The 143,710-nt window shown below is 45.2% G+C and overlaps 4 protein-coding genes and 1 non-coding gene across 6 annotated transcripts; all 5 read left to right on the top strand.

Annotated features, from left to right (window-relative positions):
• Positions 1-2,944: 2,944 nt before the first annotated feature.
• On the top strand, positions 2,945-4,266 carry CCL4 (C-C motif chemokine ligand 4). The gene is given in 3 exon segments (NM_213779.1): positions 2,945-3,038; positions 3,507-3,621; positions 4,177-4,266. Coding segments are annotated over 3 exon segments (279 nt in total). The 5' UTR covers positions 2,945-2,962; the 3' UTR covers positions 4,265-4,266.
• Positions 4,267-41,365: 37,099 nt separating this feature from the next.
• Positions 41,366-104,227, top strand: LOC110256043 (signal peptide, CUB and EGF-like domain-containing protein 3). Its single transcript, NM_001445155.1, is given in 13 exon segments — positions 41,366-41,480; positions 46,748-46,855; positions 49,473-49,574; positions 71,629-71,730; positions 80,369-80,476; positions 83,314-83,415; positions 87,762-87,869; positions 92,268-92,369; positions 92,781-92,882; positions 99,689-99,790; positions 101,641-101,748; positions 103,660-103,808; positions 103,984-104,227. Coding segments are annotated over 13 exon segments (1,302 nt in total). The 5' UTR covers positions 41,366-41,404; the 3' UTR covers positions 104,017-104,227.
• An 8,787-nt stretch (positions 104,228-113,014) lies between these two features.
• Positions 113,015-115,648, top strand: LOC146398242 (protein Wfdc21-like). The gene is made up of 3 exons (XM_084985123.1): positions 113,015-113,140; positions 115,081-115,229; positions 115,405-115,648. The coding sequence occupies exons 1-3, from the start codon at positions 113,044-113,046 to the stop codon at positions 115,435-115,437; spliced, it is 279 nt and encodes a 92-aa protein (XP_084841249.1). The 5' UTR covers positions 113,015-113,043; the 3' UTR covers positions 115,438-115,648.
• An 8,791-nt stretch (positions 115,649-124,439) lies between these two features.
• Positions 124,440-127,074, top strand: LOC146398241 (protein Wfdc21-like). The gene is made up of 3 exons (XM_084985122.1): positions 124,440-124,565; positions 126,507-126,655; positions 126,831-127,074. Exons 1-3 carry the CDS (start codon positions 124,469-124,471, stop codon positions 126,861-126,863), a joined length of 279 nt encoding a protein of 92 aa, XP_084841248.1. The 5' UTR covers positions 124,440-124,468; the 3' UTR covers positions 126,864-127,074.
• Positions 127,075-130,497: 3,423 nt separating this feature from the next.
• Positions 130,498-140,499, top strand: LOC110256045 (uncharacterized). Of its 2 annotated transcripts, none has more exons than XR_014821376.1 (3): positions 130,498-130,690; positions 139,145-139,245; positions 140,301-140,499. It is a non-coding gene; the product is annotated as an uncharacterized LOC110256045 (transcript). The 2 variants fall into 2 exon arrangements; XR_014821375.1 differs by lacking the exon at positions 130,498-130,690 and adding an exon at positions 135,864-135,989.
• The last annotated feature ends 3,211 nt before the right edge of the window (positions 140,500-143,710 follow it).

The following is a 143,710-nucleotide window of genomic DNA, read 5'->3' as shown; positions in this document are numbered from 1 at the left end:
TCACATCTCTGAGCTGGAAAGACCTGAGTCCTAGAATAGTATCCTTTACCACAAAACCACTGGGTCAGTAGGAGGAGGAGGATTACTATCCCATCAAGGCTGGGGAATCACATTCTGGACAGAAAGTCGGAATGTCCAGTTCATTGGTCCTTCACTTAGCGAAATGGACTTCATATCCGGAGTCCACGTTACCTATCATGCCCCCTCCCATTAAAACTGGTGGTTTGCGCTGCGTCTGGACACTTATGAAACAAGTGTTCATTAAACACCTACTGTGAACACAGAGATAAGTATAACACAGTCTCTACATCAAGGAGTTGCTTTCCGGGGGGAGGAGACAACCAAGTAGACAGATATGTTATAGATGATATGTAGGAGGGTAGCACAGAGGGAAATACGGAATTCGGCTGGAAGAGAAGTCAGGGAAGCTCCTCTAGAGAAGACGAGCACTTTTGTGGTCTTATATCTGAGAAGCATTTTTTTTTTTTATCATTCTCTGTTGACTATTACTTAGAAATAGCTTCAGTGTATAAATCTTGGAGGCCACTGATTTAGCAAAACATTTTGACACAAGCCTTTGTACTTGTAGTGTGGAATTTCACTGGCATGAACACAGCATTGTTGTTGAGACCTTTATGAAGATACCATTTTACCTCCATGAACCAAAGATCCAAGGAAGCTTAGGAGGCAAGAATCAACAGTCAAACTCATCATGTGGCTCAATGGAGACCAATCACCCATGCTTATCGATCGTCACTCTTATGTATCTTCATAATCCCACTGCAGCTTGAAGATCAGCATTCCCCATGCATTTAGACAGAGGTCTCTATGTCAAGGGCTCTTCCTCAGTGCACAGTGGATTTAGCCTTGGCTTGGAGCCATTCATTTATAGCCAAGGGATGACTTTTCTCCAGCCTTTGGGCTCTCTGACGTGTTGTTTCTACCTCTGATGTGACACATATACCTCATTCCATCTCACAAGAAAGTTCTTTCTGTCACTATCAACACCATCACTAGACTAAGAACTCTTTGAGGGCAGGGATGGAGCTTCATTCAGCTCCATATACCCTGACTAGGAGCAGATGATTACTAAATTGGGTTGAATGGAAATGCCATGGATAACTAAGTCTGTGTAGATTCTGGGTATCACACAGTCTCCTTCCCTTAAAGCAAGGTTGCATGAAGATGGAGCTCCGTCCGCCAGAAGAAACCATGAGAGATTCTAGCACACGCGGTATCAAGGATCATAGAGTGTTAGAGCTGGGCGTGGGGGTCTTGGGGAAGATCAGAACACATGAAACAATACTCGTGCAAAGAAAAGGGTGAGGACAGAAAGGATGGAGGAAAGCATAGTTTGTGTTTGTGTAGGTGGTGGGGGTAGGGAGGGTGATGAGATGGAATGACATTGTACTCTATTTAATGACCCTGAAATACTCCAAGATGCTGCTCTGACCCCTTCTATCCCACATCTCTACAGTACCCAGGAGGCCTGGCTCCCTCTTCTCATTCTTCATTTTTCTTTCTCAGAGCAGGTGGCAAGGTGGGTGAGAGCAGTTGAACTGAAGGTGGGTTGAGATCTTGATCCCATCATCCTAACTGCTCTCACTTGCCCTGATTCACACACTACTGTATTCCTGGGATCTGGAAACTTCAGGTTCACAGCAGCTGCCAAACCAGGCAGGGATTTACAGAAACAAAAGGAATTCCCTCTGGATGCCTGGGAAAACCCACATGCTTAGATTACAGACTATCTGTAACATTGATGAACTAATTCCATTTTTATACTGGAGGAACATTCTTTATCTGGGTCTTCCCAGCTTGATTCTTCCTGAATTCTTTTTCCTTTTCTACTATCGGACCCAGGGAGCATACTGAGATCTAGATTTCTTTTGCATTCTCTTCTTCTAGGATAGACTGACCCAAATGCCTTTCCTGCATTCAGCCCTAATAAGATGGAATAAGATGGGTCTTTGTGTGTGGCATGGCCCCTAGAGGTCACCAGTTTCTCTGTGGTCATGTTCCAGATATGTTCTGGAGCCAACAGGGTAGAAAGAAAACGGATTTTAGAGTCTGATGAATCTCAGTCCAAATCTTGGCAGCACCCCTTAACAGCTGTGTGGCCTTGAGGTCATCAGTGAACTCTGCTCTGCTTTCTGATCCTCATTGTCTCAGGAAAACAATCACAGGGTTACAGAAGGGTTAGATATCAAGTGTATGTGTGTATGTGTGTGTGTGTGTGTGTGTGTGTGTGTGTGTGTGTAAGCCAGCTTGCTCAGTGCCTGGCACATAATAAATGTCCACTAAGTAGAAGCTATATGTCTACTGCTGGGCCCTTGTGCACATCTAAGGCTGGACCGTTTCTTTATGCCCCAGGAAACACACAGAGCAGTAAAGTCACTCAGCCCAGCAGAAGGAGGTCCAGGAATGAGAAATGGAATCCTGGCTTCCTCTTTCTTCTTGGGGCCAGGCTTGTGGCCACCCTGGAAAGACTGACACGAAACCTTCAGCTTCTGGGGGGTGCTAACCACGGAGAAGAGCACCATTCTCATCCACAAGCCCCTTCTGGCAGGTGCGAAGTCTCCATCTTTCCTCTCGGGTTTGCGACTCTCCCCCCTGCCCCACCGCCCTGTCTCAGTCACTGTCTTTGGTGTACCACTTCCCTTTAGGGCACAGCCCACTTCTCTCCTCCACCTCCCTCCGCTTTCCTCCGTGATGACATCACTGAGGAAGAGCTGTGAAAGCTCCTCGCTGTCAGCTAGCTTCAGTTTCCTTATTGGCACCATGACATCATCTGTGCTCTGGAAATTCCACTCGCCCTCCTGTACTCTCGCCTCTCTCCAAGGCCTCAGAGCTCCTATAAAGAGGGGTTCCCAACTCAGCATCAGCACAGAACACAGGAGGGTTCTGAAGCTTCTGGGTCCTCTCCTCTGAGCTCCGGGCAAGTCTCTCCTCCGCCAAGACCATGAAGCTCTGCGTGACTGTCCTCTCCCTCCTGGTCCTGGTCGCTGCCTTCTGCTCTCCAGCGCTCTCAGCACCAAGTAAGTTCACTCTCCTGGCTGCTGCTGAGTCATGATGTAGCCACCATTGACTTTCCTAGTTGGGGCTGGTCCAACAGCAGCCTCTGTGTGGTTGGGACCAGAGGGAGCCGGGAAGGTTAGCCTGCTGTTAAATGTCAAACCTGGTAGCCGTTCGGTAGGAGTCAAATTCCTGTTTTCTTAAGAAGTAGCAACCCATAGGCTTCTTCGAGCAAGTCCCTGTCTCCCTCTGTGCCTTCATGTCTCCATCTGTAAGGTGAAGGGGGTTAGACCCAATCCAGCCTCAACTTCTAGAATTCTTTCATGATCCTCTCCTAGGATGCTCTGTTCAGAATAAGACTGCTACTCGGAGTGGGTGGGGTGGAATACAAGGGACCGCATCTGGGGATCTCGGGGTCCCTAAGCACCACGAGAAGCCAAAATGAATGGTTCTGTGGAGAGCTTCTGTCTCACCTTGGCCTTCCTTTCCAGTGGGCTCAGACCCTCCCACCTCCTGCTGCTTCACATACACCGTGCGGAAGCTTCCTCGCAACTTCGTGACTGATTACTATGAGACCAGCAGCCTCTGCTCCCAGCCAGCCGTGGTGTAAGTATCAAGCCTGGGGCCGGTGGGGGCAGGTGTAGGAAGGGGGCCTGTTCGGGGCAGGGGCGATTAAGCAGTACAGAGGCAGGTCTCAGGGCTGAAGGCCTCCCTGAAAGCAGTGAGGAACAGGTCCCAAAGGCACCTGTTGAGTCCTGGAGCAGGTGCTAGGAGGGGATGGGGAGCTAAAGGAAGGGGAGGGGCTTTCTGGGAAGGAAGTTCGCCAGAGGCCAGGAAACCAGGAAAGATCAAAGAGATGACAAGAGACATGGGCTGACTTCTTAAACACATGTGGAAAAATCATTACTCGGGGCAGCAGGAACCACCTGAGGAGACCTGTCCACATTGATTACAAAACTCTCCACTTCCTAATCTGGAAAACCCAGGAGGCCACAGCTAGACCAGGGGAGGAAGTGACAAGGAGTCAGGCCCCAGCAGCAACCTGGGAAGGGTGTCCCCTCCCACTGGGCTGTCCAACATGAGCCACGGTCAAGGACAGAGAGAGACCCACCATAGGCAAAGTCCCCTGGGATTCTAACCTGTCTGCTCCTCATCCCACAGATTCCAGACCAAAAAGGGCAGGCAGGTCTGCGCCAACCCCAGTGATGACTGGGTCCAGGAGTACATGGATGACCTGGAACTGAACTGAGCTGCTCTGAACCCGGGGAAGGTGTCCTCCAGGGAAAGTCACCTGAGCCCGACGCTTCTCAGCAAGACGCACCTTCTCGAGACTCCTGACTCCGCTCAGTAGTCGCTATTCCTTTTCCTAACTTAATCTGTATTACATGCTGTGTTGCTGTATTTGGTGTTCTTTCCCCTTATTTATGCTTTTTTTTTTTAACCCAAGGACATTTGTCCCCCATGGGGATGGTCCACCATCACTATTTCTCTGCTATTGTAGATACACGGATAATGCCCTTGATTCCAAGTGTTTTCATAATAAAACCTTTAAAAAATACAGATCATTTCTTTGTGTCTTAATTTGATTTGGGGATTGTAAGGGGAATTGCCTGGTTGTATGAATAGGGACAAAGTACAGGTTTCCCAACACAATAAGGATGAGCAATTACTGAGTACATAAAATGGGCTACCATGTCTAAAGACACAATTGCACTTAAAACCTTCAACAAGGATTTTAACACCCTTAGAAAACAGGGACTGTTAGCCCCCGTCTTACAGACGAGGCCACAGAGGCCCAGAGGGGATGTGACGTGACGTGCTAAGGCTTGCAGGTCTGCTTGAGGAGCACCACGAAAGGATGATTCCCAAAAGATGGCTCTGCTGCTAAGGGTTATCATTTCAATGTCTTGCAGGAAAGTTATAAATAGGAGCAGCAGCACGATATAGAGGGAAGGCAAAGTAGCTCAGAGTCAGAAAGGTGGGTCTCCATCACTTGCTCTCAGCACATCGTTAGGAAAGTTGTTTTGCCTTACTGGACCCCGATTTTCACACCTGTAAAGTGGAAGCGATATCATCTACTTGGAAGTGTTGGTAGGAGGTGTAAAACACTCACCACGGGACCTGGCATCTAGCAGATTCTGTCTTTCCCTCTCTGAGGCTCCACCTTTTCACTTAAAATGAGCATTAATGTTTCTCCTCTCTGGGACATCAGACAGATTAGGTTAATTATTAGATCAGGTCTCTAGAACCCAAAGCAAATGGGAATTGTTTTCATAAGGACAGAAGAATGAATGTTAGATTTGGTTCTGGAGTGTTGTAGGAGTAGCCTAAGGCCACTTCTCCATAACACCCTTCTATCCGAACCGCCTGTGACGTGGCTCAGAGAGAACATGAAATAGAACTATGTGCACATCCAAGTCTTGATCCACAGGACAGAGAATCACAGTCTATTAAAGCTGGGAGGAACCTCTCAGACCATCTGATCCAGCCCCTGTATTATGGACACTGAGAGCCAGGGGCTGAGAAGTGACTTGCCACCAAGAAAGTGTGCCAAGCCCAGGTTAGTCCGCTTCTTTGTATTCCTTGTGACATACCCCTGTGGTCCCCACAAAGACAACTCATTGTATAAGTAGGGTGAAGAGGGGGCTACCTTGAAAACTGTTTGAGTGTTTTTCTTCTAATTGAACTGTAGTTGATTTACGATATTGTATTTCAGGTATCACAGCAAGGTGATTCAGATATACATACACACACGTATATATATTCTTTTATATGTATGTACATATATTCTTTTTCAGATTCTTTTCCATTATGGATTATAACAAGGTATTGAATAGAATTCCTTGTGCAATACAGTAAATCCTTATTGTTTATTTTATATATAGTGGTGTGTGTCTATTAACCCCATACTTCTAATTTATCCCTGCCCTCTCTCCCTTTCTCCGTTGGTAATTATACATGTGTTTTCTATGTCTGTGAGTCTGTTTCTGTTTTGTAAATAAGTTCATTTGTATCATATTTTAGATTCCACATATAAGATATCATATGGTATTTTTCCTTCTCTAACTTCACTTAGTATAATAATCTCTAGGTCCATCCATGTTGCTGCAAATGGCAGAATTTCATTCTTTTTTATGGCTGAGTAATATTCCACACATACACACACATATATATTCTACATCTTTATCCAGTCATCTGTTGATGTATACTTAGAGTGTTTCTATGCCTTGGCTACTATAAATAATGTTGCAATGAACACTGAGGTGCATGTATTAAAATTAGAATTTGAATCTTTTCTGTATATATGCCCAGGAGTGGGATTGCTAGATTGTACGGTGACTCTAATTTCAGTTATTTAAGGAACATCCACACTTTTTTCCATATTGGCTGCACCAATTTATATTTCTACACACAGAGTAGGGGGATTCCCTTTTCTCCACATCCTCTCCAACATTTATTATTTATAGACTTTTTAGTGATGGCCATTCTGACTAGTGTGAGAATGTGAGGAAACCTCATTGCGGTTTTGATTTGCATGGCTTGTTTGAGTGTTCTTAGTCCAATGAGAAAGGAGAAGTGAGACCTCATACCTCTTTGGGGCCCACAGAAACAATTCCTTTCCTTGCCCTACCCTCAGCCGCTTCCCCATCCCACAGCTCCAGAGAAACGTCCTTCAGATTCTGTAGGGACTGAGAGAAGGAGGGGGCAGAACTAATCCCAAAAGGTGTGAGAAGAGGCTAGCAGCAAAGAACCGAGAGCAGTCTTGGCTTCTGCTTTTCATCTGCCTAGATCCAAGCTGTTCAATACATAGCCACAATCCACAAGCGGCTCTCTGAATTTCAATTTAAATGATTTTTCCTTGGCTGTGTCCATGGCGTGTGGAAGTTCCCAGGCCAGGGACCGAATCCACACCATAGCAATGACCTGGGCTGCTGCAGTGACAATGCCAGATCCTTAACCAGCTGTGCCACAAGGGAACTAAATTTCAATTATTTTTTTTATACATTATGTATAGTGTCCAATTTGATAAATTTCAACAGGTGTATATTCTGTGAAATGATCACCACAATCAAGATAATGAATAAATCCGTCACCTTCAAAATAGATCTGCTTTCTGTCACTGTTTATAAAATTCTAGAATTTTACATTATGGAATCATACAGGATGTACTTTTTTGGTGGGGTCTAATTTCTTTCACTCAACCTAATTATTTTGATTTTCATCCATGCTGTTGTGTGTCAATAGTTCATTAATTTTTATTCCTGAGTAGTGTTCCACTGTGTGCATGTACCTCAGTTTGTAAATCCATGCATCTGTTGGTGGATGTTTGAGTTGTTTACAGTTGCTATCACAAATGAAGTTGCAATGAGCATTCATAACTACATGCTTGCATGAAAATATGGTTTCATTTCTCTTGGGTAAATACCTAAGAGTGGAAAGAAACTGCCAAAGAGTTTCTCACAGTGGTTGTACAATTTAGCATTTCCACCAATTGCATATGAGTGATCCAGTTGCTCCCTGGACAACACTTGGTGGGATTATTAGTCTTTTCAAGTATTTTTTAGCTATTCCTGTGGATGAGTATTAGTATCTCCTTATGCTTTTATTTTGCACTTTGCTAATGACTAATGGTGAGTATTTTTTCATGTGCGTATTTGTCTTCCAAATCTTGGGTGAAGTGTCTTAAAATTTTTGCTTGTTTAAAAAGTTGGGTTGTTGGTGGTCCCACTGAATTTTCAGAGTTCTTCATATAGTCTTGCTACAAGGACTTTGTTGGGTAAATGTGTCGCAAGTAGTTTTCCCAGTGTTTGACTACCTTTTTCATTTTAATAACCATATCTATTGAAAACTAAATGTTTAAGATTTTGATGAAACTCTATTGATTGATTCTTATAGTTGGTGCTTTTTGCATCTTATTTATGAATTCTTTGGCAAACCCAAAGTCACTGAGATTTTGTCTATGTTTTCTTCTAGAAGTTTAGCAAGTTTAGCTCTTACATTTAAGTTTATGAGCCATTGAATTAGTTTTTGGTGTATGGTGCAAGTTATAAATCCACATTTTAAAAATACATGTATCTAATTGCTAAAGGCTTATGTGTTAGAAAGATTATACTTTACCCACTGCCCGGCACCTCTGCGCAAAGTCAAGTGACCGTATTTATGTGGCTCTAATTCTAGGCTATAATTTTCTTTGATCTTTACACCACTACCATACTATCTTGATTCCTGTTGCTTTATAATATATCATAAAACCAGAGAAAGTCTTTCAATTTTGTTCTTTTTCAAAGTTATTTGACTATTCTAGGTCCTTTGTATTTTCATAAAATTTTTAAATCAGTTTGTCAGTTTTTCCCAAAAGCCTGCTAGGATTTTGATTGTGATTCCATTGAATCTGTAGATCAGTTTAGCAGATATTTGACATCCTTACAATATCAAATCTCCTCATCTGTGAACTTAGTGTATCTCTCTATTTGTTTCTTTTGGTTAATTTTCTTAGCAATGCTTTCTACTTTTCAACGTACAGGTCTTACACATCTTTTGGCAAATTTCTCCCTAAGTATTTCATACTTTTCCATGTTATTATAAATGGCAGTGTTTTGCAGTTCTCATCGTGGATCAGTGGTTAACGAATCCAACTAGGAACCATGAGGTTGCGGGTTCCATCCCTGGCCTTGCTCAGTGGGTTAAGGATCTGGCATTGCTGTGGCTGTGGCGTAGGCCCGTGGCTACAGCTCCGATTCAACCCCTAGCCTGGGAACCTCCATATGCCGAGGGAACGGCCCAAGAAAATGGCAAAAAGACAAGTAAATAAATAATAAATGGCAGTGTTTTAAATTTCAATTTCTGACCACTCATTGCTAGCATATAGAATTATATTTTTTTGTATATCAATCTTGAATTCTACAGTCTTCCAACTCACTTATTAATTCTAATAGCTTATTATAGGTTCTATGTAAGTGATCATTTTATCAGCAGATAAAGACAGTTTTGCTTCTTCTTTTCCAATATAGATGCTTTTAATTTATTTTTCTTTCTTGATTGCACTGAATTCCTATTGTGGCTCAGTGGGTTAAGAACCCAACATAGTATCCATGAGGATGCAGGTTGGATCCCTGGCCTTGCTCAGATCCTTGGGTTAAGGATCTGGTATTGCTATAAGCTCCAGTGTAGGTCACAGATGCAGCTTAGATCCAGCATTGCTGTGGCTGCAGTGTAGGTCTGTGGCTGTGGCTCCAATTCAACCCCTAGCCTGGGCACTTCCATATGCCGCAGGTGCGGCCATAAAAAGAAAAAAACAAAACAAAATGCGGAGCCCTTTGCTTTCATGTCTCTTTCCCTTCATGTTTCTGGAGGGGAAGAGAGGGAAAGAGAGGGGGAGAGAAGGGAAGGAGGGAAGGAAGCACAATTACCTTTGGGTAGTAGGAAGCAAAGGAGATGAGGCAGAGAGGCCCTTTCAGCAAGATTCAGTGACCTGGTTGGCAGTAAGAAGTTATCAAGCTGACCAACCATGTCAGGAATAGCTTGAGGACCCAGAATCAAATATTCCATCCCTACCCTCAAGGCACTTGCAGTCTCCATGAGGCATAGACCAAAACAGGGCAAAGAACACACTGCCCAAGGCTAACTCCATGGTCCTCTAACTGGTCCTAAAATGCCATCCCTTTGAGCTTGTCCAGAACTTACCAGGGCAGATAAGAGCCAAGGATGAGGGCAAGGCTGAACACTTCCCTGCTGTGTATGACTCAGAAGGCAAGGAAACCCACTCTTACCATTCCTGTTCAACATGGTATTGGGGTTGAAGTCAGTGCCGTTACATTTAATTTAAATTAAATACAGTTTAAAATTCAGTTCCTCAGTTGTACCCATTACATGGCTACACGTGTCTGCCGTGCTGGACAATGCAGATATAGAGCAGTTCCATCATCATAGAAAGTTCCATTGGATGGATATTCACAGGGCCTAAAGGAAGTGAAAGGAGGGGAGTTTGGGTGGACTAGAGGGTGGGGGTGTGGTCTTTGGTGAAAGATACAGATCCCGGTCTGAGGGACGGGGTTGGGAGAGAGAAGAGATGAGCCCCAGGCCTCAGACATGGTGCAGATCACAGCAGCAAGCTGAGTAGTGGCCCCCAAGGTGTCCACATCCTAGTCATATGACAAAAAGGATTTTGCAGTCAAGTGAGGGATCTTGAGATGAAGAGATTAGTCTGTATTATTTTTCTGGACTCTAAATCTAGCCATAGTGTCCTTATTATATATGGAACAGGTAGAGACCGGGCTAGAGAAGAGATGACAGTGTGATAACAAAAGCAAGATGCCTTTGCCACTGGCTTTCAAGATGGAGGAAGCAGCCCACAAACCAAGGAATGCAAGACTGCAGTTCTAGAAGCTGGAAAAGGCAAGGAAATTGCTTCTCTCCTAGAGCTTCCAGAAGAAGCACAGCCCCCTTGATTTCAGCTCAGATCTTGGACATGTGACTCCCAGAACTTTAAGAGAATGAATGTATGTTGTTTTAGGATACCAAGTCTGTGTAACTTGTTGCAGCAGCAATAGGAAACGAATGCAATCCCCAGCTAAAGAGTCACTGACAGTGACCCCCTGAAGCTCATTGGGGGAAGCGATGGAACATTCTAGAAGGCGAGACAAACTTCCCCACAGGAAAAACCCAGGGTGAAGTGGATATATGCCAAGCTGATGAACTATGACCAGGTGAGGCACCTCAGAGTGAGTCACTTTAGCCGCTGAATATGCAGGCTGAAGCTTCACCAAGGATTCAACACCCACCAACAACATTAAGAAGAAGCCTGAATTAGAGTTCCCGTTGTGGCGCAGTGGAAATGAATCCGACTAGGAACCACGAGGTTGCGGGTTTGATCCCTGGCTTTGCTCAGCGGGTTAAGGATCTGGCATGGCCATGAGCTGTAGTGTAGGTTGCAGACATGGCTTGGATCCATTTTCGCTGTGGCTGTGGTGTAGGCTGGTGGCTGTAGCTCCAATTAGACCTCTAACCTGGGAACCTCCATATACTGCGAGTGCAGCCCTAAAAAGCAGGAAAAAAAAGAAGAAGAAGAAGCCTGATTCTTCCCGAGACTCCAGTGGCCCTCTGGGCATCTTAGATTTTTTTTTTTTTTTTTCTGAAAGCTTTCACTCTCTCATTTGTCTGATGAAACCCAGAGCAGAGCCATAACTTATTTCTGGTTTCATTACTAGTGAGAGGACAGGGTTAAGGCCAGAATCTGGACCTTCTCCCTCGCAATGGAGCCCTCTCCCCACTGAGCAAACTGGGAGGGAGGAACTCAGTTCCACAGAGGCTGGAGGGACGATGGTAACGAAAAAACGAAAAAACGCTTTACCCAGGAATTGCAGTCGACCACGTGCGGCAATATTGGACTTCACCTGTTGTGCAACATCAGACTTTGTTTTCTCCTTTTTCCTTTTTCATGAAACTTCCCTTTCTTACCCAGACGCCAGGGAGCCCATTTCTGCTTATGGGACCATCCCGTTGGGGTTTCTCTGGGTTTCTGGGTGGGAGGCAGGAGCCACCACCAGACACCAAGCCTGTATTTTCTGCTCTCGTGCTGCGCCTACTTCCCCCATTTTCCTCTCCAGCAGGGAAGGAGCCTGTTTCCTCATGCTCTGGTTTATGCAAACTTTCTGTCCTCTCACTACCTCACCCCAGTCCAGAATCTTCTGTCATGTTCCCATGACAGGCATTTTCCTCTGAAGGGTCCAGAAGCTGAGCCAGCAGAAGCAGGAGCAAAGGATGCACGCTGAGCAGCGGATGCTGAAAGAAACCACAGCTCTGGAGTTCCCGTTGTGGCGCAGTGGAAACAAATCTGACCAGTATCCCTGAGGATGAATGTTCGGTCCCCGGCCTCGCTCAGTGGGTTAAGAATTCTGCAATGCTGTGAGCTGTGGTGTCGGTTGTTAATGTGGCTCAGATCCCGCGTTGCTGAGGCTGTGGTGTAGGTAGCTCTGACTTGACCCCCTAGCCTGGAAACCTCCATATGCCTCGGGTGAGGCCCTAAAAAGAAAAAAAGAAAAAAAAAAAAAAAAAAAAGAAGGAAAGAAACCTCAGCTCTTCCCAAGGACCAGGCCCAGCGGCCCCACGGCTGTCCTGAGCTGCTCTGCATACTCACCTTCCACAGACCCAGGGACCTGTCCCCTGTGTGTCTGCTAGTTGTCTCTACCCCTTCTCCTTTCGAACACCTCTCCTCCTGGGTTCCTCTTGAGTCTAAGCAGACAGGAAAATGGAAAAAATGCAGGAATTGAGAGGCACATCTGTGACTGCTTTTCTCTACCTCAAAAATAATTTCATTTTTAGGTGTTCCCTTTGTGGCTCAATGGATTAAGAACCCGAGTAGTATCCATGAGGATGCGGGTTTGATCCCTGGCAGCGCTCAGTGGGTTAAGGATCCAGCGTTTCCGAGAGTTGTGCTGTAGGTCACAGATGGGGCTTAGATCCCATGTTGCTGTGGCTGTGGTGTAAGCTGGCAGCTACAGCTCTGATTCAACCCCTAGCCTGGGTACCTCCATATGCCACAAATGTGGCCCTTAAAATAAAAGAAAAATTAATAATTTTATTTTTAGGTATATGATAACGGTGTAATATATATTTAGAAGAGAAGATAAAATCACAGCCTTTTTGTTTGTCTGTTTGTTTTTTTAAAGGAAAGACAGGGGAGTCCCTGTCGTGGCACAGTGGAAATGAATCTGACTAGGAACCATGAGGTCATGGGTTCGATCCCTGGCCTTGCTCAGTCGGTTAAGGATCAGGTGTTGCCATGAGATGTATATAGGTAGCAGATACGGCTCAGACCCCATGTTGCTGTGGCTGTGGCATAGGCCGGCAGCTGTAGCTCCGATTCGACCCCTCGCCTGGGAACCTCCATATGTTGCAGGTGCGGCCCTAAAAACAATTTAAAAAAATAAAAAATGAAAAATAAAGGAAAGATAGTCTTTGTCCCAACAGGTCTGGGGTCTCCTCACTTCTATCACAACTTCCAGCTGGGAAAACAGCCTAGAGGCAGGGAAGCCATTTTTTCAGGCTGTATTAGCTCCTTCACAATCTCAGGGTTCTGGGCCCTGGGCCTCCCCAGGGGCATCTCAGTTATGTACAGTGACTCCTGATTCATCTTCTCCAGGAGGTTCCTCTTCCTCTGCGAAAAACATTTTTATGCCAGGCACTGTACTGCCTGGGTTTCATGTATAATCCTCTTTAATCCTGGCAAATACTTGGGTAGGTATCATTATTCCCATTTTATTTTATTGGCCGCCCCCATGGCATATGGACGTTCCTTGGCCAGGGGATCGAACCCAAGCCACCAAGGTGACAATGCCGGATCCTTAACCCATGGAGCCACCAGGGAACTTCATTATTCCCATTTTCAAGATGAGAAAACTGAGATTCTGAAAGGTCAAGTTGTGGATGCAGTGTGGGGACACAGGTTTTATCTTGTTCGTCTCAGCCATGATCTCTGCAGGCCAATTTGATTTTCACTAGCCCTTCTTTTCTCTCTTTTTTCCTTTTTTTTTATAACCTTCCTACCTGTCCGCCTTGGAATCATTAAGCTTCTCTCCTTTCTATCCTCCCTCTCTAGCTCCTTGATTGGGGAGGTTACAGAAGCTTATCTTCTCTCCTTGTATTTCTTAAACAATTTTTTTATTATAGTTGATTTGGAGTGGATAAGCAATGAGACCCCCTTTTCTTTCTTTCTTCTTCTTCTTTTTTTTTTTTTTTTTTTTTTTGTCTTTTTTGCCATTTCTTGGGCCACTCCCACGGCATATGGAGGTTCCCAGGCTAGGGGTCTAATCAGACCTATAGCTGCTGGCCTACACCACAGCCACAGCAACGCCAGATCCTTAACCCACTGAGCAAGGCCAGGGATGGAACCCACAACCTCATGGTTCCTAGTCGGATTCGTTAACCACTGAGCCACGACGGGAACTCCCCCCTTTTATTTCTTAAAAGAGCAAATCCCTTCTGGCATTGCCCCAGCTGTGGTGCAGGCTGCAACTGCGGCACAAGTTCCATCCGTGGCCTGAGTGTGGAGGAGGCTATAATATCTGTGACTCAAGATGACGCCTGGGGATTGAAGTCCTAAGCGGCAGTTGGAATTACTGACAGATGAGCACACGCCTAGTAATCTGATATCACACACTCTATGGCCTTAAAATGAATAACTTTTGATTTAGGTAACAGTGGACATTGCATATAACTCAAAATGCTATCTGATCAAAGTAAATCTCCCTCCCGCCTCCATCGCCCAAGCATCCTGTTCCCCAGAAGCCGGGAGTGATTGGTACCGCTCTGTAGTGACTTACCTCACTCACAGACTCAACAACCTTCCAAAAGCATCAGGAAATGGAACCACCAAAGCGGTAATAAGGACAGCTCAGGGCTTTCAGTTTCTAGCCATTATCCCGAAGGAGTTTTAAACCTCTCCTTTGACACATCTGGATTTCCAAAGTTCTTGCCGGGTGTGCTCCGGGACAAGCTTAATCCCAATCCCAAACACTTCCTTGAGCTTTGAAAAGGCTACTTTCTCTGCCCTTTACACCCTAAACCAAAGGCTGCTGGAAGCATCCTGGGGGAATTTCGTAAGACTGCCTAGATCATAGGATGTTTTTAAATGCCAATGTCCCAGACTTTGGGGTGCCAAAATGTAACTTTATTTTTCCCATAAATGAACCCAGCTCTGCAGTCCCTGTCTCTTTCGGTGGTAGAAAATTTCACCTGGCCGCAGGTAAACATAATTTCTTCCTGATGTTTTTTTCTCTAGTTATGAATCTTCCATCTGCCATCATTCTTCCTTGTCTCCCATCCTCCTTGGGTCCCCCTGCTGGTATGAAATTAGGCTGTTAGGGGGCAGAGGAATCCTACTCCTTGTTGTCTCCTGACCTCTACTGGCATTTGCTGAGATGTATCTCAGCCCTCTGGTCGTCACCCAACTAAACTTGGGTTCACCAGCCTGCACATAGTAAAGCCGACCTACGGACCCCAGGTTGCGGTGGCCCTGAAGTGGTTGTAAGGCCCTGAGGGAGGAGCATGCATGGCTTGTGCTCCAAAACCCTGAACTCCCTGCCTGAAGGGTTTTAGCAAAACATTTTTTTTTAATTTTTTTTTTTTTAATTTTCCCACTGTACAGCAAGGGGGTCAGGTTATCCTTACATGTATACATTACAATTACATTTTTCCCCCCACCCTTTCTTCTGTTGCAACATGAGTATCTAGACATAGTTCTCAATGCTATTCAGCAGGATCTCCTTGTAAATCTGTTCTAAGTTGTGTCTGATAAGCCCAAGCTCCCGATCCCTCCCACTCCCTCCCCCTCCCATCAGGCAGCCACAAGTCTCTTCTCCAAGTCCATGCTTTTCTTTTCTGAGGAGATGTTCATCTGTGCTGGATATTAGATTCCCGTTATAAGTGATATCATATGGTATTTGTCTTTGTCTTTCTGGCTCATTTCACTCAGTATGAGATTCTCTAGCTCCATCCATGTTGCTGCAAATGGCATTATGTCATTCTTTTTTATGGCTGAGTAGTATTCCATTGTGTATATATACCACCTCTTCCGAATCCAATCATCTGTCGATGGACATTTGGGTTGTTTCCATGTCCTGGCTATTGTGAATAGTGCTGCAATGAACATGTGGGTGCATGTGTCTCTTTTAAGTAGAGTTTTGTCTGGATAGATGCCCAGGAGTGGGATTGTGGGGTCATATGGAAGTTCTATGTATAGATTTCTAAGGTATCTCCATACTGTTCTCCATAGTGGCTGTACCAGTTTACATTCCCACCAACAGTGCAGGAGGGTTCCCTTTTCTCCACAGCCCCTCCAGCACTTGTTCTTTGTGGATTTATTAATGATGGCCATTCTGACTGGTGTGAGGTGGTATCTCATGGTAGTTTTGATTTGCATTTCTCTTATAATCGGTAATGTTGAGCATTTTTTCATGTGTTTGTTGGCCATCTGTATATCTTCTTTGGAGAAATGTCTATTCAGGTCTTTTGCCCATTTTTCCACTGATTGATTGGTTTTTTTGCTGTTGGGTTGTATAAGTTGTTTATATATTCTAGAGATTAAGCCCTTAGCAAAACATTTTTAAGGGGGAGGGTCAGAGTTCCCGTTGTTGTGGTGCAGTGGTTAACGAATCCGACTAGGAACCATGAGGTTATGAATTCGATCCCTGGCCTTTCCCAGTGGGTTGGGGATCTGGCGTTGCCTTGAGCTGTGGTGTAGGTTGCAGACGTGGCTCGGATCATGCGTTGCTGTGGCTTTGGCGATTAGACCCTTAGCCTGGGAATCTCCATATGCCGAGGGAGCGACCCTAGAAAAGGCAAAAGGACAAAAAAGGGGGGGGGGTCCAGGGGAGGGTCCCAGGGTATATGATGAGCTCATGCACAAGTTCTGTTGGAGTGATGGTGCAGTAACACGTCAGTATCACAGGGGTTAAGGTTAATAATCCTTAGGTGTCAGTAGGTCTGGAGACCTCGTGCTCATGATCATCAAGTGGTGAATGTCTTCCATTTGGCTGTGGTTTTAGCATCTGCAAACAACTCGGGAAAATGTGCATCAAACCCTATTATCATCTAGGTACTTCGGAGAGGAGCTCTAGCAGAGGACATGGGTGCATTACATTTATTTATTTATTTATTTATTTTTCTTTTTTTGGCTTTTTAGGGCCGTACCCGTGGCATATGGAGATTCCTAGGCTAGGGGTCTAATCGGAGCTGTAGCTGTGGGCCTACGCCAGAGCCACAGCAACACCAGATCTGAGCCGCACCTGCGACCGACACCACGGCTCACAGCAACAATGGATCCTTAACCCGCTGAGTGAGGCCGGGGATCGAATCTGCAACCTCATGGTTCCTAGTCAGATTTGTTTCTGCTGCGCCATGACGGGAATTCTGCATTATGTTTATTGATTTTTGCCACACGTGCCTTCTTGGGATAAATCCTACTAAGTCATGATGTATAATCCTTTTAATATGTTGTTGGAATTAGTCTGCTAGTATTTTTTGGAGGATTTTTGCCTCCCTTTTTATAAGGGATATGGGTGTATAATTTTTTTCTTGTGATATCTTTATCTGGCTTTGATATTAGGATAATGTTGGCCTCATAGAATGAGTTAGGAAGCATTCCGTCTTCTATTTTCTGGAAGAGTTTGAGAATTGTTATGGAATTTAAAATTTTTTGCATTATGGTTAGATAACCTAATCTGTACAATGGGAATAGGTTTTGAATTTTTCTGTGGCCTAGTACATGTTTGGTTTTTGTGAATATTCTATACACACTAAAAAAAAAAAAAGAGTATTCTCTGTTGTTGAGCATAAAGTTCTCAGAGTTCCCTGGTGGCTTAGCATGTAAAGGATCCAGTGTTGTCACTGTTGTGGCAAGGGTTTGATCCCTGGCCCTGGAACATCTGAATGCTGCAGGGGTGGCAAAATAAATAAATAAATACTTTAAAAATAAGGTTCTCTATTATCTACTAGATTTGAAATTTTTTTTCTTTTTTCTTTTTCTTTCTTTTTTTTTTTTTTTTGCATTTTAGGGCCTCACCCACGGCACATGGAGTTTCCCAGGCTAGGGGTCAAACCAGAGCTGCAGCTGCCGACCTACACCACAGCCACAGCAGCACCGGATCCTTAACCCACTGAGCAAGGCCAGGGATTGAACCTGCATCCTCATGGATACTAGTCCGGTTCATTATTGCTAAGCCACAACAAGAACTCCCTGAATTTGTTAATCTTTATAATTTAAATTATCTTTATTTCTCATTATTTTTGTCTATATTATCCATCAGCTTATGAGAGGGATATGATAAAATTTTAAATTATTTATTCATGTAGTCCTTATACTTTTATCAGTTGTTGCTTTGTATACATTTCAAGTAATATTTTTAGGACTGTCTATGCCTATGATCCCAATTATCTTCTTAATTACCTTTATATGTTTGACACTAAAGTCTATTTGCTAAATATCAAAGTTGATAATTCAACCTTTGTTTAGTTTAGCCCAGTAAAATTTTCTTCTCTTTGAGACTTACTATTAATTTTTTTTCATGTGTTTCCTAAAGAAATACATTGCTTGATTTATTGTTCTCATTTTTATCCAATCTGAGAGGTTGTGTGGTCAGTAAGTTTTACCCATTTATATTTATGACCCTAACTGTTAAACTAAGATTTGTTTCTGTCAACCAAATTTCTTGTTTCTTATATTTTATTTTATTTTATTTTTACTATTTTATTTTGTTTTTATGGCTGTGCCTGCAGCCTATGGAAGTTCCTGAGCCAGGGACTGAATCCAAGCTGGAGCTGTGACTTATGCCAGAGCTGCAGCAATGCCGGCTCCTTTAACCCACTGTGCCCCCCGGGCCAGGGTCCTGTGATGCCCTATGACACAAGGAGGTAGAAGCCCTCAAAAGGGCCTTTCTCTTGGTGCACACAGCTTGTCTCAGGACTTAATGAAGCTCTGGTTCTTCATGTCTCCGGGCAGAAAGGATGCTTGTGAAGGATACAATCAGGCAGACAAAAGAGCTCTCCCCTGAGAACTAAGTGGGCTACATTTTTATTTTCAAAGGAAAAGTGGGGAGGGGAGAAGACCACCTTCTTCCTCATTCTTTGACTAGAGCTCAAGCTCACCGCCTCAGCTCCTCCTTCACATGGGCAGGAGAGTTTCTGACCCACATGGTCAAACCAGGACTCTCGCCGCGTCTATGGTTCAAGGTCCAGTGGAAGTCACATCTTCCACATCTGGGGCCTGGTCGGTTCTAACCAGTTTATGTTGTACCCTCAATGGCTGTGTCATTCTTTTAATGGTTGTGCTCTGGTTCCCTTCCCTCCTGGCTCAGTATGAGGTGGCTGACCACATGACACCCAACATTGGATGAATGAGATGGGCAGCAGTTTATTTTATTTTATTTTTATTTATTTATTTTTTGCTTTTTAGGGCTGTACCCAAGGCACATGGGAGTTCAAATGGAAGTTCCCAGGCTAGGGGTCCAATCGGAGCTGCAGCTGCCAGCCTACACCACGGCCACAGCAACACAGGCTCCGAGCCATATCTGCGACGTACGCCATAGCTCACGGCAACGCTGTATCCTTGACCCATCCTTGACCCACTGAGCAAGGCCAGGGATTGAACCCGCATCCTCATGGATACTAGGCGGATTCATGTCCGCTGTCCCACAAGGGGAACTCCAGGCTGCAGTTTATTAGTCGCAGGTACTCAAGCCAGGGGGAGGAGGATCCTGTATGCCGTGCAGTGACCCCCGGGGATTGCACTTGGAGGCAGAGGGAACCAGCAGAAGCTGTGGGAGGCAGGCTTTGTCATACCAAGTGGGCGAAATGCCCATTGGTGCCCATGGGGGAGGGTGATGGGCTTGTTTGAGTAACTTCACAGGTTGGCAGGGAAGTGAGACTCGTCAAGTGGAGGACTGGGCTGGGGAGCCAGCCACGTGGGGAGCCTCTCCCCTGAGTGAGGGGCATGTTTGGAGAGAGCTGGAGAACTCACAGTTAGAACATGGGGCCTCAAAGATATCAAGGCAGCTCTTGAAATATTAGACCTTACAATACAAATGGGCCAGATGCTCTTTGCCTGGCTTCTTTCTTTTGAGATCCACAGGCACCTGTTGTCAAGATCTCTTGGTTCACGGAAAAAACTGGAGAAACCAGCAAAGATGCATGCCTGGTAGCTGCCCACAGTGCACTGAAGGCAGACTTGCTTCTTTCTGAACAATAAGCCTTTCAGCCAACAGCAATGTGTAGAGACATCCATAAGTGCAGAGAGAGTTCAGGCGGAAGAACTGGTGGGTTACATAGTGGATGCCGTCACCATAGATGGGCTTGAACAGTATCCAGTTTCATCCCTATAATAACCTTTAGAAAGAGGGCCTGCCTGGAAATGCCAAAAGGAACCTATTTGTGCCCTACGTGTGCCCAGAAGATTAATCCTGTCAGATTTATGTGAAATGCATTAGCAATGGCTGTGGCCATGGGTGCAAAGTCGTTTGTGAGGTCAGTAAAACCAGTCCCAGGGATTTTCACAGAGGAAAATGCGGTCTGGTCTTCCTTAAACTAACTGTGGGAAAAGCAGGATTGTCTTGCTTCCTCCAGGATTTCTGGCTCCCTTATCTGAATGTTTCTGTTGTCCTGGCTTTCCCAAAGAGAACCAAGCCAAGCAGAAGAGACAGCTTGATCCTGGATGCATGGAAAGGGAAGTTGTGTTAAGGCTTTGCCCAGATGTCAATAGTTTCCCAAATTCTGTGGGCCTTTTGAGCTCATTTCAGCCTGACAATAGGGCTGATGGTTTGGGAGAGGGAGAGAGAGAGAGGGACCCCCTTCATGGAGCTGCTGCTCTGGGTCAAGTGCCTGAATATAAAAGACGAATATGGAAATGTCACTCTCTTCAAATGCTTTCAGTCTAGATGGGGAGTTGGAACCGTAAAACAAACGAAGAAGCAATGTGACAAGGGAAACGAGTTCAGAGGAGGCACTTTCATCAGCGGGCAGCTGAGTCTCCAGAAAGCAGGTAAGACTCCAACTTAGGTCTTCACACGGAGCAGGGCTTAAGGGCAGGAAGAGGAGGACGCTCTGAGAGCTGGAGCCACAGAATTCAGAGGGGACAATGGGACATGGCCTTCCAGGCGCCAGACTGAGGGGGCTTTAGAGCACAGGAGGGGAATGAGGGGACTGGCTGTGGAGCACTGCAGGAAGAAAACTATAAGAGGAGGATCCAGACAGATTCTGGAGCACCTGAAAGAGCCCACCAGAGTTTGAAGGGGCACTGTGATAGGCGTTTCAGCAGGGGAAGCATGCTGATCAATTCCGCCTTCTATCTCTGCAGCAGTGACGGAGGCATTAATCTTTTTTTTTTTTTTTTCTTTTGTCTTTTTTGTTGTTGTTGTTATTGTTGTTGTTGCTATTTCTTGGGCCGCTCCCGCGGCATATGGAGGTTCCCAGGCTAGGGGTTGAATCGGAGCTGTAGCCACCGGCCTACGCCAGAGCCACAGCAACGCGGGATCCCAGCCGCGTCTGCAACCTACACCACAGCTCACGGCAACGCCAGATCCTTAACCCACTGAGCAAGTGCAGGGACCGAACCCACAACCTCATGGTTCCTAGTCGGATTCGTTAACCACTGCGCCACGACGGGAACTCCTGGTTTTTTTGTTTTTTTTTTGGGAGGCATTAATCTTGATAAGAGTTGCCTGGCCGCCTCCTCAGACGATTCCTTCTCCATCCCCTGAGCCGCAGGAGAAGCACAACACTCTTCCACCGGCCTTTCCTGGGTCTTCTTCATCCTTGGAATCGCAACCAAGGGAAGAAATGTTGTAGCTACTCAATTTCTAACATTTTCAGGACTCAAGATTTATGCAGAAAGTCTTCATCTTGAAAATATGTATCCAGGGAGTTCTGGTTGTGGCTCAGCTGGTTACAAACTCAACTAGTAACCATGAGGTCTGGGGTTCGATCCCTGGCCTTGCTCAGTGGGTCAAGTATCCGGTGTTGCTATGAGCTGTGGTGTAGGTCACAGATGTGGCTCGGATCCTGCGTTGCTGTGGCTGTGGTGGAGGCCAACAGCTGTAGCTCTGATTTGACCCCTAGCCCGGGAATTTCCACATGCTGTGGGTGTGGCCCTAAAAAGACAAAATAATAATAGTAATAAAAATAAATAAATTCATGAATTTGCCTTTTTTCCTAAATCATAAATACAGCCTACTAAGGTCCAACTCCACTTACATCAGAAAGGAGATTATTGGCATCCTCTTGTGGTGCACCAGGCGAAGGATCTGGTGTTGTCACTGCTCTGGTGCAGGTTCAATCTCATCCCTGGCCTGGGAACTTCCATGTGCTGCAGGTGTGGCCAAAAAAGAAAGAAAAGGAAAAAGAAAGAAAAGGGATTATCAAGAGACCAGGTGTACTCAGATCTTCCTTTTTGTTCCTTAAATCAGAATATAAAACTCCCAAGTGAAAAGCGCCCTCCCTATACCAGGAGAAAAGGACATTCTTCTCCAGGGACCCGGGACCTGAGGCTGGGAAATCGGTACAAACCCCCCTTGTTAAATGAACTCCTATCTTCCTAGTTACTTCTCCACAACTTACCACCCTTAGCCCAAACCCCTTTGTCTTGTCCACTCTTCAAATTTACTGTTTTACTGCCTGAAAGGTCTAAAAGCTTTCTGCTCTGGTCACTTCTTTGGTCTTCATTCTCCTGAGAAGTTTCCCAGGTGATCTTAAAGGTTAGGTTCTTGTCTCGTTGCAGAAGGAACTCAGAAATGAGATGGAAATTGCGAAGGAAAAGTGAGGATTTATTTAAATGAGAAATGTACCCCTTCAAGAGAGGCAGGCAGAGAGGCAAGCAGTTGGCATGCCGGTTATAAGGGTCCATCCAGAAGTTCCCACTGTGGCGCAGTGGAAATGAATCTGACTAGGAATCATGAGGTTGTAGGTTCAATCCCTGGTCTTGCTCAGTGGGTTAAGGATCCGGTGTTGCTATGAGCTGTGGTGTAGGTTGCAGACGTGGCGCAGTTCTTGTGGTGCTGTGGTTGTGGTGTGGGCCAGAGGCTACAGCTCTGATTAGACCCCTAGCCTGGGAACCTCCGTATGCCGTGGGCGAAGCACTAAAATGCACAAGAAAGGGAGGGGGACATCCATTCATGTGGCTTTATTGGTTATTCATTGAGTATTCATTGGGAAGTTTGGGTTTGGGGGTTGTATTCCTTAATTTTCATCCCAGCTCTGCCTTCTCAAAGGGAGGAAGGATTTTTGTCCTTATTTAGCATGATGGGTATTTCTTATCTGCATTGTTAATTTTATTGTAATTTTATTATAATGAGTGCATAATGAACAACAAGTTATATTTGGATGCTGAAGATTTGTGCCCTTTTCCACTTTTCTTTGTCTGCCACCCAGGTACTTATCACCCCCAAATGTGTGCTTTCCTGTCAGTTTGGAAGTTCCTGCTTTTCTTTGCCCATGGACCCTGCTGTTTGCGTGATGTGTCGTTTCCTGCCATCTGGCCCCATATTCCCCTTCTCTGCTCATACCTAACTGCTTGCCTGCTGTAACACAGGAACATGCAAATTTTTTTAAGTTATTTTTTTATTACCCGATGAATTTATCACACCTGTAGTCAGGTACATGTAAATGTCAATAAAACTTGTGTGCTTTTCTCATGTTAATCTGTCTTAAATCAGCTCAATCCTCAGGCCCAAGGAGTAGGGGGGAGTTTTTCTTCCCTCCAAGCCTCATATCCAGCCTCCCATCTCCCCAGCCACAGTCAAGGTTGCAGCTACCAAAGCTTCATCATCATAGATGCAACAAGGTCAACCTCGCAAGACAGAAAAGAATATTCCTCTCAACACCTGTGCCAAGGGCAACGAAAGTTCATAATTAAAGAACCAGCTGAACAAAACTGTAAAGAGCATAAAGTGATTGTGAAATCAGACTTTAAAATTCATTTTATGTGTATTTTATAAAAGCTGGCAAAAGGGAAGGAACACGATCCTATCTAGGGATGGCTGCTTCTCGTCACCATACAGTGTATAGCGAGAGACTGATTCATCGAGAAGAACTGCAGACTGCTGGTCTCGTAGGTGGTGGGGCCAGTAAAGAACTTGAGACAGGTGAGCAGAGTTAAAGAAATTGGGAGGGAGTGGGAGGGGGTGCCCAGCTCCTCCTTGCCCTGCCCCCTGCAATGTGACAGGCACACCTGAGCCTAAAGAGGGATGGGCAGTAGAGGAAAAGGCAGGGCAGGTGGTGTGGAGGGCAGAGCATGTGAGCTGAGGAGCCAGAAAGAATTTCTCTCCCACCCACCCCTACAACTAAGTTGCTCAGTCACGTAAACAAGGCAAGCTGCGTCTGATCTCTCACCGTGAACTGGAGATGCTCAATACGATGACATCTTTGGCTCAGCACAGTGAGGTGATGCCCATAGTGGGTGTGTTCCTCACTGAATCTCAGAGACAGAGTTTGGGGGGAAGGAGAAAAGAATAGCTTTATTGCTTTGCCAGGCAAAGGGGGGCAGAGTGGACTCATGCCTTCAAAACCTGTCCCAACCCAGGAGAATTTGGTGAGTAGTTATATAGCGACGGTTCAAGGGCAGAGTGGCTGATAAGGATCAGGGTATGGGCAGAGCCTGCTTTCCTTTCATCTGGCCTCAGGGGGCGGGTCTCCTGATGAGCTTCTGGTTCTCAAGGCTAGCCAACTGCGACCTTCTCTCTGGAATGGAGACTTCTGCAGAAGAGCTCAAAGGTAGTAATGTGTCCATCCCGCAGGGTCCTGCTTGGTTTCAGGTGTGGACAGGTACTCACTTAATGCTAGTTCTGTCCTCCCAGCTCCACTTTTCCTTCATTGGCTCACGTGGCAGTCCTTAGTCTTTAGCAGTCCTGGAAGGCAGTTGCTGTTAGACAAAGATCTTGTTTGGGAAAGAGGCACTCAGGGGTGTGTGTTATCCTTGGCCTGCTGCCTAATGGGCTCAAGCTTCCAGAACATGCTCTGGCTCAGCTCAGTAGGTGAGAGGGAGGTCGGCCTCCCTCAGCCCTGCTTCGGCTTCACGGAACCAAGGCTTCAAGCGACGACGTGGACTCCTGGTGGGCCTCTTCTCCATGCATGGAACTAGAGACCCCCTAAAGCCGGAGAAATCACAGGTAACAGCTATTTCTTAATCTTAGGAGGATGGACGTGAGAAAGAGAAACCAGAGTCTCAGCATGGTGTTTTTGCCTTGCAGCCTAGTGCCCTCACTGGCTCAGGCAGAATTCATAGGGACCGAGGACAAATCCTGGTTGCAGTCCCCAAGCCAGATGGGTCCCCATCATCTCTGGCCACTACAACCTTGTTACTGTTGCCAAAACTCAGCCTCTGTTCATGGTTGCTGAATAGAAATGCAGAGGCAGAGTTTGGGGCAAAGGAGAAATGAGTAGCTTCTATTCCTTTGCCTGCAAAGGAGGCCACAGAAGGCAGAGGCCCTAAAGGCTATGCCCTTCTTTGGGAGGGAATAGGAGGTAGTCTTATAGTCTCAGGAATGGAAAATAGGGCCACAGATAAGGATGGGATAGATGCAAGCTTGCATTCTTCTTCAAAGCTGGCTTCAGGCTTCTCTGAAGAGGTTCTGGTGGTCCTTGAGGTTATCACACAGTGACTTTCCTTCTGAATATAGCAGTTAACATCTTCCGTTTGCTAGGGTTTTAATTCTGCAAAGGAGCTCAAAGACATTGTTAGGTGTGTCCTGTTAGGTTTGCGAGGCCGTTAGTAAAGCTAAAGAGATTTATGAAGGCATCAGAGGGGGACCGGCTGAGCTTAAGATGGTGTCAGCTCTAAAAAAGAAAAGAAAAGAAAAGAACGGGAGTTCCCGTCGTGGTGCATTGGAGACGAATCCGACTAGGAACCATGAGGTTGCAGGTTCCATCCTGGGCCTTGCGCTGTGGGATAGGTTACAGACACAGCTCGGATCCTGTGTTGCTGTGGTTGTGGCTATGGCCGGTGGATATAACTCTGAAGTGAGTGCGGCCCTAAAAAGATGAAAGACCAAAAAAAAAAAGATGGCGCCAGCTCTGACTGTGAGGAGGTGCTAGGCTTATAAAGGATCTGCGGCTGGCGTTCAAGGCAGAACGACAAAGGAGGAGGGGAAAGTCGAGGGAGGGGTAGGTGGGGAGGGGTAGGTGGTTGAGTCCCGTGGCAGAGGGCAGTTAATCCTTGTAGGTGGTTAATCTGTGCTCCACATTCTGGGAAAGTGTGTAGCTCTTGTGCTGGGCTGTACCTATGTCCACAGCAGGTCTCCAAGGTGAACAGTCACAATTTGGGGGGCGGGGCTCTGTCTCCATCCTCCTGGGAACCTATCATACCCTTGAGGTGAAACCAGGACCCTGCCCTCAGGCTGCGTTATTGTTTCTTGACTGCTCCCTTCTCTTGTTTCTGAATCCCCTGATTAGCACCTGTTTGAACCTGCCCCTTGGAACTCAGGGAGGGTCATGGAGGCTGAAGCCTATTCCCAGTGGGCAAGAAATGGAGGGACACCAAGAGGCTTCCATGCCCAGGAGCCCCACAGGGTCTTGCTCAGTTTCATTATTGGGCTGAATTCTCCTGCTTCTGTCTCTTCTTGCCCTCAAGGTGAGCCTGCCCTCACTCTCTGCTCCTCACTCTTTCAAGGCTAAATGACACCAGGCAGAGCCACCCAACTGCCTGGTCTGACCAAACTCAGCCATGCCCTCCTGTGAGTTAATTTACACAATTGGGTGGGGAGAAGCTCCCAGGAAGCCTGGGGCACAAATGTCAGAGATAGAGGTGGGAGAGATGGAGGAACTGGTTTTCTACCTGTCCTCTCTAACCGATACCTCCCAGGACTTCTCAGCCCCGTGAAGAGAGGGGGCAGTCTCCCCATTGCTATCCAGAACACGAACTGACCATGTGAGTGTGGGACTTCAAGGCCTCTTTAAGGAGATAAAATGCAAAAAGCCTCTGGCCAAGACAAGAATTACCAGACTCTTATCATCCCACCTGTTTCATCGTAATTGTTACAAAGTTCCTGAGCCCTCCCCCCCCACAACCTGGCCTACCCCTTCCTACCCCCTACTAGGAAAGGTATGTGGCCCACTCCCCACTCCACCCCTATAGGGGCATTATATTCCCTCAACCAACCAGCAAGCATATAGGAAGCCCCCATTTCACCCCAACCAATCAGCTGGCCAACAGGTGGGTGGTAAGACCTCTATTCTCTCCCCTTTGTCCTTGGGCTATAAAAGCAGGCTCACCCATGTGCTCAGGAGTCAGCTCTCCCTGATCAGCAAGAAATCAGGAAAATGTTAAACAGCATTTCTTGCCTCAGTCTTTTCTTCACCCTGGTCTGAGTCTGGAAAATTCATTTTCCAATCGGGACTGCAACCACGACAGTGAGGATTAATGTCACCATTGTGGCACTTGGATGCAGCAAGGCTGGATCCTTAACCCATTGACAGAGGCCAGGGTCCTACATCCTCATGGACACTATGTTGGGTTCTTAACCCCCTGTGCCATAACGGGAATTTTTGTATGTATCTTTTTAAGGTATAGTTTTGTCCAGATAGATGCCCTGGAGTGGGTTTGCTGGATCATATGATAACTCTATTTTTAGTTTTATTGAGGAACCTCCATACTGTTTTCCCTAGTGGTTGTTCCAATTTACATTCCCACCAACAGGGTAGGAGGGTTCCCTCTTCTCCACACTCGCTTCAACATTTATTATTTGTAGACTTTTGGATGATGACCATTCTGACTGGTGTGAAGTGATACCTCATTGTGGTTTTAATTTGCGTTTCTCTATGAAGTAGAGCATCTTTTCATGTGCCTGTTGACCATCTGTGTGTCTTCTTTGGAGAAATATCTATTTAGGTCTTCTACCTATTTTTTTATTAGTTTTTTTTAAATTTTGAGCTATATAAGCTATATATTTTGGAAATTAAAATCTCTCGTTGGTCATATTGTTTGCAAATATTTTGTTGCATTCTGTAGGTTGTCATGTTGTTTATGGTTTCCTGTGGTCTGCCAAAGGTTTTAAGTTTAATTAAGTCCTATTTATTTGTTTTTGCTTTTGTTTCTAGGAGACAGATCCAAAAAAATATTGCTGCAGTTTATGTCAAAGAGTGTTCTGCCTATGTTTTTCCTTTAGAAGTTTTGTAGTATCTGGTCTTACATTTAAGTCTTTAATTCATTTTAAGTTTATTTTTTGTGCATATGGTGTTAGAGAATGTTTTGATTTCATTTTTTTTTACATGTAGCTATCCAGTTTTCCCAGCACCACTTATTGAAGACATTGTTTTTTCCCCGTTGTATATTCTTACTTCATCATAGACTAATTGACCATAATTTCTGGGCTACCCATCCTGTTCCATTGATGTATGTGTCAGTTTTTTGTGCACCATACTCTTGATGACTGTAGCTTTGTGGTATAGTCCGCAGTCAGGGGGAACCTGATTCTTCCAGCTCTGTTCTTCTTTCTCAAGATTGTTTTGGCTATTGGGAGTCTTTTGTGTTTCCACACAATTTAAAAAATTGTTTGTTATAGTTTTGTGAAAAATGCCATTGGTAATTTCATAGGGATTGCACTTAAGGTAGGGATTGCACGGAAGGTCACCTTGGGCAGCATGGTCATTTTAACCATACTGATTCTTCCTTGACTGGCCTTTTTGAAATGCCAAACCCCTGAGTACATTCAAGGAAGGATTTCTTTCCATATCACGTGCAGAATATAAGGCTGGGGAAATGGTAGCTTTAGGCCTAATTTGGGTCACTCCCCTTGCTCTGTTTTTCAGTCTTCTGGAAGTCTGTGGTAGGAAAGTATCATCTGGGAAGGAGCATCCTTCAAAGTTTGTTTCCTTAATCCCAAATGAGCCCTTGACTTGGAGAAAAAAAACAAGTCATAGATTCTGAAAGAGTCTTTCTTTCAGTATCAAGAAGTAAAAGCCTTATTTTCTTGTAAGCCATGATCACTCATTGCAAAATGATTGAGAAAACAGCAAACAAAAGAATGATGCCCATAGAACCAATAAACCAATTAAAAAAAAATCCATCGTGATACTTAATAGCTCCCCCCAGTTCACAAAGAAGATTGGCTTATTTTAAGCTTCTTCCCACCCCCTCGTCCCCCAAATTTATTCAAACCTCAGTGTATAAGGCTTACTCATCTTGAGCTGTTTGGATAGGTATGTGGAAGTAATGAGCAGGTCAGAATGGGAGCATTGGATGTGAAGTTGGGATACACACAACACTCCAGTGCAGGATGACTTTCTCAAGGAGAAATATCCTCTGAGGCCCAGATCCTACAGGACGTGCAAGAGAAAGTCAACATTTTCTATTTTAATCTGGGATTACTTAGTAGAGCTCAGTGGGTAAGGACAAATAGGATTTCTATTTAGCCCTTCTACTCAAAAAGTATCCTTTGCATCTGCAAAGGTAGGGCAAGAACCAGGCTGTTATGTAAATATATTATTTATGGCAAAGTGTATAGTGAATGAACCATTCTAGGAACTTGAAACGGAAACTCCAAGAGTTTGTGTGTGTGTATTATTTATGAAATGCTGAAACAGCCTCTTTGGGAGGTCATGCTATTGTATAGCTTAGATCTTCACTTTTGACATGCATGAGAAACTCCTTGAACATAATTCTCAAGGATACCAGGAAATTTTGTGTCAGAGTCTGTAAATAGATGAGGAAATTAGTTGAGGACTTTTTCCAACTATAAATTGATTTGCATCTTTCTCTCTCCAAAAAATCATCTGAACCAGATAGAAAATTCTCCCCCTGCAGTAAAACAGAATAAAGGAACTGCATTGAAACTGACAGCACTAATGGCTTGAACCCAGCCAAAACCCAGTCTGGGACATAAACACACACTTTTAAATAGAATCACTCACCTGGTGTCTGGATTTACCGAGGTTCAGGTTCTTTACACCTCCGTGCAGAAGGAATTCAGCAAGAGACAAAGTGATAAGCAAGAAATAGATTTATTAAGATAGGATACTTGTGAGAAATGCAAGCGGGCAGGCAAGGAGGATTCAGTGAGCTACAGTTTTATCATCCTAGGACAGTGGGGGTGGGAAAAGACCACCCCTTCCTCTTTGAGTAATAGCTCCTCCTTGGTATCTGGTCATGGTACTTATTCAAATCAGCAGAAGGGCGGTCTTCAAACTCCTGCCCTTGGTCTGAATGTCAAGGCAGGCCTCACCCCATCGGCCATCCAATGATCTGAGGCATCTCTCATTCCTCCACTAGTCAGGCAAGCCTACCTTGTTCTGATGGCCCTCTTGAGCAGTTATTAACTTACAGTGATCTCCCAAAGTCCCCTAGGTTTCCCTCTCTATCTGTGGTCCCTTACTGGGACACCTATGACTACCTGTGCCTACTCCATCCCTATCAACATTACCGTGTGTGTATTAGTACCATGTGTGTACTCAGTGCCTCTCCTACCCTGGCCCAGCCCAGCTGCATTCCTGCATGATGGAAAGTTACCAAATGGGCTGTACCTGAATGTTTACCACACTGTCTGCTAACAGAAGGCTGGGTGCCTTCTTCATTCTGGCGGCTCTCTTGGCTTTGGGGATGGTGATGCCTGGGCTTATAGACTTGGTGCAATAGGTTAATCTGTTGAGGGCTTTCCAGTCATCAGACTTTGTGCTGCCCAAACTCTTCATTCACTGAACAGAAATGTGAGACAGGGGAATTCCCACTGTGGCTCAGTGGTAATGAACCCGACTAGTATCCATGAGGATGTGAGTTCGATCCCTGGCCTTGCTCAGTGGGTTAAAGGATCCAGCACTACCATGAGCTGTGGTGTAGGTCACCGACTCAGCTCAGATCTGGTGTGACTGTGGCTGTGGTATAGGCTGGCAGCTGTAGCTCTGATTCGGCCCCTGGCCTGGAAACTTCCATATGCCCCAGGTGTGGCCCTAAAAAGACAAAAACAAACAAACAAACAAACAAAAAAAACGGAAACACAAGACAGAGTTTTAGGCAAAGGAAAAGAGAATAGCTTTATTGCTTTGCCAGGCAAAGGAGGCCACAGCAGTCTAATGCCCTAAAGACTGTGCCCTCCTTTGGAAGAGAATAGGAGGTGGTTTTATAGTTTAGGAGTAGAAAATAGGACCACCGATCAGGATCCAGGTATAAGCAAGCTTGGATTCCTCTTCAAAGTTGGTGTTTAGTGGCCCCAGGGCTGGTTCTGATAGTCCCCTATCTGGTTCTGATAGTCCCCTATCTGGTTCTGATAGTCCCCCCATCTGGTTCTGATAGTCCCCTATCTGGTTCTGATAGTCCCCCTATCTGGTTCTGATAGTCCCCCCATCTGGTTCTGATAGTCCTCCTATCTGGTTTTCATTTGTTGGTGGTTTTAGTTCTGCAGAAGAACTCAAAGATATTGTTCTGTGTATCCCTTGAGGAGGAACCAGGACCTACACCAAGGCTGCATTGTTGTTTCTCTACTGCTCTTCTCTTGTCTCTGCATCCCCTGTCTTCTCTGCTTAGCGACTGTGTGAACCCACCCTTTGGAACTCATGAAGGTCATGGCGGCTGAAGCTTATTCCCTAAAAACCAGAAATGGGAGACACAGAAAGGCTTTTGTGCCCAGGAGGCCCCTGCTCAGTTTCTTTGGGGAAGATTAGAAAAGGGAATTGAACCTTTAACCTAGGACTAGAATCTGGCACTCTCTCTACAGCAGATGTGAAAGATTTTCAGTTCTGAGTTCCAGTTCCTTAGATCCCTATGGACATTCTTTTTCCAAACATCTGCACAGCTCGAGTGGGAGTTTGTTGCAACTGGAGTAGTTGGGGACAGAATGGGGGAGGGCCTCCTCCCACAAGGAAGTATGAGTTTGTTTTGAGTCTTGACTCTAGAACAATTGCAGTATATTATAAAGACACCAAGATTGAGGCCTGCCCAAAAGGGCTTACAGTGCTTGCTTCATAGTCTGCACTGAGGTCAGAAATGTGGTGGCATTGGTGTGGGCTGTGAGTGTAAGGAAACTGTGCCCTGCTTGTGGGGGGAAAACAGCCCCTCTCATCTTCTCAGGTGGAACCAACATCCACCTGCCCCTCTGCCCACAGAAGCCTGTGTAAGTCCTGTGGAAGAGCAGTTGGTGGCAAAGGACCGGAGAACTTGAATTGTCCTACCTAATGTGAACTGGAGTTTGGCACTTGCCACCTGCCTCTACATGGCTTAAATCATGAGCCACTGTAGCTGCCCATCCACAGCACCCCCTGAGCGGAGCTCAGGGTGGAGACTGGGAGTAAGGCACCCTGTGCTCTGGGAAAACCAGAAGAACAGGTCTTTGTGTAATTAGATATTTTTTAGGAGAAGATTTTATGAGCCCAATTCTTGTATCTCCTCCTATCTGGGAAAACACTAAAAAGCTGTCAATAAAGACTGATGTCTGTGACTCGTAGCCGCCTTCACAAGACCAGCAGCAAACTTCTGTAAAATGTGTGCCTGGCTGCATGCCCCCCCCCCCTCCCCTTCACCTTTAGGACTTCTATCTTGATAGTCCCCCTTTCTTCTTGGGGGAAGTGTTTCAGAGCTGCTCCTTCAGAACTCCTTGTTCTCTGCCTCCTGGGCTGTAGCTAGTGGACAAAACAAAGATGTCAAGGTCATCTATGAGAACATCCACTCCCAAGGGTGGGCCAGTGAGCCCAGAGGGAACGCTGGGAAGAAACAAGACTGGCCCACAGTGGAGGTACATATCAAAAGAGTGATTCCAGGAAGCTCAGACCTTTACATCTTCCCATAGAAACTGGTTTTCTGTAAATCTTTTTATTCTGTAAATCCGGTTATCTGTAAATCATTTTTTTCCTACAACCTTCCCTTTATTGCAAAATCTCTTCTATCCTAGCTCCCCCCTCACCTCCTCAGAGCGGTTTCTCAGGGCTCCCTGAGAGGCTGTCTCCCTGCTTTAAGTCCTAATTTTGTTCAAAATAAAACTTAATTATCAATGTTCAGGTTGTGCTTTTTTTTTTTTTTTTTAGTCGACCCTCCCAGATTCCCAAGGTCAAGTTGTCCCAGGGCTGATCAAACACTGATCAAAATTCCTTGAGCTAGGTCCCTTCTGCCTAGTTGGGATAAAAGAAAAAATCTAGAGAGTAAGGAAGCATTTCTTGATTGCTGGTTGACACCAAGGAACTGTGCTTCTTGATGGAGTAAGAACAGCGATGAGGCAAGTTCAGCAAGACAGACCCATGTAGGTCATTATAATATAACCCACCTGATGCTATGGCAGAGATTTGTGCAAAGTTCTGCAGGAGCGTAAGGGGAATTATTTGTTAATTCCCAGGAGGTTGGGGAAATTTTTGGTGATATGAACAATGTGCGCTGGAACCTGAGAGGTGAGATTAAGATCACCAGATGGAGGGGAGCCAGATGAACTATCCAGGCACCAGGACAAGCATACACAAAGCCTTGGGAATAGGGGCTGGGGATAGGAGCATGAGGAAGCAGGGATCATGGGAAAGTGGGCGGGGAGGGAATTCTAGAGGGACTTATGCCAAGCAAGGTGGATAGAAATTCATTGGCAATATCAAGTTGGGGAAGTAGGATGATCAGCTTTGTAGTTTAGAACAGCACCTCTGGTGGCAGTGAGGATAAAATCCCTTCTACCTTATACAACGACTAGTCCCAGAAAAGTCCCCTGAAATCTGTGTGCCCAGGATCCAGGGTCCTTTCCTGGCTGTTCTCTACTCCTTTTTTCTTTTCTTTTCTTTCCTTTCCCTCCCTTCCCTTTCCTTTCTTTTCTTTTCTCCTTTTCTTTCCTTTTTTTCAGTAATGGATCCTTAACCACTAGGCCACCAAGGAACTCCTTTTTCTCTACTCCTAGAACCACAGTACTGGAAGGGAATTTGTTGCAGGAAGAGAGACTTCTTCCAGGGCCCAAGAATGGGCTCCTGTCTAACACTCAGAAATGAATTATCCAAGGAGACGCATGTGCTGACAAAGCAAGAGATTTTATTGGGAAGGGGCCCCTGGGTGCTGTGAAGGAGAGTGGCAGGGTGAGGGAACCCAGGACAGCTGCTCTGCCATGTGACTCACAGTCTCCGGTTTTATGGGAAGGGGGTTAGTTTCTGGGTTGTCCCTGACCAGTCAGCTTGCTTGGCCCATGCTTGGTCTGTCCCAAGGTCCTTCTTGGTGGCGTGTGCACCTCTTAGCCAAGGTGGATTCCAGCACCAAGGATCCTGGGAGGTTGGTCATCTTCTCCCTCCTATTGGCCTCTCCGCAGTCCTCCCGGTTAGTCTTCAGGGCAGCACTTTGTTCCTTTTCAGGGCCTCCTGCTGTGAGACAGCTCATGTTAAGTGGCTGTTTTCGTACTTGGCCAAGGTGGGCAGTTTTGGTCAATGGTCCCCTAACAAACTGACCATGAATGTTTGATTTCTGAGGATTTCAGGTAGCACTATCCGGTGACCCATTTTCTAGAAACTTTTATTCCGAATAAACTCTTGCTTTACTCTATCCATGCTGGCTCATCCTAACTATCTGAGACGTATGCAGAAGTTCCTACAGCCAGCATCATCTTAACAAGGAAATACTGAGTACCACTTGGTCAGGGCTTACTCTAGATGATGGAGATGCCAGGAAGGCAAAGAAAATATCCTGCTCTCCAGTCCCTTCTTACCTACATCCTCCAGGCCAGGTCACCTGTACTCACTCATATGGGTCTATTGTTTCTGCCAAGGGCAGAAAGAATTCTCTCTGCATGGCCATCAGCAGTATAGCTCCTCCCTGGACTGTGAGACAGTAAGTAGGCTGTGTTCTTACTTTATGTACTTCTTCTGGTCAGAGTAAATCTGTAGGCTCTGAGTAAAGCAAATGTAAAAACATGGGTGGGCCTCATCCAATCAGTTGACAGCATTAAAAGAAAAAGACTGAGGTTCCCTGAGAAACCAGAAATTCTGCCTCCAGGCTGCCCTTGAACTCGAGTTGTAACTCCAACTCTTCCTCATGTCAGAACCTTTTTTGTCGTGGTCTATGCACATGCGTCAGAAAGAAGAATTTTCTGGCATGGCGAGGTGAAGAGAAAGAAGAGTTTACTGAGATAAGATACGCAGCTAGTGCAGTGGGACGACTTCCTTATAATCAAAAAGAGCCAACCCTGGGTGTGTGGTCATGTCTGTTTTTATAGCCTAGGGAGAGGAGAGGCCTTAGGATACACCTGCTGACCTGCTGATTGGTTGGAGGAAGAGGAGTCTTACGATAAACTTGCTGGTTGGTTGGGGCAAATAAGGTCCCCATAGGGATGGGGTGAGGAGTCAACCCTGTACCTTCCCTGGTAGGGGGCAGGAAGGGGTAGGCCAGGTTGGTCCAAGTGGGGTGATGATAAGGGTCTGGTAATTCTTGTCTTGGCCAGAGTCTTTGAGTTCAATCTCCCTGAATGGGACTTGAAGCCCAACACTTTCCCTTGAGTCCAAGAAGGTGAAAACCTCTTACTCCCAACAGGGATGAGTTTTAGGGTCTACCCACCAGCAGGGCATACACTGACTTGGAGTTCTGTGGGGCCACTGCTCTAGAAGAGAAGGCAGTCAAGGGACTCTAACATTGACAGTTAAATACTTTAACTGAGAATCCAATTTCATTTCTTTTACAAAGAAATTTTATTACAGTTGATTTACAATGTTCTGTCAATTTCTGCTGTACAACTAAGTGGCCCAGTCATGCATATATACACATTGTTTTTGGGGTTTTTTTGGTCTTTTTTTTGTCTTTTTGCCATTTCTTGGGCTGCTCTCGCGGCATATGGAGGTTCCCAGGCTAGGGGTCGAATCGAAGCCGTAGCTGCCAGCCTACACCAGAGCCACAGCAACGCGGGATCCGAGCCACATCTGCAACCTACACCACAGCTCACGGCAATGCCAGATCGTTAACCCACTGAGCAAGGCCAGGGATCAAACCCACAACCTCATGGTTCCTAGTCGGATTCGTTAGCCACTGTGCCACGATGGGAACTCCATCATATATACACATTCTTTATCTCACATTATCCTCCATCACGTTTCATTACAAGTGACTAGATATAGATCCCTGGGCTATACAGCAGGATCTCATTGCTTATCCACTCCAAATGCAATCGTTTGCATCTACTAACCCCAAACTCCAATTTCATTTTGAGTGAAAAGGAAATAGTCTTTGCCTAGCCAGGCACTCGTAAGGTATAACTAAGATCTGAAATCCGACCTCTCTACCACTCTGCCCTGGCTCGAGTCCCATGGCAGGACACGGAATGGATGTGAGTCAGTACTGGGAAGGCAGCTGTGTTCACTGCTCTTCTACCAAAGATGCCCCAAGAAGGCCAGAGGCTTGGGGACTGACATCTAAATTGTAGGTAATGATCCTTCCTTGTACTAGGGTTGGACCTTTTACAGGGTCATGTTCGGAAAGCAGCCAAGACCTGGAAGTGAATGACCTTGTCAGCTCACCATCTGTCATGTATTTTTTGTGTCTTTCTGAAAACTTGAGCGGAAGACAGGGAGCCTGAAGCAAGTGCTGTAAGATTTTGGTTCTTGGAATTCCCATTGTGGCTCAGCGATAATGAACCTGACTAGTATCCATGAGGATGTGGGTTTGATCCCTGATCGCACTCAGTGGGTGAAGAATCCAGTGTTGCTGTGAGTTGCAGTGTAGGTCGCATATGCGGTTCAGATCCTGCATTGCTGTGGCTGTGGCTTAGGCTGGCAGCTGCAGCTCCAATTCGACCCCCGCCTGGCAACTTCCGTATGCAGCAAGTGCAGCCCTAAAAAGCAGCAAATCACCAAACAAACAAAGAATTTGGTTCTTGTGGCCTTTCCAACACAGGTTTCATTGTGGCCCAGAGGGCTCTAGAGTATAAAATAGAGAGCTCCTGGGCTGGAGATCCACTCCAGCTAGTGATCGGAACAGGCTAACTGGGGACTAATTTGTGGTTTGTTAAGCTGTGCAAGCTCAAGAATATTTCATCCCTCTTTCCCTTGGGTTTGGCCGTCTAAGCTGAGAACCTGGTGCCCTGAAGTTTGGATTAGTTCTTCCCTTTCCTACAAACAACCTACAGCACAGCCACACAACTTCAGCGTCCCAGATTCCCCAGCCTGGGAATAGCGCCCCCTGGTGTGTGCCCTCTGCATAGCTCCGCACTTTGCCCAAAGGTGGCTCTTCAGATTCCTCCACTTCTCTGCCTCCCCAGCTTCCCAGGTATTTCCAGGACTGTCCCTCCTTTGACTACGAATAAACCTTTCATCATCATCTTTTTTAAGATTTTTATTGGAGTATAATTGATTTACAATGTTGTATTAGTTTCAGGTGTACAGCAAAGTGGATCACTTATAAATATATCCATTCTTTTTTCTCATATAGATTGGGGAAAAAAAAATATATATATATATATCCATTCTTTTTTCCCCATATAGATTGGGTAGGTTTTCCTGTGCTATATACAATAGGTTCTTGTTAATCCTCTATTTTATACAGGAGTGTGTGTATGTTATTCCCACCCTCCCAATTTCTTCCTCCACCCAAAGTTTTCCCCTATGGTAACCATTGGATTCATCGTCTTCTCTGCTGGCTTGTCTGTCCTGGTCTGACTCTCGTGAGGCCCCTTGTGTGCGGAAACTCCCCATCCATTTTGGGCCCCAGGGCCCTGTGTCCTGATGGCAATATTCTTCCTCCAAACCCGTAATACCAGTCGATCATGAGAAAGTCACCAGACACATATACAAATTGAAAGATGTTTTACAAAACATCAGATGAGAAGAGTCTGAGGCACTGTCACAGAGCAGAGGAGAGTAAGGAGGGCTAACAAATGAATGCAATGAGATATCCAGGATCAGATCCTGAACAGAAAGAAAACATTACTGGAGAGATTCATGAAGGTCCAATAACTTCTGTGCTTTGGTGCCTAGCAACATGCCAATATTGATTTTTTTTTTTAATTTGACTGAAGTGTGGTGGTTGGGTACAATGGTAACAATAGGAGACTGGTGAGATGTATATGGAAACTCTGTGTGATCTTTGCAATGACTTTGACAATTTTCGTGAAAGAGCTACATCCCTCAGAAGACACACGCTATTCTTGCACTGCCTCTCGAGATTCACCCTTTTAGCCTGTTCTGTGAAAGTAGATTGGGGTCCCTTACATTTTTTTCTCTTTGCTAGACTGCGCTGGAAGTGGAGAGATTTTAGGGGGAAGAGTTTTGCCTCCTGCAGCATCCAAGGTGACCACGATTCCATAAACCTGACTTTTCCAACAAGGTCTGCCTCTCAGGCCTGGGGGCAAGGAGTTGGGTCGGGGGTGGAGGGTGGGGGGTGGGCAGGGCTCTTTCTTGGACCCTCTATCTCAGGCCCAGGGTTAGTGGCTCTTCCTTATACCTGCCACTCTGACACTCTCAAGAATTCTCTTCATTCCGTACTAGTCAATCCCTTGTTACTCCAATCCCCTCTTATAGATGGTCATTCCTTGTTTTTTTTGTCTTTAAAAAAAGTTTTTTTTAAATTGGAGTTGATTTACAATGTATTAGTTTCAGGGGTATAGCAAAGGGATGCAGTTATATTCATTCTTTCTCAGATTCTTTTCCATATAGGTTATTACAGAGTATTGAGTAGAGCTCCTTGTGCTACGCAGTAGTCCTTGTTGATTATCTATTTTGTTATTCTTTTTAGGGCCGCATCCATGGTATATGGAAGTTCCCAGGCTAGGGGCTGAATTGGAGCTACAGCTGCCAGCCTGTACCACAGCCACAGCAACGTGGGATCCTAGCCTCGTCTGTGATCTACACCAGAGCTCATGGCAAAGCCGGATCCTTAATCCACTGAGCAAGGCCAGGGATCAAACCCGGATCCTCATTGACTCCAGTCAGATTAATTACCGATGTGCCACAAGGGGAACTCCCCATTTTAGTCATTCTTTGTATTAAATTTACTCTGTTCAAATTACTGTGTGGTGTCTTTTTCCAGATTGGACCCAGATGGATACCTAACCGAAATTAACTCAAGAAGAACTGGACGACCTGAATAGCCCCCTCCCCTGCCACCGCATCTCTTTTTAGGGCTGAACCTGCGTATAGAATTTCTTGGCTTAAGGGTCGAATTGGATCTGCAGCTGCTGGCCTATGTCACAGCCACAGCAACACCAGATCCGAGCTGCATCTGTGACCTATGCCATAGCCTGCAGGCAACCCAGGATCCTTGACCCACTGAGCAAGGCCAGGAAGCGAACCCACATCCTCATGAAGACTAGTCAGGTGCGTAACCCTCTGAGCCACCATGGAAACTCCAAGCCCTGTATCTCTTAGATAGATTAGGGGTTTAAAATTTTTCTCTGTAAAGTAAGAGGCGAGGTCATCTGTTGAGTGGGAGGGACTGAAAGAGATTAAGGTGTGAGGGACCTGGACAATGTTTGCAATAGTTCTTAGGAAGCATGGGAGCTTGTGCTGAAATTGTACTAAAATTGCAGGCCAGTGTCGAAGTCCTAAATGAAGCGGTCAATGATGAATTTATGTTGGGACTTAGGCGTGGGAAGGATAAGGTGCATAGTTAGGTGCCTCCAACAGGGGATTTGCCAGCAGGTGCTATTGAAAGAAATCAGAATTAGGGGCCTTCAGGGTATTGGCAAGGGGTTAGAAAGATGAAAGAGAAAGTTTAAAATGTGAAGGGGGCAGTAGAGAGAGAGAGATGGAGGGAGGGAGAGGGAGAAAGAAACCGAAAGCAGAGAAGAGTTTGCACTGATTTATAATCACGTGACTGCGCGGAATGAACAGCTGGATTTCAACTCATCTCTCTAGAGTCTCATTCTCCCCAGATAGGGTCAAGATTGAGACAATTTGGCTTCAGTGTGGTACATTCCATACGGTGGGGGACAGCTGGGGCGGGAGGGAAAACCGAAGTTGTTTACACACGAGAGCTGGCTCCGCTATTTTTTGGACTGATTACGCAAGAAGACTTCCAATTTTATTTCTTCTGAACATGTTAGGGTGGGTAGAGGGAGTAAGTGCCTTTCAGTGGTACCCAGCCTGGAGAAAGAGGGCTTGGCATCCAGGGACAGCTTTGTTCACTTCCCTCCCGGCACCAGCTAGTGGATTCTCAAGTCTTGTGGGGGAAACAGAATATCAGAGAGTTTAGAGGGGATTGGGGACTTGGGAGGCAATTGGATAGCTGTGTTTATTTATCCTATAACATGATATGTTTAATAAGCCCCCCTAAGTGCATTTCCTGGCTCTAGTCATGCAACCTTCCAATCTAAACTCCATACTTTAGGGAGGGTTTCTTCCTCCTCTTTTTAACATAAATATATATATATATTTTTTTTAAACATAATATATATATTTATTTTTGTCTTTTTAGGGCCGCACCTGTGGCATATGGAGGTTCCCAGCTAGGAGTCCAATCGGAGCTGTAGCAATGAGGAATCTGAGCTGTGTCTGCGACCTACACCACAATTCATGGCAACACCTGATCCTTAACCCATTGAGTGAGGCCAGGGATCGAACTTGCATCCTCATGGATACTAGTCAGACTTGTTTCCACTGAGCCATGATCATGACAGGAACTCCTCCTTTTGTTATTTTTTTTTTTTTTTCTTTTTAGGGCCACACTTTTTAGGGCACATGGAGGTTCCCAGGCTAGGGGTCAAATAGGAGCTACAGCCACAGCAATGCAGGATCCGAGCCACGTCTGCGACCTACACCACAGCTCACAGCAACACCAGATCCTTAACCCACTGAGCGAGGCCAGGGATAGAACCCACAACCTCATGGTTCCTAGTTGGATTCGTCTCTGCCGTGCCACAGCAGGAACTCCCTCCTTTTGTTAATTTTTAATTGTACAAGTATTACATACCTAGTCTTACTTCAGTTGAGTCTAAAGACCTCTTGGTTACCTAAAGCCTCCAACTCATTCTACTATTTTGGTCTTTTTGCCTTTTCTAGAGCCGCTCCCGCAGCTTATGGGGGTTCCCAGGCTAGGGGTCGAATCAGAGCTGTAACCGCCGGCCCACGCCAGAGCCACAGCAACACGGGATCCGAGCTGCGTCTGCGAACTACACCACAGCTCACAGCAATGCTGGATTCTTAACCCACTGAGCAAGACCAGGGATCGAACCCGCAACCTCATGGTTCCTAGTCAGATTCGTTAACCACTGAGCCACAACGGGAACTCCCTCATTCTACTATTCTTAAGAAGTGGTGAGTGCTGTCATTATTTGAGAGGTTATGGTTCCAGAATTTTTCTGCATTTTGTGTGTCTGTTTATCTATGTACATATACATCTATATGCATATAAATGCCCAACTATTTAGCAGTGCCTCAGGGAAGAGGGAGAACAGATACGTCTCTGAACAGTATCACACAATGCAATATAATACTTAGACCTAGGTCCTGATGCAGCGACAAAGTGTCATAGAAAAGAAGTCATGAGATATGATGCCCTATTTCGTAGCTCTGTAACTTCGAGCAAGCTATTTAACCTTGTCGTAACTCAATTGTGGTATTTAACAGGTAAAGCATCTTGCATGTAGATATTCTTGAGTTACCTCTCCTTTTGTCTGTCTGTCTGTCTGTCTGTCTGTCTATCTATCTATCTATCTATCTATCTATCTAATCTTCTTTCATTCTCTCTCTCCTTCTCATCTGATACATTTCTTTATTACACTAAGGAGATATTCCCCTTGCCTCAGAGAACTTGTTTAGAAAAAACAAACATTGCTCAATACCACAAAGGTGGGGTGTTTCTCTCTCTCTCTTTTTTTATTTATTTATTTTTTTAGAGAAGTCAGCTTCTTGGCAGAGCCTAAGTTTCAATTTTCTTACACGCTGATGGTGGCCTTTGACCTCTGGCCCAGTTTAACCATTCCAGGAGAGTATAAATGTCAGCTGCTCTAGTCTTGGCTGCATTACCACCGACCAGTCCTCAGCCGGCAACATGAAGCTGGGTGGCCTCTGCCTCCTGCTCCTCCTCGCCGTCCTTCTCACCCTCAATGCAGAGCTCCAGGCAGTTGGTAAGTCCAGGCATTGGCAGGTCCCACCTCTCAGAAGGAGAGTCAGAACGTGGGATGCCTGGGGCTGGGCAGGTGCAGCGTGGCAGAGGGGATGGAGGGGAGGCTGGGTACATAGGGGGACCGTCCACATGGGAGACCCGGGGGCACATTTTAACTGCCCCCTCCACCCCCATCAGGATGCCAGCATCCCTCTGTGTCTGCCCACCTCCTCTCTCCTCTCTCTTTGTGCCAAGGCCAGCCCCTCCATTTGCACGTTCCAGTCCTTCCTTGCCTCCTGCTCTGCCTTGGCTGCCTTGGCTCCTGGGTCTCTCTCAGGCATCTTTAACCCTTTTCTCTCCTTTTGTTTCTACCTGCAAACAGAGAAATCTCCCTACTGTTGAGAAGACTTTTTTCTGAACTCTGCTTTTGTCGTCTCTGCCTCTCCCCAACCACTGAGTCCCTTCCAGTCTAGCTCTAGCCACTAACTACCACCACCACCATCACAACCACTGCCAATATGCCCCCTCGCATGGTACCAATAACTTCCTGGTTGACAATCTTTTTTTTTTTCTTTTCAGGGGCACACCTGCGGCATCTGGAGGTTCCCAGACTAGGGGTCGAATCGGAGCTGTAGCCGCCAGCCTATGCCACAGCCATAGCAATGCCAGATCTGAGCTGTGTCTGTGACCCACACTGCAGCTCATGGCAATGCCAGATCCTTAACCCACTGAGGGATGCCAGAGATCAAACCTATGTTCTCATGGATGCTAGTCTCATTCTTTTCCACTGAGCCACGACAGGAGCTCCTGGTTGACAATCTTAATAGTTTTCCTCAGTTGTCAGTCTCCTTGAGATCTTTGCAGTATCTGACATTGTTCAGGATTCTTTCACTCTGAAACCCTCTCATGAGATTCCTCCAACTCTTTCTTGGTCCTTCTTTTTCTGCGCCTTTTGTTTCTTTTTCTCTATTTGCTCAACATTATGGGCCTTCAGACAAAGGTGGTTTCTCTCTTTGCCTTGCTCCCCGCTCCCTGTCTGGAATCAATCACCAGACTTTGTCTGATCTTCTTTCAAAATTTCTTACATCCTTTCCAAGCCCACTGCCACCCCTCTAATCACATAACTGGATCATTGCAATACTCTTGAACCCTCTCTCTTCTAAAATATGCATTGTGGGAGTTCCCACTGTGGCTCAGTGGAAATGAACCTGACTAGTATCCATGAGGTTTCGGGTTTGATCCCTGGCCCCCATCAGTGGGTTAAGGATCCGACATTGCCGTGATCTGTGGTGTAGGTCACAGACATGACTTGGATCTGGTGTTACTATGGTTGTGGCGTAGGTAGGGAGCTGCAGCTCTGATTCATCTCCTAGCTTGGGAACTTCCATCTGCCACACCTACAGCCTTAAAAAAAGAAATAAATTTAAAAAATAAAATATGCAATATATATTGAGTTCCAGCCAGTTCTATGCATAAATGTGAGATTGTTCCTCCCAAAATGCAGGTCTCATCAGGCTTTTGATTTCCTCAAAATGCAATGTATTCTCTCATCTGACAACCCCCCCACCTCTGGCTATTTCCACCATAAGCATAATCAATATACACAGTCGTTCTAGCTAGAGCAGTATTTCTCAAGTGTTGATATGACAAGAAGATCCTGTTAAAACACTGGTTGTGATTCAGGGCTGGGGGCTGGAGATCCTGCACTAACAAGCGTCCAGGTGATGCTGCTGCTGCTGCTGCTGGTCCACAGACCACATCTTGGGTAGGAAGAGGCTCTGCCAACATGTTAGAACCACCTGAGAAGCTTTTTTAAAAGACCAGTGCTGAAACCATACAACTCAGATGGGACTGGAGCCCATAGGCTGGGACTCAAACCAGCCCAAACCCAGATTGGGACTGGAGCCCACTGTCTTTTCATTAAAATCGCACACCTGGTCTCAGGACTTAACTGAAGTTCAGGGCCTTTGTGTCTCAGGGCAGAAGGAATTCAGTGAGAGGCAAAGACAGGTAAGAAGCAGATTTATTGAGAGAGAGAGAGAGTGTGGGCCATCTCAGAAGATGAGAGCGACCTGGAAGATGTACTTTCTGTAGAGAGAATGCCCTCCGCAGCCCATCTGAAAAGGTTTGAGAGCGGCTCCAAAGTAGGGGGTGGTTAGTTTTTACGGGCTGGGTAGTTTCATTGGCTAATGAGTAGGAGGGCTGTTTCAGATATTTCAGGGAAACGGCAGGGATTTCCGGGAAGTGGGCCACGGTCCACTTTTTGGACTTTTAATCAGTTTATGTCTTATCCTCAATGGCTATGTCATTCTTTCATAGGTTGTGCCCTGCCCCCCTTCCCTCCAGTTTCACTGCCAGGACCCTCTGCTGGACCAATTAAATCAGGCTTTCTGGATGTCTCTTGTTCTGTGTGTGTGTGATATAAAAGTCACCATTTTAAGGGGTACACTTTGGTGGGTTTTAGTCTATTGACAGTGTTGTGCAGGCATCACCACTATCTAACTGCAAAACTTTTTCACCACCCCAAAAAGAAACTCCATCCCTATTGGCAAACTCCCTGTTCCCTCCTTCCTCTAATCCGCTTTCCATCTCCAAGCCTTGTTCTATTCCGGGTACTTTATATTAATGAAATCATACAGTGGCATCTTCTGTGTCTGGCTTCTTTCATTATTTTCAAGAATCATCTAAGTTGTGTCTGTCAGTACTTTTCGTGGCTAGGTGATATAGCTGTACCAGGTAATATTTATACATTCATCAGTTGATGGACATTTGGGTTATTTCCATTTTGCGGCTCTTATGAAATAATGCTACTATGAGCATTCATAGTAAAGTTTTGTGTGGACATGTTTTTAGTTCTCTTGGATATACACGGAGGAGTGGGATTGCTGAGTCATGTAGGAACTTTGTGTTTAATTTTTCGAGGAACTGCCTAAGTCTTTTCCATAGAGCCTGCAACAACTTACATCCCCACCAGCAACATATGAAAGTTCTGATTGCTACAATGTCCTTGCCAACACTTGTTGACATGTGACTTTTTTATGCTAGCTGTCACAGTGAGGGTAAAGGGGGCTCTCATTAGGTTTTTCCTTGCATTTTCCTAGTAACTAATGATGTAGAGCACTTTTTCATGTTCTTAGTGGTCATTTATAAATTCTTTGGAGAAATTCTCTATTCACGTTCTTCTCCCTTTTCATAATTGGAGTGTTTGTCCTTTTGCTGTTGGGCTATAGGAATTCTTTATAGAGTCTGGATAGTAATAACCCTTATCAGATATAAGATTTGCAAATATTTTCTCCCATTCTGTGGCTTGTCTTTCTACTTACTTGATAGTGTTCTTTGATGCATAAAAGCCTTTAATTTTATAAAGCAAAATTCACCTACCTCTTTTGTGGCCTGACTTTGGTGTCATATTTCAGAAACCATTGCCCAATTCAAAGTTACAAAGATTGACATCTATGTTCCCTTCTCAGAGTTTTATACTTTGAGCACATACATTTAGGCCTTTGATCCATTTTGAGTGAATTTTTGTATGTGTATTTGTATAGGTACATGGCTTGAGGTAGTGGTCCAATTTATTCTTTTTCATGTGGATGTCCATTTTCCCCAGAACCATTTGTGGAAAGACTTCTTTCTCCATTGAATGGTATTAATGTGTATGTATGTGTGTGTGCGTGTGCATTTAAATCCGCAGCTAATTCTCTACAGCACTGATGGTTAAGCCACTCATATCCTTTAACTCTTAGCAGGACCTCCTTCACGGTACTTACTACATGTATAGTGCTGTGAAATGTAGTTATAAGAGAACAAACTTTGATTTCCCATTCTAGATTTTTCCTGCCTTGCTCACACAAACCCTGACTTAATCTCTACTTCCTGAAAGATCTAGTCCTGTCCCTTACATACAGGAGGTAATTAATTAATTTATTTATTATCTTTTTAGGGCCACACCCACGACATGTGGAAGTTTTCAGGCTGGGGTCAGATTGGAGCTACAGCTGACAGCCTACTCCACAGCCACAGCCAAGCCAGATCTGAGACGTGTTTGCGACCTACACTGCAGCTCAAGGCAACGCCGGATCCTGAACCCACTGAGCAAGGCCAGGGATCGAACCCGCATCCTCATGGATACAGTCTGGTTTGTTAACCGCTGAACCACGATGGGAACTCCTCCAGTAGGTAATTTTTAAACATATAAGTTAATTAATTAGGGACAAGAAAAGAAATGAATGAGTAAATGAACAGTGAATGAACGAATGCTTAAATATTGATAGAGAATTATGGTCCCCAGTTTTCCTTCCCAAATTGGCAGCAGCTTGTGGACTCCTATCGTGTCAGAGCCACACTGGCTCTGGGAGGGTCTCTAGGCCAGTTCTACATCAGTGTTATTGGGGACACTCATTAAAATCTGCATCTATAGGCTCAGCCTGGAGAACCTGAGCTATCAGGTCTGGACCAGGTCCTGCTCTCTGTACTTCTTTCCAAAGCTCCCAGGTGATTCTGAGAATCAGCCACATTTGGGGAGTCACTCAACTGGTCTAGTCTTTCCCCACTTCCCCAGACCACACCCAAGACAACCTCAGTTTGCAGATGATAAAAGGGAGGCTGAGAGAGAAGGACAGGGCTAGTGGCAGAAGCAGGTCAGCCAGGTGTCAGGACCCGCAGTGAGAATTCTCTTGTTGATGGTGCTGTGATGATGGCACAAGTGTTCTTTTAACAGAGAACTGGGTAAAACGAACCCAAGGCTTTGATGTAGCTTCCAGGCCTGTCCCCGTCTTTCAGCTCTATCTCCTACAGTAGCAAGAAGTCACATTGAGACTTTTTAGGGGTTAGAATCCAAGAAATTGTCTACTTCCATCAGAAAGAATTTTGGGAACTCAACTTTGTACTTAAGGGTAATTTCACTGAGCTGTAGAGCAAAAGGGACCTGAGTTTTCAAGGGAAAAACTCCTGAATTCAAATCCCAGCTCTGCCATTGACCAGACAACCTCTGCATGTCCTCATCTATAAAATACAAAGAAAACCTACTGATTAAAGCCTATTTGTGTTACCATTAACCGGCTTTCTTTGCAGCTTTCTCTCCTACAGATACTTCAATCTTAAGGAAATCCTGCAAATACTCTTGCAAATACTGCAGATCTTCTTTGTTAGAGGTCAGATAAGGTTCTATGTGAGATCATGTTTAAACAGTGAAGTGTTAGATCAATATGTAAAGGACTATTATGAGGTCAGGGTCATTTATAAGAAAAGTACTGGTTTCATGTAAGCATCTCAAACCTGTCTTTTCTCAAGATGTAGGTATCTGTGTGACGGAGTGCAAGGTAGACCAGGACTGTGGGGCAGGAAGACGATGCACCAGCAATGGATGTGGCCGGGTCTGCTCCCCAGTCCGGCGAAGAGGTAAGGCTGAGAGCCCTGTGGGCACATGAGCTTGGTCCTGCCCACCCTTTCCAGATTTGTTCAATAGTAATGAATGCTTGAGTATGGTTTTGGAGTTTTCATCATAAAATACAAAATAAACGGGATTCTTTGGATTTCTCCATCATGATCCATCCCATTGCTTCAGTCATTCTCAGCTTTTTTCATTGTGGGGATTTCTTTTTAAGAATAACTCTTGGGGAGTTCCCGTTGTGACCCAGCGGTAATGAATCAGACTAGTATCCATTAGGATTCGGGTTTGATTCCTGGCCTCACTCAGTGGGTTAAGGATCCGGTATTGCCATGAGCTGTAGTATAGGTGACAGACATGGCTTGGATCCCAGGTGGCTGTGGTATAGGCTGGCAGCTACAGCTCCAATTGGACACCTAGCCTGGGAACTTCAATATGCTGCAAGTGGGGCCCTAAAACCAAAAAGAAAGAAAGAAAGAAAGAAAAAATCACTCTTGGAGAGTTTCCATTATGGCTCAGCAGGTTAAGAACTCGACTAGTATTCATGAAGATTTGGTTTCGATCCTTGGCCTTGTTCCATGGGTTAAGTATCTGTCATTGCCACAAGCTGTGGTATAGGTCACAGATGTGGCTTGGATCCCACACATTACTATGGTGTAGGCTGGAAACTGCAGCTCCAATTCAACCTCCAGCTGGGAAACTTCCATATGCTGTGGGTGTGGCCCTAAAAAAGAAAAATAAGGATTTCCCATTGTGGCTCAGTGGAAATGAATCTTGCTAGCATCCATGAGGATGCAGATTCGATCCCTGGCCTCGCTCATCAGGTTAAGGATTTGGCGTTGCCATGAGCTGTGGTGTAGGTCACAGCCACAGTTTGGATCTGGTGTTGCTGTGGCTGTGGTGTAGGCCAGTAGCCTGGGAACCTCCACATGCCTTGGGTGTGGCCCTCAAAAGATGAAAAAAAAAAATTAAAAGAATAGCTTTTGGGAGTTTTCTGTGCCTCAGCAGGTTAAGGATCCAGTGTTGTCACTGCTGTGGCATGGATTCCATCCCTGGCCAGGCAACTTCCCCATGACATGGGTGTGGCTTACAACAAGAATAACTCTTAATATTTTTATCCCCATAAATATATGTTTATGGTTGAAAAACAAGACTCAACAGCCCAAAGTATTTAAACAAATAAATGGCACCCACAAGAGCACCATCCGGAAACATCATTGGTGACCTTTCAGGGTGTATCTTTCCACACTTTGTGTGTGTATTAGCATCTTAGTGATTTCACACTCTTAGTTAAATTGATGTGATTTTTTTAATATCTCATATCAATCATTTTATATTTTAATACCTGATATTAATGTGTAATTTTCCCATTGAGTTATTCTGAACATCCCTCAACCTATTTTAACTCTTTATTATGGGAATTTCTAAACACATACAAAGCAGACATTGGTCTAACAACAGACCAGACCGTATACCCATCACCCGGCTTCAGCCATTGTCAGTGTCATTCTTCCTTCATCTCTAACCCCACCCACTTCCCCTCATCCTCTAATATTTTCAAGCAAATTCCAGACATTATTCATAACATGTTATTTCCATAGGTATTTCATGAAAATAAGAACTCCTTTTGATCGTATGGTTTATCCTGCCTTTTGTTATTATTTTATTTACTGTTGTAGACATCTTTTTTAGAGAGAGTCTTTCATTATATAGTCTATGTTATTTGTGTAATCGCTCTCTTTCATTTTTTCTCTCTCTTACTATATTTGCATTAGGAAAGATTTATGTTTTTGTTCTAATAGTTACCTTATTACTAAGACTTTTGAGTATTATCCTTGCTCTCTCTTTTTATTTTATTTTATTTTATTTTATTTTATTTTATTTTATTTTATTTTTTGTCTTTTTGCCATTTCTAGGGCCGCTCCCGCGGCATATGGAGATTCCCAGGCTAGGGGTCGAATCGGAGCTGTAGCCACCAGCCTACAAGAGTCACAGCAACTTGGGATCCGAGCCACATCTGCGACCTACATCACAGCTCACGGCAATGCCGGATCCTTAACCCACTGAGCAAGGCCAGGGATCGAACCCGCAACCTCATGGTTTCTAGTCGGATTCATTAACCACTGAGCCACTACGGGAACTCCCTCTCTCTTTTTAAATTATTACCTACGGGTTTCCTACTATGAGTAAAAGTCCTAACAAAATTAGATCATTTCCTCCTTTCCTTCCTCCCTCTGCCCATGCCCCCACCCCCAGCAGCTGCTCTTAGGTAATGTCCTTGCATTCCCACTTAACCATTTTCAGGTAGTTGTCAAGCTTAGTCTCCTTTTCATGTGTTCTTTCCATCCCCTTCCCCAGTGTTTGATAGGTATAGTGTGTTTACATTGTCAGAGCATATAGCTATTCCATAGACTCTCTCCATATACTGTTAATGAGTCTCAGTTCTACTGTGAATACATATTTAATGGCTTTATTAGGCCCCATGTTGATGTCTCTCCAGGCACTTTGGTTGGCTGTTTTATTTCTAGGTAACTGATAGACTTTTGAATGATACTGTAAATGCAATTAAAACCTTATTTTCTGATTATAAGACTTCAGAGCTTTTAACCGAGTCTTTCCTCTCATCAGAGGCCTGCGAGCACCAGTGCAGAGAAGACAGGGACTGTGGGAGTGGACATCAGTGCGTGAGGAAGGGCTGTGGGCACGTCTGCGCCCCCGTCCATCAAGTCGGTGAGTCCTGAGGGCCTCCACCCCAGCCTGTCCCAGGAGATGTAGGAGCTTGGCGTGATTTCAACTTTCACAAGTATGTGGTTCCCCCAGAAAGGTGGGGGAAATAAATACACTGACTGCCTGGGGTCTCCTCTGCTCTTTGAGAAAAACTGCAGTCATGAGATCCTTTATCCCAACATTTTCAAGTCTGAGAATCCCGAGAGAAAAAATTTTTATCAAGGAATACATACTCATTAGAAAAAATCAGGAACCATGGACAAGAAATAGAAACAAAATGTGCCCATAATTTCATTAAGGAGGAGATAAACATTGTTCTGTGCTTGTTCATATCCTTCCGCATGTATGTTCAGGGGGTATGGTGCCAAAAAATCATGGCATCACAGCTCATAGACATTTTAAAACTTTCCCTTTTGTGTGTGTGTGCTTTTTTTTTTTTTTGCTTTTTGCTTTTTAGGGCTGCACTCATGGCATGTGGAGGTTCCCAGGCTAGGGGTCAAATAGGAGCTACAGCCACAGCAACACAGGATCTGAGCCTCATCTGTGACCTACACCACAGCTCACGGCAACACCAGATCCTTAACCGGCCAGGGATCACACCTGCAACGTCATGGTTCCTAGTCAGAGTCATTTCCACCACAACACAATGGGAACTCCAAAAACTTTCCTTTTTTGAAAAACAATTAGTAATACGGAGCAAAAAGTTTTCTATGAATATGGACATATTTCTACAGCTCTATTCTTTATTCAAAGGCTTCACAGCATTTTCATTGTGGATATACCACATTCTGTTTTCTGATTCTTGACCAGTAGATTTATAAAATTTCTCTAATATTTTATGATCAAAGGATTCCCTTTGAAGTAAATCTCTCTGTGTAAAACTTGGTTATTTACTTAGGAAACATCCCCAGAAATGGTATTGCTGACTCAGAGCCTGCGTGTTTTCTTGATCCAAATATACTTTGCCAATTTTCCTTTCTGAGGAATGTATTGTGTATGTCAAAAAGTTGACAAAATTAACAGGGCCGGAAATATTTTATTTTTTTGCTATTTGTCAATGGTAGAAATGTCATACCAATTTATGACATTTTTAATTACATGCAACTTATAAACAAACTTCAATGATGTTTATGAAATATTTACTTGTCTTTAGGGATAGTCCTTAGCAATAGTTAGCATCCCCCAAACTGTGAAGAATGAAAAACATCTATTTGGCAACGTCTCTGTGCCAGGTCTTTTCAAAACCTATTATTTTGTTTAATTTTGCGAACGTTAGGTAGCAGAGATGGAGATATTCATCTCACGTCCATTTTACAGATGAGAACACTGAAGACTGATCCAAATATTTTTTTTCTTCTATTCACCTTCCCCTGATTCTTCTCTACCCTCTTCCTTTTTTTTTTTTTTTTTTTTTTTTTTTGGTCTTTTTAGGGCCACACTCACAGCACATGGAGGTTCCCAGGCTCGGGATCAAATCAGAGCTGTAGCCATTGGCCTACTCCAGAGCCACAGCAAAGCCAGATCTGAGCCGAGTCTGAGACCTACACCACAGCTCATGGCAACTCTGGATCCTTAACCCACTGAGTGAGGCCAGTGATTGAACGTGTGTCCTCATGGATGCTAGTCAGATTCGTTTCCTCTGAGCCATGATGGGAATTCCCTCTACCCTCCTCCTTAGGTCACTTGGCTCACACTGCAAATAGTGCCCCCAAGAGGTGCCTTAACAGTGCCCCCCACTGGACAATGTAAATATCCACAAAATGGCAGGTAACCCCATGATGGTTGATTATCCAGTGGACTCGGTGATGCTCTTAAATTGTTTTGTAATTTATTAAGTACAACGGATTCCACAAGTGCTTGAAATATTGCAGTGTGAACTGTTTCACAAAATTTTGTGTCTAGAAGGCTTTACCAATCTCCTGTATTAACTGATTCCTGATAGATACACAGGCACTGTGAGAAGAAGCATCAAGTCCTGAGCTCCTGCCATTTGCCAGGCAGGTTCTGAGATGACTGCTTTTACATCTCAGAGTTAGAGTCGTGCCAGGTATCAGTGTTATACAGCTGAGGACACCAGGCTTAGAGCAGTGAGATGACTTACCTGTGGCCACATTGATAAGGATGGGGAGAGCCCAGGTCTGTCTGTGAAGCATAAGGAAATTAGCCCAAACCCTCTACTGTGGCCTCAATTTGCATAAATTAACATATATCCCATTGTCTTGTATAAGGTATCCTATCATGTTTCACATATATCTTTTACAATTTAACATTAGATATGGACATCTTTCCATGTCAACACAAATGCATCTCATTCGTTCTGGATGAAATGATTACTAATGAGTACATTTATCATAATCCATTTAACTGGTACCCTTTGGTGGTCATTTTATTTACTTGATATTGTTGGCTGTTGCTCAGGAAGATTTAATGAACGTGAGTTTATATTTTTGTCCATCTGTGGAAATGTGTCCTCCAGAATATACTTCTTAGGAATGAAAGGAAAAGGTCAAGGTTATGAATGTTCATTTTCATACATATTCTCTCCCCTTTCCTCTCCCTCCTCCCTTCCTTCTGATACCCCTTTCCACCCTCCTTCCTCATTAACTACAAAGACTTTTCCCTTTTTTGTGGGATGAGAACTCACGTATGTCCTGCATCTTCTCTCTGCTCAGAGTTCTAAGCCTTGTATGTGTAAAGGGACATTTCTGACACTTAGAAAACCTTTTCTCACTCACTCAGCGGGTCCTCTTATTGTCTAATTCAACAAAGCCTAGTTTGAAACTCTCTGCTGTGCCCTGGCCCTTTTATTCCAGGCTGATGTGCCCTCCCCAGGAAGTAAGGGCTGCCATTGACAAAATGAGGGGGAAGGGATGGGTGTTGGGCAGCTGGAAACTTTGAGGAGACAGGAACAGAAGATACACTGGATCAACATCTCTGAATAACGTCATCTCTGTTATGTCATGTACATTATGAAAGCATTCCTTAAACTGCAATGTTCTATAGAGATTGTGAAACATCTTGCAATAGTAGACTTTTTTTTTTTCTTTTTTTGCCTGAACCACTGGCATATGGAAGTTCCCTGGCCAGAGGTTGAGATCAAACTGCATCTATGCCACAGCTGCACGAACGCTGCTGGAACTTTAGCCCAGTGCTATGGGCTGGGGATTGAATTATAGCCTCCACAGAGGCAAGCTGGATCATTAACTCACTGCACCACAGCAGGAGCTCCTAGTTGTAGACATTTTATAAATTGTAATATCGGGAGTTTCCTCTGTGGCTCAGTGGGTTAAGAACCTAACATATTGTCTGTGATGATTCCAGTTTGATCCCTGGCCTTGCTTATTGGGTTAAGGATCTGGCTGTGGCGTAAGTTACAGATGCAGCTTGCATCCGGTATGGCTGTGGCTGTGGTGTAAGCCTGCAGCTGCAGCTCCAACTGTATACCTCGCCCTGGAACTTCCATATGCTGCAGATATGGCCATGAAAAAATTATATCATTGGGGTTTTTTTTTTTTTTTTTTTGGTTTTTTTGTTTTTTGACTGCTCCTGCAGCAAGTGGAAGATCCTATGACAAAGACCTAACTGAAGCCACAGCTCCAATCCAGGCTGAAGCACTGACAATGCCACATCCTTAACCCCTTGTGCCACAAGGGAACTCCTAAATTGTATAATTTGTTAAAGTGATAAAAAGCTGACACTAACTCTTAGGAAAGGCTCCATTCGTTCTTTGCTTCAGCTTCTTCCTAGCATCTGCTCCGGAGACCTAGGTTTTGTGTGTTTGTGTGCATGTGGGAGTGTGTATATGCATGTGTGTGTGTGTGTGTGTGTGTGTGTGTGTGTGTGTTTACGTGTTTCTCTGTGTAGGTATTTAAATCCCTGCTCATTCTGTAGCACAATAATGGTTAAGCCACTCCTATCCTTAAGCTCTTTGCAGGACCTCTTTCATGGTACTTACTACATGTATAATGCTATGAAATGTAGTTATAGGAGAGCAACTTGGATTTCCCATCTGAGCTTTTTTCTGCCTTGCTGATACAAACCCTGGCTTACATCTCTACTCCCTGAAACATTTATTTCTGTCCTTACATATGGTATGTACGTTTTTAAAAGAATGAATTAGGGACAAGGGAATGAATGCGTAAATGAACCTGAATGAATGAATGAATGAATGGCTAAGTATTGACAGATAGATGGTCCACAAGCTTCCTTCCCAAATTGGCAGCAGCTTGTGGACTCCTATCGTGTCAGAGCTACACTGGCTCTGGGAGGGTCTCTAATTCAGCTCTGCATCAGCATCATCAGGAGACACTCATTAAAATCTGCATTTAAAGGCTCAGCCTGGAGAACCTGAGCTATCAGGTCTGGACCAGGTCCTGCTCTCTGTACTTCTTTCCAAAGCTCCCAGGTGATTCTGAGAATCAGCCACATTTGGGGAGTCACTCAACTGGTCTAGTCTTTCCCCACTTCCCCAGGCCACACCCAAGACAACCTCAGTTTGCAGATGATAAAAGGGAGACTGAGAGAGAAGGACAGGGCTAGTGGCAGAAGCAGGTCAGCCAGGTGGCAGGACCCGCAGTGAGAATTCTCTTGTTGATGGTGCTGTGATGATGGCACAGGTGGTGTTCTCTTACCCAAGGCTTTGATGCAGTTTCCAGGCCTGCCCCCATCTTTCAACCCCATCTCCCTCAATAGCAAGTAGCCACACTGAGACCTTTTTAGGGGTTAGAATCCAGGAAACTGTCTACTTCCATCAGAAAGAATTTCTTGGAGTTCCCTTCATGGCACAGCAGAAACGAATCCGACTAGGAACGGAGGTTGCGGATTCGATCCCTGGCCTTGCTCAGTGGGTTAAAAATGATCTGGCTTTGCCATAAGCTGGGTGTAGGTTGCAGACTCAGCTCGGATCCTGCACAGCTTTGGCTCTGGCGTAGGCCGATGGCTACAGCTCTGATTCGACCCCTGGCCTGGGAACCTCCATATACTGCAGGTGCGGCCCTAAAAAAAAGAAAGAAAGAATTTCTTGACCTTTGGGAGCTCAACTTTGTATTCAAGGTTAATTTCACTGCCTTGTGTAGCAAAAGGGACATGAGCTTTCAAGACAAATAGATCTGAGTTCAAATCCCAGCTCTGCCATTGACCAGACAACCTCTGCATGTCCTCATCTATAAAATACAAATATGAAAACCTGCTGGTTAAAGCCCATTTGGGTTACCATTAACTGGCTTTCTTTGCTACAGATACTTCAGTTCTAAGAAAATCCTGCAAATACTCTAGCAAATACTGCAGATCCTATTTGTTAGAGGTCAGATAAGGTTCTATGTGAGATCATGTTTAAACAGTGAAGTGTTAGATCAATATGTAAAGCACTATTATGAGGTCAGGGTCATTTATAAGATAAGTACTGGTTTAATGTGAGCATCTCAACCCGGTCTTTTCTCAAGATGTAGGTATCTGTGTGATGGAGTGCCGTGTAGACCAGGACTGTGGGGAAGGAAGACTATGCATCAGTAATGGGTGTGGCCGTGTCTGCTTCCCAGTCCGGCGAAGAGGTAAGGAAGGCTGAGAGCCCTGTGGGCACATGAGCTTGGTCCTGCCCACCCTTTCGAGACTTGTTCAATGGTAATGAACCCTTGAGTATGGTTTTGAGAGTTTTTATCATAAAACATAAAATAAATGGGATTATTTGGATTTCTCCATTATAATTCCATTGCATCAGTTATTCTCAACTTCTTTCAGCATGGCCATTTCCTTTTGAGGTTAACTCTTAGTTGCTCAGTGACTTAAGGATCAGATATTGTCGTTGCTGAGGGTCAGATTCAGTCCCTGGCCAGGGATAGTCCTTATGCTGTGGGTGCATCCATTAAAGAAAAAATGATGGTAAGTTAAATTGATATGCAATTTTAATCTCTAATTGCAAATTGATATGCAAAATTAATTTGCAGTTGATATGCAAAATTAATCTTAATTTAATGTTTTAATACCTTGTATTAATGTGTATGACACTTTGAGTATCCTTCAACATATTTTATTTTTAACTTTTTATTATGGGAAATTCTAAACACATGTGAAGCAGACCGAATGTTATAACAATAGCCCCTGTACCCATCACCCAGTCGACCATTATCAATGTGTATTCATTCTTCTTTCATCTCTAATCCCATCTACTTCCCCTCATCCTGTTTTTTTAAAGCAAATTCCAAACATTATTTCATTATATATTATTTCTCTATATATTTTGTGAAGATAAGAACTCTTAATTGTCCAATTTGTCCTACCTTTTAATTATTTTATTTACTGTTGTAGATATCTTTTATGTAATCATTATTATATAATCTGTTTTATTTGTCTATTCTCTCTCTCTCCCTTTTTCTCTCTTTCTTACTATATGTTTTCTATATAGAAAGGTTTATGTTTTTCTTCTAATAGTTACCTTATATTAAGACCTTTCGAACTACCCTAGATCCCCTCTTTTTTTGTTATTATCTACCGGTTTCCTGCTATGAGTAATAGTCCTAATAAAATTAGCTCATTTCCTCCTTTCCTTCCTCCCTCTGCCCATCCCCCCTCCCCCAGCAGCTGCTCTTAGGTAATGTCCTTGCATTCCCACTTAACCCTTTTCCGATATTTGTCAGGCTTACTCTCCTTTTCATATGTTCTTTCCATCCCCTTCCCCAGTGTTTGATAGGTACATTGTGTTTACATTGTCAGAGCATGTAGCTATTCCATAGACTCTCTCCATAGACTGTAAATGAGTCTCAGTTCTACTGTGAGTACATATTTAATGGCCTCACTAGGCCCCATGTTGATGTCTCTCCAATCGGGTTTGTTTGGCTGAAGATCAGACTCTAGTGGATTCCTCAGGACGTTGTCCTGGGAACAAGGTCCCAGGTCTTCTCCATCTGTCACCTCACTGCCCCCTGCAGACTCTGCACAGAGCAGACCCTCGCTGGTCTGGTGGAGGATGGTGCTTTGTCCCCTTCCCTCCACTCAGAATTTGCAGTTTGAGAGGATGCCTTGTCCTCCAGGTTTATTGTCTATGTGTTTTGAATTTAGCTATTTTAAATGCTCTGTATGTTTTTATGGGAAGATGTTAGAGGAATCAAAAATTATGTCAGCCAGCACAACTAAAACCACCTTCCCAGAATCTGACATCATGTTTAAAAACTTCTAACTTTTTCTTTTGTGAAGTATCTGTTCGATCCCTCCTGCCCATTTTTCTATTAGGTTGTCTATATTTTTTCCTATCAATTTGTAGGAGATTCTGGATACAAGTCATTTAGAGTGTGTATGTATAAAATAAACATTTTCTCTCAATCTTCTTTTTACTCTTTTAATGGTTTCATTACATGAAGTAAATTTCATAATTTTAAGGTGATTCTATCTCTATATTTTAATGGTCAGTAATATTTCTGTAGTACTTAAGAAAAAATTGTCTATCCCAACATCACAAGTCTGTTTGCTATGGTATCTTCTAGAAGTTTTATGGCTTTGCCTTTCCCTTAGGTCCATGACCCGTTTGGAACAGATTTTATTGTGTCATGTGAAATGGGAAACAAGGGTCCTTTTGTTTATGTGGGCAGTCCAGTCAATCCATCCACAGTTCCTGGAAAGACCATTCTTTCCCCTTTTTGTGTTGCAGTGGGTCCTTGGTCATAAGCTAGGAGATCATGTGTGAGTATCTGTCACATTGGTCTCCTTGCCTGACTTGTACCAACACCACAACATCTCATTTCCTGCCATATTATAATAAGTCATGATAAACTGTAGCTGAAGTCCTCCAACTTGAAGATTGGCTTGAGTATTTTTGATTTTGGGAAATTTGCTATAAAGTTACAGATTCAGCTTACCCATTTTCATGAAAAATCCTCTGAGATGTTGACTGGAATTGTATTCCATTTCAATCTGGGAAAAACTGATATCTTTATAACACTGAGTATTTTCATCCATGAACATGGTATATCTCTCCATTTTTAAAAGATATTTAAAATGTTTTTAGTGTGGTTTTCTTTTCTTTTTTTCTTTTCTTTTTTTTTTTTGGTCTTTTGTCTTTTTAGGGCTGCACCCACGACTTATGGAGGTTCTCAGGCTAGGGGCCTACACCACAGCCACAGCAATGCCAGATCTGAGCTGCATCTGCAACCTACACCACAGCTCATGACAATTCCAGATCCTTAACCCATTGAGCAAGGCCAGGGATGGAACCTGAAACCTCATGGTTCCTAGTCAGATTTGTTTCTGCTGAGCCAAGATGGGAAATCCTAGAGTGGTTTTCTACATACAGTTTTCTACTCAAAACTTGTTAGGGTTTTTTTTTTTTTTTTTATTACTCAAATGAATTTATCACACCTGTAGTTGTATAATGATCATAACAATCTGATTTCACAGGATTTCCATCCCACAGCCCAAGCACATCCCCCACCCCCCAAAACTGTCTCCTCTGGAGACCATATAACTTGTTAGGTTTATTTCTAGGTAGCTGATGACTTTTGAATGATATTGCAAAGACAACTAAAACATTTATTTTCTAATTGTAAGACTACAGAGCTTTTAACCAAGTCTTTCCTGTCATCAGAGGCCTGCGAGCACCAGTGCAGAGAAGACAGGGACTGTGGGAGTGGACATCAGTGCGTGAGGAAGGGCTGTGGGCACGTCTGCGCCCCCGTCCATCAAGTCGGTGAGTCCTGAGTGCCTCCACCCCAGCCTGTCCCAGGAGATGTAGGAGCTTGGCGTGATCTCACCTTTCACAAGTGTGTGGTCCCTCAGAAAGGTGGGGGGAATAAATACACTGACTGCCTGGGGTCTCCTCTGCTCTTGCTCTTTGAGAAAAACTGCAGTCATGAGACCCTTTACCCCAACATTTTCAAGGCTGAGAATCCTGAGAGAAATTTCATTTCATTTTACTCAAGGGATACATACTCATTAGAGAAAATAAGAATGTCCACCAACAAATAGATGGCAAAACAGGCTTGTAATCTCATGAACAGGAGATAAACATTGTTATGTGTTTGTTCATATCCTTCCACATATATATTCAGAGGGTATGATGCCAAAAAGTCATGGTATCACCCTATAAACATTTAAAACCTTTCCTGTTCTCTTTTTGCAATTAATAATATGTAGCAAATAGCTTTCTTTGTGGACATATTTCTACAACTCTATTCTTTTTTCAAAGGCTTCAAAGCGTTTTCATTGTGGAGATACCATATTTTGTTTTCTAATTCTTGACCACTGGACTTTTAAACTTGTCTAATACTTTGTTATCAAAGGATTCCCTTGGGACTAAGTCTTTCTGTAACTATTTATTTCCATAAATAACTGGATTATTTACTTAGGAAGCATTCCTAGAAGTGATATTGCTGACTCAAAGGGCAGGCATATTTTTTTTGATCCAAAGATACTTTGCCAATTTGCTTTTGTGAGGAATTTATTGTGTATGTAAATCAACTACAGTTTAATTAAAATTTTTTTTTTCAAATTGATAAACTTCCCAATGCTGGATATACATGAATTTTTCACTATTCGACAGTGATAATTTCATATGGCTTTATGGTTTAAATTATGTGCAATTTAAAAACAAACTTTATGGTTTTAAACTACATGCATTTTAAAAACAAACTTTGATTATCTTCATGAAATATTTACTTGTTTTTAGAGATTGTTTCAACAATTCTGTGCAATAGTTGGCCTCCCTCAGAGTGTGAAATGAGTGAAAACACATGTATTTGACAACCTCTCTCTGCCAGGTCTTTTCAAAAATCTATTGTTTTGTTTTGATCTTGAGAACTTGAGGTAGCAGAGATGTAGGTATTCCTCTTACCCTCATTTTACAGATGAGGAAACTGCAGAATGAACCAAATATTTTTTTTTTTGTTTTGCTTGCCTTCCAGTGATTCTTCTCAACCTTCTTCCTTAAGTTACTTGTACACACTGCAACACTGACACCAAGAGGTGCCTTAGCAGTGCCCTCAACTTGCAACTAAAAGTCCCTGTCCTTCTCCCCCTCTAAGGAGGACAGATCCTACGTGGCTGGCTCAAGAGCCAAGTCCATGGCATTAGCTACCCTGGCACCATCTGCTGGCTGTCACTGTCCAGCACATGACCTACCAATCATACCTGGCAGCACTGGCTAGATAGAGCTGATGAGGTAGAAATGTCTGTAAATCTCACACTTTTGTATTTCATCTTCATACCACCTTTTTGGAATAGATATTATTACCCATATTTCAGTGCTTGGAAACTTGTTTTCAGAGAGTTTATATGCTCATCCCATATCAGGCAGTTAATAAATGGCAGAGGTGGTCACTTAACCCCCAAAGGCAGTGCCCTTCCCAGCACACCACGCTGCCTCTGCAAGAAGTAATAATCAGGGAACACTATCCACATGGTTCTGTACTTTCCTCCACGTTCAAACTGTAAATAAAAACCACACTGCATCTTTGCACAGAGTGGCCACAAGTATGTATCCTCATGGGGCAGCTGCTTGTTATGCTCTGCCTCACTCTCCAGACTGTGTTTCCCACTTAGGGTGTCTTCTTCCTGCTCAGACCATCTTTTCTTGTTCTCTGCCAAGTCCAACTGGAACAAGCCATCTCTGTCCTGGTGGGGTTTCCCTGTCTCTGGCTGGCTGACTGTTCTTCCCCTGTGACCACCCCTCCTGACCCACACAGCCCCAGCCTGAGGAGCTGTGGCAGGAGGCCGTGGGGGCTGCTGATGGGGACAGCTATTCCTGAGGCTGTTGTCATTGTCCTGGCTCATGGGAGAACATGGCTGTGAGCTCCAAGGGACTTGGCAGCAGCAGAGGGTAAAGAGGAGGTCTGAAGCTGCCCAGACCCCATGAGAACCCTCTTTCCCTAGCTTTGCATTGTGTGTCCGTTACTCATCCCCAAACAGGGATAATAGTTCCTACCTCATGCAGTTGTCCTAAGGAGTAAATGAGGATGTGCTAAATGCTTAGCCCAATACCTGGCACATAGCAAGTGCTCCATAAATGGTAGCCAGAAACTAGTGAGGAGTTGGACCAGCTGTGTGCCTTCCTTAAGACTCCCTTGGTGAGAAGGGAGTGTTGGAGATGAAGATCCCAGGGTCTAGAGTCACTTCTTGGCTATGGGATCATTTTATGAACTTGGGTCTCCACTCTGTGGACCCATAGACAAGTCTTTAGTAAAACTCAGGGCCTGTTTCTTTTAAGACTTGAGATATACATTTCCCGCTTGCCCCATGAAGCCTTTTAAAACAGCAGAAACTTTAAGCCATTTGTGAGAAGGTCTAGCTGAACTTTTTTTTGTCCCACATGCCTTAATAGACTCAGCAATGTCACTAAATGGAAGTTTATGTGGTCCATGCTTACATTTGGAAAGAGTGGCACAATATTTAATCATTTTACAGACAGTGTATGGGTTACATCTAGACTTGCTAGCTGCAGGTATTCATCCTGTGCTCTGGTCTTGTCCTGCAAGTATGAGGCTTAGGACACTGGCCCCCAAGAGCTTGGGCTGCCACACTTCTCCCTGGCACTGGGTCTGAACACTGGTTTCCCTGGGAGTTTATGACATGAATTGGAGTTTGAGGGTCAGACTGGGGATTGGACCTTCCAGATTCTGTTATCCTTTAAAATCTCAGTGGCACCCCGGAATTCAGCAAAGACCAAGACTTATGGTTGCCCAAAGCCCCTTCTCTTAAAAGGATGAGTCAAAGATTTTTTTTTCCCTTTCCTTCATCTCTGCCAGGGTTTATCTCTTCCGTGTTCCTAGAGCAAAGAGGGTCCCATTCAGGAGTTCCCGTCGTGGCTCAGCGGTGAGCGAATCCAACTAGAATTCATGAGGACGGGGATTCGATCCCTGGCCTCACTCAGTGGGTTAAGGATCTGGTATTGCCATGAGCTGTGGTGTAGGTTTCAGACATGGCTCAGATCCTGCATGGCTGTGGCTGTGGTGTAGGCCTGTGCTATAGCTCCAATTGGACCCCTAGCCTGGGAACCTCCATATGCTGCAGGTGTGGCCCTAAAAAGACAAAAAAAAAAAGTCCCATTAGATTTTCAAGCCGACAATTGTCCTCCAATTTGTACTAAGGGGTAGCTGGGTTCCAGACAGAAAAAGCATAGCCTCAAATCTACAGAGAGTGAGAAATTTATATGGGGGCAACCTATATGGGAATGCAGAAAGTCGTGACAGGCTGGATGGAGACCACCACTAGTTCCAGTGACATTTTTGGGAGAATTAGAAAAGAGACCAGTGGGTGCTTGGTGTGGTGAACGAACACCTTTGTTCATTATGGAAAAGATGCCTCTCCCTCTGGGTGGGGGCAGTGCTTGGGTATAGGACTTTTAGGCATGGATGGATTAGGCCCTGCTCATCCTGTCACAAAACATAATTGTGCAGTGCACAACCTATAAAACCATACATGGCAGCCCTGGGAAAAGTGGATGACGGTAAAGTATGAGTGCCTTGATTCCACATTATGTCTTTTTAAGTCCAAGTGTTATGCTCATTTCATGACATGGGGGTTGGGGCTCAGAAAGGTGATGTGATGTATTAATAAATCTCTCTTTTTTTTTAAATTTTTTTTAAGCCCACACCTCCAGTATATGGACATTCCAGGGCTAGGGATCGAAAACAGCCATAGCAACAATGCAGGTTGCAGCAAGTCCGGATCCTTAACTCACTGAGCAAGGCCAGGGATCGAACCTGAATCCTCACAGAGACAGCAGGTCCTTAACCCACTGAGCCACAACAGGAACTCCAGAGTTGGTCTCTTTAACTTGAAAAAAACCAGAACACCTTCTTACAGCTTCCCTGCCTGTAATACCCCACGAGTCACCACTTGCCCACTTCTGCCTCTTTCTTCATTCATTTCTCAAGGCACAGAAATGTCAAGCATGTGATGTGTTCTGTTTTTCTCTTAAAAGTCCCCAGTGGAGCAAACAGGCCCTATTCCAGAGAGATTTTCCCTCTGACTGGCTGCCTGCCCTTCCTCCACAGCTCCCCTCCCTCCCCTTAGGGAGGGCTAAACAGTCCCATCCTGAGAAGGCCGAAGGGCTTCTGATGGAAGCGGCTATTCCTGGGTCTGTCCTCATGATCCCGGTTCATGGGCAAACACAAATGCTAGCCCTGCAGGATCTTGGTGGCAGTAACTGGGATGCTTCTTTTCCAATCTTTCTTTGGGATCAGATTTAGTTCAGATTCTATACCCACTTTTCTTCTAGCTCTGTGATCTGGTGTAAGTTGCTCACGCTCCCAGAGTCTCAGTTTCTGTAAATTGGGATTAAGAAGACCTACCTCCTAGGAATCTTGTGACAGATAAGTGAGATGATGGATGTGAGTGACATGCCTAGAGCTGGCACAATCATGCAGTCTCACCAGATGTTGGGAAAAGTCCCATGGGAGCATGGAAGCCAGATATGCCCCATTTCTGAAGCAAGATCCTTTTGTGATTGTGAAAAACCAGGATGTCTAGAGCCCCAAAATCTCAAATGAAATCCCAGCCTCACCATGGGCCCTTTCCTGTTATTACCTTGGCCTCTGCAAAATAATTAACAAGCCTCCAATCAAACCCAAGACCTGGACACAATTAAGTTTTTTTTTTTTTTTTCTTTATGGCTGAACCCACAGCATGTGGAAGTTCCCAGTTCCTGGGTTGGGGATTGAACCTGTATTCGAGTTTAATTTCACTGAGCTATATAAGAAAAGGGACATGAGCTTTCAAGGCAAATAGCCCTGAATTCAAATCCCAGCTCTGCTGTTGACCAGACAACCTCTTCATGTCCTCATCTATAAAATACAAATATGAAAACCTACCTGTTAGAGCCCATTTGGGTTACCATTAACCGGCTTTCTTTGCAGCTTTCTCTCCTATAGATAATTCAGTCCTAAGGAAATGCTGCAAATACTCCTGCAAATATTCCTGCAAATACTGCAGATCTTATTTGTTAGAGGGTCAGATGAGGTTCTGTGTGAGATCATGTTTAAACAGTGATGTATTAGATCAAAAGGCAAATCGCTATTATGAGGTCAGGGTCATTTATAAGATAAGTACTGGTTTAATGTGAGCATCTCAACCCGGTCTTTTCTCAAGATGTAGGTATCTGTGTGACGGAGTGCAAGGTAGACCAGGACTGTGGGGAAGGAAGACTATGCATCAGTAATGGGTGTGGCCGTGTCTGCTTCCCAGGGCGAAGAGGTAAGGCTGAGAGCCCTGTGGGCACATGAGCTTGGTCCTGCCCACCCTTTCCAGACTAGTTCAATAGTAATGAATGCTTGAGTATGGCTTTGGAGTTTTCATCTTCAAATGTAAAATAAATGGGATTCTTTGAATTTCTCCATCACAATCCTATTACATTCAGATATTCTCACCTTTTCAATGTGGTAATGTCTGTTTGAGAATAACTTTGAGGGAGTTCCTGTCATGGCTCAGCAGTTAAGAAACCCAACTAGGATACATAAGAACGCAGGTTCAATCCCTGGCCTCACTCAGTGGGTTAAGGATCCAGCATTGCTGTGAGCTGTGGTGTAGGTCACAAACATGGCTTGGATCCTGTGTTGCTGCGGCTGTGTGTAGGCCAGCCGCTGCAGATGCGATTCGATCCCTAGGCTGGGAGCCTCCGTGTGGCATGGGTGTGGCCCTAAAAAGACAAATGACAATAAATAAATAAATAAATAACTTTGAGAGTTCCCTGGTGGCTCATCAGGTTAAGGATCTGGCATTGTCACTGTTGTGGCTCTGGTTGGTTAGACCTTTGGTGCAGGTTTGATCCCTGGCCAGGGAACTTAAACATATTACAGTTGTGGCCAAAAATAAAAACTCATACTGTTTTTATCCCCCCAAAATATATATTTGTGGTTGAAAAACAAGACTCTACAACCAAAAGTGTTTAAACAATGTATGACACTCACAATGTCATCACCCAGAGAAATGTCAGGGTATATCTTTCCACGTTTACTGTCTCTATGTGTGTGACATGTGATTTCACGTTGTTAGTAATGTAAAGTTAATGTGAAATGTTAATATGTCATATCATCTTATTTTAATATTTTAATTCAAATTAATGTGTTATTAATGTGTACTTTTCACATTGAGGTATTTTGACCATCCCTCAGCATATTTTATTTTCAACTTTTTATTATGTGAAATTCTGAACACATATGAAGAAGACAGAATAGTATAACAATAGACCATGTACCCATCGCACAGTCAACCATTACCAATGTGTAATCATTCTTTTTTCATCTCTAATCCTACTCACTTCCCCTCATCCCACTATTTTGAAGCAAATTTCATCCTTTTCTGTCTTAGGTTAACTTATTTTTCCTGTTGATTTGTAAACATTCTGGATACAAGTCATTTATTGTTTATTTATATGTAACATATATACAATATATACATTGTATATGCAAAGTGTGTGTGTGTGTATACACACATTGTGATATTATATATATATGTATATATAAAATAAACATTTTCCCCCAATGTAGCTTTTCTTTACACTCTCTCTTTTTTCTTTTGCCTTTTTTTTTTTTTTTTTTGGCCTTTTCTAGGGCTGCTCCCTCGGCACATGGAGGTTCTCAGGCTAGAGGTCTAATCGGAGCTGTAGCCGCCGGCCTACGCCACATCCACAGTGATGCAGAATCCGAGCTGCGTCTGCGACCTACACCGGATCCTTAACCCACTGAGAAAGACCAGGGACCGAACCTGCAACCTCATGATTCCTAGTCAGATTCGTTAACCACTGAGCCACGACGGGAACTCCTTCTTTTGTCTTTTTAGGGCTGCACCCACAGTATATGGAGGTTCCTAGGTCAAATCAGAGCTGCAGCTGCCAGCCTGCACCACAGCCACAGCAACACCAGATCCAAGCCACGTCTGCGATCTACACCACATCTCACAGCATTGCTACTGCAACTCCGGATCCTTAACCCACTGTGCGAAGCCAGGGATTGAACTCATGTCCTCATGGATACTAGCCAAGTTTGTTACTGCTGAGCCACGATGGTTTCATTCAATGAAGAAAAGTTCCTAATTTTTAATGACATTCCCTCTCTCTACTTATTTAAATGGTCAGTAATATTCCTATAATATTTATGAAATATTTGCCTATCCCAGTATTATGAAACTATTTACTGTAATATCTTCTAGAAGTTTTATGGCTTTCCCTTTTCCTTAGGTCCATGACCCATATGGAACAGATTTTATTGTGGGGTGTGAGATAGGAGACAAGGTTCCCTTTCTCACATGGACAGTCCAGTTGATCCATCCACAGTTCCTGAAAAGACCGTTCTGTTTCCTTTTGTGTTGCAGTGGGTTCTTGGTCATAAACTAGGAGATCATGCGTGTGTATCTCTTTTCATTGGTCTTCTTGCCTGGCTTGAACCAATATCACACTCCCATTTCTGTCACATTATAATCAATCTCGATAAATGGTCCTTAAGTCCTTCAACTTTGTTAAAGACTGTCTTGAGTATTACTGATTTTTGCAACATTCATATAAACTTTTAGAATCAACTTATCAATTTTCATAAAAAAAAATCCTTCTGAGATGTTGACTGGAACTGGATTCCATTTCAGCTTGGGGAAAACTGACATCTGTGTAACACCGAGTCTTTTTACCCAGGAACATGGCATAGCTCTCCATTCATTAAGACATTTAAAATGTTTTTCTTAGTAATATCATGCCGTTTTCTAAACATAACTTGTTAGCATTATTTCTAGGTAACGGATGAATTGTGAATGATATTGTAAAGATAGCTAAAATCAGTACTTTTCTGATTGTAAGACTTCAGAGCTTTTAACGGAGTCTTTCCTGTCATCAGAGGCCTGCGAGCACCAGTGCAGAGAAGACAGGGACTGTGGGAGTGGACATCAGTGCGTGAGGAAGGGCTGTGGGCACGTCTGCGCCCCCGTCCATCAAGTCGGTGAGTCCTGAGTGCCTCCACCCCAGCCTGTCCCAGGAGATGTAGGAGCTTGGCGTGATCTCAACTTTCACAAGTGTGTGGTCCCCCAGAAAGGTGGGGGGAATAAATACACTGACTGCCTGGGGTCTCCTCTGCTCTTGCTCTTTGAGAAAAACTGCAGTCATGAGACCCTTTATCCCAACATTTTCAAGTCTGAGAATCCCAAGATAAAAATCATTTCATTTGCTCAAGGAGTACATACTCAGTAGATAACATCAGGAACAACCACCAACAAATAGATGGCAAAACAGGCCTGAAATCTCAGGACCAGGAAATAACCATTGTTACATCCTCGTTCATATCCTTCCACGTATATGTTCGGGGGGGTGGGTGGGTATGGTGCCAAAAAAATCATGATATCACCCTACAAATATTTAAAGCCTTTCCTGTTCTCTTTTTGCAATTAATAATATGTAGCAAATAGCTTTCTTTGAGTGTGAACATATTTCTACAACTCTATTCTTTTTTCAAAGGCTTCAGAGCATTTTCATTGTGGAGATACCGTATTTTGTTTTCTAATTCTTGACCAGTGGACTTTTAAACTTCTCAAATATGTTGCTATCAGAGATTCTCTTGGAAAGAAATCTTTCCTTGTAGAGCTTATTTCCTTGGGATACATTCCTAGAAATGACATAGCTGACTCAAAGGGTATGCATGTTTTTTAGGATCCAAAGATACTTTGCCAATTTGCTTTTGTGAGGATGTATCGTGTGTGTCAAAAAGTTTGATAAACTTCACAATGCTGGATATATTTTAATTTTTCACTATTTGACAATGGCAGAAATGTATCAGTTTAGGGTTTTTAAATTATCCCCCAGGAGTTCCCGTCGTGACACAGTGGGTAACGAATTCGACTAGGAACCATGAGGTTGTGGGTTTGGTCCCTGCCCTTGCTCAGTGGGTTAAGGATCTGGTGTTGCCGTGAGCTATGGTGTAGGTTGCAGACGCGGCTCGGATCCCGTGTTGCTGTGGCTCTGGCGTAGGCCAGTGGCTACAGCTCCGATTCAACCCCTAGCCTGGGAACCTCCATATGCCGCGGGAGCGGCCCAAAGAAATAGCAAAAAGACAAAAAAAAAAAAAAAATTATCCCCCAGAGGATGAAAAGAGTGAAAAACATGTCCTTAGCAACCTCTCACTGTCAGGTCTTTTCAAAGTACATTATTTTGTTTAATCTTGAGAACTTTGGGTAGAAGAAAAGTAGGTGTTCATCTCACGTCCGTTTTACAGATGAGAACGCTGAAGACTGAACCATTTTTTTTTTCTTCTGTTCACCTTCCCCTGATTCCTCTCTACCCTCTTCCTTAAGTCACTTGGCTCACACTGCAAACAGTGCCCCCCAGTGGACAATGTAAATATCCACAAAATGGCAGGCAACCCCATGGTGGTTGATTATCCAGTGGATTTGGTGATGCTCTTAAATTGTTTTGTAATTTATTAGGTACAACGGATTCCACAAGTGTTTGAAATATGGCAGTGTGAACTGTTTGACAATATTTTGTGTCTAGAAGGCTTTATCAGCCTTATGCATTAACTGATTCCCTGACAGACACACAGTCACTGTGGGAAGAAGCATCAAATTCTCAACTCCTGCTATTTGCCAGGCATGTTGTGAGATGACTGCTTTTAAATTTCAGAGTTAGAGTCATACCAGGTATCAGTGTTACACAGCTGAGGACACCAGGCTTAGAGCAGTGAGATGACTTACCTGTGGCCACATTGATAAGGATGGGGAGAGCCCAGGTCTGTCTGTGAAGCATAAGGAAATTAGCCCAAACCCTCTACTGTGGCCTCAATTTGCCTAAATTAACATATCCTATTTTCTTGTATAAAGTATTGTATCATGCATAACATAAACATTTTACAGTTTAACATTAGTCCTGGACATCTTTCCATGTCAACACAAATGCATCTCATTCTTTTTAGATGATATGAATACTAAGGAACAACCTTATTGTAATTCATTTCAGGTACCCTTTGGTGGTCATTTTATTTACTTGATATTCTTTACTGTTGCTCAGGAAGCTTTAATGAGTGTGATTTTATGTTTTTGTCCATCTGTGGAACTGTCTCCTGTAGAATATTCTTCTTAGGAGTGAAAGGAAAAGGTCCAGGTTATGAATGTTCATTTTCATACATATTCTCTCCCCTTTCCTCTCCCTCCTTCCCCCCTCCCTCCTCCCTTCCTTCTGATACCCCTTTCCACCCTCATTCCTCATTAACTAGAAAGACTTTCCCCTCTTCTGTGGGATGAGAACTCACATATGTCCTGCATCTTCTCTCTGCTCAGACTTCTAAGCCTTGTATGTGTAAAGAGGCACTTCTGACATTTAGAAAACCTTTTCTCTTTCTGCAGTTCTGTTGTCTAGTTCAACACTGCCTGGTTTGAAACTCTCTGCCATGTCCTCTCCCCTTTGTTCCAGGCTGGTGTGCCCTTCCCAGGAAGCACGGGCTGCCATTGACTCCATGAGTTGTAGGGGTTGGGGAGAGGGCGTTGGCAGGGGAAAACTAGGAGGAGTCAGGAACAGTAGATACACTGGATCAGCATCTCAGAATAAAATCATCTCCTTTACGTCATGTACCTTGTAAAAGCATTCGTTAAAATGTTAAATTCTATAGAGATTGTGAACTTTTTTGGCAATAGTAGATTTTTAAATAAATTGTACAATCCTTTTTTCTTTCTTTCTTTCTTTTGTTTGTTTGTTTTGTATTGTTTTTGGCTGAGCCTGCAGCATATGGAAATTCCTGGGCAACAACTGAATACACACCCCAGCAGAGGCAGCACTGGATATTTAACCCTTGTGGCCACAAGGGAACTCCTAAATTGTATAATTTGTTAAAGTGATAAAATGCCCAGATGCTAACACTTAGGAAGGGGTCCATTCATTCTTTGCTTCAGCCCTTTCCTAGCATCTGCTCCTGAGCCTTAAGTTTTGTGTGTTTGTGTCCATGCGTCTCTGTGTGTGTGTTTAAATCCCAGATTATTCTCTAGCACATTAATGGTTAAGTCACTCCTATCCTTTAACTCTCTGCAGTACCTCTTTCAAGGTATGAATGTAGTTATAAAAAAGCAAACTTTGCTTTCCCATTCTATATTTTGTCTGCCTTGCTGACATAAAACCAGTCTTACATCTCTAATTCCTGAAACTTTCAGTCCTATCCCTGACATATAGGAGGTAATTTTTTAAAAGAATAAGGTAATGGGAGTTCCCATCGTGGCTCAGTGCAGTGAACCCAGCTAGTATCCATGAGGATGCCAGTTCAGTCCCTGGCCTCGGAGAGTGGGTTAAGGATCTGGTGTTGCTTTGAGCTGTGGTGTAGGTCACTGATGTGCCTCGGATCCTGGATTGCTGTGGCTGTGGTATAGGCTGACAGCTGTAGCTCTGATTTGACCTGTAGCCTGGGAACCTTCATATGCTGCAAGTATGGCCTTAAAAAAAAAGAAGAAAAAGAATAAGGTAATGAATTAGGGACAAAGGAATGAATGAATGAGTAAATGAACAGTGGATGAATTACTGAATGAGTGGTTAAATACTGAAAGAGAGTTATGGTCCCCAACCTTCCTTCCCAAATTGGCAGCAGCTTGTGGACTCCTATCGTGTCAGATCCACACTGGCTCTGGGAGGGTCTCTAATTCAGCTCTGCATCAGCATCATCAGGAGACACTCATTAAAATCAGCATTTAAAGGCTCAGCCTGGAGAACCTGAGCTATCAGGTCTGGACCAGGTCCTGCTCTCTGTACTTCTTCCAAAGCTCCCAGGTGATTCTGAGAATCAGCCACATTTGGGGAGTCACTCAAGTGGTCTAGTCTTTCCCCACTTCCCCAGGCCACACCCAAGACAACCCCAGTTTGCAGATGATAAAAGGGAGGCTGAGAGAGAAGGACAGGGCTAGTGGCAGAAGCAGGTCAGCCAGGTGGCAGGACCCGCAGGGAGAATTCTCTTGTTGATGGTGCTGTGATGATGGCACAGGTGGTGTTCTCTTACCCAAGGCTTTGACGCAGCTTCCAGGCCTGTCCCCATCTTTCAACTCCATCTCCCTCAATAGCAAGTAGCCACACTGAGACCTTTTTAGGGGTTAGAATCCAGGAAACTGTCTACTTCCATCAGAAAGAATTTCTTGACCTTTGGGGGCTCAACTTTGTATTCAAGGTTAATTTCACGGAGCTGTAGAGCAAAAGGGACATGAGCTTTCAAGGCAAATAGCCCTGAATTCAAATCCCAACTCTGCCATTGTCCAGATATCTCTCTATGTCCTCGTCTGTGAAATATAAATAAGAAAACCTACCAATTAAAGCCCGTTTGAGTTACTATTAACCTGCTTTCTTTGCAGCTTTCTCTCCTACAGATACTTCAATCCTCAGGAAAGCCTCCAAATACTCCTGCAAATACTTAAGATCTTATTTATTAGAAGGGTCCTATGAAGTTCTATGTGAGATCGTGTTTAAACAGTGAAGTACTAGGGAGTTCCCGTCGTGGCGCAGTTGTTAACGAATCCACCTAGGAACCATGAGCTTGAGGGTTCGATCCCTGCCCTTGCTCAGTGGGTTAAGGACCCGGCATTGCCGTGAGCTGTGGTGTAATTTGCAGACGCAGCTTGGATCTTGCATTGCTGTGGCTCTGGCATAGGCTGGCAGCTATAGCTCCGATTCGACCCCTAGCCTGGGAACCTCCATATGCCGTGGGAGTGGCCCTGGAAAAGGCAAAAAGACAAAAAAATAAAATTAAATTAAAAAATAAACAGTGAAGTACTAGATCAAAATGCAAATTGCCATTATTAGGTCAGGGTCATTTATAATAAGATAAATATTGATTTCTTTTTTGTTTGTTCGTTTTTTGTCTTTCGAGGGCCGCACCCGCAGCATATGGAGATTCCAATCGGAGCTGTAGCTGCCTGCCTACACCACAGCCACAGCAATGCCAGATCTGAGCTGCGTCTGAGACCTACACCACAGCTCAAGGCAATGCCAGATCCTTAGCCCACTGAGCGAGGCTAGGGATCGAACCCGCAACCTCATGGTTCCTATGGATTTGTTTCCGCTGTGCCACGATGGGAACTCCAAGATAAGTATTGGTTTAGTGTGAGCATCTCAACCCGGTCTTTTCTCATGATATAGGTATCTGTGTGACGGAGTGCAACGTAGACCAGGACTGTGGGGAAGGAAGACAATGCACCAGCAATGGGTGTGGCCGTGTCTGCTCCCCAGTCCAGCAAGAAGGTAAGGCTGAGAGCCCTGCGGGCACATGAGCTTGGTCCTGCCCACTCTTTCCAAAATTGTTCAACAGGAATGAACTCTTGAGTATGGTTTTGAGAGTTTTCATCATAAGATGTAAAATAAATGGGATTCTTTGGACTTCTCCATCACCATCTATTGTTTTCAGTCATTCTCAACTTTTTCAGTATGGAAATTTCTTTGTAAGATACCTTTGGGAGTTCCTTGGTGGCTCCACAGATTAAGGATATGACATTCTCACTGCTGTGGCTCTGGTTAGCGCTGTGGAGGGGGTTGGATTCCCTGGCCCAGGGAACTTCCATATGCTGCTGGTGTGACCATTAAAAAAAAAATCTAGTTAAATTGCTGTGAAATTTTAATGCCTCATATTAATCTTATTTTAGTGTTTTAATATCTTATATTAATAAGTTTCACATTAAGGTATTTTGACCACCCCTCCACATAATTTATTTGTACCCTTCCTATTATGGGAAATTCGAAACACATACAAAGCAGAGAGCGTAGTATAACAATAGACCATGTACCCATCACCCAGCTTCAACCATTATCAGTGTGTAGTCATTTCATCTGTAATCCCACCCACTTTTCATCTCCTGTTATTTTGAAGAAAATTCCAGACTATTTCATTACATATTATTTCCACAAATATTTCATAAGAACTCCTTTTCATTGTGTAGTTTATCCTATCCTTTTGTAGTTATTTAATGTGTGTATCTTTATTAGACACATAATTCTTACATTATATAATCTGTTTTATTTGTGTAATCTTCTCTCTCTCCCCCTTTTCTCTCTTTTTACTATATGTTTTGCATTTTAAAAAGTTTATGTTTAGGGAGTTCCACAGTGGCGCAGTGGAAATGAATCTGACTAGTAACCATGAGGATGCGGGTTTGATCCATGGCCTCGCCCAGTGGGTTAAGGATCTGGCGCTGCTTTGAGCTGTGGTGTAGGTTGCAGACGTGGCTTGGATCTGGTGTTGCTGTGGCTGCAGTGTAGGCTGGCAGCTGTAGCTCCGATTTGACCCCTAGCCTGGGAACCTCCATATGCCGTGGGTGCTACCCTTAAAAAAAAGGGGGTTTATGGTTAAACCTTATTTTAAAAGGTTTATGTTATTGTTCTAAAGGTTACTTTGTACTAAGACCTTGTAATACCATCCCAGATCCCTCTTTTTAAATTATTACCTGCAGGTTTCCTTCTATGAGTAATAGTCCTAATAAAATTAGCTCATTTCCTCCTTTCCTTCCTCCCACTGCCCATGCCCCCACCCCCAGCAGCTGCTCTTAGGTAATGTCCTTGCATTCCCACTTAATCATTTTCAGATACTTATCAAACTTACTTTCCTCTTCATATGCTCTTTCCATCCCCTTCCCCAGTGTTTGATAGGTACATTGTGTTTACATTGTCAGAGCATGTAGCTATTCCATAGACTCTCTCCATAGACTGTAAATGAGTCTCAGTTCTACTGTGAATACATATTTAATGGCCTCACTAGGCCCCATGTTGATGTCTCTCCAATCAGGTTTGTTGGGCTGAAGATCAGGCTCTAGTGGATTCCTCAGGACGTTGTCCTGGGAACAAGGTCCCAGGTCTTCTCCATCCGTCACCTCACTGCCCCCCGCAGACTCTGCACAGAGCAGACCCTCGCTGGTCTGGTGGAGGATGGTGCTTTGTCCCCTTCCCTCCACTCAGATTTTGCTGTTTGAGGGGATAACCTTTTTTCCCAGTCTTGTTGTCTATGTGTTTTCAGTTTTGCTATTTTAATTGCTCTGTGTGTTTTTATGGGAAGATGTTGGAAGATTCAAAAATTATGTCAACCAGCACAACTAAAACCACCTTCCCAGAAACTAACATTATTTTTAACAACTTGCAACATTTTCTTTGTGAAGTGTCTGTTCTATCCTTTTGCTTATTTTTCAATTTGGTTATCTCTATTTTTCCTATTGATTTGTAGGAGATTCTGGAGACAAGTGTTTTATTGTGTGTGTGTATGTGTCCTAATTTTAATGTGATGCTGTTTCTCTATTTTCATGGTCAATAATATTTCTGTAATATTTTTTAAAACTTGCCTATCCCAAGATCATGAAGCTATTTACTACAGTATCTTCCAGAAGTTTTAAGGCTTTCCCTTTCCCTTAGGTTCATGACCCATTTGTTTTTGTTTTTGTTTTTTTGTCTTTTTGCCTTTTCTAGGGCCACTCCTGCGGCATATGGAGGTTCCCAGGCTAGGGTGTCTAATTGGAGCTGTAGCCACCGGCCTCCACTACAGCCACAGCAACGCTGGATCCTTAACCCACTGAGCAAGGCCAGGGATCAAACCCGCAACCTCATGGTTTCTAGTCAGATTCGTTAACCACTGAGCCACCACGAGAACTCCCATGAACCATTTGGAACAGACTTTGTTGTGTGGTGTGAGATAAGTGACAAGGATTTTTTTTTTTCATGGGGACAGTCTTGTTGATCCAACCACATTTCCTGAAAAGACCATTCTTTTCCCTTTTGTGTTTCAGTGGGTCCTTGGTCATAAGCTAGGAGATCATGTGTGTGTCTCTGTCCCATTGGTCTCCTTGCCTGTCTTGTACCAACACCACACCATCTCGTTTCCGGCCACATTTTAATTAGTCCTGATGAACAGTAACTTAAGTCCTTCAACTTCATTTAAGACTGTCTTGAATATTGCTCATTTTTGGATTTTCATGTAAAGTTTTAGAATCAGCTTACCCATTCTCATGAAAAAACCTTCTGAGATGTTGACTGGAATTGGATCCCATTTCAGCTTGGGGAAAACTGACATCTGTGTAACACCGAGTCTTTTTATCCAGGAACATGGCATAGCTCTCCATTCATTAAGACATTTAAAATGTTTTTCTTAGTAATATCATGCCATTTTCTAAACATAACTTGCTAGCATTATTTCTAGGTAACGGATGAATTGTGAATGATATTTGTAAAGATAGCTAAAATCATTACTTTTCTAATTATAAGACTTCAGAGCTTTTAACGGAGTCTTTCCTGTCATCAGAGGCCTGCGAGCACCAGTGCAGAGAAGACAGGGACTGTGGGAGTGGACATCAGTGCGTGAGGAAGGGCTGTGGGCACGTCTGCGCCCCCGTCCATCAAGTCGGTGAGTCCTGAGTGCCTCCACCCCAGCCTGTCCCAGGAGATGTAGGAGCTTGGTGTGATCTCACCTTTCACAAGTATGTGGTCCCTCAGAAAGGTGGGGGGAATAAATACACTGACTGCCTGGGGTCTCCTCTGCTCTTGCTCTTTGAGAAAAACTGCAGTCATGAGACCCTTTATCCCAACATTTTCAAGGCTGAGAATCCTGAGAGAAAAATCATTGCATTTGCTCAAGGAATACATACTCAGTAGAGAAGATCAGGAACTACAGCCAACAAATGGAAGGCAAAATGTGCCCATTATGCCATGACCAGAGGATAAACATTATTACCTGTTTGTTCATATCCTTCCACATATATATTCAGAGGGTACGATGCCAAATAATTATAGCATCACACTCCACAAATGTTTAAAACCTTGTCCGTTTTCTTTTCTTTCTTTCTTTCTTTCTTTTTTTTTTGTCTTTTTGCCATTTCTTGTGCTGCAGAGGAGACCCCAGGCAGTCAGTGTATTTATTCCCCCCACCTTTCTGGGGGACCACACCCTTGTGAAAGTTGAGATCACGCCAGGCTCCTACATCTCCTGGGACAGGCTGGGGTGGAGGCACTCAGGACTCACCGACTTGATGGACGGGGGCGCAGACGTGCCCACAGCCCTTCCTCACGCACTGATGTCCACTCCCACAGTCCCTGTCTTCTCTGCACTGGTGCTCGCAGGCCTCTGATGACAGGAAAGACTCCGTTAAAAGCTCTGAAGTCTTACAATCAGAAAAGTACTGATTTTAGCTATCTTTACAATATCATTCACAATTCATCCGTTACCTAGAAATAATGCTAACAAGTTATGTTTAGAAAACGGCATGATATTACTAAGAAAAACATTTTAAATGTCTTAATGAATGGAGAGCTATGCCATGTTCCTGGGTAAAAAGACTCGGTGTTACACAGATGTCAGTTTTCCCCAAGCTGAAATGGAATCCAGTTCCAGTCAACATCTCAGAAGGCTTTTTCATGAGAATGGGTAAGCTGATTCTAAAACTTTACAGGTTCTGTATAGCAGCTCTTTGCTATAACTTGGGTTCAGCTAAGTCTGTCTGTCTTTCTTTCTTTCTTTTTTTTTTTTTTTTTTTTTTTTTGCCATTTCTTGGGTCACTCCCGCAGCATATGGAGGTTCCCAGGCTAGGGGTCTAATCGGAGCTGTCGCCGCCAGCCTGCACAACGCGGAATCCGAGCCGAGTCTGCAACCTACATCACAGCTCACGGCAATGTCGGGTCCTTAACCCACTGAGCGAGGCCAGGGATCGAACCCGCAACCTCATGGTTCCTAGTTGGATTCGTTAACCACTGCGCCACAACCGGGAACTCCCTTGCCCATTTTCTTTGTACAACTGGTAATATACAGTGACTAGCTTTCTCTGAGTGTGGACACATTTCTACAATTCTGTTCTTCTTGAAAGGATTCAAAGCATTTTCGTTGTGAGATACCACATTCTGTTTACTAATTCTTGACCATGGGACTTTGAAACTTCTCTGATATTTTGCTATCAGAGTCTCTCAGAACAAAATCTTTCCATGTGTAACTTGATTATTTGCCTGGGAAACATTCCTAGAAATGGTACTGCTGACTCAAAGAGCAGGCATGTTTTTTTTGATCCAAAGATACTTTGCCAGTTTGCTGTTGTGAGGATGCACTGTGTTTGTCAACAAGTTTGATAGCAGTTCCCACTGTGGCCCAATGGGATCAGCGGCATCTCTGCAGTGCCAGGATGAATGGTTTAAAGCTGCAGGGTTGCAGTTTCCGTGGCATAGGTCACACATGTGACTCTGATCCCTGGCTCAGCAACTCCATCTGCTGCAGAGCTGCCAATACATACATACATATATAAATATTAAATGTTATTCTTAAAAAAAGTTTGATAAACTTCATAATGCTGGCTATATTTTCATTTTTCACTATTTGACAATGGTAGAAATTTCATATGAGTTTATGGTTTTTAAATTACCTGCAATTTATCAACAAACTTCAGTGATGTTTATGAACTATTTACTTGTTTTTAGAGATTGCTTCAATAATCCTTTGCAATAAGTTGGCATCCCCCGGAGTGTGAGAGAGTGAAAAACACCCATTGGGCAACCTCTCTGTGCCAGGTCTTTTCAAAATCCATGGTTTTGTTTAATCGTGAGAACTTTCGGGAGCAGAGATGGAGGTATTCCTCTCACCTCCATTTTATAGATGAGAACACTGAAGACTGAACCTAATTTTTTTTTCCTCTGGCTCTCCATGCCCTGATTCCTCTCTACCCTCTTCCTTCAGTCACTTGGCTCATACTGCAAATAGTGACCCCACCCCAAGAAGTGCCTTAACAGTGCCCCCAACTGGACAACATAATTATGTACACAATGGCAGGCAACCCCATGATGGTTGATTATCCAGTGGACTCAGCGATGCTCTTAAACTCTTTGTAAGTTGTTGGGTAAGAGATTCCATGTGTGTTTGAAAAATATCAGTGTGAACTATTTGACAATATTTGGTGTCTAGAAGGCTTTATCAACCTTATCCTTTAACTGATTCCCTGACAGACACACAGTCACTGTGGGAAGAAGCATCAAGTCCTGAGCTCCTGCCATTTGCCAGGCAGGTTCTGAGATGACTGCTTTTACATCTCAGAGTTAGAGTCGTGCCAGGTATCAGTGTTATACAGCTGAGGACACCAGGCTTAGAGCAGTGAGATGACTTACCTGTGGCCACATTGATAAGGATGGGGAGAGCCCAGGTCTGTCTGTGAAGCATAAGGAAATTAGCCCAAACCCTTTACTGTGGCCTCAATTTGCATAAATTAACATATATCCCATTGTCTTGTATAAAGTATCCTATTATGTTTCACATGTATCTTTTACAATTTAACATTAGTCCTGGACATCTTTCCATGTCAACACAAATGCATCTCATTCTTTTTTGGGTGAAATGATTATGAATGAATAAATTTATCATAATTTAAGCAGTACCCTTTGGTGGTCATTTTATTTACTTGACATTTTTTGGCCTTTCCTCAGGAAGTTTTAATGAACGTGGTATTATATTTTTGTCCATCTGTGGAACTGTTTCCTGTAGAATATACTTCTTAGGAGTGAAAGGAAAAGGTCAAGGTTATGAATGTTTGTTTTCATCAATAGTCCCTCCCCTTTCCTCTCCCTCCTTCCCCCCTCCCTCCTTCCTTCCCTCTGATACCCCTTCCCCACCCCCTCTTCCTCATTAACCAGAAGGACTTTCCCTTTTCTGTAGGATGAGAACTCACGTATGTCCTGCATCTTCTCTCTGCTCAGAGTTCTAAGCCTTGTATGTGTAAAGAGGCACTTCTGACATTTAGAAAACCTTTGCTGTCTCTGCAGTTCTGTTGTCTAATTCAACAAAGCCCAGTTTGAAACTCTCTGCTGTGCCCCTGGACCTTTTATTCCAGGCTGGTGTGCCCTCCCCAGAAGCAAGGGCCGCCATTGACAAAATGGGAGTTGGGGGCAGGGCCTTGGGTAGCTGGAAACTTTGAGGAGACAGGAACAGAAGATACACTGGATCAACATCTCTGAATAACATTGTCTCTGTTATGTCATGTACATTATGAAAACATTCCTTAAACTGTAATGTTCTGTAGAGATTGTGAACTATTTTGCAATAGTATGCATTATTTTTTTTTCTGTTTTCAGCCTCACCCATGGCATATGGAAGTTCCTTGATCAGGGACTGAAACCAAGCTGCATCTGCAACCTACACCACAGTTGCAGCAAGGCTGCTGGAAGTTGAACCCACTGCTCTGGTCCAGGAATCAAACCATCCCCTCTACAGAGACAGGCTGGATCATTAACCCTCTGTGCCACAGCAGGAACTCCTAATAGCAGACATTTTTTAAATTGTAATATTGGATTTTATTTATTTTTTGGCTGTTCCTGCAGCATGTGGACGTTCTGGTGCCAAAGACTGCACCCAAGCCACAGGAGCAAAACGGGCCATAGCAGTGACAATACTGGATCTCTAGCCCACTGTGCCACAAGGGAACTCCTAAATTCTATAATTTGTTAAAATGATACAGTGCTGACAGTAACTCTCAGGAAGGGCTCCATTCATTCTTTGCATCAGCCCCTTCTTAGCATCTGCTCCCGAGACCTATGTTTTGTGTGTTTGTGTGTGCGCGTGTGCCTGCCTGTGTGTGCATGCAGTTGTGTGTCTATGGGTAGGTATTTAAATCCCATCTTATTCTGTAGGATAGTAATGATTAAGCCATACCTCTCCTTTAACTCTTAGCAGTACCTCTTTCATGGTACTTTACTGTGAAATGTAGTTATAGGAGAACAGACTTTCATTTCCCATCCTAGATTTTTTTCTGCCTTAAAGACTCCTGACATAGATCTCTACTTCCTGAAACATCTAGTCCTCTCCCTTACATATGGTAGGTACTTTTTTAAAAGAATAATTTAATGAATTAGGGACAAGGGGATAAATGAATGCATAAATGAACAATGGATGAATGAATGAAGGAATGGTTAAATATCAATAGACAGTTATGGCCCCCAGGTTTCCTTCCCAAGCAGGCAGCAGCTTGTGGATTCCTACAGTGTCAGCATCGCTGGGGACACTCATTGAAATCTGCATCTATAGGCTCAGCCTGGAGAACCTGAGCAATCAGGTCTGGACCAGGTCTTGCTCTCTGTAGTTCTTTCCAAAACTTCCAGGTGACTCTGAGAATCAGCCACATTTGAGGAGTCACTCAACTAGTCTAGTCTTGCCCCATTTCCCCAGGCCACACGGATGATAAAAGAGAGGCTGAGGGAGCAGGAAAGGGCTAGTGGCAAGAGCAGGTCAGCCAGGTGGCAGGACCCGCAGTGAGAATTCTCTTGTTGATGGTGCTGTGATGATGGCACAGGTGGTGTTCTCTTACCCAAGGCTTTGATGCAGCTTCCAGGCCTACCCCCATCTTTCAACTCCATCTCCCTCAATAGTGAGTAGCCACACTGAGACCTTTTTAGGGGTTAGAATCCAGGAAACTGTCTACTTCCATCAGAAAGAATTTCTTGACCTTTGGGGGCTCAACTTTGTATTCAAGGTTAATTTCACGGAGCTGTAGAGCAAAAGGGACATGAGCTTTCAAGGCAAATAGCCCTGAATTCAAATCCCAACTCTGCCACTGACCAGACAACCTCTTCATGTCCTCGTATATAATATACAAATAAGAAAACCTACCAGTTAAAGCCCATTTGGGTTACCATTAACCGGCTTTCTTTGCAGCTTTCTCTCCTATAGATAATTCAGTCCTAAGGAAATGCCGCAAATACTCCTGCAAATATTCCTGCAAATACTGCAGATCTTATTTGTTAGAGGGTCAGATGAGGTTCTGTGTGAGATCATGTTTAAACAGTGATGTATTAGATCAAAAGGCAAATCGCTATTATGAGGTCAGGGTCATTTATAAGATAAGTACTGGTTTAATGTGAGCATCTCAACCCGGTCTTTTCTCAAGATGTAGGTATCTGTGTGACGGAGTGCAAGGTAGACCAGGACTGTGGGGAAGGAAGACGATGCACCAGCAATGGGTGTGGCCGTGTCTGCTCCCCAGTCCAGCAAAAAGGTAAGGCCGAGAGCCCTGTGGGCTTGGTCCTGCCCACCCTTTCCAGACTTGTTCAATGGCAGTGAACCCTTGTGTATGGTTTTGAGAGTTTTCATCATGAAATGTAAAATAAGTGAGATTCTTTGAACTTCTCCATCACAATCCCATTGCATTCAGCCATTCTCAACTTTTTTCAGCATGGGAATATCTTTTTAGAAATAACTCTTGTGGGGAGTTCCCATCATGACTCAACAGGTACTGAACCAGACTAGGATCCATGAGGACACAGGTTTGATCCCTGGCCTTGTTCAGAGGGTTAAGGATCCAGCGTTGCCGTGAGCTGTGGTGTAGGTCGCAGACATGGCTCGGATCCTTCATTGGCTGTGGCTCTGGCGTAGGCCAGCAGCTGTAGTTCCAACTTGACCCCTAGCCTAGGGACCTCCATATGCCGTGGGTGCTGCCCTTAAAAAGAAAAAAAGAAAGAAAAAAGAAAAAGAAAAATAAGGTAAAATTAAAAAAAATAACTTGATGGTTCCCTGCAAGCTCAGTGGGTTAAGGATCCATCATTGTCACTGCTGTGGCTCAGGTTCTCAGGTGACTGCTGTGATGTGGGTTCTGGCCCAGCAATTTCTATATGCTGCCAGTGCAGCCATTAAAAAAAAAAGTTAAATTGATGTGAAATTTTAATACCTCATATTAATCTTATTTTTATATTTTAATACCTTGTATTAATGTGTAATTTTCACATTAAGATATTTTGACCACTCCTCAACATAACTTATAACTTCCTATTATGGCAAATTCAAAACACATGTAAAATAGACAGACTAGTGTAACCATGAACCCATCACCCATTATCAGTGTGCAGTCATTCTCTTTTCATCTCTAATCCCACCCACTTTTCCTCGTCTCCTGCTATTTTGAAGCAAATTCCACACCTTATTTTATTACATATTATTTCTATATGTATTTTGTGGTAAGAATTCCTTTTAATTGTGTGTTTTATCCTCCCTTTTTGTTATTATTTTATTTACTGTTGTAGATATCTTTTTCAGAGAGATAGTCTTTCATTATATAATCTACTTTATTTCTGAAATCTCTTTCTTCTTCTCCTTTTCACCTTTTTTCTCTCTCTTAGTATATATTTGCATTTAGATAGGTTTTATGTATTTGTTCTAATACTTACCATATACTAAGACCTTTTAGTACTATTCCTGGTCCTCTCTCTTTTTTTTTTTTTTTTAATTATTATTACCTGCAGGTTTCCTTCTATGAGTAATAGTCCTAATAAAATTAGCTCATTTCCTCCTTTCCTTCCTCCCTCTGCCCATGCCCCCACCCCCAGCAGCTGCTCTTAGGTAATGTCCTTGCATTCCCACTTAACCATTTTCAGATACTTATCAAACTTACTTTCCTCTTCATATGCTCTTTCCATCCCCTTCCCCAGTGTTTGATAGGTATAGTGTGTTTACATTGTCAGAGCATGTAGCTAGTTCATAGACTCTCTCCATAGACTGTAAATGAGTCTCAGTTCTACTGTGAATACATATTTAATGGCCTCACTAGGCCCCATGTTGATGTCTCTCCAATCAGGTTTGTTTGGCTGAAGATCAGGCTCTAGTGGATTCCTCAGGACGTTGTCCTGGGAACAAGGTCCCAGGTCTTCTCCATCCGTCACCTCACTGCCCCCCGCAGACTCTGCACAGAGCAGACCCTCGCTGGTCTGGTGGAGGATGGTGCTTTGTCCCCTTCCCTCCACTCAGATTTGGAGTTTGAGGGGATAACCTTTTTTCCCAGTCTTGTTGTCTATGTGTTTTCAGTTTTGCTATTTTAATTGCTCTGTATGTTTTTATGGGAAGATGTTGGAAGATTCAAAAATTATGTCAACCAGCACAACTAAAACCACCTTCCCAGAATCTGACATTATTTCTAATAACTTTCAACTTTTTCGTTTATGAAGTATCTGTTTAATCCTTTTGCCCATATTTCTGTTAGGTTGTCTGTATTGTTCCCATTGATTTGTAGGAGATTCTGGATAAGTAAACAGTTTCTCCCAATGTAGCTTTTCTTTTCACTCTCTTAATGGTTTCATTCAACGAAGAAAATTCCTAATTTTAATGAGATCTCATCTCTCTATTTTAATGATAATATTTCTGCAGTATTTACAAAATATTTACCTATCCCAAGACCATGATGAAACTGTTTACTATCTTCTAGAAGCTTTATGGCTTTCCCTTTCCCTTAGGTCCTATACCTATTTGGGACAGAGTTTGTTGTGTGATGTGAGATACGAGACAGTGTTCTTTTTCTTCATATGGACAGTCCAGTTGATCCATCCTCATTTCCTGAAAGACGATTCTTTCCCCTTTTTTTGTATGGCAGTGGGTCCTTTGTCGTAAGCGAAGGATATTGTGTGTGTATCTGTCCCGTTGGTCTCCTTGCCCTTCTTGTACCAACACCACACCATCTCGTTCCCTGCCACAGTGTAACAAGTCCTGATGGACGGTTGCTGAAGTCCTTCTATGTTGCTTAAGTTTGTCTTGAGTATTGCGCATTTTTGGATTTTCATGTAAAGTTTTAGAATCAGCTTATCCATTCTCATGAAAAAGCCTTCTGGGATTTTATTCCATTTCAGTTTGAGGGAAACGGACATCTTCGTAACACTGAGTGTTTTCATCATGAACATGGCATATCTCTCCATTCGTGAAGATATTTAAAATGTTTGTTCTGCACATAACTTGTTTGCTTTATTTCTAGGTAACTGATGACTTTTGAATGATAGTGTAAACATACCTAAAATCGTTATTTTTCTGATTGTAAGACCTCAGAGCTTTTAACCGAGTCTTTCCTCTCATCAGAGGCCTGCGAGCACCAGTGCAGAGAAGACAGGGACTGTGGGAGTGGACATCAGTGCGTGAGGAAGGGCTGTGGGCACGTCTGCGCCCCCGTCCATCAAGTCGGTGAGTCCTGAGTGCCTCCACCCCAGCCTGTCCCAGGAGATGTAGGAGCTTGGCGTGATCTCACCTTTCACAAGTGTGTGGTCCCCCAGAAAGGTGGGGGGAATAAATACACTGAATGTCTGGGGTCTCCTCTGCTCTTGCTCTTTGAGAAAAACTGCAGTCATGAGACCCTTTACCCCAACATTTTCAAAGCTGAGAATCCTGAGAGAAAAATCATTGCATTTGCTCAAGGAATACATACTCAGTAGAGAAGATCAGGAACTACAGCCAACAAATGGAAGGCAAAATGTGCCCATTATGCCATGACCAGAGGATAAACATTGTTACATGTTTGTTCATATCCTTCCACATATATATTCAGAGGGTACGATGCCAAATAATTATAGCATCACACTCCACAAATGTTTAAAACCTTGCCCATTTTCTTTTTACAACTGGTAATATACAGTGACTAGCTTTCTCTGAGTGTGGACACATTTCTACAATTCTATTCTTCTTGAGAGGCTTCAAAGCATTTTCATTGTGAGATACCACATTCTGTTTACTAATTCTTGACCACGGGACTTTGAAACTTCTCTGATATTTTGCTATCAAAGAGTCTCTCAGAACAAAATCTTTCCATGTGTAACTTGATTATTTGCCTGGGAAACATTCCTAGAAATGGTACTGCTGACTCAAAGAGCAGGCATGTTTTTTTTGATCCAAAGATACTTTGCCAGTTTGCTGTTGTGAGGATGCACTGTGTTTGTCAACAAGTTTGATAGCAGTTCCCACTGTGGCCCAATGGGATCAGCGGCATCTCTGCAGTGCCAGGATGAGGGTTTGATCCCCAGCCCGGCACAATGGGTTTAAAGCTGCAGGGTTGCAGTTTCCGTGGCATAGGTCACACATGTGACTCTGATCCCTGGCTCAGCAACTCCATCTGCTGCAGAGCTGCCAATACATACATACATATATAAATATTAAATGTTATTCTTAAAAAAAGTTTGATAAACTTCATAATGCTGGCTATATTTTCATTTTTCACTATTTGACAATGGTAGAAATTTCATATGAGTTTATGGTTTTTAAATCTCATGCAGTTTATCAACAAACTTCAGTGATGTTTATGAACTATTTACTTGTTTTTAGAGATTGTTTCAATAATCCTTTGCAATAAGTTGGCATCCTCCGGAGTGTGAGAGTGAAAAACACCCATTGGGCAATCTCTCTGTGCCGGGTGTTTTCATGGTTAATCACTGTGCCACAACGGGAACTCCCCAGGTCTTTTCAAAATCCATGATTTTGTTTAATCTTGAGAACTTTAGGGAGCAGAGATGGAGGTATTCCTCTCACCTCTATTTTATAGATGAGAACACAAAAGATTGAACCTAGTTTCTTTGCTTTGGCTCTCCCATCCCCTGATTCCTTTCTATCCTCTTCCTTAAGTCACCCCACTCACACTGCAAACAGTGCCCCCAACTGGACAACATAATTATGTACACAATGGCAGGCAACCCCATGATGATTGATTATCCAGTGGACTCAATGTGTTTTGTAACTTATTGGATACAACAAATTCCTTGTGTCTTTGAAATACTGCAGTGTGAACTATTTGACAATATTTGGTGTCTAGAAGGCTTTACCAACCTCCTGTATTAACTGATTCCTGACAGATACACAGGCACTGTGGGAAGAAGCAAGTCCTGATCTCCTGCTATTTGCCAGGCAGGTTCTGAGATCACTGCTTTTACATCTCAGAGTTAGAGTCGTGCCAGGTATCAGTGTTATACAGCTGAGGACACCAGGCTTAGAGCAGTGAGATCTAAGAAGTATATTCTTAGCAGTGGCCACATAGATAAGGATGGGGAGAGCCCAGGTCTGTCTGTGAAGCATAAGGAAATTAGCACAAGCTCTATATTATGGCCTCAATTTGCATAAATTAACATATATCCCATTGTCTTGTATAAGGTATCCTATCATGTTTTACATATATCTTTTACAATTTAACATTAAATATGGACATCTTTCCATGTCAACATAAATGCATCTCATTCTTTTTGGATGAAATGATTACTAATGAGTAAATTTATCATAATCCATTTAACCAGTACCCTTTGGTGGTCATTTTATTTACATGACATTTTTGGCTGTTGCTCAGGAAGCTTTAATGAATTTTAATTTTTGTCTATCTGTGGAAATGTGTCCTCCAGAATATACTTCTTAGGAGTGAAAGAGGTTATGAATGTTTGTTTTCATCAATAGTCCCTTCCCTTTCCTCTCCTCTCACTCCCTCCTTCCTTCCTTCTGATACTGCTTCCCCACCCCCTCTTCTTCATTAATCAGAAAGACTTTGCCCTTTTCTGTAGGATGAGAACTCACATATGCCCTGCATCTTCTCTCTGCTCAGAGTTCTAAGCCTTGTATGTGTAAAGAGGCACTTCTGACATTTACAAAACCCTTTCTTGCTCAGCAGAGCCTGTTGTTGTCTAATTCAACAGAGCCTAGTTTAAAACTCACTGCCAAGCCCTGGCTCCTTTACTCCAGGCTGGTGTGCCCTTGCCAGGAAACTCAGATTGCCATTGACTAAAGAGGGTAGGGCATTGGGTAGGCAGAATCTAGGAAGAGTCGAGAGCCATAAATACATTGGATCAACATCTAAGAATAAAATCATCTCTGTTCATTCATGTACCTGGTGAAACCACTCTTTAAACTATAAAGTTCTATAGAGATTGTGAACTTTTTCGCAATAGTTGACAGTTTATAAAGTGTATAATTTCCTTTGGTTTTGTGGAGTTTTTTGGCTGCTCCTGCAGCATGTGGAAGTTTCCAGGTCATGGCTCTAACCCAGGCTAAAGCAGGGAGGTCCTTATCCAACTCGGCCACAGGGAACTCCTGAATTGAATAATTTGTTAAAGTGAAAAAATGAGGATGGTAACTCTTAGGAAGGGCTCCATTCATTCTTTGGATCAGCCCTTTCCTAGCATCTGCTCCTGAAATCTAAATTTTGTCTGTTTGTGCAGGCACATGTCTCTGTGTGGGCATTTAAACCCCAGTTTATTTTCTAGCACAGTAATGGTTAAGCCACTCCTATCCTTTATCTCTTTGCAGTACCTCTTTCATGGTACTTACTACATGTATAGTGCTGGGAAATGTAGTTATAGGAGAGCTTGGATTTCCCATCCCAGGTTTTTTCTGCCTTGCTGACACAAACCCTGACTTACATCTCTACTCCCTGAAACATCTAGTCCTGTCCCTTACATATAGTAGGTACTTTTTAAAAAAAGAATAAGGAAATGAATTAGGTACAAGGGTATGTATGAATGAGTAAATGAACAATGTAGGAAGGAAGGAAGGAAGGAAGGAGGGAGGGAAGGAAGGATTAAATACTGAGAGACAGCTATGGTCCCCAAGCTTCCTTATCAAATTGGCACCAGCTTCTGGACTCCTACAGTGTCAGAGGCACACTGGCTCTGGGAGGGTCTCTATCCCTGGGGACACTCAGTAAATTCTACATTTATAGGTTCAGCCCTGGAAAACCTGAGCAATCAGGTCTGGACCAGGTCCTGCTCTCTGTAGGTCTTTCTAAAGCTCCCAGGTGACTCTGAGAATCAGCCATATTTGAGGAGTCACTCAACTGGTCTAGTCTTCCCCCACTTCCCCAGGCCACACGGATGATAAAAGGGAGGCTGAGAGAGAAGGACAGGGCTAGTGGCAGAAGCAGGTCAGCCAGGTGGCAGGACCCGCAGTGAGAATTCTCTTGTTGATGGTGCTGTGATGATGGCACAGGTGGTGTTCTCTTACCCAAGGCTTTGACGCAGCTTCCAGGCCTGCCCCCATCTTTCAACTCCATCTCCTACAGTAGCAAGAAGCCACACTGAGACCTTTTTAGGGGTTAGAATCCAGGAAACTGTCTACTTCCATCAGAAAGAATTTCTTGACCTTTGGGGGCTCAACTTTGTATTCAAGGTTAATTTCACGGAGCTGTAGAGCAAAAGGGACATGAGCTTTCAAGGCAAATAGCCCTGAATTCAAATCCCAACTCTGCCATTGTCCAGATATCTCTCTATGTCCTCGTCTGTGAAATATAAATAAGAAAACCTACTGATTAAAGCCCATTTGGGTTACCATTAACCGGCTTTCTTTGCAGCTTTCTTTCCTACAGGTACTTCAGTCCTAAGGAAATGCTCCAAATAGTCCTGTAAATACTTCGGATCTTTTTTTATTAGAGGGATGAAGTTCTATGTGAGATCATGTTTAAACAGTGAAGTACCAGATCAAAATGTAAAATGCTGTCATGAGGTCAGGGTCATTTATAAGATAAGTACTGGTTTAATGTGAGCCTCTCAACCCAGTCTTTTCTCAAGATGTAGGTATCTGTGTGACGGAGTGCCGTGTAGACCAGGACTGTGGGGAAGGAAGACAATGCACCAGCAATGGATGTGGCCGTGTCTGCTCCCCAGCCCAGCAAAGAGGTAAGGCTGAGAGCCCTGGTGGATTCCCTTAGCCCAGTGGGTATATGTGCTTGGTCCTGTCCAAACTTTCCAAACTTGTAGTAATAAACCCTTGAGTTTGGTTTCGAGAGTTTTCATCCTAACATGTAAAATAAGTGTGATCTTTTGGACTCCTCTGTCATGATCCTATTGCATCAGTCATTCTCAGCTTTTTTCAGCATTGGAATTTCTTTTTAAGAACAGCTCTTGGTAAGCAGCTTGGGGTAAATAGATGCAGAATGTTGCCTTTGGGATGGATTAGCGATGGGATCTTGCTGAGTCACACTGGGAACTCTGTCTAGTCACTTATGATGGAACACGTAATGTGAGAAAAAAGAATGTATATATGTATGTGTAACTGGGTCTCCATGCTGTACAGTTGAAATATATATATATACATATATAAATAAATGATAAAAAAAAGAAAAAGAAATCTGGGACCTGCCGTGAGCTGTGTTGGATGTCACAGATGTGGCTCCAATTTGACCCCTAACCTAGAAACTTCCATATACCATGGGTGTAGCCCTCAAAGAGAAAAAAATAAAAGAAATCCAGGACTCAAAAAAAAAAAAAAAGAAAGATTAACTCTTGGGAGTCTCCTGGTGGCTCATCAGGTTAAAGATTCAGTGTTGTCACTGCTGTGGCTCAGGTCACTGTTGTGTCACACATTTGATCCCTGGCCAGGGAACTTCCCCATGATGTGGGTGCAGCCAATAAGAAGAATAAATCTTTTTTTTTTTTTTTTTTTAATTTTCCCACTGTACAGCAAGGGGGTCAGGTTATCCTTACATGTATACATTACAATTACATTTTTTCCCCCACCCTTTCTTCTGTTGCAACATGAGTATCTAGACATAGTTCTCAATGCTATTCAGCAGGATCTCCTTGTAAATCTATTCTAAGTTGTGTCTGATAAGCCCAAGCTCCCGATCCCTCCCACTCCCTCCCCCTCCCATCAGGCAGCCACAAGTCTCTTCTCCAAGTCCATGATTTTCTTCTCTAATCTTAATGTTTTTATCCCCCATAACTACGTAGTTATGATTGAAAATCAAGACTCTACAGCCAAAACTATTTAAACAAGTAAATGGCACCCCCAATATCATCACCCAGAAAAACAACATTGGTGATCTGTCAGGGTATAACTTTCCACATTTACTGCATCTGTTTGTATGAATACATTAGTGTTTTCAAATTAAGTTAGTTAAACTGATGCGAAATTTTAATATCTCATATCAATCTGATTTTTATATTTTAGTACCTTACATTAATGTGTAATTTTCACATTGAGGTATTTTGACCATTTCTCAACATATTTTAATTTAAAATTTTTTTGGAGTTCCCATCGTGGCTCAGTGGTTAACGACTCCAACTAGGAACCATGAAGTTGTGGGTTCAATGCCTGGCCTTGCTCAGTGGGTTAAGGATCTCATGTTGCCGTGAGCTGTGGTATAGGTTGCAGACATGGCTCGGATCCCACGTTGCTGTGGCTCTGGTGTAGGCCGCTAGCTCCGATTAGACCCCTAGCCTGAGAACCTCCATATGCCGCGGGAGCGGCCCAAGAAATGGCAAAATAAATAAATAAATAAATAAAATAAAATTTTTATTGTTGGAATTTCTAAACACATACAAAGCAGATATAATAGTATAATGATAGACTATATACCCACCACCCCACTTCAACCATTGTCAGTGTGTAGTCTTTCTTCTTTTATCTCTAATCCCACACACTTCCCTCATTTCCTGTTTTTTGAAACAAATTTCATACATTATTTCATTACATGTTATTTCTGTAAACATTTCATGAAGAACTCCTTTTAATCGTATGGTTTATCCTGCCTTTTGTTATTATTTTATTTACTGTTGTAGATATCTTTTTTAGAGAGAGAGTCTTTCATTATATAATCTATATTATTTGCATAATCTCTCCCCTTTTTTCTCTCTCTTACTATATTTGCATTAGGAAAGGTTTATATTTTTGTTCTAATAGTTACCTTATTACTAAGACTTTTGAGTACTACTCTTACTCCCTCTTTTTTTTTTTTTTTTTTTTTTTTTGTCTTTTTTTTTGCTATTTCTTTGGGCCGCTCCTGCGGCATATGGAGGTTCCCAGGCTAGGGGTCCAATCGGAGCTGTAGCCACCGGCCTATGCCAGAGCCACAGCAACGCGGGATCCGAGCCGCGTCTGCAACCTACACCACAGCTCACGGCAACGCCGGATCGTTAACCCACTGAGCAAGGGCAGGGACCGAACCCGCAACCTCATGGTTCCTAGTCGGATTCGTTAACCACTGCGCCACGACGGGAACTCCACTCCCTCTTTTTTGATTGTTACCTACAGGTTTCCTGCTATCAGTAATAGTCCTAATAAAATTAGCTCATTTCCTCCTTTCCTTCCTCCCTCTGCCCATGCCCCCACCCCCAGCAGCTGCTCTTAGGTAATGTCCTTGCATCCCCACTTAACCCTTTTCCGGTATTTGTCAAGCTTATTCTCCTTTTCATGTGTTCTTTCCATCCCCTTCCCCAGTGTTTGATAGGTATAGTGTGTTTACATTGTCAGAGCATGTAGCTAGTTCATAGACTCTCTCCATAGACTGTAATTGAGTCTCAGTTCTACTGTGAATACATATTTAATGGCCTCACTAGGCCCCATGTTGATGTCTCTCCAATCAGGTTTGTTGGGCTGAAGATCAGGCTCTAGTGGATTCCTCAGGACGTTGTCCTGGGAACAAGGTCCCAGGTCTTCTCCATCCGTCACCTCACTGCCCCCCGCAGACTCTGCACAGAGCAGACCCTCGCTGGTCTGGTGGAGGATGGTGCTTTGTCCCCTTCCCTCCACTCAGATTTTGCAGTTTGAGGGGATAACCTTTTTTCCCAGTCTTGTTGTCTATGTGTTTTCAGTTTTGCTATTTTAATTGCTCTGTATGTTTTTATGGGAAGATGTTGGAAGATTCAAAAATTATGTCAACCAGCACAACTAAAACCACCTTCCCAGAATCTGACAGTATTTTTAACAACTTCTAACTTTCTCTTTTGCAATGTCATTTGATTCTTTTGCCCATATTTCTGTAAGGTTATCTGATTTGTAAGATATTCTAGATACATCATTATTTTGTCTGTGTGTATATATATATATACACACACATATGTACTGTATATAAATATGTGTACTACTCATATTATATGTATTATATATGTGTATATATATATATATATATAGTAAACATTAATCTCCCAGTTTAGCTTTTCTTTTCTCTCTGTTAATGATTTCATTCAACGAAGAAAATTTCCTAATTTTTTTTTTTTTTTTGTCTTTTGTCTTTTTTGTTGTTGTTTTGTTGTTGTTGTTGTTGCTATTTCTTGGGCCGCTCCCGCGGCATATGGAGGTTCCCAGGCTAGGGGTTGAATCGGAGCTGTAGCCACCGGCCTACGCCAGAGCCACAGCAACTCAGGATCCAAGCCGCGTCTGCAACCTACACCACAGTTCACGGCAACGCCAGATCGTTAACCCACTGAGCAAGGGCAGGGACCGAACCCGCAACCTCATGGTTCCTAGTCGGATTCGTTAACCACTGCGCCACGACGGGAACTCCAAATTTCCTAATTTTAATGAGATTCCATCTCTCTATTTTAATGGTCTGTAATATTTCTGTAATATTTACAAAATATTTGCCTAACCCAAGATCATGAAACTATTTACTATAGTATCTTCTAGAAGCTTTATGGCTTTCCCTTTTCCTTAGGTCTTATACCTATTTGGGACAAATTTTGTTTTCTTGTATAAGATAGGAGACAAGTTTCCTTTTTTCACATGGACCATCCAGTGGATCCAACCACATTTCCTGAAAAGACCATTCTTTCCCCTTTTGTGTTGCAGTGGGTCCTTGGTCATAAGCTAGGAGATCATGTGTGTGTATCTGTCCCGTTGGTCTCCTTGTCTGTCTTGTACCAACACCACACCATCTCGTTTCCTGCCACATTTTAATTAGTCCTGATGAACAGTAACTTAAGTCCTTCAACGTCATTTAAAAGTGTCTTGAGTATTGTCGATTTTTGGAATTTTCATATAAAGTTTTCAAATCAGGGTATTCATTTTCATGAAAAATCCTTCTCAGATTTTGACTGAGACTATATTCCATTTCAATTTGGGGGAAACAGACATCTTTATAACACTAAGTATTTCCATCCATGAATGTGGCGTATCTCTCCATTCATGAAGATATTTAAAATGTTTTAGTAATATCATGTGGTTTTCTACACATACTTGTTCAGTTTATATCTCAGTAACTGATGGCTTTTGAATGACATTGTAAAGGCAACTAAAATATTTATTTTCTAATTATATGACTTCAGAGCTTTTAACTGAGTGTTTGCTCTTGTCAGAGGCCTGCGAGCACCAATGCAGAGAAGACAAGGACTGTGGGAGTGGACATCAGTGCGTGAGGAAGGGCTGTGGGCACGTCTGCTCCCCCATCCCTCAAGTAGGTGAGTCTGGACTTTCTGTAGAGTGAAATGGACTTGAGCTTTCAAGGCAAATGTCCTTGGATTCAAATCCCAACTCTGCTGTTGACCAGACAGCCCCTTCATGTCCTCAATCTATGAAATACAAAATAAGAAAACTTACCAGTTAAAGCCCATTTTGGTTACCATTAACCTGCTTTCTTTGCAGTTTTCTTTCCTACGGATACTCCATTCCTAAGGAAATGCTCCAAATACTCCTGCAAATACTTCAAAACTTATTTGTTAGAAGAGTCAGATGAGGTTCTATGTGAGATTATGTTTAAACAGTGAAGTGTTAGATCAAAATGCAAACTGCTATTATTAGGTCAGGCTCATTTATGAGATAAGTACTGGCTTTATGTAAGCATCTCAACCCGGTCTTTTCTCATGATGTAGGTATCTGTGTGACGGAGTGCAATGTAGACCAGGACTGTGGGGCAGGAAGACGATGCACCAGCAATGGATGTGGCCGTGTCTGCTCCCCACCCCAGGGAGGAGGTAAGGCCGAGAGCCCTCTGGGCACTTGAGCTTGGTCCTGCCCACCCTTTCCAAACTTGTTCAACAGTAATGAACCCTTGAGTATGGTTGTGAAAGTTTTCATCATAAGATGTAAAGTAAATGGGATTCTTGGACTTATCCATCACCATCTATTGCTTTCAGTCATTCTCAACTTTTTTCATCATGGGGATTTCTTTTTAAGAATAACTCTTGGGGGAGTTCCCATTGTGGCACAGAAGTATTGAATCCAACTCGTATCTATGAGGACGTGGGTTGGATCCCTGGCTTTGCTCAGTGGGTTAAGGATCTGGCGATGCCGTGATCTGTGATGTAGGTCGCAGACACAGCTAGGATCTGGCATTGCTGCGGCTGTGGCATGTAGGCTGGCAACTGCTGCTCTGACTAAACTCCTAGCCTGGAAACATCCATACGCTGCAGGTGCCACCCCCCCCCCAAAAAAAACAAAAAAACTCTTTTAAGTTCCCTGACGGCTCAGTGGGTTAAAGATCCAGTGTTGTCACTGCCGTGATGTGGGTTTTGCTTCCTGCCCAGAAATCTTCCACGTGCCATGGGAGTGGCCAAAAAAAAAAAAAGAATAACTTAATGTTTTTATACCCCATATATATATATATGGTTGAAAACCAAGACTCTCCTTTAATTTTTTCCTTTTTTAAAGACTATTTTTAATTAAATTAATTAAAATCTGCTCCTTAATTTTTTCATATCTCTCCCCTTTCCTCTCCTTTCTCTCCCTCCCTGCCTTCTCCCTCCTTCCTCTGATACCCCTTCCCCACCCCGCTTCCTTATTCGCCAGAAGGACTTTCCCCTCTTCCAAGGGATGATAACTCACATCATGTCCTGTGTCTTCTCTGTGCTCTGAGTTCTAAGCCTTATATATGTGAAGAGGCACTTCTGAAATTTAAAAAACATTTTCATTCTCAGAAAAGCCTGTTGTCTAATTTGAAAGTCACTGTGGAGCCCTGGCCCCTTTATTCCAGGCAGGTGTGCCTTCCCCAGGAACCACAGGCTGCAATTGCCTCACTGAGTTGTGGGGGCTGGCGGGGGGGTGGGCATTGGGCAGCCAGAAACTAGGAAGAGTCAGGAACAAAAGATGCATTGGATCAACATCTCAGGATAAAATCATCTCATTTTGTCATATACATTGTAAAAGCATTCTTGATACTGTAAAGTGCTACAAAGTCTGTGATTTTTTTTGTAGTGGTAGATACTTTATAAATTCTGTAATTTGTTAAAGTGTAAAAATGCAGACACTACCTCTTAGGAATTGCTCCGTTCATTCTTTGCTGTAGCCTCTTCCTGGCATCTGCTCCTGAGACTTTTTTTTTTTTTTAAGCTCTTTAGAGCTGCACCTGCGGCATACGAAAGTTCCCAGGCTAGGGTGGAATCGGAGCTGCAGCTGCCGGCCTACACCACAGCCACAGCAATGCAGGATCTGAACCGAATCTGCGGCCTACAGCACAGCTCATGGCAACACTGGATCCTTAACCCATTGAGTGAGGCCAGGAATCAAACCTGCATCCTCATGGATCCTAGTCGGGTTCATAAACTGCTGAGCCATGACGGGAACTCCCTGAGACCTTTTTTTGTTTTTCTCTCTTTGTTTTTTGGTGTGTGTGTGTGTGTGTGTTTGGCTCTTTTTTAAATTTTTAAAAATTCTATTGAAGTATATTTGATTTACTATGTTGTTGTGTTAACGTCTGCGGTTACAACAGAAGTGATTCAATTATACAAATACACATATCCACTCTTTTCCAGATTCTCTTCCCACATAGGTTATCACAGAATATTGAGTAGATTTCTCTGTGCTCTCCAGTAGGTCCCCATTGACCTAATGTTTGATGGATCTTCTCTGGCAGACCTCTGTGAGATCCAGTGCAGGAGAGACTTAGATTGTGGGGCTAGGAGACAGTGCATCAGGAAGGGCTGTAGCCAATTCTGCTCCCCTATCCCTGAAGCACGTAAAACCTGGAGCCTTGCCTGATTCCCCAACCAGGTGTACCAGGGTCACTCCTGCCTGGCCTTTCCACAACTGTGCTGCTGACCAGAAATGGGATGGAAACCCCTCAGGGTCCCCGGGGCATCTCCTCCACTCTTGACCCTACAGAGGGAATCAGGTCAGAGGGCTGTGTGCCCAGCATCTCATCAATAAAGACCCCTTCAAAAGATCTTTAATAATTTCCAAGAGTTCCCATCGTGGCTCAGTGGAAACAAATCTGATGAGCATCCATAGGGACACAGGTTTGATCCCTGGCCCTGCTCAGTGGGTTAAGGATTTGGTATTGGTGTGAGCTGTGGTATAGGTCAGAGCTACAGTTCTGATTCTACCCTTAGCCTGGGAACCTCCACATGCCACAGGTGCAGCCTTAAAAATAATAATAATAATAATAATTTCCTTTTTCTTTTTTACAAGTAATGCTCATTCTATAAAAAATCTGAAACCACTGATGAGCCTATATATATGTATATGTACATGTATATGTATTGTGATTATAATATGATCATTATATCCACATGGGATGCTTCTCTACAATCATAAGATTTTAACTGCCTAGAAAAGAACATTTCCACAGCATACTATTTATTATTTGTACTCATCTAAATATTAACAATATTTACTAATATTATATTTTTAACCCCCCAAAAAGGTCATCCCCTTTGTTGTTGGGAGCCTCTCTTACTGTCAATGCTAAATGTATTTCATGTCACTTTATTTCCCATCTTTAATTACTAAACTTAAAAAACTTATTTAACAAATTAAGTTTACTGTACCCCCACCATATAGAATATACTTCATCATCTCAGTAAATCACCTTCTAGTGGACATTTCAGTGGAATTTTGTTTTGTTTTCTTATTTTATTTACTTTGGCTATTCTGAGCAGGGCATCCATGCCAGCTCTTCTCACCAGATTTTATGTACCTCTTTATGATGCCTGAATGAATAAACTGAGGTTTCTTGGGTTTAAGTGGCTGCAAAAGCCGAGAATGACTAAGTCGGGATTGATCCTGGGTCTGTGCTTGGCAGCGTGGGAGGTGCAGGGCAGGGCTCCAGAGCTTTCAAATCCCACCTCTGCAGCTCACCAAGGCAGGGTTTCAGGCAAGTTACTTAACCTAGAGTTCTTCTGCTGTAACATGGGGACTACCTATCCCAGAGGGTATGGTGAGGGCTGAATCAACTAATGTAGATCATGTATCTGACCCTAGCGCATAATTTAAAAAATTAATAATAGGGAAGAGAATAGAGTAACAGGGAACATTTCTGTAGAAGGTAACATCTCATGGGATTAGGAATTTATTTCAAAGTGTTGCTCTGGGGACACTAGGTAATATTTTTAACCCTCAGTTTCCCCATCAAGGAAACCCAGAAAGTTATATCTCTATGACTGCATTGTATGGGGATTAATGAAAGTGTATGCATAAAGCACTGTTAACCTTTTTCTTTAAAAAGGTTAACAGTGATTCAGCCAGCAACATCAGAAAACAGCAGTGATGCAGCCAGCAACATCAAGTTTATTTCTTTTTGTGCCTTTTTTTTTGTCTTTTTAGGGTTGCACCTGCAGCATATGGAGGTTCCCAGGCTAGGGGTCGAATCAGAGCTGTAGCTGCTGGCCTACACCACAGCCACAGCAACACAGGATCTAAGCCGCACCTGCAACCTAAACCACAGCTCAAGGCAACGCCGTATCTTTAACCCACTGAGTGAGGCCAGGGATTGAGCTTGTGTTCTCATGGATGCTAGTCAGATTTGTTTCCGCTGAGTCAGGACAGGAACTCTAAGTTTATTCCTGAATAGCAGAGGAATTACAACTCTGAGACAAGCAAACTCAGAGTTTGCCTGGGCAAGTCTGGAAAGCAAAAGAGTGTTCTTTTATAGGGGACAGGAGGAAGTTGGGAGGGGTCGTTTTGGACAGAAGTTCATTGGAGGAAAATGAGAGTCAGAGATGGTAGGGACTTCCCATTGGCTGCAGGCGAGGGTGGGCTCTGTAGCCAGCCAGCAGGAAATCTTCCTTGTTCCTGCCAGAGGATGCAAGCTGCCATCCATGGTACCTGCGTGACAGCCCTCTAATACATGGCTGTCCCAATGTTGAGTTAGGTTTCCTTAATATATTTTCACAGTATAAATATCTGGTGAAGTAGAAGTGCCCTGTGGCTGAATTCAGGGGAGCTGGGAGAAGCCAAAAGAAGCTTAGCATCCACTCTTCCTCCACTCTCTTTTCTCCTTAAACCAGGTGGATTTAATTCAGGTCACCCAGAAGGAAATGAAGCCAAAATTGGAAAGGACCAAAGAAGACTTTCAGTTCTGGCATATAGTTTGTTGGATATGGATCAACCTCTGCTCTCAAATTACTTTATTTGTGAAAGGAAATCCATATTTCAAACAAGGACTCTATCCTGGAGAAGAAAGGAAGCCCGGGTTTGTGCGCTGGCTTAGCTGGGAGAACTATAGCCAGGAGTCTTTGTTCTGCTCTTCCCTTAAGGGCAAAGCTCTGGAAATGATAGTGGGATGAGCTGCTTCATGGAACAGTCCCAACAGGCCAGATGCAGGCAGGGTTAGACTGTGCTCTAGCCAGGAGTCAGAAGCAGGAAACCTGGAGCCTCAACTCTCCCCGTCATCAGGCCTGGGGGGCTTCTGATCAGGACCCCAATCTGAGGTCTCCCAGCCAGGCTCACTGGGAGTTTGCTGGTGCCCAGGTTAGCCTAGTTTCCCAAAGCCACGGGGGTGCCAGCTCACCGCGGATCAAGGGTGTTGGTTTCCCTGCAGGCTGCCATACTTCTTTGACAGGATTTGACATACGTCTTCTCTTGTGCTCTACTCCTGGGGCACGTAGCAGGGTGGCCCCACTCCCTGTCCCCTGAGAAGGCTGTGGTGCACATTCTCTTCAATTTGGCTTGCTCTTTCAGGGTATCCTACCCCCACCCCCAAGTCTCCCAAGCAACCTTTCTGCTCCATTTTTTTGCACACCTGGATCAGGAGAAAATTTGAGAGGCCTTTTAAGAAGCTCCATCCCCAGCTGTCCCCCCACTTTGCCTTTAACCAGTGCCCCATTGCAAACCTTTGCTCCCCCAGAGTGATTTTCTTTCCTCTCCAATATAATTTTCTAACATGCAAGTTGGTGATAATTAAGGTCTGGATTCTGATAGGTGACTCCAAAAGCACAAATAGCGAATTCAGTCAAGTCACCTGAAGAGCAGATATTCTTTTGAACTAAAAGGATGTCGGTAACAACGGTCACCTCATAAGCACACCCTCGGCCTCACTGCCAAGACAAGGCTGTGCTTCTGCTGTGGCCAGGATGAGAGAAGGACCTGTCCTGGACCTGGTAACTTGAATAGTTTTTTCTGTCACTCAGTTTCAGGGCTTCAGTGACACAAGGTGGCTTTTTCTCAGTTAGCCTGTGAGCAGTTACCTTCTGCCATTCTATACCTTGGTCCTCCAATCCCAAGGAAGGGAAGAGGAGGCATTAGAGTTGGACTTGAGCCACTGGAAACCCCTGGTGTTGGCTGCTGCCCATGCCCCTGGGATGGTGAGACCCACAGAGATCTCAGGAGGCCCCAGGGATTGGGAGGCTGAGAACCAGCACCATCTCCCAGGTGAGAGAGGCTCTAACTGGGTAGAATAGGGTAGAATGCCCCCCGCTACATACGTAGGAGAGGAAAGCCCTATTTGCAGGTGCACTGGTGTTAAGCAGGGAAAGGTTTACACTGCACTGCAAAAGATGCCACGGAGGTCGGGGTGACCGTGGGTCCTCTAGGGTTTATAGGTTTCTACGCTGAAGGCTGACTATTCACCCCTCCCCTCAAAAGTCATCGTCCCTCCCAAAAGACACTTCAGATCCTCGGGTATTTAAGACCCCAGCAGAACCAGTGCAAGAATCCGTGAGGGCATGCATGCCTGTCAGGAAATCTCAGAGACAGTCTCTAGTCAATATGGACTTTGGGGCCAGGTCCTCCTAGGGTCCAGCCCCAGGCCCACCATGCACAAGCCCAGACTGTGGGCAAGTCAGTTATGTTCCCTGAGCTCCTGTTTCCTCGTTTCCTAAATGGGAGTGAAACACATCTCATCTCTTTGTGTGTGTGTGCAGCTGTCACACATAGGAATGGCTCTTTAAGGATGAAAATCCTTCTCCTTCTGTTTTCCTGCAGATCGACAGCGTTGGCCAAAACAATGAACTTATTTCTCTGAGTTTTCTTGATTTTCTTAATATAGGCTTTTTTTGGGTTTATTAACATTATACATTTCTTGCCAATGTTAAAATGTTAACACTAATCAAAAAGGGCTAATCTGTGTACAGTTCTGTCCCCTTGGAATAATCACTATTAACGGTTGGGTAAACACTGTTTCAATTTCCTCTATGAATAGGCTAATATATACTTTTTTTTTTTCCTTGTCTTTTTAGGGCTGCACATGTGGCATATGGAGGCTCCCAGGCTAGGGGTTGAATTGGTGCTATAGCCACTGGCCTACACCACAGCCACAGCAATGTGGGGTCTGAGCCACGTCTGTTACCTACACCCCAGTTCATGGCAATGCCAGATCCTTAACCCACTGATCAAGGCCAGGGATTGAACCTGCACCCTCATGGATACCAGTCAGATTCGTTTCCACTGAACCATGATAGGAACTCCTGCACTTATTTTTATATGTCCTGTGTCATTCTCCATTTCACTGTGTGACGTATGTCATGTACAGGTGGGTCCATTGCCCAGTCTCCACCATGAGTGTGGCAGTCTCCAGATACCCACACCTAAGGCTCCTTTGTGCTTACTGAGTCTTTTCTGATGATAGGACTCTGTGTGGACCGCTGCCGAGGAAACTGGGACTGTGGGGCCGGAGAAGAATGTATCAGGAAGGGATGTGGACGGGTCTGCTCTCCAGCCCAGGAGCCAGGTAAGAGCCCTGCCTAGGTCTCCAACCCCACACAACCCAGGAGGGGACTGTGTGCTTACCTCTGCCTGGACTCCCCTTCCTTAGAGGGTTAATTCCCAGGGTCTCTGCTTTCAGGCTTGTCCTTCCAGAGAGAAAAGCATGTCACAGAGCTGTGTGTCCTGACTTTTTGAGCGCAGAAACTTCTTTTATTTGGTGATAGAACTAATGCGTAGTAGAGAAAACTCAGAAATAGTACTAATTAAAAAGACAAATTATCCATGATCTCATTACCCAGATAACTATGTTAACTCAAAAGCTTCCATAATTCACACACACATAAACATGCAGATTTTTTTTTTTTTTTTTTTTTTTTTTTTTTTTTGGTAAATCTTGGCACTATGCTGAGTGCTGGGAGATATTAAGGAGAGGTCTATGTCCTTGAAGATCTTTGAGGAACAGAGATAGACATAAACAAACCAACAAAAATCTAGGATATATGATTTTTACAAATATGGTATCATAGACCACCCCAATCAATAAATACAATTCTGACACATGTTTTTAAAAGCGTCATTGTTTTCTACTATGTGGATATGCCTTATTTTTCATTCCTCCTTCTACTATTACAGAATTAGATACTCTATCATTTTGAGTTACTCTTTAAAATAACAAATGCAAGATAAAGGCCCTTGAGTTAAATCCGACTTCTTTTATCCAAGTACTAACCTGGCCTGAGTCTGCTAAGCTTCCGAGACCAGACGAGATCAGGCATGTTCAGGGTGGTATGGCTGCAGACTAAATCATATTTCTTTAGGATAAATTCCTAAAAGTGGAATGTCCAAATCACTTTGGAAAGCTTTGATAATAGATTGCTAAATTATCTAATGAAGATGCCTTTCTCTTTTTTTGCCATTTCTTGGGCCACTCCCGTGGCATTTGGAGGTTCCCAGGCTAGGGGTCAAATTGGAGCTGTAGCTGCCGGCCTACACCAGAGCTACAGCAACTCGGGATCTGAGCCGCGTCTGCAGCCTACACCACAGCTCACGGCAACGCCGGATCCTTAACCCACTGAGCAAGGGCAGGGATCGAACCCGAAACCTCATGGTTCCTAGTCAGATTTGTTAACCACTGCGCCACGACCGGAACTCCTGAAGATGCCTTTCGATACCAAAATAAAAATAAAAATAAAAGCATAACCTCACTCTACATATTTGTAATTTAATAAACATCTACTTGCATGATGTATGCATATATGTGTGTTCTCGATGTGCTTCTGTTTATATTTGTATGAGCACAGTGAAAATTCCAGGAGGAGTTGCCATTGTGGCTCAGCAGTAACTAACCCAACTAGTATACATGAGGATTCGGGTTCGATCTCTGACCTCTGATCAGTGGCTTGAGGATCTGACATGGGCACAAGCTGCGGTGTAGGTCACAGACACGGCTCAGATCTGGTGTGGCGTAGGCTGGCAGCTGCAGCTGCAATTCAACTCCTAGCCTGGGAACTTCCATATGCCATAGGTGCAGCCCTAAAAAGACAAAAAGACAAGAGGGAGGGAAGGAAGGCAGGAAGAAAAGGAAGGAAGGAAGGAAGGAAGGGAAAGAAAATTCCAGAAGGAGCTGGAGGAAATAGTAGATGCCTCCTGGGAAATGGACCCAATGGGTTAGGGGAAAGAGAGACTTACCTGATATAGTTGAGTATTTTTTATGTTTAAAAATAAAAATGTACAACTTAAATAATAGTGTACAACATGCAGATATCCTGTCTATGAGTTGAATAAAAGTTTAAAACAAACAAGTCCTCTGAGAGCCTCCACCCCCACCCCCGTGGTCCTGCCAAGTTTAAGAGTTTTCAATTGAAATTTTTCTAGTGGTAGGTATCTGTGTGGATCAGTGCCAAAGACACTGGGAATGTGGTCCACGGATGCGGTGTGTCTCCACTGGATGTGGCCACATCTGCTCACCAGCCCAAGACCAAGGTAAGAGGTGCAAGCCTTGCCTTCCAAGCCCCTGACTGACTGAATGCTTGGCTCTGTGAGACAACAGCCATCAGGGCCAGCTGCACAGAGCAAAAAGAGGTGGCAGTTGCCATGGGGCCACTACTGGCCTCTGTGAGAATGAGAAAAGATGCCCCTTGTTCCAGGTCTAGAAGACCATGAAGACAGATGAATAATATCTTGCTTTTGAAGTATTTGTAAACGTAAAAAAGCTGGTGATGCTCTTAAAAATGAAATAACATTAAGGTACCAAATGATTCTTCAACTCAGGCTGAAAAGAACCCATTTATGGATAAGTTCGCTAGTATCTCAAACCCAAATGAATGCCCATGCTGGTGTGAGCCACACAGGTCCATTCATTCAGACCACCAATATGTAAGCCTGCCCAGGCTGATTCTTGCCAGCAGTGGCTGGCCAGTGCTATTTCCCCACAGAACCTTCAATTCCATTTCTTTCTTGACGGAAAGGCCTTATCAGCCACCCTCCATCTCCTCAGCTTCTCTCTCTCTCCATCAGTTTCTTTGTCTCTTGCTACAAACATTGGATTGACTAGAAAAAAACACTTTCTTGACTATATGAAACATCATCTTTCCAATTTCCTCTTTTCCATTCACCACCACCATCCTCAAAGGAACAATCTTAACTCTCTGCCCTTTCTTCCCCATAAGTCACTCCTCCAGCCCTTGCAGACTGACGATAGTCTCCATTGCTGCCCCCATCCCTCGCCTGGACCTTCTGGACAAATCTCTTGACTCTCTGCAGTAGCCAGAGTCTTTAACCTCTGCAGCACTTGACACTATTGGCCCCCCCATCAACCCTCCAACTTTCTTCCCTCTTGGGCTCTCTTCTCCGTCTCTTCGTCTCCTCCCAAGATACCACTGGATTCCACTCTTACTCCTCTCTCTTCTTTGTTCCTCCCCCTACAATTAATGAACCGGTTGCCAAATACCACTCCTTCTTTGCAATTGTTTCTTGCACACATGCCTTCTTCTCCAACCTCCATTGCCACACATTTCCAGCCCCGATTAGTCCATGCTTGGGCCATTGCAACAGCTTCCTGAAAGCTCTCCCTGTCCCTCTCTTCCTTCTGAAGTTTGCTTGCTTGTTGAATCCTGGTCCAGTCTATGCTCTCACCCTAGAAAAATCGTCATACGTAAACTGCCATCCTATCCCTCTCTTGAGCTACCGCTTGAAATCCCCACTCCTCAACATTCATCAGATCTATTCCATTTGATTCACAAGAGTAATATCCATCTTGCATTTCCCATGCCACTAGCTCGACAGCATAGGCTCTTTTGGGGAGGAGATGCAGCAGGGGTTCTGCAACATCAGCTTGCTTAACCTGAGGGGCTTTTGAAAATGTTAATTGCTGGACCCCAGCCCCTGAGTTCCTCTTTCAGTAGCTGTGGGGTGAGGTCCGAGAATCTGAATTTCTCCCAGGCTCCCAGGGGATGCTAATCCTACTGGTTCATGGGACCCAGTTTGAATAGCCCTAGGTACTGGGTTCAGGTTCTCTCTCAGGAAGGAAGGGTGGCAGGCTGTGGGAATCAGTGTTCACTGGCACCTGAAGGAGCATAGAATTGGTGGGAATCTGGCTCTGCCTGGCACCTGGGATTTAATGGTCTAGGTAACAAAAAGAAGGAGGTTAGTAGCAGTGCTCTGTCCTCTTCTCCCAAGATGCTGCACCTGCCGGTCATCGGTGCATTTTCCCATGGACGACACGGTACTATTGCTTCCAAGGCTGAGTGGGGAAGGATTAGGGGCATCAAGTAGGGAAGAAGCTAAGGGTCCATCGGGGAGTGAGACGCATCAGCCCTCTCTTTCTTAGCACCAAGCCCTACTCCCTTGTACAGAGCCAGCCTGGGTTTCTGGAAAGACTGTTTTGTGTTTCAGTTGAACAGAGACCCGGAAAATGTCCAGTGTTGCCAAAAGGAACGATTGGACTTTGTGCTGAATTTTGCTCCGGGGATGACTCCTGTCCCAGCGGACAGAAGTGCTGCAGCAATGGTTGTGGACACTCTTGCCAGACTGCTGTTCCAGACGTGAGTAGAAGATAGCTGCTGGTGGGGAGGATGAGTCCCCACTGGCCTCGGCCAGCCCAGAAGGGACCCCAGCCACCCCTCTGCTCCCTGAAATCTGGGTGGCACATGGAGAAAGCTGGTTGGTAGCAAGGAGCAGGAATTTGGGGGAAGTGACATCATGACCTTTGTATTCTAGGAGAAAACCTTCCCTAGCCGTTTGGATGACTGATGAACCTTGGCCTCCTTCCATAATTGTTCCCACATGTCACCTTTATTTGAAGAGCTGGGCTTTTCCAGGAACTCCACCTTTGCCAGGAACCCCAGGATCATGGGGTGAGGTTCTAGAATAACTTGGCTTAAGGGTTGAATTCTGGCAATTGTTTAAGGAATAGTGCTTGCAAAGGATCCTTCTTCTGAATAAAACGACTTCTCTGGCATTATCCAACCTGGGTGGTTATTTCTGGGTAAGGTTTCTGGTTCACTTACCTTAGTAGCTCCACCTCCACAAGTATTTAACTCCGGTTCTCTCTCTCTTTCATCACCATTCCCACTCATGACCCTTCTTGCTTCCTTTCTCCTGGGAACACTAAGCAGCCCAGGCACTCAACACTGCCTGGGAATTTAACCTCATTTCCCTGTGAAAATTCACTCTCCCCATAACCAAGATGGCCATTTCCTAGTTCGCTTTCTTCAAAGCGCCATCTCATGCACCTTTCACTCCAGCCTCCACCGTTCAAGTCTCACCACCTATCTCACCACATCCTTCATTGAGAAAATGGGTGCAAGTCAACACAAATTCCCTCCTCTTCTGTCCCCCTGTATTTGTACCCATTGACTCTGCTTCCTCCCCCGTAATAGTGGAAAAGACACAACCTACTCCTACTTAAGTCCAGCCCCTCCACTTACATTCTGGATAGCATGCCTTTGCCTTCCTCTCCAATCACAGCCTTCGCTTCCCTTAATTATCACCTCCAGGAACAGAGACACCTCCCCTGTTACCAGATCACCCCACCCGACATACACCTGTGCCTTGACTGCATGTTGCAATCTAGCGACCACCCACTCCACAGCTGGAATTCCAGCTATCAGTGTCTGTCTGTATTGACTTCTCTGCTTCCTGGCCACTGCCTCCCACGCTGCCTATTCTCTCCTCACAGAGCACGCTTCCCTCTTCCCTGTGGTTGGCTCCAAACCCCATTCCCCCCTCATTCCAGGACTCTAACCAAGCTTCCCCGGGTCTACCCCACACACCAAAACTTGGATAATGCCCGGGGTCTACCCCACATACCGAAACTTGGATAAGGCCACCCATGCATTAACACCTCCTGAAGGTCACCTCCTACTGAGACCCTCTGAGCAGGACACAAGGAATGGAAAGCTAGCACGCCCCAAACGGAGAGCTCTCAGGACATAGTAGAGGAGCTGAGGGCCCCTGATCTGGAGGACGATGCCCAACAGGGTGGCAATTAAATTGTGGTTCTTTTCGTGGTACCAAAGCTCCGTAAACGTTGTAAAGGTAAGAACAGCCTCTTGCCTTTAGGAACTGAAAACCCAACTAAGGGAAAGGATCCATTTACAGCAGTAGGAAAATATGTTGATATATTGCTACATGTGAGCTATTTTCCCCACATTACTTCCTTATCCGTACATCAGCCGCACGAGTTGAGGAGGCTGAGCTTGCAGCTTTTTGATTTTATTTTTTTCCTCTTTTGGCTGCATGTGTGGCATGGGGAAGTTCCTAGGCCAGGGACTGAACCCGTGCCACAGCAGCCACCTGAGGCATGGCAGTGACAACACTGGATCCTCAACCTGCTACACCACCAGGGAACTCCAGAGCCTCCAATGCCTGATGAGGAAACCTAAAGAAATTCATTGTCAAGGTCACACGGCCCGGTTGTGGTTGAACCTGCATTTAAATAGAGCTTGGTGACTCCAAAACGTCCTCTTTTTCTTATACTACCTCCAAAAATAAAAACACAGGATATATACCTAGACATTTAACTCCAGCTATATCACTTTGTAAGCTCTGTACTCACTCCTCTCCCACAGTGGGAAGCAATTGACCCTGAAGGGTTTCCTAATACTTGGTTAGTGAGCTGTTACAGATCTGGCTTAACATTTGGGCAACCAGGAGCTTGAAAGACCTGGATCAGGGAGTTCCCTTTGTGGCTCAGCAGTGAACAAACCCGACTAGGATCCATGAGGGTTTGATCCTCGCCCTCGCTCAGTGGATTAAGGACCCAACCTTGCTGTGAACAGTGGTGTAGGCTGCAGAGGTCTCTTGGATCCCGTGTTGCTGTGGCTGTAGTGTAGGCTGGCAGCTGGGGCTCTGATTCAACCCCTAGCCTGGGAACTTCCCTAAAAAGCAAAACAAAATGAAAAGGAACACCTGGATCAACTACAGAGTCTCTGTGCCGAGCTGATTTAACAGCCCCTAAAAGAGAGGCCGTGGGTGCTGGGTGGTCCCGAAACTTGCAGAGATAAAGAGGAACCCTCTAAGGTTGGGTTGTGAGAATAGCACCATCTCACCTTGAGTGGACTGCTGTCCCCCAGAGTCTAACGGCTACACGACGCTGCCTGGGGAAGCAGCTGCTTTCTGGCCAGTGCATTTGGATCCGTGCAATAAAGAGTTACATGTGGCCCAGAGATCTGTACTTGTTTCCGGCTAGTCCAACTCCAAAATGCCTGTCCGCCTTACCCCTTTTCTCCTCTTCACTGCACTTCACTTTCTCAGTCTCATGCTGAGTCCCAGGACTCACGGATATTCCCCCTCCGATGCCAGAAAAATGCACAGTGGGGTCACGCCAAAGCCCTGGAGCCTCGCCAGCGTGTCATGTCAGGAAAGAGTGAAATTACATCTGAATTACAGCATAGGCTGACACGCCTTAAGTGCAATAAGAATGTATTTCCTGGAGTTCCTGCCGTGGCTCAGTGGTTAACACATCCGACTAGGAACCATGAGGTTGTGGGTTCCATCCATGGGCTTGCTCAGTGGGTTAAGGATCTGGCGTTGCCATGAGCTGTGGTGTAGGTCCCAGACTTGGCTCGCATCTGGTGTTGTTGCGGTTGTGGTGTTGGCTGGAAGCTACAGGTCCCATTAGACCCCTCACCTGGACACCTCCATATGCCACAGGTGCAGCCCTAAGAAAGACAAAAAGGCAAAATAAAAACAAACCAAAAAAATAAAAAAACCCAAAGTATTTCAGGACAAGAGCATGGCCACAATAATTCAGGAAACATTAATACTGACTTAGGAAACTGGAACCACCCCCAACCGTCCCCCCACAAAGTTGCCATTCTCTGTAGGAGTGAAGTGTGTGTGTGTCAGTGGGGGCTGTATATAGGGGCAAGAGATCAGGCGGGTTTGTCAAAAGCGACATGAGTAATTAGAGTTCACATTGTATGAATTAGCAGCTGTAACCAATAACCCCCCAAATGCTACTGGCTTCACTCAGTTCAGGTTTACGCTCTCTGGTGTAAAATCCAAAACTGATGCATTTTTTGTTCTTTTCGGCCACACCTGCAGCATACGGACGTTCCCAGGCTATGGGTCCAATCGGAGCTGCGGCTGCCAGGTAACAGCCAGAGTCACAGCAACGCCAGATCCAGCCCCTTCTGCAACCTACACTGCAACACCAGATCCTTAGCCCACTGAGCAAGGGCAGGGATGGAACTCACGTCCTCATGGATACGAGTCAGGGTCATTTCCACTGAGCCACAAGAGGAACTGCCAGCATGGATATTCCTGCACAGCAGGCAGCTTTCCTCCAAGTGGTGGTTTGGGGACCGGGCTCCTCCCATTCGCTGGTGTTCCCTGACGTCAACACTTGGCTGCCAGGACCACTTGCCTGTGTGCTTCAGACTAACCCGAAGAAGGAGAATGGAGGGCATGGGTCTGGGAGGGGCGGTCGGAACCTCGCCCCAGAAGAGGGGCACATCTCTTCTGTTCACCTGCCCCACGGCCATGGAAAACTGCAAGGAAAGCTGGGCGCTGTGATTAATCGACTGGGTTCTCAGGAAGAAGAAACAAGTTTGGGAAAGTCATTTCCCCGGTAAGTCTGATGCACATCGCCCTTAATGGCCAAAGAGAGCCATGCTTGTGAAAGAAATGTTCTCCCAAACAGCTTTAGGAAAGCTGCAATGAAAAGTTTCATGTAAAAGCTGGACCCGCTTTTCCCAGAAGGTGTAAAAAGGAGAGGCTGGAGGATTCTGTGCAGGGTGGAAGGAGGAAAAAAGCCATTTAGACTCAGCAATGGAGTTCTCCTTCCATCTGAACAGAGCAGGAGCCTTATCTCCCCAAGAGAATTTCTAGTCGTTGGCAGGTGAGGTGTGTGACCCAGGGAGGAATCCCAGAGGGTTCCGTGGCAGTGGGGGGAAAAGACCAGGGGATGGTCCTTAACACGGCGAGACCAGCCTCGAGCCCTGGGGTCTTAATACCTGGGTCTAGAATCCAGTGGGTGGGACTGCGAAGGAAAGGGCATAAACCGTGTTGGGTGGAGGACAGAGCTTGAGATTTAGAGCCAGGAAGACCTGGGTCATGAAGAAGCTGTGGAATCCTGGGGAAGTTGTTATCTCCTCCTGTGTGAGGGGGAGAGAACCCCTGGGAGTGTTTTTGAAGTTAAAACACGAGTGGAGATCATGTGTGTGTGTGAGTGAGTGTGTGCACGTGCTTTAAGTGTATATATTTAAAATACATACATGTGTGTATTAGTGTGTGCATGAGTTTGTAAAACCTGGCACATTGAAGTGCCCAGTAAATCCCAGGTCCCTTTCTTCCCACCTCCTTTCCCTCTGTCACCTTGAGTGACCTCCATTCTTTGGCACTCTTGATTTTTAGGTGGAACAAGCTGTGTCTTTTGGCTCAGAGAGCTTGTTTGCAAATCCAGCATGGCTCAATGTTAGCTCCAGGTTTCTGTCATCCAGAAAGGTCCGCCGCCTATCAACATTCAATTATCCGTGTCTTGATCCAGGTTCCCCACACTGCTTTGCAGAGGCATGAAGCACTTGGTGAGGGGCAAGTTCAGTGTGTTGAGGACTCTGCCAGGATAGGTATGTGTGTAAAGCTGTCCATATACACTTGTCTGCCCAACAACCCTTTGAGGTAGGAAGTATGCCCACTTAGCTGATGAAGAAGGGACTCTCAGAGAGGGAAATGAATTTTCCCAAGGTCACACACAAGCTAGCAAGGAGGGGAGCCAGGGGTAAGCCAACCTGTCCCCCTGCAGAGTCCTCGCCCTTCTCTGCTGTGCTGTACAGGCACCGGTCTTCTTTTCACAACCTCGAAATGCCCTAGCAAACAGCCAGAATTAAGAGCCACCTGCTGTTCCTCAACTCTCCTAAAACCAAAATGACAGTTTTAGGTGGGTGAGCCCTCCCTTCGACCTGGCTGAGGGCTCAGAATCCTTCCTAGCCAGTGCCTTAGCTCCAAGCACCTGCGCTCTGCTAATAAGCTCTTGACAATGAGTACCATGCGAGATGAAGTGGGAGTTCTGTGTCCTCAGGAGCTCATCTTTCTGTGCCCCACAGGAGTCAAGATATTTCCTAAGAATTTGGACCTAACCTGACAGTAGTGCATTCTACTTAAGAGCCCTGTCTTTGGAGGTTGATCTTGGGTCTGCATTTAGCTATTATTTGGGGTCGATTACTAGACCGCTCTGGCACTTAGTTTTCTCGTCTGTAAAACGGCAGTAATCCTGTCTGTATTGGAAGCTATGTGGTGTGTCTTCCTCATGACAATGGCTCGCACGCACCTTCCCACACCCAGAGCCCTCAGCAACTTGGCGTTATCCGTCTCGGGGCGGGGAGGACATCTGACTCACGGGAGGGCTAGCCACTTCTCTCCTCTGGCATTTTCGATGTGGGATTGAGCACATCTAGTCCTTTTGTCTCTAGGACTCATTTCGACCTCGAGGGCTCAGGGGAGGTCACAGTCTCCCAAGCACAGGGTGTGAGAAACGGAGGGAGAGGATCGGCAGAGAAAGAAAAAAGATGTAGCCGTGAGAGCGAGGCAGAGATGACACCTTTGCCTTTTCAAACCAGATTCCCCCTGTCAGCAATGGGAATCCTAACCACCAAGCCACCTCACAGCCTCGTTAGGATGAAACGAGGAGAGGTCTGTAAAGAGCCGAGCCTGTAAAGCAAGAGCTCAATAAGTGGCAGCTGTGACTTCTTGTGCCCTTCACTCCTATCTGGGGCGGGATTCTCTTCACGTACAGGTCTTGCTGAGGTCCAATTTTTTGTGTCACAAGACAAATTCTTCTTTTTCAGTTTTTCTTAATTATACTTGATCAAATTTTTTCTTTAAGCTTTATAGACCAGTAAGGCTTTAATGTCCAACTGCCACAACAAAGAGCTGCACCCGAAGGTAAACCCAGGGAAGAGAGTGATGCGTCAACCCCTAGGGACCCTTCCAAGGTCACTGCTACTGTCCTGGGCAAGTTGGGAGCCCCACCACGTTTCAGTGCCAGTGGGGTTCTCCCGGACGGGCCTCAGGAAGCCAGACGGTGGCTGGTTTCCACTTCACGTGTGTATGAGCAGAGCATGGTCTCACATCACCCGGGTGCCGCCCAGCATTGACTCGTTCGCCCCCTGCCCTTGAAGAGCAAGCCAGCCGTGTTCACACCACACCCCCCACATTTGACACAGGGCGTGGCACGTGGCAGGAGTTCAGTAAGTATTGTTCCAAAAGTGGAATGCCATTTTATAGTCCCTGTCACATACCCAGGAAGAGGCCCCATGGAGGGATTCAAACGGAGGGTTCTCCAGCTCCAAAGCTGTGTCCTTTCTGCTGTTGGTGTCTTTATGGAGCTTCCACCCCAGCAACTAAAAGCTGCCTCTGCTCTGGGTCCTGTGTAGACTCAGCCTCATCCTCAGGTGTTCACCGTACCCATCTTCACCACCCCCACCCTTCAGTCAAAACTCTGATCCACGTATCCTCCTCTCCATCCTGGGCTCATGTAATAATTATTGAGCAGGATAAATAGACACTGTTCAGCATGGAAGAACAAAAAGAAAAGAAAAGGAAAGCAAGCCTCCCCTCCCCCATTCTAGCCATCAGGAGAGTCACAGAAAATATTTAAAAATAGTGATGATTAATTATGATATAGTGTGCTGAGTACTATGGCCAAATAAGTATGCAAAAAAAGTGAACTCTCCCAAGGGTAGGAGCTACAGAACGTTTCAGAGGTGACATTTGTGCTGACCCTTGTGGGATACGGCGGAGAAAGAAGAGAAAATGGAATTCCAAGTTCAAGGAACTGCCTGAACTGCTTTGCAGACACATGAAGCACTTGGTGAGAGGCAGCAGCCAGAGCAGGGCCACATGCCTGGGTGGTTAGAGACTGCAGGAGGAGGGAGGGGAGCAGACTGGGGACCCATCACCAAGGCTCTGAAGGCCCCACTCAGCTCTGAGTGACCAAAAGGACACACTGGGCATGTGCTTAAGGTACCAGCGAGACAGCCCCAAAATAAAACCACAAAAGAGAGGACATCGAAAAAGAAGGGAATGGAATTTCCACAGTCCTTGGAGTTTTGTGCACTCTTGAAAGATTTGTTTTTTAAGATCTAGACTTACATATGCAGTGATAGTCTGTCCAGGGTTTAGCATCTCTAAAAATGTCCTTCTGGCTCTGACCCTCTTGGAGAAATTAGACACCAGTCTATCTCAGCTGTGGGACAGGCAGGCCTGAATCAAGGACTGATCTGCAAAACTGCTTGAGGAGTAACCCATAAATGTACCCCTCAACCCACCTAGGGGTACTAGCAATTTATGAGGTCAGGTGTTTGCCCAAAGCACCTCTAACTGGTGGATCTGGGGAACCGTGACAAGTGGAGCGCTAACGGGTCCGCCCCAGAATTAGGAACCAGGGCCCCTGGTGAAACATCCAGTCCTCCACTTTCTAAAGAGAAGTCAACCATCTGCAGGCCAGGTCTTCATTAAGGGCAGGCAAAGTGGTCCTGCCATCACCAACTAGCCCAGTCACCCTCACCTCCCGTTAAGGTAGACATCCTATGGAGACAGTATTTTCTTTTTCTTTTTTTTTCTTTTTGTTTTTTTGTTTTTTTGTCTTTTGTCTTTTGAGGACCATACCTGCAGCAGATGGAGGTTCCCACCGAGCTGTTGCCGCTGCCCTATGCCAGGGCCACAGCAACACCAGATCCGAGCCGCATCTGAGACCTACACCACAGCTCACGGCATCGCCGGATCCTTTACCCACTGAGCGAGTCCAGGGATCGAACCCACAACCTCATGGTTCCTAGTTGGATTTGTTTCTGCTGTGCCACCACGCAAACTCCCCTATGGAGACTGTATTGATGGTCACAGGGATACAGGCCTCCCCCATGCCCCCTGCCACTGGGGAGAGGAGAGTACATAGCCCTCCAAGAAACCAAGGGGAATCACCTTCAGAGGGTCACCTCTCCAGATCAGTGTCTACAAGAAGAGAGGAAATGAAATCTCACTCCCTAGCTGGTGGTTGACTGCAGCCCCACCGCACTCCCACCCCACTGCGTCACCATGAGAGACATTCTGGAAGAGTGGAACGTGTATGTCAAGAGTTTGGGTTCTCAGAAATGAAGGTGGACAACATGAGATGGAACTCCATCCCAAGAAAATCACACAAAATCATGTCGGCAAAGAGCACCGCACCTGCCTAGATACCCAGCCGTCAAGAGAATCAGACCAAGAAAGACGGAGACCAGAGGGGCCTCCATCCCACGAGCAGGTGGCCTAGGAGCACCCCTGCTGGCTGTCCCACTGCCCTTCCCTGCCCGCAGTACCAGAGATACCAGGGCCCAGAGCAGGGAGGGGTGAATGAGAGAGCAGGCTGCACCTTCACTAGCTAGCACCCAGTGTCTACGCTGTCCTCACTATAAGAACATATTCCCCATGCCTAGCAGAGGCCTGGCCCAGGGGAGACACCTGATACTTGGGTTGAAAAACGAATGAGGTGAATGAGAGTACCCCCACCCCGATCCACCCCCTTTCTCAGCCACTCACTGCTTTCTTATTTGTCAGTCAGAGAAGGGTGTTCCCTTGGGTCAGAGACTTGCTTAGGGAACAATGTGGTGTTACCCAAGGTACATTCACGTGGTGTGTGTGTTCTCCGGAAATACCAGCTTCTGGGCAGGGCTTAGGCTCCCACAGCCCCTAGCCCCACCCCTGGCCTCTCAACCCAGCTCACGGGGCCGGCCAAAGAGAATAAATTTCAGCTGTTCTCAGCCCTGCTGCATTCTTGCCAAAGACTCCAGCAGCAGCATGAAGTTGGGAGGCTTCCTCCTCCTTGTGGCCCTGCTCATGCTCAGCTCAGAGGTACAGGAGCTGCAGGCTGCAGTGAGACCAGTCAAATTTCCAGGTGAGTCTCTGCAGAAGGCAGTCCATCCTTCGTCCAGTGAGAGATTCAGAAAGCAGAACTGCAGCGACCAGGGACTGCAGGGTTAGGAGGGGAAGAAGGGAGAGAGGGCAAGATATTCCAGGTAAGGAGCCATTGCTGGCACCCATCTTAACAGCAGACTCTGCTGCTTTTACTTTTCCCCTCTCTGTCCCCAGGTCACCCCGCCATCTGAACTCTCCAAAAGAGGTGACTTTTGCCCCCTCATCAGCCCCGCACTCTCTCTCTTCAGAATCTCTCTCCATCACTTCCTTTGTTTCTTGCTACCAATACATTGGACCGCCTAGAAAAAAACACTTTCTTGACTATACAAAACATTCATCTTTCCAATTTCCTCTTTTCCATTCACCACCACCATCCTCAAAGGAGCAATCTTAACTCTCTGCCCTTTCTTCCCCATAAGTCACTCCTCCAGCCCTTGCAGACTGACGATAGTCTCCATTGCTGCCCCCATCCCTCGCCTGGACCTTCTGGACAAATCTCCTGACTCTCTGCAGTAGCCAGAGTCTTTAACCTCTGCAGCACTTGACACTATTGGCCCCCCCATCAACCCTCCAACTTTCTTCCCTCTTGGGCTCTCTTCTCTGTCTCTTCGTCTCCTCCCAAGATATCACTGGATTCCACTCTTACTCCTCTCTCTTCTGTGTTCCTCCCCCTACAATTAATGAACCGGTTGCCAAATACCACTCCTTCTTTGCAATTGTTTCTTGCACACGTGCCTTCTTCTCCAACCTCCATTGCCACACATTTCCAGCCCCGATTAGTCCATGCTTGGGCCATTGCAACAGCTTCCTGAAAGCTCTCCCTGTCCCTCTCTTCCTTCTGAAGTTTGCTTGCTTGTTGAATCCTGGTCCAGTCTATGCTCTCACCCTAGAAAAATCGTCATACGTAAACTGCCATCCTATCCCTCTCTTGAGCTACCGCTTGAAATCCCCACTCCTCAACATTCATCAGATCTATACCATTTGATGCATAAGGGTACTATCCAACTTGCATTTCCCGTCCCCCCAACTCGACAGTGTAGGCTGGTTTTGGGAGGAGACGCAGTAGGGGTTCTGCAACACCAGCTTGCATAGGGATCACCTGAGAGGCTTTCTATAGTCCTAATTGCTGGACCCGAGCCCCAGAATTCCTGTTTCTTGGAGAGGTCTAAGAATCGGAGTTTCTCCAGGCTCCTGCAGGATGCTCATCCTACTGGTTCATGGGACCCAGTTTGAATAGCCCTAGGTACTGGGTTCAGGTTCTCTCTCAGGAAGGAAGGGTGGCAGGCTGTGGGACTCAGTGTTCACTGGCACCTGAAGGTGCATAGAATTGGTGGGAAGCTGGCTCTGCCTGGCACCTGGGATTTAATGGTCTAGGTGACAAAAAGAAGGAGGTTAGTAGCAGTGCTCTGTCCTCTTCTCCCAAGATGCTGCACCTGCCGGTCATCGGTGCATTTTCCCATGGACGACACGGTACTATGGCTTCCAAGGTTGAGGGGGTGAAGATTTGGGGCATCAAGTAGGGCAGAAGCTAAGGGGCCATCAGGGACTGAGACACTTCAGCACTCTCTTTCTTTTTCTTTTCTTTTTTTCTTTTTCTTTTTTTTTTAGTGTCAAGGTGGGGACTTTATTTGTTTATTTATTTTTTTATGTATTTGCTTTTTATGGCCACACCTGCACAAGTTCCCGGGCTAGGGGTTGAGTAGGAGCTATAGCCCCCAGCCTACACCACAGCTCATGGCAACGCCAGATCCTTAACCCACTGAGCGAGGCCAAGGATCGAACCCGCACCTCATGGTTCCTAGTTGGATTCCTTTCCGCTGCCCCACCATGGGAACTCCATCACTCTCTTTCTTAGCACCAAGCCCTACTCCCTTGTACAGAGCCAGCCTGGGTTTCTGGAAAGACTGTTTTGTGTTTCAGTTGAACAGAGACCCGGAAAATGTCCAGTGTTGCCAAAAGGAACGATTGGACTTTGTGCTGAATTTTGCTCCGGGGATGACTCCTGTCCCAGCGGACAGAAGTGCTGCAGCAATGGTTGTGGACACTCTTGCCAGACTGCTGTTCCAGACGTGAGTAGAAGATAGCTGCTGGTGGGGAGGATGAGTCCCCACTGGCCTCGGCCAGCCCAGAAGGGACCCCAGCCACCCCTCTGCTCCCTGAAATCTGGGTGGCACATGGAGAAAGCTGGTTGGTAGCAAGGAGCAGGAATTTGGGGGAAGTGACATCATGACCTTTGTATTCTAGGAGAAAACCTTCCCTAGCCGTTTGGATGACTGATGAACCTTGGCCTCCTTCCATAATTGTTCCCACATGTCACCTTTATTTGAAGAGCTGGGCTTTTCCAGGAACTCCACCTTTGCCAGGAACCCCAGGATCATGGGGTGAGGTTCTAGAATAACTTGGCTTAAGGGTTGAATTCTGGCAATTGTTTAAGGAATAGTGCTTGCAAAGGATCCTTCTTCTGAATAAAACGACTTCTCTGGCATTATCCAACCTGGGTGGTTATTTCTGGGTAAGGTTTCTGGTTCACTTACCTTAGTAGCTCCACCTCCACAAGTATTTAACTCCGGTTCTCTCTCTCTTTCATCACCATTCCCACTCATGACCCTTCTTGCTTCCTTTCTCCTGGGAACACTAAGCAGCCCAGGCACTCAACACTGCCTGGGAATTTAACCTCATTTCCCTGTGAAAATTCACTCTCCCCATAACCAAGATGGCCATTTCCTAGTTCGCTTTCTTCAAAGCGCCATCTCATGCACCTTTCACTCCAGCCTCCACCGTTCAAGTCTCACCACCTATCTCACCACATCCTTCATTGAGAAAATGGGTGCAAGTCAACACAAATTCCCTCCTCTTCTGTCCCCCTGTATTTGTACCCATTGACTCTGCTTCCTCCCCCGTAATAGTGGAAAAGACACAACCTACTCCTACTTAAGTCCAGCCCCTCCACTTACATTCTGGATAGCATGCCTTTGCCTTCCTCTCCAATCACAGCCTTCGCTTCCCTTAATTATCACCTCCAGGAACAGAGACACCTCCCCTATTACCGGATCACCCCACCCGACAAACACCTGTGCCTTGACTGCGTGTTGCAATCTAGCGACCACCCACTCCACAGCTGGAATTCCAGCTATCAGTGTCTGTCCGTATTGACTTCTCTGCTTCCTGGCCACTGCCTCCCACGCTGCCTATTCTCTCCTCACAGAGCACGCTTCCCTCTTCCCTGTGGTTGGCTCCAAACCCCATTCCCCCCTCATTCCAGGACTCTAACCAAGCTTCCCCGGGTCTACCCCACACACCAAAACTTGGATAATGCCCGGGGTCTACCCCACATACCGAAACTTGGATAAGGCCGCTCATGCATTAACACCTCCTGAAGGTCACCTCCTACTGAGACCCTCTGAGCAGGACATAAGGAATGGAAAGCTAGCACGCCCCAAACGGAGAGCTCTCAGGACATAGTAGAGGAGCTGAGGGCCCCTGATCTGGAGGACGATGCCCAACAGAGTGGCAATTAAATTGTGGTTCTTTTTGTGGTACCAAAGCTCCGTAAACGTTGTAAAGGTAAGAATAGCCTCTTGCCTTTAGGAACTGGAAACCCAACTAAGGGAAAGGATCCATTTACAGCAGTAGGAAAATATGTTGATATATTTCTACATGTGAGCTATTTTCCCCACATTACTTCCTTATCCGTATGTACATCAGCCACACGAGTTGAGGAGACTGAGCCTGCAGCTTTTTGATTTTATTTTTTTCCTCTTTTGGCTGCATGTGTGGCATGGGGAAGTTCCTAGGCCAGGGACTGAACCCGTGCCACAGCAGCCACCTGAGGCATGGCAGTGACAACACTGGATCCTCAACCTGCTACACCACCAGGGAACTCCAGAGCCTCCAATGCCTGATGAGGAAACCTAAAGAAATTCATTGTCAAGGTCACACGGCCCGGTTGTGGTTGAACCTGCATTTAAATAGAGCTTGGTGACTCCAAAACGTCCTCTTTTTCTTATACTACCTCCAAAAATAAAAACACAGGATATATACCTAGACATTTAACTCCAGCTATATCACTTTGTAAGCTCTGTACTCACTCCTCTCCCACAGTGGGAAGCAATTGACCCTGAAGGGTTTCCTAATACTTGGTTAGTGAGCTGTTACAGATCTGGCTTAACATTTGGGCAACCAGGAGCTTGAAAGACCTGGATCAGGGAGTTCCCTTTGTGGCTCAGCAGTGAACAAACCCGACTAGGATCCATGAGGGTTTGATCCTCGCCCTCGCTCAGTGGATTAAGGACCCAACCTTGCTGTGAACAGTGGTGTAGGCTGCAGAGGTCTCTTGGATCCCGTGTTGCTGTGGCTGTAGTGTAGGCTGGCAGCTGGGGCTCTGATTCAACCCCTAGCCTGGGAACTTCCCTAAAAAGCAAAACAAAATGAAAAGGAACACCTGGATCAACTACAGAGTCTCTGTGCCGAGCTGATTTAACAGCCCCTAAAAGAGAGGCCGTGGGTGCTGGGTGGTCCCGAAACTTGCAGAGATAAAGAGGAACCCTCTAAGGTTGGGTTGTGAGAATAGCACCATCTCACCTTGAGTGGACTGCTGTCCCCCAGAGTCTAACGGCTACACGACGCTGCCTGGGGAAGCAGCTGCTTTCTGGCCAGTGCATTTGGATCCGTGCAATAAAGAGTTACATGTGGCCCAGAGATCTGTACTTGTTTCCGGCTAGTCCAACTCCAAAATGCCTGTCCGCCTTACCCCTTTTCTCCTCTTCACTGCACTTCACTTTCTCAGTCTCATGCTGAGTCCCAGGACTCGCGGATATTCCCCCTCCGATGCCAGAAAAATGCACAGTGGGGTCACGCCAAAGCCCTGGAGCCTCGCCAGCGTGTCATGTCAGGAAAGAGTGAAATTACATCTGAATTACAGCATAGGCTGACACGCCTTAAGTGCAATAAGAATGTATTTCCTGGAGTTCCTGCCGTGGCTCAGTGGTTAACACATCCGACTAGGAACCATGAGGTTGTGGGTTCCATCCATGGGCTTGCTCAGTGGGTTAAGGATCTGGCGTTGCCATGAGCTGTGGTGTAGGTCCCAGACTTGGCTCGCATCTGGTGTTGTTGCGGTTGTGGTGTTGGCTGGAAGCTACAGGTCCCATTAGACCCCTCACCTGGACACCTCCATATGCCACAGGTGCAGCCCTAAGAAAGACAAAAAGGCAAAATAAAAACAAACCAAAAAAATAAAAAAACCCAAAGTATTTCAGGACAAGAGCATGGCCACAATAATTCAGGAAACATTAATACTGACTTAGGAAACTGGAACCACCCCCAACCGTCCCCCCACAAAGTTGCCATTCTCTGTAGGAGTGAAGTGTGTGTGTGTCAGTGGGGGCTGTATATAGGGGCAAGAGATCAGGCGGGTTTGTCAAAAGCGACTTGAGTAATTAGAGTTCACATTGTATGAATTAGCAGCTGTAACCAATAACCCCCCAAATGCTACTGGCTTCACTCAGTTCAGGTTTACGCTCTCTGGTGTAAAATCCAAAACTGATGCATTTTTTGTTCTTTTCGGCCACACCTGCAGCATACGGACGTTCCCAGGCTATGGGTCCAATCGGAGCTGCGGCTGCCAGGTAACAGCCAGAGTCACAGCAACGCCAGATCCAGCCCCTTCTGCAACCTACACTGCAACACCAGATCCTTAGCCCACTGAGCAAGGGCAGGGATGGAACTCACGTCCTCATGGATACGAGTCAGGGTCATTTCCACTGAGCCACAAGAGGAACTGCCAGCATGGATATTCCTGCACAGCAGGCAGCTTTCCTCCAAGTGGTGGTTTGGGGACCGGGCTCCTCCCATTCGCTGGTGTTCCCTGACGTCAACACTTGGCTGCCAGGACCACTTGCCTGTGTGCTTCAGACTAACCCGAAGAAGGAGAATGGAGGGCATGGGTCTGGGAGGGGCGGTCGGAACCTCGCCCCAGAAGAGGGGCACATCTCTTCTGTTCACCTGCCCCACGGCCATGGAAAACTGCAAGGAAAGCTGGGCGCTGTGATTAATCGACTGGGTTCTCAGGAAGAAGAAACAAGTTTGGGAAAGTCATTTCCCCGGTAAGTCTGACACGCATCGCCCTTAATGGCCAAAGAGAGCCATGCTTGTGAAAGAAATGTTCTCCCAAACAGCTTTAGGAAAGCTGCAATGAAAAGTTTCATGTAAAAGCTGGACCCGCTTTTCCCAGAAGGTGTAAAAAGGAGAGGCTGGAGGATTCTGTGCAGGGTGGAAGGAGGAAAAAAGCCATTTAGACTCAGCAATGGAGTTCTCCTTCCATCTGAACAGAGCAGGAGCCTTATCTCCCCAAGAGAATTTCTAGTCGTTGGCAGGTGAGGTGTGTGACCCAGGGAGGAATCCCAGAGGGTTCCGTGGCAGTGGGGGGAAAAGACCAGGGGATGGTCCTTAACACGGCGAGACCAGCCTCGAGCCCTGGGGTCTTAATACCTGGGTCTAGAATCCAGTGGGTGGGACTGCGAAGGAAAGGGCATAAACCGTGTTGGGTGGAGGACAGAGCTTGAGATTTAGAGCCAGGAAGACCTGGGTCATGAAGAAGCTGTGGAATCCTGGGGAAGTTGTTATCTCCTCCTGTGTGAGGGGGAGAGAACCCCTGGGAGTGTTTTTGAAGTTAAAACACGAGTGGAGATCATGTGTGTGTGTGAGTGAGTGTGTGCACGTGCTTTAAGTGTATATATTTAAAATACATACATGTGTGTATTAGTGTGTGCATGAGTTTGTAAAACCTGGCACATTGAAGTGCCCAGTAAATCCCAGGTCCCTTTCTTCCCACCTCCTTTCCCTCTGTCACCTTGAGTGACCTCCATTCTTTGGCACTCTTGATTTTTAGGTGGAACAAGCTGTGTCTTTTGGCTCAGAGAGCTTGTTTGCAAATCCAGCATGGCTCAATGTTAGCTCCAGGTTTCTGTCATCCAGAAAGGTCCGCCGCCTATCAACATTCAATTATCCGTGTCTTGATCCAGGTTCCCCACACTGCTTTGCAGAGGCATGAAGCACTTGGTGAGGGGCAAGTTCAGTGTGTTGAGGACTCTGCCAGGATAGGTATGTGTGTAAAGCTGTCCATATACACTTGTCTGCCCAACAACCCTTTGAGGTAGGAAGTATGCCCACTTAGCTGATGAAGAAGGGACTCTCAGAGAGGGAAATGAATTTTCCCAAGGTCACACACAAGCTAGCAAGGAGGGGAGCCAGGGGTAAGCCAACCTGTCCCCCTGCAGAGTCCTCGCCCTTCTCTGCTGTGCTGTACAGGCACCGGTCTTCTTTTCACAACCTCGAAATGCCCTAGCAAACAGCCAGAATTAAGAGCCACCTGCTGTTCCTCAACTCTCCTAAAACCAAAATGACAGTTTTAGGTGGGTGAGCCCTCCCTTCGACCTGGCTGAGGGCTCAGAATCCTTCCTAGCCAGTGCCTTAGCTCCAAGCACCTGCGCTCTGCTAATAAGCTCTTGACAATGAGTACCATGCGAGATGAAGTGGGAGTTCTGTGTCCTCAGGAGCTCATCTTTCTGTGCCCCACAGGAGTCAAGATATTTCCTAAGAATTTGGACCTAACCTGACAGTAGTGCATTCTACTTAAGAGCCCTGTCTTTGGAGGTTGATCTTGGGTCTGCATTTAGCTATTATTTGGGGTCGATTACTAGACCGCTCTGGCACTTAGTTTTCTCGTCTGTAAAACGGCAGTAATCCTGTCTGTATTGGAAGCTATGTGGTGTGTCTTCCTCATGACAATGGCTCGCACGCACCTTCCCACACCCAGAGCCCTCAGCAACTTGGCGTTATCCGTCTCGGGGCGGGGAGGACATCTGACTCACGGGAGGGCTAGCCACTTCTCTCCTCTGGCATTTTCGATGTGGGATTGAGCACATCTAGTCCTTTTGTCTTTAGGACTCATTTCGACCTCGAGGGCTCAGGGGAGGTCACAGTCTCCCAAGCACAGGGTGTGAGAAACGGAGGGAGAGGATCGGCAGAGAAAGAAAAAAGATGTAGCCGTGAGAGCGAGGCAGAGATGACACCTTTGCCTTTTCAAACCAGATTCCCCCTGTCAGCAATGGGAATCCTAACCACCAAGCCACCTCACAGCCTCGTTAGGATGAAACGAGGAGAGGTCTGTAAAGAGCCGAGCCTGTAAAGCAAGAGCTCAATAAGTGGCAGCTGTGACTTCTTGTGCCCTTCACTCCTATCTGGGGCGGGATTCTCTTCACGTACAGGTCTTGCTGAGGTCCAATTTTTTGTGTCACAAGACAAATTCCTCTTTTTCAGGTTTTTCTTAATTATACTTGATCAAATTTTTTCTTTAAGCTTTATAGACCAGTAAGGCTTTAATGTCCAACTGCCACAACAAAGAGCTGCACCCGAAGGTAAACCCAGGGAAGAGAGTGATGCGTCAACCCCTAGGGACCCTTCCAAGGTCACTGCTACTGTCCTGGGCAAGTTGGGAGCCCCACCACGTTTCAGTGCCAGTGGGGTTCTCCCGGACGGGCCTCAGGAAGCCAGACGGTGGCTGGTTTCCACTTCACGTGTGTATGAGCAGAGCATGGTCTCACATCACCCGGGTGCCCCCCAGCATTGACTCGTTCGCCCCCTGCCCTTGAAGAGCAAGCCAGCCGTGTTCACACCACACCCCCCACATTTGACACAGGGCGTGGCACGTGGCAGGAGTTCAGGAAGTATTGTTCCAAAAGTGGAATGCCATTTTATAGTCCCTGTCACATACCCAGGAAGAGGCCCCATGGAGGGATTCAAACGGAGGGTTCTCCAGCTCCAAAGCTGTGTCCTTTCTGCTGTTGGTGTCTTTATGGAGCTTCCACCCCAGCAACTAAAAGCTGCCTCTGCTCTGGGTCCTGTGTAGACTCAGCCTCATCCTCAGGTGTTCACCGTACCCATCTTCACCACCCCCACCCTTCAGTCAAAACTCTGATCCACGTATCCTCCTCTCCATCCTGGGCTCATGTAATAATTATTGAGCAGGATAAATAGACACTGTTCAGCATGGAAGAACAAAAAGAAAAGAAAAGGAAAGCAAGCCTCCCCTCCCCCATTCTAGCCATCAGGAGAGTCACAGAAAATATTTAAAAATAGTGATGATTAATTATGATATAGTGTGCTGAGTACTATGGCCAAATAAGTATGCAAAAAAAGTGAACTCTCCCAAGGGTAGGAGCTACAGAACGTTTCAGAGGTGACATTTGTGCTGACCCTTGTGGGATACGGCAGAGAAAGAAGAGAAAATGGAATTCCAAGTTCAAGGAACTGCCTGAACTGCTTTGCAGACACATGAAGCACTTGGTGAGAGGCAGCAGCCAGAGCAGGGCCACATGCCTGGGTGGTTAGAGACTGCAGGAGGAGGGAGGGGAGCAGACTGGGGACCCATCACCAAGGCTCTGAAGGCCCCACTCAGCTCTGAGTGACCAAAAGGACACACTGGGCATGTGCTTAAGGTACCAGCGAGACAGCCCCAAAATAAAACCACAAAAGAGAGGACATCGAAAAAGAAGGGAATGGAATTTCCACAGTCCTTGGAGTTTTGTGCACTCTTGAAAGATTTGTTTTTTAAGATCTAGACTTACATATGCAGTGATAGTCTGTCCAGGGTTTAGCATCTCTAAAAATGTCCTTCTGGCTCTGACCCTCTTGGAGAAATTAGACACCAGTCTATCTCAGCTGTGGGACAGGCAGGCCTGAATCAAGGACTGATCTGCAAAACTGCTTGAGGAGTAACCCATAAATGTACCCCTCAACCCACCTAGGGGTACTAGCAATTTATGAGGTCAGGTGTTTGCCCAAAGCACCTCTAACTGGTGGATCTGGGGAACCGTGACAAGTGGAGCGCTAACGGGTCCGCCCCAGAATTAGGAACCAGGGCCCCTGGTGAAACATCCAGTCCTCCACTTTCTAAAGAGAAGTCAACCATCTGCAGGCCAGGTCTTCATTAAGGGCAGGCAAAGTGGTCCTGCCATCACCAACTAGCCCAGTCACCCTCACCTCCCGTTAAGGTAGACATCCTATGGAGACAGTATTTTCTTTTTCTTTTTTTTCTTTTTGTTTTTTTGTTTTTTTGTCTTTTGTCTTTTGAGGACCATACCTGCAGCAGATGGAGGTTCCCACCGAGCTGTTGCCGCTGCCCTATGCCAGGGCCACAGCAACACCAGATCCGAGCCGCATCTGAGACCTACACCACAGCTCACGGCATCGCCGGATCCTTTACCCACTGAGCGAGTCCAGGGATCGAACCCACAACCTCATGGTTCCTAGTTGGATTTGTTTCTGCTGTGCCACCACGCAAACTCCCCTATGGAGACTGTATTGATGGTCACAGGGATACAGGCCTCCCCCATGCCCCCTGCCACTGGGGAGAGGAGAGTACATAGCCCTCCAAGAAACCAAGGGGAATCACCTTCAGAGGGTCACCTCTCCAGATCAGTGTCTACAAGAAGAGAGGAAATGAAATCTCACTCCCTAGCTGGTGGTTGACTGCAGCCCCACCGCACTCCCACCCCACTGCGTCACCATGAGAGACATTCTGGAAGAGTGGAACGTGTATGTCAAGAGTTTGGGTTCTCAGAAATGAAGGTGGACAACATGAGATGGAACTCCATCCCAAGAAAATCACACAAAATCATGTCGGCAAAGAGCACCGCACCTGCCTAGATACCCAGCCGTCAAGAGAATCAGACCAAGAAAGACGGAGACCAGAGGGGCCTCCATCCCACGAGCAGGTGGCCTAGGAGCACCCCTGCTGGCTGTCCCACTGCCCTTCCCTGCCCGCAGTACCAGAGATACCAGGGCCCAGAGCAGGGAGGGGTGAATGAGAGAGCAGGCTGCACCTTCACTAGCTAGCACCCAGTGTCTACGCTGTCCTCACTATAAGAACATATTCCCCATGCCTAGCAGTGGCCTGGCCCAGGGGAGACACCTGATACTTGGGTTGAAAAACGAATGAGGTGAATGAGAGTACCCCCACCCCGATCCACCCCCTTTCTCAGCCACTCACTGCTTTCTTATTTGTCAGTCAGAGAAGGGTGTTCCCTTGGGTCAGAGACTTGCTTAGGGAACAATGTGGTGTTACCCAAGGTACATTCACGTGGTGTGTGTGTTCTCCGGAAATACCAGCTTCTGGGCAGGGCTTAGGCTCCCACAGCCCCTAGCCCCACCCCTGGCCTCTCAACCCAGCTCACGGGGCCGGCCAAAGAGAATAAATTTCAGCTGTTCTCAGCCCTGCTGCATTCTTGCCAAAGACTCCAGCAGCAGCATGAAGTTGGGAGGCTTCCTCCTCCTTGTGGCCCTGCTCATGCTCAGCTCAGAGGTACAGGAGCTGCAGGCTGCAGTGAGACCAGTCAAATTTCCAGGTGAGTCTCTGCAGAAGGCAGTCCATCCTTCGTCCAGTGAGAGATTCAGAAAGCAGAACTGCAGCGACCAGGGACTGCAGGGTTAGGAGGGGAAGAAGGGAGAGAGGGCAAGATATTCCAGGTAAGGAGCCATTGCTGGCACCCATCTTAACAGCAGACTCTGCTGCTTTTACTTTTCCCCTCTCTGTCCCCAGGTCACCCCGCCATCTGAACTCTCCAAAAGAGGTGACTTTTGCCCCCTCATCAGCCCCGCACTCTCTCTCTTCAGAATCTCCCTCCATCACTTCCTTTGTTTCTTGCTACCAATACATTGGACCGCCTAGAAAAAAACACTTTCTTGACTATACAAAACATTCATCTTTCCAATTTCCTCTTTTCCATTCACCACCACCATCCTCAAAGGAGCAATCTTAACTCTCTGCCCTTTCTTCCCCATAAGTCACTCCTCCAGCCCTTGCAGACTGACGATAGTCTCCATTGCTGCCCCCATCCCTCGCCTGGACCTTCTGGACAAATCTCCTGACTCTCTGCAGTAGCCAGAGTCTTTAACCTCTGCAGCACTTGACACTATTGGCCCCCCCATCAACCCTCCAACTTTCTTCCCTCTTGGGCTCTCTTCTCTGTCTCTTCGTCTCCTCCCAAGATATCACTGGATTCCACTCTTACTCCTCTCTCTTCTGTGTTCCTCCCCCTACAATTAATGAACCGGTTGCCAAATACCACTCCTTCTTTGCAATTGTTTCTTGCACACGTGCCTTCTTCTCCAACCTCCATTGCCACACATTTCCAGCCCCGATTAGTCCATGCTTGGGCCATTGCAACAGCTTCCTGAAAGCTCTCCCTGTCCCTCTCTTCCTTCTGAAGTTTGCTTGCTTGTTGAATCCTGGTCCAGTCTATGCTCTCACCCTAGAAAAATCGTCATACGTAAACTGCCATCCTATCCCTCTCTTGAGCTACCGCTTGAAATCCCCACTCCTCAACATTCATCAGATCTATACCATTTGATGCATAAGGGTACTATCCAACTTGCATTTCCCGTCCCCCCAACTCGACAGTGTAGGCTGGTTTTGGGAGGAGACGCAGTAGGGGTTCTGCAACACCAGCTTGCATAGGGATCACCTGAGAGGCTTTCTATAGTCCTAATTGCTGGACCCGAGCCCCAGAATTCCTGTTTCTTGGAGAGGTCTAAGAATCGGAGTTTCTCCAGGCTCCTGCAGGATGCTCATCCTACTGGTTCATGGGACCCAGTTTGAATAGCCCTAGGTACTGGGTTCAGGTTCTCTCTCAGGAAGGAAGGGTGGCAGGCTGTGGGACTCAGTGTTCACTGGCACCTGAAGGTGCATAGAATTGGTGGGAAGCTGGCTCTGCCTGGCACCTGGGATTTAATGGTCTAGGTGACAAAAAGAAGGAGGTTAGTAGCAGTGCTCTGTCCTCTTCTCCCAAGATGCTGCACCTGCCGGTCATCGGTGCATTTTCCCATGGACGACACGGTACTATGGCTTCCAAGGTTGAGGGGGTGAAGATTTGGGGCATCAAGTAGGGCAGAAGCTAAGGGGCCATCAGGGACTGAGACACTTCAGCACTCTCTTTCTTTTTCTTTTCTTTTTTTCTTTTTTTTTTTTTTTTTAGTGTCAAGGTGGGGACTTTATTTGTTTATTTATTTTTTTATGTATTTGCTTTTTATGGCCACACCTGCACAAGTTCCCGGGCTAGGGGTTGAGTAGGAGCTATAGCCCCCAGCCTACACCACAGCTCATGGCAACGCCAGATCCTTAACCCACTGAGCGAGGCCAAGGATCGAACCCGCACCTCATGGTTCCTAGTTGGATTCCTTTCCGCTGCCCCACCATGGGAACTCCATCACTCTCTTTCTTAGCACCAAGCCCTACTCCCTTGTACAGAGCCAGCCTGGGTTTCTGGAAAGACTGTTTTGTGTTTCAGTTGAACAGAGACCCGGAAAATGTCCAGTGTTGCCAAAAGGAACGATTGGACTTTGTGCTGAATTTTGCTTCGGGGATGACTCCTGTCCCAGCGGACAGAAGTGCTGCAGCAATGGTTGTGGACACTCTTGCCAGACTGCTGTTCCAGACGTGAGTAGAAGATAGCTGCTGGTGGGGAGGATGAGTCCCCACTGGCCTCGGCCAGCCCAGAAGGGACCCCAGCCACCCCTCTGCTCCCTGAAATCTGGGTGGCACATGGAGAAAGCTGGTTGGTAGCAAGGAGCAGGAATTTGGGGGAAGTGACATCATGACCTTTGTATTCTAGGAGAAAACCTTCCCTAGCCGTTTGGATGACTGATGAACCTTGGCCTCCTTCCATAATTGTTCCCACATGTCACCTTTATTTGAAGAGCTGGGCTTTTCCAGGAACTCCACCTTTGCCAGGAACCCCAGGATCATGGGGTGAGGTTCTAGAATAACTTGGCTTAAGGGTTGAATTCTGGCAATTGTTTAAGGAATAGTGCTTGCAAAGGATCCTTCTTCTGAATAAAACGACTTCTCTGGCATTATCCAACCTGGGTGGTTATTTCTGGGTAAGGTTTCTGGTTCACTTACCTTAGTAGCTCCACCTCCACAAGTATTTAACTCCGGTTCTCTCTCTCTTTCATCACCATTCCCACTCATGACCCTTCTTGCTTCCTTTCTCCTGGGAACACTAAGCAGCCCAGGCACTCAACACTGCCTGGGAATTTAACCTCATTTCCCTGTGAAAATTCACTCTCCCTATAACCAAGATGGCCATTTCCTAGTTCGCTTTCTTCAAAGCGCCATCTCATGCACCTTTCACTCCAGCCTCCACCGTTCAAGTCTCACCACCTATCTCACCACATCCTTCATTGAGAAAATGGGTGCAAGTCAACACAAATTCCCTCCTCTTCTGTCCCCCTGTATTTGTACCCATTGACTCTGCTTCCTCCCCCGTAATAGTGGAAAAGACACAACCTACTCCTACTTAAGTCCAGCCCCTCCACTTACATTCTGGATAGCATGCCTTTGCCTTCCTCTCCAATCACAGCCTTCGCTTCCCTTAATTATCACCTCCAGGAACAGAGACACCTCCCCTATTACCGGATCACCCCACCCGACAAACACCTGTGCCTTGACTGCGTGTTGCAATCTAGCGACCACCCACTCCACAGCTGGAATTCCAGCTATCAGTGTCTGTCCGTATTGACTTCTCTGCTTCCTGGCCACTGCCTCCCACGCTGCCTATTCTCTCCTCACAGAGCACGCTTCCCTCTTCCCTGTGGTTGGCTCCAAACCCCATTCCCCCCTCATTCCAGGACTCTAACCAAGCTTCCCCGGGTCTACCCCACACACCAAAACTTGGATAATGCCCGGGGTCTACCCCACATACCGAAACTTGGATAAGGCCGCTCATGCATTAACACCTCCTGAAGGTCACCTCCTACTGAGACCCTCTGAGCAGGACACAAGGAATGGAAAGCTAGCACGCCCCAAACGGAGAGCTCTCAGGACATAGTAGAGGAGCTGAGGGCCCCTGATCTGGAGGACGATGCCCAACAGAGTGGCAATTAAATTGTGGTTCTTTTTGTGGTACCAAAGCTCCGTAAACGTTGTAAAGGTAAGAATAGCCTCTTGCCTTTAGGAACTGGAAACCCAACTAAGGGAAAGGATCCATTTACAGCAGTAGGAAAATATGTTGATATATTTCTACATGTGAGCTATTTTCCCCACATTACTTCCTTATCCGTATGTACATCAGCCACACGAGTTGAGGAGACTAAGCCTGCAGCTTTTTGATTTTATTTTTTTCCTCTTTTGGCTGCATGTGTGGCATGGGGAAGTTCCTAGGCCAGGGACTGAACCCGTGCCACAGCAGCCACCTGAGGCATGGCAGTGACAACACTGGATCCTCAACCTGCTACACCACCAGGGAACTCCAGAGCCTCCAATGCCTGATGAGGAAACCTAAAGAAATTCATTGTCAAGGTCACACGGCCCGGTTGTGGTTGAACCTGCATTTAAATAGAGCTTGGTGACTCCAAAACGTCCTCTTTTTCTTATACTACCTCCAAAAATAAAAACACAGGATATATACCTAGACATTTAACTCCAGCTGTATCACTTTGTAAGCTCTGTACTCACTCCTCTCCCACAGTGGGAAGCAATTGACCCTGAAGGGTTTCCTAATACTTGGTTAGTGAGTTGTTACAGATCTGGGTTAACATTTGGGCAACCAGGAGCTTGAAAGACCTGGATCAGGGAGTTCCCTTTGTGGCTCAGCAGTGAACAAACCCGACTAGGATCCATGAGGGTTTGATCCTCGCCCTCGCTCAGTGGATTAAGGACCCAACCTTGCTGTGAACAGTGGTGTAGGCTGCAGAGGTCTCTTGGATCCCGTGTTGCTGTGGCTGTAGTGTAGGCTGGCAGCTGGGGCTCTGATTCAACCCCTAGCCTGGGAACTTCCCTAAAAAGCAAAACAAAATGAAAAGGAACACCTGGATCAACTACAGAGTCTCTGTGCCGAGCTGATTTAACAGCCCCTAAAAGAGAGGCTGTGGGTGCTGGGTGGTCCCGAAACTTGCAGAGATAAAGAGGAACCCTCTAAGGTTGGGTTGTGAGAATAGCACCATCTCACCTTGAGTGGACTGCTGTCCCCCAGAGTCTAACGGCTACACGACGCTGCCTGGGGAAGCAGCTGCTTTCTGGCCAGTGCATTTGGATCCGTGCAATAAAGAGTTACATGTGGCCCAGAGATCTGTACTTGTTTCCGGCTAGTCCAACTCCAAAATGCCTGTCCGCCTTACCCCTTTTCTCCTCTTCACTGCACTTCACTTTCTCAGTCTCATGCTGAGTCCCAGGACTCACTGATATTCCCCCTCCGATGCCAGAAAAATGCACAGTGGGGTCACCCCAAAGCCCTGGAGCCTTGCCAGCCTGTCATGTCAGGAAAGAGTGAAATTACATCTGAATTACAGCATAGGCTGACACGCCTTAAGTGCAATAAGAATGTATTTCCTGGAGTTCCCACCGCAGCTCAGTGGTTAACACATCCGACTAGGAACCATGAGGTTGTGGGTTCCATCCATGGGCTTGCTCAGTGGGTTAAGGATCTGGCGTTGCCATGAGCTGTGGTGTAGGCCCCAGACTTGGCTCGCATCTGGCGTTGCTGTGGTTGTGGTGTTGGCTGGAAGCTACAGGTCCCATTAGACCCCTCACCTGGACACCTCCATATGCCACAGGTGCAGCCCTAAGAAAGACAAAAAGGCAAAATAAAAACAAACCAAAAAAATAAAAAAACCCAAAGTATTTCAGGACAAGAGCATGGCCACAATAATTCAGGAAACATTAATACTGACTTAGGAAACTGGAACCACCCCCAACCGTCCCCCCACAAAGTTGCCATTCTCTGTAGGAGTGAAGTGTGTGTGTGTCAGTGGGGGCTGTATATAGGGGCAAGAGATCAGGCGGGTTTGTCAAAAGCGACATGAGTAATTAGAGTTCACATTGTATGAATTAGCAGCTGTAACCAATAACCCCCCAAATGCTACTGGCTTCACTCAGTTCAGGTTTACGCTCTCTGGTGTAAAATCCAAAACTGATGCATTTTTTGTTCTTTTCGGCCACACCTGCAGCATACGGACGTTCCCAGGCTATGGGTCCAATCGGAGCTGCGGCTGCCAGGCAACAGCCAGAGTCACAGCAACGCCAGATCCAGCCCCTTCTGCAACCTACACTGCAACACCAGATCCTTAGCCCACTGAGCAAGGGCAGGGATGGAACTCACGTCCTCATGGATACGAGTCAGGGTCATTTCCACTGAGCCACAAGAGGAACTGCCAGCATGGATATTCCTGCACAGCAGGCAGCTTTCCTCCAAGTGGTGGTTTGGGGACCGGGCTCCTCCCATTCGCTGGTGTTCCCTGACGTCAATACTTGGCTGCCAGGACCACTTGCCTGTGTGCTTCAGACTAACCCAAAGAAGGAGAATGGAGGGCATGGGTCTGGGAGGGGCGGTCGGAACCTCGCCCCAGAAGAGGGGCACATCTCTTCTGTTCACCTGCCCCACGGCCATGGAAAACTGCAAGGAAAGCTGGGCGCTGTGATTAATCGACTGGGTTCTCAGGAAGAAGAAACAAGTTTGGGAAAGTCATTTCCCCGGTAAGTCTGACACGCATCGCCCTTAATGGCCAAAGAGAGCCATGCTTGTGAAAGAAATGTTCTCCCAAACAGCTTTAGGAAAGCTGCAATGAAAAGTTTCATGTAAAAGCTGGACCCGCTTTTCCCAGAAGGTGTAAAAAGGAGAGGCTGGAGGATTCTGTGCAGGGTGGAAGGAGGAAAAAAGCCATTTAGACTCAGCAATGGAGTTCTCCTTCCATCTGAACAGAGCAGGAGCCTTATCTCCCCAAGAGAATTTCTAGTCGTTGGCAGGTGAGGTGTGTGACCCAGGGAGGAATCCCAGAGGGTTCCGTGGCAGTGGGGGGAAAAGACCAGGGGATGGTCCTTAACACGGCGAGACCAGCCTCGAGCCCTGGGGTCTTAATACCTGGGTCTAGAATCCAGTGGGTGGGACTGCGAAGGAAAGGGCATAAACCGTGTTGGGTGGAGGACAGAGCTTGAGATTTAGAGCCAGGAAGACCTGGGTCATGAAGAAGCTGTGGAAACCTGGGGAAGTTATTATCTCCTCCTGTGTGAGGGGGAGAGAACCCCTGGGAGTGTTTTTGAAGTTAAAACACGAGTGGAGATCATGTGTGTGTGTGAGTGAGTGTGTGCATGTGCTTTAAGTGTATATATTTAAAATACATACATGTGTGTATTAGTGTGTGCATGAGTTTGTAAAACCTGGCACATTGAAGTGCCCAGTAAATCCCAAGTCCCTTTCTTCCCACCTCCTTTCCCTCTGTCACCTTGAGTGACCTCCATTCTTTGGCACTCTTGATTTTTAGGTGGAACAAGCTGTGTCTTTTGGCTCAGAGAGCTTGTCTGCAAATCCAGCATGGCTCAATGTTAGCTCCAGGTTTCTGTCATCCAGAAAGGTCCGCCGCCTATCAACATTCAATTATCCGTGTCTTGATCCAGGTTCCCCACACTGCTTTGCAGAGGCATGAAGCACTTGGTGAGGGGCAAGTTCAGTGTGTTGAGGACTCTGCCAGGATAGGTATGTGTGTAAAGCTGTCCATATACACTTGTCCGCCCAACAACCCTTTGAGGTAGGAAGTATGCCCACTTAGCTGATGAAGAAGGGACGCTCAGAGAGGGAAATGAATTTTCCCAAGGTCACACACAAGCTAGCAAGGAGGGGAGCCAGGGGTAAGCCAACCTGTCCCCCTGCAGAGTCCTCGCCCTTCTCTGCTGTGCTGTACAGGCACCGGTCTTCTTTTCACAACCTCGAAATGCCCTAGCAAACAGCCAGAATTAAGAGCCACCTGCTGTTCCTCAACTCTCCTAAAACCAAAATGACAGTTTTAGGTGGGTGAGCCCTCCCTTCGACCTGGCTGAGGGCTCAGAATCCTCCCTAGCCAGTGCCTGAGCTCCAAGCACCTGCGCTCTGCTAATAAGCTCTTGACAATGAGTACCATGCGAGATGAAGTGGGAGTTCTGTGTCCTCAGGAGCTCATCTTTCTGTGCCCCACAGGAGTCAAGATATTTCCTAAGAGTTTGGACCTAACCTGACAGTAATGCGTTCTACTTAAGAGCCCTGTCTTTGGAGGTTGATCTTGGGTCTGCATTTAGCTATTATTTGGGGTCGATTACTAGACGCTCTGGCACTTAGTTTTCTCGTCTGTAAAACGGCAGTAATCCTGTCTGTATTGGAAGCTATGTGGTGTGTCTTCCTCATGACAATGGCTCGCACGCACCTTCCCACACCCAGAGCCCTCAGCAACTTGGCGTTATCCGTCTCGGGGCGGGGAGGACATCTGACTCACGGGAGGGCTAGCCACTTCTCTCCTCTGGCATTTTCCATGTGGGATTGAGCACATCTAGTCCTTTTGTCTCTAGGACTCATTTCGACCTCGAGGGCTCAGGGGAGGTCACAGTCTCCCAAGCACAGGGTGTGAGAAACGGAGGGAGAGGATCGGCAGAGAAAGAAGAAAGATGTAGCCGTGAGAGCGAGGCAGAGATGACACCTTTGCCTTTTCAAACCAGATTCCCCCTGTCAGCAATGGGAATCCTAACCACCAAGCCACCTCACCGCCTCGTTAGGATGAAACAAGGAGAGGTCTGTAAAGAGCCGAGCCTGTAAAGCAAGAGCTCAATAAGTGGCAGCTGTGACTTCTTGTGCCCTTCACTCCTATCTGGGGCGGGATTCTCTTCACATACAGGTCTTGCTGAGGTCCAATTTTTTGTGTCACAAGACAAATTCCTCTTTTTCAGGTTTTTCTTAATTATACTTGATCAAATTTTTTCTTTAAGCTTTATAGACCAATAAGGCTTTAATGTCCAACTGCCACAACAAAGAGCTGCACCCGAAGGTAAACCCAGGGAAGAGAGTGATGCGTCAACCCCTGGGGACCCTTCCAGGGTCACTGCTACTGTCCTGGGCAAGTTGGGAGCCCCACCACGTTTCAGTGCCAGTGGGGTTCTCCCAGACGGGCCTCAGGAAGCCAGACGGTGGCTGGTTTCCACTTCACGTGTGTATGAGCAGAGCATGGTCTCACATCACCCGGGTGCCCCCCAGCATTGACTCGTTCGCCCCCTGCCCTTGAAGAGCAAGCCAGCCGTGTTCACACCACACCCCCCACATTTGACACAGGGCGTGGCACGTGGCAGGAGTTCAGGAAGTATTGTTCCAAAAGTGGAATGCCATTTTATAGTCCCTGTCACATACCCAGGAAGTGGCCCCATGGAGGGATTCAAACGGAGGGTTCTCCAGCTCCAAAGCTGTGTCCTTTCTGCTGTTGGTGTCTTTATGGAGCTTCCACCCCAGCAACTAAAAGCTGCCTCTGCTCTGGGTCCTGTGTAGACTCAGCCTCATCCTCAGGTGTTCACCGTACCCATCTTCACCACCCCCACCCTTCAGTCAAAACTCTGATCCACGTATCCTCCTCTCCATCCTGGGCTCATGTAATAATTATTGAGCAGGATAAATAGCCACTGTTCAGCATGGAAGAACAAAAAGAAAAGAAAAGGAAAGCAAGCCTCCCCTTCCCCATTCTAGCCATCAGGAGAGTCACAGAAAATAAATATTTAAAAATAGTGATGATTAATTATGATATAGTGTGCTGAGTACTATGGCCAAATAAGTATGCAAAAAAAGTGAACGCTCCCAAGGGTAGGAGCTACAGAACGTTTCAGAGGTGACATTTGTGCTGACCCTTGTGGGATACGGTGGAGAAAGAAGAGAAAATGGAATTCCAAGTTCAAGGAACTGCCTGAACTGCTTTGCAGACACATGAAGCACTTGGTGAGAGGCAGCAGCCAGAGCAGGGCCACATGCCTGGGTGGTTAGAGACTGCAGGAGGAGGGAGGGGAGCAGACTGGGGACCCATCACCAAGGCTCTGAAGGCCCCACTCAGCTCTGAGTGACCAAAAGGACACACTGGGCATGTGCTTAAGGTACCAGCGAGACAGCCCCAAAATAAAACCACAAAAGAGAGGACATCGAAAAAGAAGGGAATGGAATTTCCACAGTCCTTGGAGTTTTGTGCACTCTTGAAAGATTTGTTTTTTAAGATCTAGACTTACATATGCAGTGATAGTCTGTCCAGGGTTTAGCATCTCTAAAAATGTCCTTCTGGCTCTGACCCTCTTGGAGAAATTAGACACCAGTCTATCTCAGCTGTGGGACAGGCAGGCCTGAATCAAGGACTGATCTGCAAAACTGCTTGAGGAGTAGCCCATAAATGTACCCCTCAACCCACCTAGGGGTACTAGCAATTTATGAGGTCAGGTGTTTGCCCAAAGCACCTCTAACTGGTGGATCTGGGGAACCGTGACAAGTGGAGCGCTAACGGGTCCGCCCCAGAATTAGGAACCAGGGCCCCTGGTGAAACATCCAGTCCTCCACTTTCTAAAGAGAAGTCAACCATCTGCAGGCCAGGTCTTCATTAAGGGCAGGCAAAGTGGTCCTGCCATCACCAACTAGCCCAGTCACCCTTACCTCCCGTTAAGGTAGACATCCTATGGAGACAGTATTTTCTTTTTCTTTTTTCTTTTTTTTTTTTTTTTTTTTGTCTTTTGTCTTTTGAGGACCATACCTGCGGCAGATGGAGGTTCCCACTGAGCTGTTGCCGCTGCCCTATGCCAGGGCCACAGCAACACCAGATCCGAGCCGCCTCTGAGACCTACACCACAGCTCACGGCATCGCCGGATCCTTTACCCACTGAGCAAGTCCAGGGATCGAACCCACAACCTCATGGTTCCTAGTTGGATTTGTTTCTGCTGTGCCACCACACAAACTCCCCTATGGAGACTGTATTGACGGTCACAGGGATACAGGCCTCCCCCATGCCCCCTGCCACTGGGGAGAGGAGAGTACATAGCCCTCCAAGAAACCAAGGGGAATCACCTTCAGAGGGTCACCTCTCCAGATCAGTGTCTACAAGAAGAGAGGAAATGAAATCTCACTCCCTAGCTGGTGGTTGACTGCAGCCCCACCGCACTCCCACCCCACTGCGTCACCATGAGAGACATTCTGGAAGAGTGGAACGTGTATGTCAAGAGTTTGGGTTCTCAGAAATGAAGGCGGACAACATGAGATGGAACTCCATCCCAAGAAAATCACACAAATCATGTCGGCAAAGAGCACCACACCTGCCTAGATACACAGCCGTCAAGAGAATCAGACCAAGGAAGACGGAGACCAGAGGGGCCTCCATCCCACAAGCAGGTGGCCTAGGAGCACCCCTGCTGGCTGTCCCACTGCCCCTCCCTGCCCGCAGTACCAGAGATACCAGGGCCCAGAGCAGGGAGGGGTGAATGAGAGAGCAGGCTGCACCTTCACTAGCTAGCACCCAGTGTCTACGCTGTCCTCACTATAAGGACATATTCCCCATGCCTAGCAGAGACCTGGCCCAGGGGAGACACCTGATACTTGGGTTGAAAAACGAATGAGGTGAATGAGAGTACCCCCACCCCATCCACCCCCTTTCTCAGCCACTCACTGCTTTCTTATTTGTCAGTCAGAGAAGGGTGTTCCCTTGGGTCAGAGACTTGCTTAGCGAACAATGTGGCGTTACCCAAGGTACATTCACGTGGTGTGTGTGTTCTCTGGAAATACCAGCTTCTGGGCAGGGCTTAGGCTCCCACAGCCCCTAGCCCCACCCCTGGCCTCTCAACCCAGCTCATGGGGCTGGCCAAAGAGAATACATTTCAGCTGTTCTCAGCCCTGCTGCATTCTTGCCAAAGACTCCAGCAGCAGCATGAAGTTGGGAGGCTTCCTCCTCCTTGTGGCCCTGCTTATGCTCAGCTCAGAGGTACAGGAGCTGCAGGCTGCAGTGAGACCAGTGAAATTTCTGGGTGAGTCTCTGCAGAAGGCAGTCCATCCTTCTTCCAGTGAGAGATTCAGAAAGCAGAACCGCAGGGACCAGGGACTGAAGGGTTAGGAGGGGAAGAAGGGGAGAGAGGGCAAGATATTCCAGGTAAGGAGCCATTGCTGGCGCCCATCTTAACAGCAGACTCTGCTGCTTTTACTTTTTCCCCTCTCTGTCCCCAGGTCACCCCGCCATCTGAACTCTCCAAAAGAGGTGACTTTTGCCCCCTCATCAGCCCCGCACTCTCTCTCTTCAGAATCTCTTTCCGTCACTTTCTTTGTTTCTCGCTACCAATACATTGGACCGCCTAGAAAAAAACACTTTCTTGAGTTTATGAAACATCATCTTTCCAATTTCCTCTTTTCCATTCACCACCACCATCCTCAAAGGAGCAATCTTAACTCTCTGCCCTTTCTTCCCCATAAGTCACTCCTCCAGCCCTTGCAGACTGATGATAGTCTCCATTGCTGCCCCCATCCCTCGCCTGGACCTTCTGGACAAATCTCTTGACTCTCTGCAGTAGCCAGAGTCTTTACCCTCTGCAGCACTTGACACTATTGGCCACCCCATCAACCCTCCAACTTTCTTCCCTCTTGGGTTCTCTTCACTGTCTCTTCGTCTCCTCCCAAGATATCACTGGATTCCACTCTTACTCCTCTCTCTTCTGTGTTCCTCCCCCTACAATTAATGAACCGGTTGCCAAATACCACTCCTTCTTTGCAATTGTTTCTTGCACACGTGCCTTCTTCTCCAACCTCCATTGCCACACATTTCCAGCCCCGATTAGTCCATGCTTGGGCCATTGCAACAGCTTCCTGAAAGCTCTCCCTGTCCCTCTCTTCCTTCTGAAGTTTGCTTGCTTGTTGAATCCTGGTCCAGTCTATGCTCTCACCCTAGAAAAGTCGTCATACATAAACTGCCATCCTATCCCTCTCTTGAGCTACCGCTTGAAATCCCCACTCCTCAGGTCTTCAAGATCTGCCCTCTTTAACTTTGCCCCTTGCTTATCTTTCCTGCCAGATTTCCAGCTGCTCCCTAAGTATCCAGCCTCTCAGTTGCTATTCTTCTTGTATTCCATCTATTTCAGGGTGAAGAGTGAGGAGATGGGGCACCTCAGTTGCAAAATTTCAGGAGATGCTTATCCTCAAGGATGAGCAAGTGCCTCCTTACATTTGTGCCCTGGGTCCCCCCCATACCTCTCCCTAGTTCTACCGTGGTCCATTTTCCCCCTTGTGAACTTTCTCTCATACTTCTTTTCTCTTTTCATGACTCTACCATCCCCCACCTCAATTCTGTTTTGAAAAGATTCCAATACTTCAACTCATTTTTCCTGATTCATCTAATTGGACGTAATGTCTTCTCTTTTCTGAGCCCCTTTAGTCCTTTGGATAAACCTCTGTCAGGACACATGTCACATACTGCTTTGCTTTTAGTTCTTTATTTTTTTAATTTGTTTAATTTAGTTCTTTATTTTTTAAATTTTAATTCCCAACATAGCCTCAGAAGAGCCATCTCATAGTTGATTTACAGTGTATCAATTTCCATTGTACAGCAAAGTGACTCATATTCTTTATCTCATTATCTTCCATCATATTCTATCACAGGAGATTAGATATAGTTTCCCGTGATGTAGGAATGCAATAGGATGCTTTTAGTACTTTAAACACAAATCTTTATCGTTAGACTCTAAGCGGCCTGAAGGTACCAACCTTGTGTTACATCTTTGTACTTCCTAAATAACTTACCTCTGTGTTTTGTATACGGCAAGAAATCAACAGATATAATGAGTATCCAAACTGCTATGAGTGGAAACAAGATGTCTTCAGTTCTTTCACTGTAAACCAAGAACAGCTAATAAAAGCCTGGAGGGATCATATCGATTTTCTCTGAGGTCTGCAAGTACACTGTAGACATCTCACCAGGCCCCTGACTTCCATCCTCAGACACTGCTAATCAGTCACAGCACTCTCTCTCTCTCTTGAGCCTGGACAAGGCATCTCAGCCTTCCCAACATAGCCTCAGAAGAGCCATCTCAGGGTTTCCATTATGGCTCAGCAATAACGAACCTGACCAGTATCTATGAGGCTGTGGGTTTGATCCCTGGCCTTGCTCAGTGGGTTAATGATCCAGCGTTGCTTTAAGCTGTGGTATAGGTCACAAACACGGCTCGGAACTCATTTTGCTGTGGCTGTGGTATAAGTCAGCAGCTAAGCTCCAGTTGGACCCCTAGCCCAGGAACGTCCAAATGCCGCAGGTGCAGCCCTTAGAAGGCAAAAAGGAAAAAAAGCCATCTCTATTGATTGGCATTGACACTGGAGAGTGAACTTCATCCAGCTCTGCTGGATTCAAGGGCTTCCTTTTATATATGAAGAAACAAAGGCCCAGAGAACTTCAGAGGCAGACTCAGCTAGGGATCTCCTGACCACAGCTGAGTAACCAACCCAAGCACAGTCCACATTCATCCAGAGCTCTGCACAAGTCTTGTTAGAAACACTTGTGGGGTCTTAACCAGCTTTTTGAATCTAATTCCTTGGCCCACAAAGACTTACTTCCTGAAGATCTAGGAACATGAGAAGCCTCCACTCAGATCAGGAGAGACTCCTTCAAATCTGGAGGTCAGCTCTTCATGTCAGGGTCAGTTTCACTCTCTGGGGTGGCAGATGAAGTTTGGCCTGGGAGCCTGGCAGGTCTGGGTTGGATTCCATTTCTGTACCTACTAGTAGGTGAGTCACTTCTGTGTGCCCCGGCTGCCACACCTATAAAATGGGGCCAGTCAGAGTCACTGCATCGGGTGATGGCAGGGCACCCTTGATGGTATTTGATAAATGTGAGCCTCCCCGTCTTTGCCCTTTCCCTGAAGAGAGAGGACATTTTAAGTGGGCTTCTTTGTACTTCCCCTCCACAAACACAATTATCTTCTTCTTTAGGGTGGGTCTTGCTTTGTTGAGACTGTGTGAATGCATTGTTTTTAGCTGAAACCCATGAATGCTAATGAGTGTGATTCTGCAAGTAATCATTTATAAATTATATTATATATTGGACTAAATGAAGAACTAGGAATTGGCTCCTTAATCAAGGGTTGGCCTCTTTAGTACTTGTGCCTAAAGCCCGGTGGTTTTCAATTGGTCTGTTCTCACATAGGCTCCTGTGTTGATCTCTGCCATGGTGATTGGGACTGTGATTCAGGAGAACGCTGTGTCAGCAATGGTTGTGGCCACATCTGTGTTTCAGACTAAAGACAGGTAAAAATATCATGCCCTTTCCTGCTTCCTCAAACCTTGTACAAGCCAGGCAAGCAGTACACTTGGCCTTAATGGGATTTACCAGAATAAGTGGAACAGGATTTACCAGAAATAAGTGGAACAGAAGCTCTCTGGCCTCTCCCTCTTTACCCACATTTCCTAAGAAGCATCTGTCATAGGATGGTGGTTTCCAAATCTTTAAAATAATTTCATTATCTGGTATGTCCTAGAGAAAAATCAGACTATTTGAGCAGAAAAAAAGAAAAATTCCCCATAATCCCCCATCCCCAAATGGTATTTGCTTAACACTTTGGTGCATATTGTAAACACACACACAGGGTATTTACATAAAAATGAGATGATCCTGCACTTATTTTGATTTCTTGATTACTTCACTTAGAAATAGCTAGTGAACAACTTTTAACATCAACACTAATGCTTCTATATCATCATCTTTAATAATCTTGTATATCATCATCTTTAATAATCTTCCTGTGTGCTTCATATGTACATCTGCCATGCATGGTCATATACTTAGCAACCTCCATTAATACACATTAATAAGTTTCTTTTTTATATTATCAGTATGGCTGTACATGCCCTTATTAATTTCCTTGGAATAAATTCTAAGGCATATAATTGATGACCAAGGAATATGCTTATTTTAAGCCTTGGATGCACATTGCCATATGAAACTATAAGAATCCCTTTTAGTTAACAAGATTTCAGGGGCCTCACATGATAGTTGCTTTATGTTCAGTAGCCATTGATTGAAAAAAATGCATAATAAAATGCTACCAGGATTCAGTTTTGATTATAAATCAAGTTGTATCAAACACCACAGAACCAACACATACTTTTAAAATAAGCCATTTGTGTTCCAAATGTATTACTTGTCCTATCCTCTGTCTTTAGGGTACTTGTGGCCTTGCTGGCTCCAGGCAGGTTCTTATTGATTCCCAGAAATGGGAACTCTTGCCTCTCAGTTGTATTCTGTGGATGGAGATCCCCCAAACAACAGGTCTCATGCATAATTTTTTCTGTCCATTTCTCAGAGGAAGATTTATCCTAAAGACCATCCTTCTGTAATCATTGCTCATCCTTTCCTGGAGTTCCTATCTTCAAAGATGTGATGATTTGAAGCTCCTTCCCAGGAAAACAGATGAAAATGGGGCCCGTGTCTGGAGAAGACAGGGGATGTGATGAGGAAGGAAAATAATTGTTCCTTTTAATAAATCAGCATCACTGAAAGTATCCATGCTACTCGATTTAATTGGTGCGGAGGGGATAAGGAGGAGGAAGAGGAGAAGTTGGGGGATAAATGACATTTGTTGATCACTTGCTATGCAACAAGGACTGTGTTATATGCCCCATAAGAATCATCTAATTTGGGAGTTCCTGTTGTGGCACAGTGGTCAATGAGTCCGACTAGGAACCATGAGGTTGCGGGTTCAATCCTTGGCCTCGCTCAGTGGGTTAAGGATCCGGTGTTGCCGTGAGCTGTGGTGTAGGTTGCAGACGCAGCTCAGATCTAGCATTGCTGTGCCTATGGAGGCCTGGGAACCTCCATATGCCATGGGAGTGGCCCTAGAAAAGGCAAAAAGACAAAAAAAAAGAATCATCTAATTTATCTTCATAATAACTTTGTAACTATGCTTATTATCATGGCCATTTTATATACAAGGACACCAAGGTTTAGAGAACGTGAGTAATTTTCTCAAAGTCATACAGCAAATAAGTGTCAGAGCCTTAACTATAATTCCATGTCAAGGACTTCCTGTGTGGCTCACAGTATAATTCCATGTCAAACTCTAGGGCCTATACATTATAGCATAGTGGGTTAGGGGAATCCAACTTTGAAATTTGCATCCAGGCCCACTATACAACTGTATGATTTTCAGTGAGGTCCTAACCTTTCTGTGCTTAGTTTCCTCATCTACATAACAGTATATACTTCATAGAGTTGCCCATATGAAAGAGGTTAGTTCATATAAAGTGCTTGGAATAGTGTTACATAGGAAGCATTCAATAAATGATAACTAAATTGTTATTATTATTACCAAATTGATGGACTGATGACCCTAAGTCCTAATAGTCTAAGACTCCAGAACTGAACCCAAGGCTAATCCTCCTTCCTAGCCTCTCATAGTTCATTTGGATACTAAAATCCAGCACCTCTTTCCTGGTTTTCACCATTGAGAGATGTGGGAAGTTAAAAGAGAGCTGCAATTCTTGTCCAGCTTTTTCACAATCACAGTCTTAAGATTCAGCTGGCCCAGGTTGTAATCTGATGTTGACTAATTTACTGCCTTCGACAAATTATTTCAACTGTTTAAACTTCTTCAACCATTTAAACTGTCCTTACCTGTAAAAGAGGGGGAATGATAATAGCTACCTACCTCATTTGGATCCTAAGGTTTATAGAAATTTACAGTTTACAGAACATTTTCATGAACATACCATTTGCTTTTCACATCAACCAACAGATGGCAAATGCAGGGCTCTGAATACACAAGCATGAATTCATTCATTCTGTCCACAGGTATTGTGGGTTGCCTGTCACATCCCAGGCACTGTGTTAGCACTGGGGACATAATAACAAACCAGACAGATGGCATTTGTGCCTTCACAAAGCTCACAAAGAAGAAATAAATAATAAACAAGTAAATGAGTAATGGAGATAATGATACATTATGGTCAATGTTCTAAAGGAAATAAATAAGAATGTGAATTAAAAGGAAGGGGGGCAGTAAAGACTGCTTTAGTTAGGATGATCCAGACCCCAGTGAGGTGACAAAAATGAAGTCTTGACAGGGTTCCAAAACATGAAAGAAGTGAAATTCCAGAGTAAGACTCCAGATCACCTTATGCAGAATTTATAAAAGGAAGTGACTGCGAAATTACTTAGCATCCTTTAAAGCACCTCAGTCATGGCTATATTATAAAAATATTGAGAATGGGGCAAGGGAAGGATGTGTGAGGAGAATTTCTTGGGAGAGCTTTTGCCGAGCTGTGAGTTTCCACAGTTTGGAGGTTACTGTTTAAATATAAGCCAATAGGGAGAACTTTAAAGAATGTTCATTTCCTTGGAAAAATCACACTGCCATCCACAAGGATACATCAGAACTCAACAAATGGTATAGTTTACAATACCTGAACTCTTCAGTCTGGAATAACACTAAGTGTGAGTCATCCACATTTCAGACTAAAATGAGCCACACCAAACCCAGGTCCCTTCCACAGTTTCTTTCACACCACCTTCATGTGGCGATGGCCAGGCCTCACAGCCTTCTAGCCCAATGTGTTGGATATCTACTACACAATGCTTCAAATATTCTTGGCCTTACAAGCTTACCCTAATCGTTGCCATAGCAACCAGTATATCTTCTGCATCTACTAACTCAGCAGACCAAACTTGTCAGAGCCTTGCCTCATACTCGAACCCTAGTAGCCCACACCTCTCACTTTTGCCTCAGGACTTCTCTGTCTATGCAACAAGAGGCTCCTACAGGAACTACCACACACCCATGCACACTCAATTCAGAAGCACTGAAGGAGCTCCCGTCATGGTGCAGTGGTAACGAATCTGACTAGGAACCATGAGGTTGCAGGTTTGATTCCTGGCCTTGCTCAGTGGGTTAAGGATCTGGCATTGCTATGAACTGTGGTGTAGGTCGCAGACGTGGCTCGGATTCTGCATCGTTGTGGCTCTGGCATAGGCCAGTGGTTATAGCTCTGATTAGACCCCTAGTCTGGGAACCTCCATGTGCTGTGGGTGCAGTCCTAGAAAAGACGAAAATAGACAAAAAAAAAAAAAAAAAAAAGAAGAAGAAGAAGAAGAAGCACTGAAGAATTAATGTTTTGGGGGGGGCAACACTTGAAAATAGAGGTCAAAGGCTGGCAAGTATATGCTTTCCCCTTCCATTCCTCAGGATAGGGTCCCAAGAGCATTCCATAAGGTCTCTCAGAAAGTCCTGAGGATTGAGCAATCACTCACCCCTTGCAAAGGCCAACTTCATAGCACATATTTGTATTGATTCTCCTTTTTTTCCTGAGTAACTCCCTCACCTATGAACCTAACCTGTGGCTCTGACTTACCATTCAAACTAAAACAGCAGCGACTAGTTCTCAGCTCCCGATTTTCTCTGAGCAAATGTTTGAATATCACAAATACACACACATATGTATACATGAATCCTAAGACAAAACAATATACAAGCATAATGAAATCTAAATTAAACTGTAAAGTATTTCTCCCTGAAATACTTTGGGAAAAATTCTTTCTGAATCACAAAGACTTCAGAGAGCTAGCTCTCCCAAAGCATACCCTCACTTTTCATTGCTAAACAGAAGTGTTTTATTCTCAGGATAAAACATGTACATTTAGGTGACTTCAAGGGTTTCCCTAAGAGTCATGGGTGAGAATTTGCTTTATATTTACATAATTTAAAGGACGGCCGTAGAG

The sequence above is a fragment of the Sus scrofa genome, chromosome 12, assembly GCF_054392235.1.
Source record: "Sus scrofa isolate SSC_HxYL_T2T_F1_AM1 chromosome 12, Sscrofa_HxYL_maternal_Yorkshire_Landrace_v2.0, whole genome shotgun sequence".
NCBI lineage: Eukaryota > Metazoa > Chordata > Mammalia > Artiodactyla > Suidae > Sus > Sus scrofa.
This window is presented reverse-complemented; position numbering and strand designations above follow the sequence as displayed.

Coding starts and splice junctions, on each gene's coding strand:
- LOC146398242 (XM_084985123.1), top strand. CDS start 113,044: ATGAAGTTGGGAGGCTTCCTCCTCCTTGTGGCCCTGCTCATGCTCAGC. Junction 113,141..115,080: donor GAGACCAGTCAAATTTCCAG/GTGAGTCTCTGC, acceptor TTTGTGTTTCAG/TTGAACAGAGACCCGGAAAA. Junction 115,230..115,404: donor GCCAGACTGCTGTTCCAGAC/GTGAGTAGAAGA, acceptor TTTGTATTCTAG/GAGAAAACCTTCCCTAGCCG.
- LOC146398241 (XM_084985122.1), top strand. CDS start 124,469: ATGAAGTTGGGAGGCTTCCTCCTCCTTGTGGCCCTGCTCATGCTCAGC. Junction 124,566..126,506: donor GAGACCAGTCAAATTTCCAG/GTGAGTCTCTGC, acceptor TTTGTGTTTCAG/TTGAACAGAGACCCGGAAAA. Junction 126,656..126,830: donor GCCAGACTGCTGTTCCAGAC/GTGAGTAGAAGA, acceptor TTTGTATTCTAG/GAGAAAACCTTCCCTAGCCG.